At 44.8% G+C, this 114708-nt stretch overlaps 2 protein-coding genes across 2 annotated transcripts in view; both read right to left on the reverse strand.

Moving 5' to 3' along the window:
- Window positions 1-6166: 6166 nt before the first annotated feature.
- LOC139054377 (rifampicin phosphotransferase-like) lies at window positions 6167-79985 on the reverse strand. The gene is made up of 25 exons (XM_070531288.1): window positions 79966-79985; window positions 78678-78793; window positions 78522-78592; window positions 78377-78441; window positions 76781-76853; window positions 75445-75516; window positions 75275-75381; window positions 73291-73363; window positions 62757-62861; window positions 53751-53909; window positions 46979-47113; window positions 46190-46274; window positions 43782-43867; window positions 40593-40655; window positions 37585-37677; window positions 36734-36793; window positions 36076-36167; window positions 31165-31228; window positions 29637-29800; window positions 26146-26224; window positions 14346-14391; window positions 13358-13434; window positions 12917-13019; window positions 11938-12012; window positions 6167-6320 (listed from the first exon to the last, which is right to left on the reverse strand). Exons 1-25 carry the CDS (start codon window positions 79983-79985, stop codon window positions 6235-6237), a joined length of 2169 nt encoding a protein of 722 aa, XP_070387389.1. The 3' UTR covers window positions 6167-6234.
- A 16522-nt stretch (window positions 79986-96507) lies between these two features.
- LOC139054378 (uncharacterized) overlaps window positions 96508-114708 on the reverse strand; it is a 26498-nt gene continuing 8297 nt past the window's right edge. The window contains exons 3-6 of the mRNA XM_070531291.1: window positions 110174-110239; window positions 104185-104295; window positions 100902-101014; window positions 96508-96575 (exon numbers count right to left, since the gene is read on the reverse strand). Of these exons, the coding sequence (XP_070387392.1) occupies window positions 96508-96575; window positions 100902-101014; window positions 104185-104295; window positions 110174-110239 (358 nt within the window). The remainder of the gene's footprint in view (window positions 96576-100901; window positions 101015-104184; window positions 104296-110173; window positions 110240-114708) is intronic.

Genomic DNA, 114708 nt, shown 5'->3' on the forward strand with positions numbered 1-114708 from the left:
CACGTAGCACCAGAACTGCGTGTAGCAGGAACGTACCGCTACCACCACGGCGCAGGCTTGAGATGAGGAAGCGCCATTCAATAGCGGCGTGACCGAGCAGGAGTAGGAAAGAGAAAGTATAGGTAAATTATACACAGGGACACCTCGACAGTGTTTAACAATTCAGGTATTATTTCACTGGAGGTATTCAGGTATTCGCTGGAGTATTGACCATCGCGATTCATACTCCATGGATTCATCTCCCGCATTCCGGTTCGGATAGAATATTTATTGCATTATACTGCGCCGTGCGGGAAGACAGACGTTCTGAACAAAGAAAGAAAAGAAAAGCATCCATTTTTCTACATTTCGTGCGTGCCGTTCGCAATAACTCTTATCGTGGGAAGCAACTCGACTAGACCCCAACTGGTTGGCAGTTTCTTCTGTCTGTTTAACATATGTGGGTACGTATATATATATATATATATATATATATATATATATATATATATATATATATATTCAGTCTGACACTTCGGAAGTAGCATCTCGGAGCGGGTGGTGTCCAGAGAATAGGTTCCAAGGGGATACGCCGCGCCAACTCAGCGGATATAAATCGTCAATTGAAGTACGTGGCGTAAATCATTATTTACAAAGTTAGTGAGCGTAATCGCGCTAATTATTCAGTTGCACATTCTTTTTTTTTCGTAGACGTAATGTCCACCGCATCGCGTAATTTACATTAAGGGTTACAATTCTGCTATCTGCAATATATAATCCACAAAAAAAAATGGTGCAACTAAAGAACACTCTGTATATCAGCCGATAATTGGAACAATGATCAAAGTTATTTTATCATTGACAGCGCTCGTAAGCAAGTCTACATCATGGCATCACGACCCAATGGTCACACTTATTCTATGGCCAACGTCTTGCTCGTAAAATCACACATCGACGCGAGCAAAAGGACGAGAAAGACAAGTCGGGATAGTTCCACGCGGATTACATAATCATGAAAATATAGTTCGCTTGCACTAATTTAGAGCACCGATAAGAATGAGAATTAGAAATCTACAAGAAGCATCTTACAAATATCTCCTACACCCTAGTTGTAAGAAAACATTCAAACTCATCCTGCATTCCATTTTTCCAGCCTTCTTCCTGCGTTTATATGTGCTGTAACACTGCTACGAAGAACGATACCAGTAGTCGAACAAGGGGCGTCACTTTAAGTCTAATGCCTCTTTTTGCTTAAAGGGACACCAAAGGAAAATAGTACATCTCGCTAAAGTGAACGATTAGTTCTCGAGAATCTTTAAGCTGGCTATATGAAAGCGCACAAAGCCAAGTTTGTTTCACCTGAATATTACGAACCTTCCAGGGTCAAATCGCACGAGAAAATAAGCATAAAGCCAGCTAAGCTCACTACGGTTGCAAGCATGAAGGATCACATCCCGCAGAAATTTTTAAAAATATTTAAGTGATTTTTGAATAATGTTGACTAAACTGTAAAATCTACCACACCGCTTCCTAGAAGTGTAGCATTTATGCTAATATTGCTGGTGCTACGAAGGCATTCACAGAGGGTAAATAAATGGCAGAGATATATCACACCATATACGGCGGCTACACGTACGCCTCAATGCAAAATTGACTCCTATCGCAGCATATAGCAAAGCAGCACTCTTCCACGAAGCGCAAAATCTCGCCAAATGCGTCCTTGGGCGTTGGCGACGAGCGTCACTCATCCGTATTGCTTTCTTTAGCAACTGCCCGTTCCGCACCGTCAGCGTCCTCGACCGACAAACGCTGCACGGCGCACGCACACATCTGAGTGAATGCAGCTTCCACCCTCCAGACAGCGGCGACGGGGCGCCTCGCTACGTCAACTTCCGTCAGACTGCATAGCACGCAACCGAATATACCTAACGCGCTCTGAAGCGGTCAAATTACCTACATCACGGACAAGGTTAGGTTCAAGCTAAGTTGCTCTCAGTGGCCCGTCGCAATGAGAAATCTACTGCATCATAATACGTCCTATTTAGAAAAGATAAAGCTTATTGATGCGAAAGCATCAAACGGCCCGCTGAGTGAAAAAAAAAACTGGCTGTGGCTTAGCTAAGGTTAAGCCCAGGATGCGAAGCATACTAGCCTTTATTTTAACGCGACAGCGTTAAGGAGCTCGTGTCGCAGAAAAGCCGGTGTCGTCGGCGTCGGCTCAGGCGTGCGGCGCTTGCTCAGGCGCACATTTCGTTGTCGCGCCGAACGCTGCGTTGCTCGACGCTCACCGCGTGCGATGCGGGGCGCGTAGTCGCTGCACCGTAGCAAAGCCACCTAGAAACAGTCTCTGTAGCACGCCGCAACCTTCGCTTCTCAGTCCAACGAGCAGCTCTGTCTCCAGGAGGCATCTCACCTCGTGAGTGTCTAGCAGAGGCAAGCGCAGCTGCTTATATACCGCCGCGACGCCGCGAGCGACGGCGCGAGTTGGAGCCCCGTTTCTCCTCTGTCGTGACGTCACGGTGTCACGTGGTATTGAAGGCGACACCGCCGCGCCTGAGGAGCTGGGTTGAGCTCTAGTAATTTGCTTCGCATAAAAGCTGTCGGTGTCTGTGGAAGCAGCGAAACGGCACCTAGGTTCGCATTTGGCTGTGACGCACGCGCACACCTCGCGCGCTCGCATGGAAAAATGAAACAAATTCAGTGTTCCAGTACTGGCTGTAAACGGCCAAGTCGACAGCTAAGTGGACAGCAGCCATCTTAAGCCTGGTTTCAATTCTCACGACGACGTCAAAGTAAACAGCTGAGCGAAGATAGCATCGTAGTCAAGACCGATGCAGGCTACTTATCTGTGGCCACAAGATGGCGGCTGAGCAGGACGGTTGGAAACTCGAGAGGAAGGTAGTCTACGCACAAGAAAACTCAGTAAGGCCGTCCTGGGGTGAGAATGTGAGTAACATCTTGTTTTTCATAACCCCACGTGGTTTCTCAGTGGCAATGGTGTTAGGCTGCTGAGCACGAGGTCGCGGGATGGGATCCCATCCACGGCGGCTGCATATTGATGGGAGCGAAATGCGAAAACACCCGTGTACTTAGATTTAGGTGCATGTTAAAGAACCTCAGGTGGTCGGAATTTCCAGAGTCCCCCACTACGGCGTGCCTCATAATCAGAAAGTGGTTTCGGCACGTAAAACCCCATAATTAAGTAATCTTTCTTTTCATAGGTTCGCAGGTGCAAAGACTTCAATGCGAATAATATGTGCTTTCTCAACTTTTTCTTGTCGCCACGAGGTGGCGTCACGTCGAAGACGCATCTTCCATAGGTCTGACAAACGGCTCGATACGTCTTCCATTACCTGGCCTCTAAGCAGTCTCGGCTGTCTCATTAGCTGTCTACGTACACTGTCTCGGATGCTGTCCAGAATTGGAACACACCGAAAATATAAGCGTTCTTTCTTCGAATTTTCGCATTTTTCTGCCACTGCGAAGCTTTTCTATTTAGGAACCCGTATGAGTTTCGTTTGTAGCAATTGCTACGGATGGGTGGATGTATGATTTTCTCTTAATTAATTACTTCGCTCAACCTAGCGGGTTTACGCAGAACTATTATGTCAAACTCTTGCCTTTGCTTCGAGTATCATCTGGCGTCCACCAGGGCTCCGTATTGGGCCCCCTACTGTTTTTATATACAGAAATGATCTGCCACTGGAAGTTTCTTGCACAATTCGCATGTTTGCAGACGACTGTGTTATTTACCAATCAATAACTAACACTAGCGACCATGTCACACTGCAGACAGACAAAGAACTTCATTTACAAGGTCCTGAGAAGCTTTGCCCTAGGGTAGAGCTGCGGGCCACTCCCACGTGGACACTGGTAGGCCGAGCCTAACCACCGCATCGTGGGCTCTCTGGACAGCCCAGATTTTACATGAAAGTTCTGAGCTGTGGATGACAGAGCTCCATTCTTCTTTTGTGATGCGATTGGGTCCCTGTAACGAGGGGCATCGCCAGAGCATGTGTGCTAAATTGCTAACAGCCCCACAGTCCGAGCAAGTAGAGCTAAAAGTCTCTGGAGTGATCGTATGGGAAAGGGCCAGGTTTGGATAGGACTTATTCTAAAGCATGCGTAAAATGGACGGCAGACGTCTAGCCAGTTTGCTATGAGGATTAGTCTTCCTACCCAGGTGATAATGCGTAATGATTTCGCTGAAAGTAGTGAGATTGTCCCGAAACTCGAGAACCCCTGAGTCTGTGCTCGACCCTGCTCCCGCGCGGTGGATTAGTGTGCGGGCTTGGAAGTGGGCGATGTCATTGAGATTGGGAAAGGAGACACGCTGGGGTCGAGGTGTACCGGAAACCACGTGATGGTGTGCGGAGAGAAAAATATCTTCTTCTTGAGAATCTTGCGAGTCTCCTCAGCGATGGATCCTGAAATGAAAGCACTGACAGCCGATCTCGCATCAGTGAAGATTTGTGATCTGCTGTTATCTATGAGTGCTATAGCAACTGCGGCCTGCGCCGCTCTGGTTGGTGTTGAGCACTTCAGGGAAGCCGTATTCACTATCTGTCCGTTGTGATCAACGACGGCAATGGCGAAGTTAGACGACTGTCCATATTGGGCAGCGCCGACAAAACATGCCGAGTAGGCATCGTCATGTTTCGCAGCTCGTGTTCCGCTGCTTCGTCTTTTTTTCGTCACTCACATCTCCTCACAACGACTCTAGTTACTACTACAGGTCGCATTCGCTGTGAAGTAATTCCTGGCTACTGTGTAGAGGTTGGTGAGTATCAACATTTTCGAGTGCAAATCAGGTACGAATAATAAGAATTGAATACTGAATGGTGAACTGAGGATGCACATATTAGAGCAGGAGTATTCATTTCGGTATAATTAGCTACAATGTGTCTTGTGACTAGGGTAAGGAAGACCGCTATTTAACTACCAAGGAAAAAGGATCAGTTTTAAATACTAAATCAGTGACTCTAATTCAAAACACTGCAAAACTTTGAGACTTACTTTCAAACATGCTTTTCGTAAAAAAATGGCTGCTGTATGACTAGCTTTCCAAAAACGTTTTATAAATGGTTGCGAGAAATCAGATCTTTAAATAGAAATGAAAATGTGCTGAGGGACTTGTAGCACCATATGCGCATTAAAAAGGGACCCGTTGGGAGAAAAACATTACTGGTTGTAGTACAAAAGCTGAAGCTGATACATGATTAGCCTGCCAAAAACACTAAATGACCAAACCCAAGACAAAGCTCGCATTGTTCATTTCCTTTTAGCATTCGTTCCAAAACTGTTCTCCTTTTCTCGCTTCGCCTAATTTGAGGAACGTTGTTTATCACAAGGAAAACACTAATTGCTGTTTAATATTTCATTGTAGAGAAATGTTTGATTAGCTTCAAATATTGGAAAGTATCGGATAGTGTATATTCGACTACGAATACGCATGCCTAGAGAGTGGTATTCGTTTCGTAAAAAGTTTGAATATTCACAAGCGTTTACTATTTAGCAAAAAAAAAACTACCCTACGAGAGTGACAATTACTGAGACAAGCGCGGCACTCACGCCTAAGTGAGCGTTGTCTCCCTCTACTTTCATCCGGTCAGGTTCACTTTTCAAATGATCATGCTCCCGCAAGCCGAAGAGGTTATGGTGATGCGGTGCTTCGTTTTGCAGATAACCTCCGTTTTGTCGTTTGTACCTATTGTTCGCTAATCAAATCAAAGTCAACAATCATGCCATATTTGCTGCTGAGTCTTCTCAGTGAGTTCTATTCGAGGAATTTGGTGCAAATACTCCCTAATAAGCGCATGCACTCCCTTTGGATTTCCCTTGTGAACCTGCCAGACCTAGCCGCGATTTCTATATAATGAGCAGTGGTCGTTGGCCATGCGATTGCTACAATCTTAGAAACATATCCTCTCAGCGGAGTGTTGCGAACTATCGAGAAACCAAATGGCGTCCTTGGTGTTACTAGACAAGACACTGAATCACAGGCATTACACAAATTCATGGCTCAAAAACCTCCCCTCCTTTTGCATACCAACCAAGTATTACCAAAAATGATCACATTATGCCACTCATGAGGAAACACTTGCTTTGCTATGGCTCCGAGGCGTCTTCGGACCCTATATTAGGCGCAAACGTGCACCTGTGTGAATAAACGACACTGACTTGCAACTACAAAGCAAATATTTCTATTTTATTAGCTGTTATCTTTCTTATCAGGCGCCTAAAATATTCCTTGAGTCAGGAGTACTGTCCATCGTCTTGAGCCTCCGGAACGGGAATCTTTCTGACGAGGCCGGTGTTTCCATCCAGTTCAATGTAGTCGCCTGCGAAGAGAAAAAAAAAATGAAATTATACCGATAACCCCCCCCCCCCTAAGGGGGTTTATACGCTTTCGTAGAAGATGAACGTTGCGGTAATTTTACCCACAGTGTGCGCGCGGCACAGGAGGATATATGAATTCATGAACACCAATAGTAATTTAGTGAAGAACTAAAGCGTTCCTTCAATAATTTTGCGATTGTATCTTGTACCGCAGTGAATGCAACCACGTTCGGCCTCAACTATCGACTGAATTCGACTTCAATAACGACTGCATGCTTGAATCACATAGTGCGTGCTAATTTTTGGCAGTGCTTTGACAATAACACCCTTTAGCGAGCATTTATAATATTGAATGGTTGCTTGTTAGTCTCCCTCTATGTGAGGCTGCTGATACACAGCATCGTAACATATTTATGTTTAGAACTACTGATGGCCACATTGAGGAAGATGTGGCCGTAGATTATCACAGCTTGCTACCCATGAATCGCTCAAGCCATGTGGGAGCAAGCAACTCTATGTTTTTGGAGTGACGTGGAATGAGCTCATGCAGAGAAAACTGGGCTGTTTACTCTGCCACTTCAACCTGCTTGGAAATGGTCCTAATAGGCCTTCAAGGTTTCTCGCTCATTCACCTGAGCTGCTGCAAAAGCTCAACCACCTCAATGCCGTCTGACAAGTCGCAGGGCATGTTTACTTTGGTCTCAGATGATAAGTGGCCATAAACATTTCATCATCATCATCATCGTCGTCGTCATCGTTATCATCATCATCACCCTATTTTATGTCCACTGCAGGACGAAGGTCTCGCCCTGCGATCACCAATTACCCCTGTTTTGGGTCAACCGATTGCAACTAGCCCCTGCGAATATCCTAATTTCATCACCCCACCTAGTCTTCTGCCATCCTCGTCTGTGCTTCATTTCTCTTGGCACCCGTTCTGTAACCCCAATGGTCCAGCGGTTACCTAGCCTACGCATTGCATGACCTGCCAAAGCTCCATTTTTTCATGCTAATGTCAATTAGAATATCGGCTATCCCCGTTTGCTTTCTAATCCATACCTCTCTCTTGCTATCTCTTAAGGTTATGCCTATCATTCTTCGTTCCATCCCTCATTGCATGTTCCTTAACCTTATTTCGAGCTTATCTGTCACCTACCAAGTTCCTGCCCCATATGTTATCTCTAATAGAATGCGCTAATCGTACGCCTTTCTTTTTTAACGATAATGGTAAGCTTCCACTCAGGATCTGAGAACGTCCGCCATATGTGCTCACCTCAATTTTTATTCTTCTGCAAATTTTCCTCTCGAGATCAGGGTCCCCTGTATGTAATCGATCTAAGGAAACGTACTCCACAGATTCTAGAGGCTGACTGGTGATTCTGAACTCTTATTTCCTTGCCCAGCTATTTATCATTATCTTTGTCCTCTGCATACTAATCTTCAACCCCACTCCTACATTTTCTCTGTTAAGGCCCTCAATCATTTGTTGTAAGTCGTCCCCAGTGTTACTCTACAGCACAATGTCATCGGCAAACCGAAGGTGGTTTAGATATTCGCTGTTAATCCTCACTCCTAAGCCTTTCACCTTAATAGCTTGAATACTTCTTACAAGCACGGAGTGAATACCACTGCAGAAACTGTGTCTCCTTGTCTGACCCCCTTCTTTATAGGTATTCTAGTTTTTTTGTGTGGATAATTAAGATAGGCGTAGAATCTCTAGATATTTTCCAAGGTATTTACATAAGCCTCCTGTACTCCTCGATTACGTAAAGCCTCTATGACTGCTGGTATCTCTACTGAATCAAATGCATTTTCGTAATCTAGGAAAGCTGTATAGAGAGGCTGGTTGTACTCTGCGGATTCCTCGATTGCCTCATTGATTGCATGGATGTGATTCATTGTAGAGCAGCCTTTTCTTAAGCCAGCCTGTTCCCTTGTTTGACTGAAGTCTGGTGTTGCCCTTATTTTATTGATGATCATCTTACTGAATATGGTACTTGAAGTAAGCTACTGACCTAAAGTTTTCCATTCTTGAACGTCTCCCTTTTTGTGGATTAGTATAATATTGTCATTCTTCCAGTTCTCTGTGACCCTTGAAGTCGATAGACAGTGTGTGTAATCGGCTTCCAGTTTTTCAAGCCGTATGTCTACTTTATCTTTGATTAAATTGACGGTTATTCCATCTTCACCTGTCACTTTTCTCCGTTTCGTGTCTTGCAAGGCCCATCTAACTTCATCGCTAGTTATAGAAGGAGCTTCTCTAGCCTATTCATTACAACATCGAATGCAGGTATCGTGGCTGCTCTTGGTACTGTACAGGTCAGTATAAAATTCTTCCGCTGCTTTTACCATATCTTCCAAATTGCTGACAATATTACTCTGCTTATGTTTTAGTTCATACATCTTGATTCGTCCAATGCCAAGTTTCTTTCTGTTTGATTTCATGCTGCGTCCGTTATTTACTGCTTCCCTAGTATTTCTCACGTTATAATTTTGAATATCCCTTATTTTCTCCTTGTTGATTAATTTTGGCAGTTCCGCCAATTATATTTCTGTCTTCTTTCCTGTCTTCTTGTATGTTTCCTGTGTGGGTATTCTTTCTTTTTTTTTGGCTGGCTTTTTCTTAATGCAGTACACCAACTAGCCCAACAACGTTCTTTACTATATGATGTCTTGAGTTGGACACTTCAATTCAACGTCCTTTCTTTATTAGGTCCCTTGTTACATGGGAGAGCTTACTTACTGGTTTCCTTGGTGCAATATCTCCCACTTCACTTGCGGCTTCTGAAGCCAGGATAGTTAGGTTTCATTCATTACCTCTATGTCATCTTCACCTCTCTGTTCCAAGACTGTATGTTGGTTTGCAAGTACCAGCTTGAATTGATCTTTTTTACCCTCATTGCGTCTACATTGGCCTGTTTCTTCTTGGGAAATTTACTGTTTTTCTCTTCAATGTGGCGTGAATTCTGGATCTCACTAACCTGTGTTCACTGTATTTTACCCTACATATCACTCCTACATCCTGTACTAAGCTGGGATCGGCAGAAAGTATGAAATCAATTTCATTTCTTGTTTCACGATTAGGGCTTTTCCAGGTTCACTTTTTGTTCCTACGCTTCGTGAAGGTGTTTAATATTCGCAGCTTTTTCCTTTCCTCAAGTTCTACCAACATCTCTCCCCGAATGTTCCTAGAATAGACGCCGTAGTTGCCAGTTACTTGTTCTCCAACCTGCTTTTCCTCCACTATTGCATTGAAGTCGCCTATTACTACAGTATGCTGAGTTTGCAGTTTTCTCATCGCTAATTCAACATCTTCATAAAACTGATGTATTTCCTCATCATCATTATTGGAGGTTGGATCGTAGGCTTGTACTACCCTCACTTTAGATCTCTTTTTTAAGTTTTACAACTACTACTGCTGCCCTCTCTTTAATGCTGTAGAATTCGTCAATGCTGCCCGCGTTGCCCTTATGGAGTAGGAATCCCGCTCCATACTGGTTCTTATCTGGAAGTCCTCTATAGCAGAGGAAGTGGCCATTTGTCAGCAGTGTATAAGTTTCACCAGTTATTCTAGTCTCACTAAGACCAATGACTCGTAAACGTTTATCTCACCTGAAAAAAGAAAAAGGTTGGCGGCGTTCATGTAGGTCGCTTCAAGTCACTGTAGTATGCGTGTATGGTGACTGCGTACGGATATACTGCGACAGCGTCTCTGGCATACGACTGGAAGCGAAGACTCTGAGATGTATTCTAGATAAGTGATAGGTGATAGAAGAGCTGGCAAAGAGTTAAGATCAGTTAAGCGCCTAGACAGAGGAATGAGAATGTTTGTCTGTGGCGATTCGAAGCCATGTCCTCAAATACTTCGTGCCCCTGGTATAGTTTCATTATCTGGTTTGCTTTCAACAAGTATAGGGGCGGTATAATGTAAAGCTGTTCCAATCCATTTGTATTCTTATCTCCTGACGTCAAGTTTACGCGACCGCCGACCCAATCATCGGGTGGTGGCCCGCAGAACTGTTTGAACAGGCCAATAAAACCCTCTGCTTGATTAAACGAGGTCACTTTTGCTTGCTTTCAAAACAAATAGCACTGCCTATCTTGAATATTTCTGTTATAGAATTGGCTGCTCACAGGTGAGGCGTGCGCAGAAATGTAGAAAGTTTCAATGGGGCCGAGCCAGCACAGTGAAAGCAGATAAGCGGAAGCGGAGGACACCGCCGGCATCAGTAATTGACTTGCTTCCCCTTGCTTACGTTTCGGCGTCGGGTACAAAATCGTGGCGCTGTGCAACTGGAGTCCAAAAATGCCACAGAAAAGGTTCCATGGCGAAACTAAAGTTGGCACACTGATGTTGTGCACGTGCCAAAACGACTTGAAAACGTTATCTGCCACGCGAAAAGGTTTACTGCGCACATATAAACCAACTCTCCCCGGGAGCTTCGAACAGCCATCGCCAGAGCTATTGGCGGGCAGCCTTCATCTATTCATTTCGGAACGGGGCAATTTCCAGCCACCTTGAAAAAAAGGCTGTTTCTTTTTTCGGCATAGTAATAGCATTTTTAATGTATACACGTCCCTTTCACACGGTGAGTTTTCGGGGTTTTGTGACGTCACGTGACAGACGGGCACAGTGGGTGCAGCCCGAAAATTTCTCAAGCACTACTTCCTCTTTGGCAGCTAACAAGTCGGCGCCGCATTTATAAATAAGACATTTGCCAAGCAGTTATTTGTAATGTTTTTTTTTACACGTTGTTTTGTGAGCCTTAAAGTGCCGCATAAACACGCGTGATCTGTGGCTACAGTTAGCTGCGCGCATGCCGTCGAAAAATCCTTCAAAACTGGCCTAACAATTTTACAACGTGAGGTGTAAAGGGCACATACAAGCAGATTCCCGTACTTCCTTCAGGTTCGCCCCCATGGTCTTATATGGGGCGATCGTCAAAGTATTGTTACAGAGACACGCATTACAGTAAAAATTAGAAAACATGTAGACGTCGTGTATACGACGGTGGCAGTGTTAAACAATGTGACGTGCAGTTGTAGAGCGTGTAATAAATATCTATAGTTACAATAAGGAATGCTAGCAGGTTCTGACACTGGAGGAGCATTCTGAAAGTTTCATTAGTCTTCACATACAACTCAGCGAACATAACTGAACTATATGAAAACTTCTCGAGGCTGCTAAAGACTGCACATCTAAGTGCTTCCTTAGTCCGGAGCTGCAGGTATCTTTTATTGGATATTGTACTAACAGTCAGCTTTCGCTTGTTCGTCAATTGTGAAGAGTGACGAAGTAAATTGGCAGAGATTTCTAGTGCACTTTTTTAAGCAAGCTCTTATAAATTACTCAATCTACACCACATTTCTCCGAACGATTGTCGACAGGTATCGAACAACTGGTGCCAGTTTCGGGACGTTTTAAATGTACATGCGCCAAACGTGAACTGGCTTTCACTCCGAAGCTGTAATATTTGGTCTAAGTTTAATAACAAAAATGTAGTGGGTGAATTTACCCTGATTCTCGTTGCCGAATGTTATTTAAAGCATAGAGTTCATTCAAATACTCGGTACGCTACGAACGTAAATGGACTTTTCTAGCAAAGTGAGGGTACATACCAGAAGTAAGCATCGTCGTGATGCCTTCAATGCCCACCACGCATGGAAGACCGTATTCACGAGCAACGACGGCACCTGCGAAAAGTACGAGAAGCACCCTTCGGTACCTTGTGCCAAATAGCTAACAAAACTACTTAGTTTCACCCGACGGTCGAATCATTTGCAGAAATGAAAATGTAATAAACTAGTGCACGAAGTAATGTTGGCATTTTAATGGGCAGTATAAATTTCAGTCAACATTGGCTAAGTAAACATTCGTTATATCACGGGATTGAACACGTGTGTCAGACAACTTCAGTCGATGATCACGAGTCCTTGCTTTCGTAACGCTCACGTGAGAAGCGCTGGAAGCTTCTGGGAGCGTTCAGAAACAATGCGCTTGTCCCGCCGTGATCTTTCCACGCGGTAGCTGCCATTTACGACTGCACTAAGCCGTGCCTCCGAAATGCATGACCTCACGTGACAACCGAGTATGAGCGCACGAAAACACTTTGCGCCCGTCAAGGCATCAGCTTTTCTCGTCTGGCCCTCACAAAGACAGGTGGTGACGTCACCTCCAGCTCTCGCTACAGTTCCCACGCATACGGTGTCACACCCGTCACACAATGGCGACATCAAGACCGCGCTTCAAGTATCCTTTTATTTATTACCGCAATAAAATGGGGCCATGAACAGCAACACCATCTGTTTATTTCCGAGACTGCATTCTAGGCGGAGGAATTAAATACACTTAAGTGTAGATTGGCTTCACGCTTCCCTCATGAATACCTCATGAATACTTGTGAGCATTGTTGCCTGATAATACTATGCAACATAACCACCTAGTTGCGCTTTGGTTCAGTTGTCTTTCTTAGAAACACGAAGAAGTCATAAAAGCTGGAAAGATTCTCGTCACCATCTAAAGACAGTGGAGCGGCTGTGTGCTTCAGCGCCGATATGAATTTCCAGCATCCAGGGTTTTTGAAGATTCGGTACGCACCGTGAGACAGTGGGCCTCCAATCTCTGTCACGACTCCGGCCAATAGGGGGAAGTACGGCGTCCAGCCGGTGTCGGTGGCAGTGGTTACCAGTATCTCGCCTTTCTATGTGGAGGAATAGATAAGGTCACATAAGAATCACAATCCCTGTCCTTCCAATATGTTTTTGAAGCCTAGGAAGCGAACTAAGAAGCGATATTAGTTACTTTTTATATTTATATCACTGACTATTCACTTCAATTGTTTGGCAAATCAAGTGCATCTGATGGCGCAAAAGAGACGCGAACTCGCATGTCTAACGCTGGGCAGAAAGACGAGGTGCATATTTAAAGAGTGCTTCAAAGGGACCGGTACTCCGTTTCACATTGTCTTTACACCGAATATGCCACTTATCATTTTCGTCGCAGTAGTCTTAACCGTATAACTTGATATTGTCGTGTTACCTGTATGAGATGGGCTTCGCCGAACGTCGGCGCCGCGCGAACTTTGCCTTCAACAACGCCCTGAGACATTGGGCTCCCTGATGGAGAAAACGAATGTACGCAAGTGAAGTAGCAATGGCTTCTCTTCTCGTGCTGAAACATTTGCATAGTCACTATGAAATTCAAATAATTTTTCCCCGTAGTTTGAACGTATAACTAGAAAGACAGTCCATTATGCATTTTAAGATCCTGCATAGCGGAAGCTTAATGTCATGTCGTAACCACTGTGTATGACCGCTGGTTGGTGAAAAGCTTCCTTCAAAAATTTTTAATGGTGTAGTTTTCCCGATAACATGCTAAATGAAGGGAAAAAAATCGTTTTTATTTTCCGGAACAATTAGAAGAGTCTTTAATGTCATTCTAGAGCGAACGCTTAAAAATATTCCTGTTTAAGTATAACGAAGCGGCTTCTTCAGATGTGCACAATATAAAGGTCTTTAGTGAAAAATAACCTACGTGGGCTTTGCAATGACATCACGCTTAGAGAATAAGAACTTCAAATTCCGGGACCCCGAAGGCTTTGCAGCCACAATACTCATTAGTAGGGCATTCAGATGGACTGCTTGATTCTGTTTTCATTCTAAAGTCATTAGTATTGCCAAACCGATGTAATGAACATGACCTGCAGAGACGCGAAATTCATTCAGAATATTCATGCGCCTCATTTAGACCACGAACACTATTCATGCTGAATTCTCTCTGTATTACTGGCTAACCTAGGGTAATGTTCCAGTACAAAACATATAAGCTCAGACTTTTCAAATAAACGCACGCACTCGTATTAGTTATTCGTGTGAATATGTCATTGGTTCGTTTTATATCATCTGCCCAAACCCGACGGTAAACGAGCATGACTAACGAAACACACAAAACGCTGCACAGCTGGCTCAGTTATTAATTTTCCTAGTTTAGTTTCCGGTCGTGCTTGAATGATGTAAATTTTACTTACCTTTTATTTCAAAGTCCCCGTCAACATGTCTTTTAATGCGCTCAATCTGAAAAACGAGCGAAGCAAATTATAGAAAGAGAGAGCTTTTATCGAGCTAGAGCATTTTGATTATTAATTGCATTGCATACGCATTTACGACGTTTAAAAAAGCATGTGGCGCAAATTGTAATTCACTTTTATTTAAAATATAGCACATGAAGCATCGAACGCATGAAAAGCACCGGCCACCATTGGGGTTCTCGCAAGTAACCGATCAACAGTATCTTTGTCGCATCCATACAGGTGTCAATTCTATATTAACATGGTTGTGCCGCATGGCTATTAATTTGGAAGCTTGCTGCCATAGAGGGAGGCAATATTCAATTTTATTTAAGAATCATTTTGCTGAATGGAAACTAACGCGGGCGCATGTGATCTGGCTCGGGCAATGCGACATGACACGTGCGCCTGTCGTTTCACATAGCTCTAAGGACACGTTAATGGTGCTTCCTGTGGTCGTGGCCTTTAAGATTACGTTTGAAAACGAGCTATACCAATTACACCCCATGGTATGCGGTTCCTATCCTTTGAAAACGAAGTAGATGTGTGAACCATGTGAAATGATTAATACTTCTAAGTCTGCGCAGTCTATTGAAAGCTAGAATGAGTGAACGAAATGTGAGTATACGTGCAAGGTCGACTTGGCAAAATTTCACCGATAATGGCCATTACGCGAGAGAAGTACTTAGAGACAAGCTGGAGCACCCAATTTGGTACAGCTCTTGGGGACGATTTGGTGAACTTTAAGATATTCATGTAAGCGCTCAGTTTGCCTGTGTGCTGGCTTGTTTTGTCAAAGTATTATTATTATTATTTGTTTTGCACACATATACACATATACACAGGTAACAGGAAAGGGATAGCGAGGAGCAGGCTGGCAACTGCCACCGGAAGGGGCACAACGCCTGCCTACTCTTCTGAAGGGAGGCGACAGCAAACACAGAAATGGAAGATAATAATAATAATATGTGGGGTTTTACGTGCCAAAACCACTTTCTGATTATGAGGCACGCCGTAGTGGGGGACTCCGGAAATTTCGACCACCTGGGGTTCTTTAACGTGCACCTAAATCTAAGTACACGGGTGTTTTCGCATTTCGCCCCCATCGAAATGCGGCCGCCGTGGCCGGGATTCGATCCCGCGACCTCGTGCTCAGCAGCCCAACACCATAGAAATGGAAGATAGGAAGGAGGGGAGGAAAGAGGAAAAATGAAAGGAGAGCAACAGGACAAATCTAAAGACCAAAGTAGAACACTGCAACAGGACAAATCTAAAGACTAAAGTAGAACTCTGCAGCCGGAATTAAAGTGACGCCGCGTCGAACAGCTTCCACAATTATCAACCGCGTCCATGGCTAGTTCGCTATGCGGCTGATTGTGTTCTCCACGATGAGACGCCAAGTGAAGCTGCACGTAATCACCGTTTCACGTAATCACCTGCACGTAATCACCGGTTCACAATATACACTACAAGGTGTTTGAACCCGCCGCCTCCCATCTTCGAAGGAAGAAGCGTTAGGGTACAGTACTGATCACACACAGTAGGGCCGGTAACTAAAGGTCACGCTACAACTGAATGTCGAATGTTCATGCTACAAACGTGAACCTAAGTTAGTTAGGTCTATAAAGGTTAGTAGGGCGCGATGGGCCTGATCACGTTTAGATGCACAGCCACTGGGGTATAAACATTCCTCGAGTGTCGCACACCGCAGGCCAAGGAGATGATAGTTTCTCACTAGTGACATGCGCTGCGCACTGAAAGCGGGACACTCAAGTATAAGGTGCTGAAGTGTCTCGTAACAGCCACAAGACGTACACAATGGACTTTCCGCACGCCCTTGTCTGTATAAACGTTCGTGCACGTTCACGCAACCAACCCTCAGCTTGAGCAGTTGTGCTCTAGCGCGACGAGGCAAGCCTCGACCATGAACACGGGGCGGGAACGTTCCATTTGCGACACGCTGATCTGGATGCTGCTTGAGTAGGTGGCGACGAATCAACAGACGAGCGTCATCAAGCTTGCACGTAATTTCTGGGCAGTCACAGTTGTTATGAACGCAACTTGAAGCGAGCCGATCAGCCTCTTCATTGCCGGCGATTCCTACGTGTGAAGGTATCCATTGAGCAACGATACATACCCCACGTGATGTAATTTTGCTCGAAGAGTCATTAATGCTGTATACGCTGCTTAACAGGCAACAGACACGCAAAAAAAAAGCGATCGCGGTCGCATGGTTAGAACATCGCGCTGGGGTGCTGAGAGGCGGTCAATGTTCTGACCAACCATCGTATGGTAACAGTGTTTTTTTTTTTATAGGGGAGCCATTAATGCGAATAGAAGCGCTCATAAGCGTTATATGCGTGTATTCACGCTTTCCTAAAAAACTATGTTTTCCAACTAGTTTATATTTGAAGAAAATATGACATCACATTACAGGTTGCGAGGGGGAAATTTTGAAATGCGCGGATTAAGCAGCAGCTGAATGGAACTTCCTATACGCTCCGATTCTTTCAGTCTAGAAATGATGTATAAAGCACTTTAAATATTTCCCTGCTGACCTGGAAGAACAAAAGTTCAAAGCAGTTCTGTATTCGCAGAGCCTATGGACCATGTTATGGGTGACGGTTAACAAAAAGGTTAAATCGTGCACAACAATCGCGGGCTCGCTGGCAAATTGCTCGTAAAAGCGTTCCAGAGATTTATAGGCGCGAGTTATGAAGCGGTCAGTAAGCTCGCGCTATGTCCTAACAAAATCGATCTGCCAGAAAATTAAAAATTCAGGGCAATGCGTGGTATTATATCGGTATCAAGAGGACAAGGGTGCAACGCGGCGAGATAACGAACAACTTTTTTTAACTTGGTCATGCACAACAAAGCGTTAAACGGCCGTTATGTAGGCAATGATTTCCAGTGTCTAGAAAGAAGTGTGTGCCGAACCAAGTCATTTTCATTGAAGAGAGGGCTAATTAAGGGCTAACGTGTGAAGAAAGCTGAACTTTTTGTTTATTTATTTATTTATTAATTTATTTATTTTTATTTATTTATTTATTTATTTATTTATTTATTTATTTATTTATTTATTTATTTATTTATTTATTTATTTATTTATTCCTCACAAGCCCCAAAGAGCATTGGGTGTGGGTCATATCAATAGAGATACAGTGGGAAACAATAAGCCAGAGTAACGGTACAAGAGACATGGTAAAAGGCTAATAAACAGAAGAAACACAAAGTTGATTCAAAAAGCGCGTAAAAACACCATAGTGTTGCAGGAAGAAAGCAGGCCCACGAGTGTAAAATAACGTATATTTACAACTGGCGAATACAACTGGCGAACTGGCGAAGTCAGTACGAACTGGCCGTTGGTACTGACGAAGGATTCAGGGGTCAAAGAAGAAATCTCACATTCTTCCAAAGGAGTGATATGCGCCATGGCGAAACCGTGTGGCAGCACACGCGACGAAAATGCAAAATTGAGGATTGGCACGCGAGCGCAGTTTTCGCGGATCCGGGTTAAGGTGCTCGGTAGGGCAATATTGCACGACAAAACCATGTCAGTAAGCGGCGACACGACGTACTCGCCATCAGGTACGGGAGGACAGGACGTCAGGAGGACATTTGTAGCCGCTTGTGGAGACAGCCTTGCAAACTCAGCACAACATAAGCGGTGTGAAACACAAGTTGTTGCGTTGGCAGGAAGCGGCAGATCCAACTGTACAACACCTGCGGAGCAGTCAATTTGGGCAGAGTGTTTCGAAAGGAAGTCGAGGCCGAGAATTAGGTCTTGTGGACAGTGTTCAAGGACGATAAATAGAACAACGGCATCATGGCCCCCAATGGTCACATGTGCTGTGCACATTCCAGGACAGGTGAAGTACTCCCATCGGCGACTCGCACAGTGCACGGTACGGCGGGTGTCAGAACCTTTTTGAGCCTTCGACGGAGAGCAGCGCTCATAACTGAAAGCTGCGCTCCTGTGTCAACGAGAGATCTAACAGGGACGCCATCAACTTCAATGTCCAGTAGGTTTCCACATGTAGGCAGGGTCAACAGAGGATTTGTGGGCCGGGTCGGAGTTGCAGCTTCACCTCCGGAAGCTGCACCGCCTAGTTTCCCGAAGCGAAGCGACCCGTTGCAGAAGGGGACGAAGAGCGGTAAACGAGAGGCGAACGGGACCTACGACCTTGCGGAGACGGGGAGCGGCTGGATCTTGGTGGAGCACTGTCGGTGTTGATGTTCCTAGTCGGCGTATAGGGCGAGAAAGTACGATTGTCTGGTACTTGGCGGTAGTGACTCGGAGAGGACCAGCGAGGAGGCGACGACCAATGGTTGCGGCAATGACGGGCGATGTGTCCGATACCGGAACAATTAAAACAGATAGGTTTATCATCCGCTGTGCGCCAGTCAGCTGGGTTGCGACGAGGGGGAGGAAAGCTTTGTGTCTGGGAGCGAGCAGCCGGAGAAATATGGTAGGTGTTTGTATGGCGGACCGAGCAGAGAGATGGAATGCCCAAACTTGCTATTTTCTCCCGAACGACCGCTTGTATAAGAGAGATAGCGGGCACGCTTTCCCGACAGTCAGAACGGACTGGAGCCGGAGCCATGGCCTCAAGCTCACGGCGAACGATGCGCGTGATTTCTTCTGGTCCTGTGGGCTGAACGAAGCGTGGCGGGTCTTCGCAAGAAGATGTCGCGGCGGTATTGGGCAATCGGTCGAAAGTCTGAGCGACGCGGCGGCCCTTCGCTTGTTCGAAGCGCCGGCGCTCCTTTATAATTGCATCCACAGTCTTGTCTGCCTCGGTCATGTTGTTATCAGCCTTGCTACAGAGGGCCAGTACATCCTGTATGTAGACGACATAGGATTCTGTGGACGTTTGAGCGCGACACGCAAGTTCTTTTTTTGCCGCCAGCTGACGACCGACAGGCCTGCCAAACAGGTCTCGCATATTTTCTTTGCCGACATCCCAGCTCGTTAGGTCAGCTTCGTGTGTGTCGTACCATTGCCTCGCAGTTCCTCTTAGGTAAAATATGACGTTTGCTAGCATCATTGTTGGATCCCACCTGTTGTTGTCGCACACTCGTTCGTACATCGTAAGCCAGTCCTCGACGTCGGCGTTCTCCGTGCCACAAAATGTCCCTGGGTCCCGCGGATGAGTGAGTATGACCGTTGGCACGGGTTGCTGAGGCGTTGTCGCTTGTGTCGGTTGATTTGCCATTGTGGCGGCAGGTAGATGACGTCCGCTGCGAAGTTCCGTGATTGTACCCCGCACCTTCCACCAAAATGTTGCAGGAAGAAAGCAGGCCCACGAGTGTAAAATAACGTATATTTACAACTGGCGAATATGGCGTTCAGGCAACTGCCAGACTTCGTCTAGGCCAATCCAACTTCTTCGTTCCCTTCAACGTAACAATATTAACACGGAGATTAAAAAACAACAAAGCCAATGCGAAAATTACATGGACGGATAAACGAGTACAATTGAAACAGTAGCACAAAAATAAAACATTTAAAACAACTTGAAGCGGTATGAGGCTTGGAATAGAAGATGAAGCAGCGCAGGAGTCTGGGTTCAGGAGAAGAGAAGAGGCAAGTGAGAATAAAAGGGCAGACAAGATGGACGCCAGTTTCATAGCAATACTTTCCGTCTACTGTGTCCTTTAACTAGGAATGCTACATTATTTTGGCGCAGCCGACAGGATTCGAACCTGTGCGGGGAAACCCCAATGGATTTCGACTTAAGAGTAATAGGTGAAGCGGTATGAGCCTTCGAATAGAAGATGAAGAAGCGCAAGAACCTGGGTTCAGGGGAAGAGAAGGGGGAAGTTAGAATAAAATGGTAGACAAGATGTATTCACAGTTTCTCTTTCATCGTGGATTATATATTTATTTTACTTTTTGTGTTAATTATTTATTAACCAAATTCGTTTATTCATTCAATCATATTACCACCCGATTCGTGGCCTATCCCCCAAAGTGGGTTTGTGCCATTTATTGAGGATTAATCATCATCATCAAGATGGACGCCAGTTCCATAGCAATATTTTCCGTCTATTGTGTCCTTTAAATACATTACATTATGGGGTTTTACGTGCCAAAACCACTTTCTGATTTTGAGGCACGCCGTAGTGGAGAACTCCAGAAATTTCTACCACCTGGGGTTCTTTCGCGTGCGTCTAAATCTAAGCACACCGGTGTTTTCGCATTTCGCCCCCATCGAAATGCGGCCGCCATGGCCGGGTCGAACGCATCGGTAGAAATCGATGCGTTCGACGGCATGTCTTCAAGTCCAGAAGGTTGGCTTGAATTCTATGAATATGCCGCTGGGAAGAACAACTGGCACTCTAATGAGGACAAGATTACTAACATGCGTAGTTACTTAGGCGGTGTTGCATGGAAGTAGTATGATTTGCACATTATTGAAGAGGCTCGCAACTCTTGGAATCAGTGGAAAGAAAAAAATTTTTGACGACATTCCGAAGCAACCCAGTGCAAAGATGAGACGCCGCGCTTAATTTCAAATTCAAGCAAGGCTCCCTCGTCGAGTATTTCTTTGACAAACGCCTCCTTTTAAAGCTGGCCGAGCCTATGCTTCCACCTTCTGCCGTACAAGCTCTAATAATGCACGGACTGCACTCGCAAGTCCTGAATCAAGTGCAAATACGGTCTCCTAAAACTATGGATGGGCTCCTGGAGTGCCTTCACGACATAACATTTACTTCAGAAGAAAATATAAGCGCTCGCTCAAGCAGTCACTTCACACGGTCCGGCGCGGATTGGTCAAGCCGTAATCAGCGAGAACCGCGCCGCCTTGCAGGCGGCGCAGAGAACTTGGGTTGGCGCTCTCCCAGAGGTCGGGTAAATAACGTCAACAGCGACTCTGTCCCCCTAATTTCGGACGATGAAGAGGCTCCGACGACAAAAAACTGATAAACAAGGGGGATCAGTCCGACCCGATGACCACAACTGAGACCACAACAAAGGGGGAAACAGACGTATGACGGCTTTGGTTGACAGCGGTGCTTCTGTGTCTATAATAAATGCCAAGCTGGTAGATGCAAGTCACCTGCATAATGGAAGAGTACTACGGGTGCAAGGCTACGATGGAAAAGTGACAATGCATAATCAATGGGCCTCAGTAAACATCGAGTTCCAGGTCATGAAATAGAGAGTGAAGTACTGGTGATTGTGGGGGTGACGTATGACTTTCTGCTATCCAGACCAGATATAAAGAAACTAAAAATCAACGTATACTAGGACGATGCGGTTTTACTGGAAGGACTATCAAGGCAAGAGACACAGCCGGATAGAAAAGCTAACCTGCGAGTGGTCAAGTGCGCGGAGGATATTGCAACGACCTATCCTGAACTGGTATGCATAGGAAGCTATCCACCATTGATGACGTCACACAAGGGGCCTTTCCGACTAACCGACAAGACCGCCATCCGGAAATCACCTTATAACATGTCAAGAGAGCGCAAGATATGGTTGAAAAGGAATTGCAGGAGATGCTAGACGCCAATATATTCCGGCCTTCGGTGTCACCCTTCGCCTCTCCCGTAACTATTGCGCCGAAAGAAGACGGAACTTTCAGACTGTGCACAGATTACAGGGTTCTCAACCGACATACAGAGCTTATACCATTTCCCATGCCGAAGATAGACACGATTATAGATGAGACAGGTGGTTGCCGATGTTTTTCATGTATTGACTTGTGCAAAGGTTTCTGGCAGATCCCGCTAACCGAAGAAACAAAAATGTACACTGCTTTTATCGCGCCCTTCCACCTGTACAAGTATAACCGGCTTTTTTTCGGCTGGAAAAACTCACCAGCGTGGTTCTAGAAGATTATGAACGAAGTCCTGAAGCCTTTCCTAGGTGTCTTTTGTAACGTGTACATATACGATATTATCGTCTTCTCCAAAACAGAGGCGGAGCATCAGTAACACCTGTCCCAGGTATTAAATGCCTCGGGCTTGGCACACCTCAAGGTCAATTTTAAGAAAAGTGCGTTCTTTCAAAGAAGAGTTGTGTTTCTTGGCAGAGTCTTTGATGGGACTACCAAAAGCACGAAACAAGAGTCCGTCGAGAGGATATCCCAACTGGTAAAACCATATGAAGTCCATTGATTGCGTGTGCTTTGGGGATTAGCACGACATCTCAGACCTTTCATAAAAGACTGCCATCAAAACAAGATTCCTCACGCGCCTAACGCAGAAAGAAGTTCCATCTGAATGGGATGAGGAATGTGAGAGAGTCTACCGTGATCTGGTGCACAGAATCTCTGCTGACTCTATTCTACGCATACCAGATTTCACTTTACCCTTTGAACTGAATGCCGACGCCTCACACTATGGGACAGCAGCAGTCTTGTACCATAAATGTCCAGAAGCATCCGGCCGAGAAAAGCGACACGTAGTAGGTTACTACAGCTGCACCCTCAAGCCACCTGAAGTCAACTACACCACTACTCAAAAGGAATCTCTTTCAGTCCTTAAATCAATTCAGTACATCCGTACTTACCTAGTAGGTGCGAAGTTTACTTTGTTCACCGATCACCAGGCCCTCACTCGTCTCTTGAATATGACCCAGCCTAAGGGACGTATCGCCAGATCGGTGAACTATTTGCAGCCATTCGATTTCACCATCTCCCACAGACCTGGACCCCTTTTGACTGATGCAGATGCATTGTCTAGACTGATGACACAGCCCAACAACGAACAATCGGAAGAAATTAATGAAATTAAATTGTGGAAAGGCACTGAACAATTGATTTTTATGGAAGGTCGCTATCAAGTCCCGCCAACGCTGGTTCCAGGGTGCTTTATTTGTACCATGATAGCGCAGAATCTGGAGGACACGACGGATTTTGGCGCACCTACAACAAGCTAGTCAAGAGATTTGCGTTGCCTCACATGAAAGAAGACGTCAATGGATACGTTCGTTCATGCCACATTTGTCAAATCAACAAAGTGAAATATAAGCAGCCTACGTATGCCATTATACTGCCTTGCCACTCGAACGTGCCTTTTGAAGTTATGCACCTGCATTTTGCCGAGCTAAATAAGAAACGAGAAGGAGTCCGAAAAACGCAAGCTTTCCTTCTGGCCATAGATGAATGCACCAGGATGGTCGCGGCACGGGCAGGAAAAGAAGATGCGAAAAGTGTCATCGCCCTTCTCGAACAGGATATGTTTAGGACAACCAGGACGATTGTATGTGACAACGGTGCAGCGTTCAACAGTGAAAAGCTAGCAAGATGGGCTCGAGACTACAATATATCAATCCAATTCTGTGCGCCATACCATCCCGCAGCGAATGGGCTTGCAGAGCGTGCTATATGAGATGTGAAACAATTCATCAGGATGTACGATAGTTTGCCTGGTGGTTGGAAATGCTCTTTAGAAGCAGCTGTAAGACATCACAATCGCTCCTACACCAGTGGCTTGGGATGCAGCCCACAGTTTGCTTCTTCAGGGGAAACTCCTATTGTTCAGGCGGACCGTGAACTGGGGCTGTTAGAAAATGTCAAGATCTTCGAGGAGAAGAAACAGAAATAGCAGGAGGAGAGGTACTGTAAACGAGTGAAAAAAAATTTTGGACAAGAGACATTGCTCAGATATCCCAGATATTCAAGTCACCGACCTCATTCTAGTTAGGAAAGGAGTAAGAGAATCCAGTGCCAAATTTTATGGTCCTTACTCTGTGACAAAGACAGCCACTCAGAAAAGAATATTAAAGACTGTGTGGTACATTGGCGAACGTGGCTAATTTGAATGTGCTTCGATTGGAAACGTTTTCATGTATTACCCCAGGAGGGGTTAGCAAAAAAAAAAACCTGGAAGGTGAAGTGGTATGAGCCTTGGAATAGAAGATGAAGAAGCGCAGGGGTCTGGGCTCAGAAGAAAAGAAGAGGGAAATGAGAATAAAAGGGTAGAGAAGATGGACGCCAGTTACACAGCAATACTTTCCGTCTATTGTGTCCTTTAACTAGGAACGCTACACAACTGAAGAAGTAGCACAGCAGAAAACCGTAATTAGGGCAATACTAAAGCAATAAATGCTGGTAGAGGTGTTTTTTACCTCTCCAGGGTGAGAGAGAGAGAGAGTAAACTTTAATGAGCACCAGCAGTTCAGTCGGCTGGGCCTAGGCCTCCCACGATGGGACGTCGAGGTCTTGCCTCTTCGCCGCTTCGTAGGCCTGCTGGGTCGCCCAGAGTTGGTCGTCGAGATGGGTGAGAAAAAAAAAGATTAAGTTGTCAGGAAGATCATTTCAGAGCCTAAATGCTTTAGGTAATGCAGATGAATTGAATGATTGAGTTTTTCCATATATGCGGTTAAAGGAGAGATGATTATGTAAGCGCCGTGAAGATGGAGGAGACGATTCCAAAGGCAAAACCTTTTATCGCCTAATTTTGTATTTTGTAAATGATTACGTAACCCTCCTCTTCGTCTTGTTTTCATGTGCTATATGAACGTGGGTGAAATGTGGCTTTTCTTAAATTTGCTAACTTAAGCAAGTGCTCAACAGCATCTTATGAGGCAACGTTTTAAAGTATGTGGTTGACTTACAGGTACCTGAAATTCCTTGTAAAACTGCTCTACAGAAAGAACTTAGCGGGAAATTGGGTTGTCATTCTCCAATGTCGCACAAGTCTGCTCTCCTCTCTTTTTTTTATTTTCGTAGCGAAGATGCCTAAATCAATGGGAGACAGGACAGTGCCACGCAATGTGCCTGGAGTCAGCCAATAAATCTGCTTTAAGGCTTCCGGTGAAATGTAAATAACTTAAATCAGTCATTTGCTTTTTGTCCTTTCTGCGAAAAGTCTGCGGTCAGAGACCATACGCAGTCGGCTTGATCATTTTTCTGTCTCGTTTCTGCTGTTATTAGCATGCAGACAAGCGCGTCGCAAATGGAACGTTCCCGCCCCGTGTCCGCGGTCGAGGCTTGCCTCGTCGCGCTAGAGCACAACAGCTCAAGTTGAGGGTTGGTTGTGTGAGCGTGCATGAACGTTTACACAGACAAGGGCATGTGGCAAGTCCATTCTGTACGTCTTGTGGCTGCTGCGAGACACTTCAGCACCTTATATTTGAGTGTCCCGCTTTCAGTGCTCAGCGCATGTCGCTGGTGAGGAACTATCATCTCCTTGGCCTGCGGTGTGCGACACTCGAGGAATGTTTATACCCCACTGGTTGCGCGTCTAAACGTGAACAGGCCCATCGTGTCCTACTTACCTTTCAAGAGTTAAATAACTTAGGTTCACGTTTGTAGCGTGAAAATTCAACATTCTGTAGTAGCGTGATCTTCAGTGACCGGCCCTACTGGGTTTGATCTGTACTGTGTTCTACTTTACTATTTAGATTTGTCCTGTTGCTCTTCCTTTCCTCTTTCCTCCCCTCCTTCCTATCTTCCATTTCTGTGTTGCTGTCGCCTCTCTTCAGAAGAGTAGGAAGGCGTTGTGCCCCTTCCGGTGGCAGTTGCCAGCATGCTCCTCGCTTTACCTTTCCTGTTTACTGTGTATATGTGTTCAAAACAAATATTAATATACATATTTTCACGCTTTTATATTATTGACAATACAGGAAATAGCCGGTATTTCATTGTATCACTGCACAGCATTCATCAATTGTTCGAAATTGAATCTCAGGTGCCCATCGCCTTTATCCAAAACTTTGTGCACGTCATACGTTAACAACACAGAGTGCATTAAAAACACACTTTACTCTCAGTCTTTCGCGACAATATCTTAATATATATCTTACCGGCTTCGGGATACCGACAAAGATGGACGGATACAGGTCCTTGTCGGCTACGGCGTAAATTTTCTGGCGTCGCTGAGCCCTAGAAAAGTGGAACCTAATGTCAAATGAGAAAATCACAAAGCACACTCACGCCCAAACTGATAGTTGCTGCCCACCCTATTTCACTTGTCACTTTCACCCTGTCACTGTGCGTACAGTAGGTCAAGACACTCTTCCATTTGAGCGACCTCTATAAGCTCGACGATTACATTATACAGTGTGTTCAAAATTAGTTTTTATGGTTTTCTTAAAATTGGAGCCTGGGAGGCACGCGAAGAGCACCTGTGCAGATACATTTTCTTGCCAGAGAGACCCAAAGTGAAATGATAATTATCGCTGTCAGGAGCTCAAATAAATACAATTGAATAATTGACTTTTTGTTGAATGCAGTAAGTTGGAATGTTTGCACTAAAATATTAGTAGCAGTCATGTTTCTACACAGTATCAGTTTGAAGAATTCTTCTAGCATGTCTGTGCTCCGAGAATCGTATTCTAGGAATTTACGCTCACTCTAAAATTTTTACATGCTTCAGCGTGCTCGTCGGCTCCATGGCTAACACCTAAATCCTTAAGGCTTTATATAATTTGGTTCTGCAGTACATTAATCTCGAACTACAACTGGAATGAGAGAAGGCGTAGTTGAGTAATGTATACGTTCTGAACTTTGCTGAGCCCCAAAATATCTGACATAAATGTTTGATGGCGATTTGTGTTAGTCTATGAAATGCAGATTTTGTGTCATTTGTTGCAACTATAATCATGTGTATTTGGCACAAAATGCCACCAAAAAAGAAATATTTATTTTTCCCATCCATGATTCGATCTTACCCCAGGAGAGTGATGGTGTTAGCCAAGAAAACCAAGTGTACCGAAGAGTAAACAAACGTATCGAGACTACGCGGCGCGGATGTCACAACCTTTGAGCCTTGGCACGAAACGACGTACTTGATGATGCCTTTTTTTTGCGTCTCCTTTGATACGGGGGGGGGGGGGGGGGGTCAAATAGTCGTCTAGCTTGCTTGAGTTAACCAGGTCCAGCTACACGGAAACGCAACCTGCAACTGCTACATGCAACTTGTACATGTTGGGACACCTGGTGGAGCACAACGCAGCTGCGCTATTATGTCTGCGCGTATCGACGCTACACGGCGTCCATGTCACATCGCATGATAAGTGCCAGGATTCGATGCTGTTGCTGATGATTTACTAGCATCGCCTTTGAAACGGGGCTGTGACAAACCGTTATCTAGCTTGCTTGATTTATTCATGTATTCTATACATGTATTTCAGTCTAGCATTCTTGCGTACAAATTCTTAAACTTCTTTTTCTTACTCAAGACATTCCATCGATTTCCTGGCCAACCCTCTATGGTGGCTAGGAGCCACATGCATGATAGGAAATACAAACTACCTTTTACCACTACATATGCAACTGCGACATGGCGTGACACCTGGTGTAATAATGTGCAACTGCAACGAAAACTGAGCAAGTATCGGCGCTGCGAGGCGCGCATGTCACATTGCATGACTAGTTCCGCAATGGGAGTATAATGGTGAGGATGATTTTTGTGATTTATTGGCATCCCCTTTGAAAAGGGGCGGTTACACACAGTCACCCAACCTGCTTGGTTTAGTCTAGTACGTTATACTTGTTTTTCATTCTAGCTTTTATATACGTCTCCATAATCTTTTTCTTCATTGAGACACTGCAACCATTTCTTGGCCAAACCACCATAGCAGGTAGCCTGGCGATAGTTGCGACTTACACCGGCGGCAGCGGCGGACAACATCGCCAACTGTAGCGGCTACTGGAGTGAGCCCGCAACAGCTTACGCTGGGAAATACAATGCTCCCGTACACAGAAAGGAAGCGCAGCGGCCGGCGTCGACGCGCCTATTTGATACGCAAGACGCGTTTCGCCATCTCTAGCAGCATGCCCTAACTAGGCAGGCGCACACACGCATCAGTGACAATATTCACCCCAACCTTTACGCTTACAAACGCCCACACTACAGCGAGTAGCCATCCATTTATCACTCCACCTAGGTGTGTCCCAATACGCCCACCATACCCCGAGCCCAAATGTTGCCCCAGAATAGCGGGAGGCCATGCTGTCCAGCTCGGGCCTGCGTGACCAGCAAGAGCTGGTGTCGCGATCCCAGCGAGCAGCCAAGTCTGTGGAGATGACGGACTGAGGGGGCCCTGCTGGCGTGGATTAAAAGCAAGATGATACTGGCGACTTGCATTCTCCCATTTTTCTTAATACGCGTTTCTAAGAGCTCCTCGGATACTTCCCTTCATTCGTTCTCTTTAATGCAGATCCCCTGCCATTGTCTCGCTCAAGCGCTCCAATGGCGAGAGAGTCTGCAACACACACGAGTGGCCCTCGTCTGTGCGGGGGCTTCCCTTAACATTTTCCGCCCTCGATCCCTCACATTATTCGTCTCAACTCGTTCTTATTTAGGCTGTTCATGTGAGTCGCCGTGTTTCCGGCGAGTTCACTGTTGCTGACCTAAAGGGATCCCTTTTCCACCTGCTTGTCCACGCTGCGCGAAAAACAACATATTAAGGACCCCACCCATTAGCCTGGTAAAGAGGCTCAGCATGTTTGACTGAACCATGTAGGATGTATAAGGTGCCCAATATCTTAATAAGTATTAGCTTATTGCCGGCGATCCAATCATTCACTCAATGAACCGTTGGTCCGAAAAACTGCGAGAACAAATTTGTCGTGAGTGTTTTAAAGGAAATAAATGGAAGGGGTGATGGGGTTAAGGAAACATGTTAGGAGGAATCGGGCGTGGCAATAGTCAACAGGGGGCAGGACTAGGAAGTGGACGAATGATTGCACGCCTGATGACACGTGCGTTAGCATATATTTAACGAAGCAGCTTATTATTCTCTCGCCGACTAATGTGTGTTGATCTCGGAGACAATGTAATAATACGTATAGTGGGCCAATACTGTGTAAAGGAACCATAGTGGATGTTGCTAGAATGTTTATTATTATTATTATTATTATTATTATTATTATTATTATTATTATTATTATTATTATTATTATTATTATTATTATTATTATTATTATTATTTCTACAGACAGTAGGCGTACGATACCGGGTTTAGGCGGCGGGATGAGACTCTCCTCAACGTTTATCACTGACATCATACGTCACCATTACAAACACCGTGGGGAGAACATTGGTTGCCTAGGTAACAGGAGTACCACTTTTTTTGTGCAACCTAGAGGAGTGGTGCTGACGGCTATATAATATGCAACAGACCTATAGGAAATATTGCATGAGAAATACCGGCGAAATGTCTACTTTTCAAACCAGTGTCTCATTGTCGAAACAAAACTACCCGGATAAAGAGAAATTTGATCTGCCAACCGGACACTGATCTCATTCGCAATCAATAAAGTCGATGCCCTTGTAAGGTTTCTTTCTTACTTGAGCACCAGCTCCGGGGTCCTTGTGCGCAGAAGAATGCCGATTTCTTCATAGGTGAGGAAGAAGAGCAGCTCCGGTGAAGGTAGTCTTCCTTCGTGCACCATGCGCAGCGACAGTTGGTGGCAGAGCAGCCGTAGTTGGTGGACCACTCGCACCGCCGCAGACTGCGTGGAATACAAGAACGAAACATTGCCCGAAAGACAGAGCCCAAAACATGGCGTCCCAGTATGCGTTCATAGCGCAATGACCTGTGTGTCATCACGTAATTCCATATACCTTATGTCAACATGCCATTGTCTTTCATTCACTTCTTTCTGTTGCTTTTTTATTTTGTGTAACGTGCTCTTTTTCAAATTTGTAAGTGTTCTTTCTATGCCCCTCCCATGTACAATGCTGTAAAGCCTGGAGGGTACAATAAATAAATAAACAAACAATAAATAGGTAAAAAAACATGAAATAACGAAACCAACCACCGCCGCTTCTGCCGAGATGGCGTTGAGTCGGCATTCCGTGCATGGAGGCGGCGTGAAACCTCGTCAAAATAAAGCTATGGGTGTGACCATGGTACCTTGATGTTTTACCACAACAGCTTCAGACACCGCCTCTCTCGGCGGGCAACTTTACACCGAATGGACTCAAGAACGTTCACCGAGTCAACGATGCTCGGACCATGGCCACACTCATCACAGGCACGAAAAGCGATTCGTGCACTAGTGCAATTTTTGAAGTGCACCGGCTTAAGAGACCGTTTATAGTTTTCCTGTGTATAGTGTCCCTCCCACACGCACTCAGTGCTTACTCTCCCCCTTTTCCCTCTTTCTATCCCCCTTTCACCCACTCCCAGTGTAGGGTAGCAAACCAGGAGCTCGTCTCGTTGACCTCCCTGCCTTTCCTGTCCTTGCTATCTGTCTATCCTTAGAGCGCACGCTCGAAGAACCCAGCTGTACCAAAATTTGAATGTTGTCTTATGATGTGTTAAGAATACCTTATGCTGTCTGCGTGTGCGCGCTGACAGCATGCTTGGTAATTTAGTCAGTAAGAAAATGTTTTCAAGTTTATACAGCCAATAAGATTACTATCCTTACTTCGTATAGCTGTGTATTAATTTGCTATCGCAATCTATACTTCGCCTTTCGGACAAAACTGCGACGTTTTCAATGGAAAGCAGGTTCTGTTTTCCTCAGCTCATAAAAACACGTTTCACATCACATGACAGGTGCTTCGTCTTTACCTTAGTCTAGATTTTTTTTTGCACCAAATTTTTTTAGCTTATCACTACTAGTTTACCTTAAAAATGGTGAAAGCTGTTGTTGACAGCGTGGGACACAGGCTCCGAAGATGATAACGCTGAAGTGATTCAGCTGTTGGATAAATGTGAAGCCATTCTTGCATACAACCAACCCACAATAATCACCTTATGGCATTTATGAGCCGTTGCCCGTTGCAGTAGCCTATTATTTGGTGAATTAGATCAGTTTATAGGCATCAAATAAAAATATTTCTGCTTCTACCACGTTATCAAACTCACCTTTGCCACCTCTCGCGCCTCCACGGCAGCTCGCGCCTTGGGCGCCACGAACTTCAATAAGACCCTGCAATAGTGAGGAGTATGTAGTTGGATATTTTACTTACTTTTGCAGAATAAACAGCGTAATGAAGTGGGCGTAAAGAATGGAAGACAACAGCCTGTCCATAGTGATGTGTTTTTTTTTTTAAAGTAAAAACGCGATCAGCGCTTACAATCAGTTTACGAACAACAGAGATGAAGTCGCATGGAAACCCTAGAGATGGACTGTGCAGAAGGAACTCTAATTCCTGCCACAATGACTACGGGTAAACAACACATCACGGTTATAAAGTACTCGCAATCCGCCCCCAGAAATTATAAAGTAGGCCGAATATCAACACAGGCCTTCCACAGGTTAGCCAGAATCAAAGCTCCCCCTGAAATATATGTATTCTATACCCCGGGAATAGAATCCTTAGCCGGTAATCTAGCGGCGTACGTCGCTTTCGAAGAACACAGCTACAGGGGTACGCCCAGTGGCGTAGCAACAGGGGGGCCGGGGTGCCGTGGGCCCCGGGTGCAGGGGCCAGTGGGGGGGAGGGGGGTGTCATATACGTCAGAAGACACCCCTCTTTCCGCCGGCTACATCCGGGGGGGGGGGGGGTGACAGAATACCTAGGGGCCCCGGGGGCCAGAATAACTAGGGGCCCCGGGTGCCACACGACCTAGCTACGCCACTGGGTACGTCGCCAGAAGACTGCGCTTTAGAAGATGCAGACGTGGGCATTACAAAGCATACATGCGTATTTTGGCGCATTACATAGAGGGAAAATCCATCATGCCCAAAGCGCTCACCTATCCAGGGAATACGCAGTCACAACTAGGCAACTGCAGGCAAACACTTTTCCGCACGCCACATTAGTTCACGCTATATATCCAATGGACTACGACTATAAGTGTCAAAACTGTCCAGTGCCCAAAACACTTTACCATATGGTATGGGAATGCAAACGCAACACATATTCACACTCCATTTCCTAACCAGCCTCGTGCCAGTGGGAGGTCCAGTTCACCCGCTGTAGCCCTTGAGAGCTGTACCGAATGGCGGACAGAGCCAGACTGGCGGCGAGGGACTATGTCATCTTGAACTGAAGAAGCGACCCACCTGAGGACAAGCAATCTAATCTGCAGCCTGCTCAATTGCAATAAAAATTATTCGCCAAGTTAAGAACAAATCAGATCAAGTGCAAATCACAGTGCAGTTCTGCAGAATTTTCTTAGAATAAGCACACCTGTACCAAAGCTTTAATAGCGATGTGTTTACCTGAGCAACTTTCAAATAATTTCACTTTGCTAAATAGGCTCGTTGGGGATTGGTACAGTCAGTAAGCGTAGCGATTTGAAGGCAAGGACAAGTAAACCAGAAACTGACAGTGTCAAGCGCGTCAGTACTGTTTTTGCTTGTGTCAATTTCATTTTGTTTCGCTTTAATTTTGTGATGGCGCATATCCACCTGGGAGGATTTTCCAGGATTTGGATGGTATTTGGAAATTGCAGTTACTGCGAAAATTGGTAAAATTTTCAGAAAAAAATGAGTAAAATATACAGTGCGATGAATTTAAGAACATTTTCCGGAAACAACTATAAATTCCTCTACGACTGAGCAAGCATCCCTGTGGAAGTCACTAACGTGATTAGTTTTCTTCTGTGAAACATCAGGTGAATTCCTTTCTCTGCATAGAGCCCTAGGCCACGCCTTCTCAGAAAAGGACGAAGGTAGAGAATACTGTGCGCCCATTATCATCCTCGTCGACGGAACACCTGTCGCGGTTCTCTCTGTAAAATCGGGTCTGCTGTCCATTATCTCATTCAGTGTACCTCCACTTCTTGCTTATAGAAAAATCACGTAATTGAAAGTTGTGCATTCACCCCACAAGATGGAAAGAAAATAACACTAATTATCTTTGTTGGCGAGCCTACAGCACCAAACGAGGAGTACAGCCGACCAGCCTTGTCAAAACCATGCGATTGCGAAATTGCGAAGAGCACCAGCACCAGCAGAAGAGCAAGGGGGCTCACATGTGACGCTAATACGCGAAAGCCAATCACGTTTCTCATCAGCAAATGCTGCGAAAACATATTCCTTACTGTTGCCTTCACAGCTAGAATTTTCACAAATTTCTACGAGGGCATCTGCCACGTAGCAGCGGTGCATACGCTAAGCCTTTTCAATGCTGCAATACTCTGCACACCATTGAGAAAGAGTAGCCCGAGATTGGAGCTGAAGAAGACGACGCTTCAGTGAATAGCCTGCTGTGGAATTCTCTGTGAATTATGTGCATATTGTAAATAGATAGCTCATCTTGTTTCTTCCGTCCGCAACCTTTTTGGAGCAGCTGCGGAGTATCGGTCGCCGTACCTCAAGCTGATATCTGCACGCATTCGGGCTCGCTTCGAACTGTCTGCTCCCACGAAAGTCCGCGCTGATGCCAGGGGTCACAATTGGTGCCACTTTATGCCAAAGCCAGCGAGGCTACGACCAGGTGATTGCATACGCCGGCAGTCTCCCTTCTTTCAGCTGAGCGGAATTATTTCATCACCCATCTGTAGTGTCTTGCAATTGTCTGGGCAGTGGCGCAATTTCGCCCTCATTTGTACGGTCAGCCATTTACAGCCACCACAGACCACCATGTGCTGTTCTGGCTTTTGTCCAAGTACCCCACCGGTCGCCTAGGTCGCTGGCGTTATGCCTACAGGAATGCCCGTACACAGTTGCCTGCAAGTCCGGCCGTCTACACCAAGATGCTGACTGCTCGCTCCGTCACCCCATCGACCGTCCTGATGTTCGTGCGACCAATGCGTCTGCTTATGTATTATTAACCCAACAGACTATTGCTGGTGTCACTACCGAGCAGTGCCGAGATCCAGACAAGCATGATATCACGGACAAGTTGGCATGTGCGTGAAGCAATCCCTCGCTTCGCAAGTTCCTACTTCAGGAAAATACTTTACATGGGAGGAGGATGCACCCTGGCGGAACTGATATCTTGGCTGCCATTCCTCGGAATTTTTGTACCACCGTTTTGTCCCAGCTGCGGGATGTATCAATGTCTAGTCCCCTCGAGGAATGTCGTTCGTACAACTGTGTTCGGCTACGATTCTTTCGGCCTGCTCTATACTGATCCGTTCGCTTCTGTGCCGTTTCTTGCAAGTTCTGTCAGAGCCGGAAGAATCGTCTCTGTTCAGTGCTGATTGACTTCAACCTCGTCACATTCTGGCAGAACCCTTCTATCGTGTTGATGCAGACTTCCTCGGATCTTTCCTCCCGTCTGACTCTAGCAAGAAATGGGTTGCCGTCGTAAGCGATGATACAACTCGGTTTGCGATCACCAAAGCCCTTCCAACTTTCTGCGCAACATACCTTGCCGGCTGCCTTCTGCAAGACATTTTTCTTCACCACGGCACTTCTCTTCAACTCCTTACCCTCCGCCATATCTACTTCCTTTCTAAGGTTGTGACGGAATTTCACCGCTCATGTTTTACCAAACACAAGCTTTGGGCTGCATACCATGCGCAGACGAACGGTTTTATTGACTAGCTTAATCAAACAGTAATGAACATGCTCTCCATGTATGTTTCTAATGATCATCGTGACTGGGACACTGCTCTCTCTTTTGTTACATCGGCGTAGAATTCACCTCCCCACGACACTGCAGGTACATCGTCATTTTATTTGTTGTGCGGTCGCGATGCCATATCGCGTATCGCCTTTCGATACAGTGCTGCCTAAGCTAATAATTTCATGCCTGAGTGTGCCTGCGACGTCAACGCGCGAGCCAAAAAAAGCCCGCCAAGTTGCTCACCGTCGTATTTGTGCTTCTCAGAACAAACAGACGAGCATTTATGACAGTCGTCACCGTGACGCCGACAACTTTCCCAGGGACCCTGTCCTCCTATGGTCTCCAACCCCCAGCATTGGTCTCGTAAAAGCTTATGTCTCGCTACTCCGCTCCTTACCAGGTCATCCGCCAGGTGACTGACGTCTCCTACGAGATCTCTCCGGTCGCATCTACTACTCGCTCCATCCAGACTTTCCTTGAGGTTGTTCATTTTGGCCGCCTAAACGCTAGCGATCGTGCTCGGCCTAAATAAACACAGGGACCACACTTTCACGCCCGAGGGGGGGGGGGGGGTTGTGAATTAATTACATTGCTTTACGCAACGTTGAGGAAGAGGAGCTCGCGCTTGAGGCGGAAGAATACGACGCTTCAGTGACTGGACCTGCTGTGTACTTGTCTCGGTGAATAGTGTACATACTGTATATAGATTGTCCGCCTTGTTTCTTGCCCCCAGAGGAATATGCATTTGCCTAGCCATCACAAGAACGAAAATAGCCTGAAACTGGCCGGTCATGCCTAAGATTATGGCGGAAAATTTTAAAGAATCGTTGGCTTTAACGTCACAAAACCTCACACCTGGTTATGAGTGAAGCCGCTATTTAGAGCTCTGGATCAATACTCACCACCCGTGGTCCTGCACTATGCACTTACAGCACGATAAGCGATCGTTTCCGCATTTACCTCTCACCTGAATTTGACCGGCATTGTCGCGTATCGAACTCGCCACATCATTCTCAGCAGCACGACACCATAGCCACTGAGTCACCGCTTCTGGTAAACTTTGTACGCTGAATACGGCGGTAGACATTCTCAATCTTTTGCAGTGAGGATGCAGACGCAATAAAGTTGCGTCCTTACTGGCATTTGCTCAATTTCTTTTCCTATTTTTGTTTTGTAGATGCATATTCTGAAAATAACTGCATTATTCACACCATATTATAAACATCATTCAAATGACTTCTCTTTGTGTTGTTTGCTGATTCGCATTCACTACACGGCATTAGCAGCATACAAGCGCGAATTTTACTCTTACCTCTGAAAGGTGGACAGCTTATGTGGGACCTTTGAGACGTCCCACGAAGTAGATGAAGCCTTCTGCTCAACCTGAGGAGATGCTGCCGCCACCTAGACAGTGTAGTAGAGATAGCCGTCGTTAAAATTTTCTGAATGAATAGTGGTTGACAACCAGGAAAGTCATCAGATAAACTTGCAAGCACTATTTAAAGGTGACATGGCAAAGAAAAAAAACAAATCCTGCTCGCTCGAGAAACACGGGAGCTGCGAAAGAGATCAAATGCAGAAAGTCTTGTACAAGTCACCAGTAACACATCATTTTGGTGGTTACAACAGTGAAGCTCTAGTTACTTCGGCTCAACAAACATTACATGCCGTTCAGGGCCTATAAAGGTAGAGGTATAAAGGTCCTCAAATACAGGACCTCGCAATGCCACTTAGCAGTCATGAAATGATTCATTGCATTACTGTGGCTGCTCTTTCATTAAACCTTGAAACATGAGTTCTGGGCAAATATGTGTGCATCACTCCATGTCTAATGCTAATCGCTAGTGTAGCCTAACGTTTGCTTTCATTTTTTGCGAAGCTATATTCACCTCGGAAGGTTCTTTTTCTGAATGATGAATTCCATCACTATTGTTTTTTTATCAGTCGCAGGCACGTTATGCATTTCTTACCTTTAAAGATTTGACAAGCGACGAAGGATCCAGTGACCATGGCTTGGTGTAGACATCAAGCTGAGAAAAGAAATAAAAGCACGTAAACGGTAGCCCCAGTACGCAATCCTTTTATCTTAGCCTAATTTAGCATTTCGCTTTGCCTTGCAGTTCTCCAATGAAATGCAGACCCAATGGCGTCTACGCCGATGAAACTGTCGTCGTCATTATCGTTATAATGAAGTCACGCCACCTCCTCATCAGCTTGACTCTTGCATATATGGCCATGAAAACAAAAACTGACCTGTTACATCACAGAGAGTTGAACGCCACGCAGCAACGTTAAATTTGCTCTAAAAATGCAATCTATAAAATCCTGATACAAAACAGCTAAGCCTAATCAATCTATACATGCAATTTATAAGGACGCAAATAAGGTCAATCTTTATAAGTTATCGCAAGTAAAAGATGGTTGTCTTCTTGTCTCCGACAACATATTCTGATTTACTTATTTACTTATTTATTTACCTATTTAAATATTTATTTATTTATGTATTTATTTGTTTCGCATTTCCGGGTCAACTTTAGGGTGAAAAGGTTGCGCACGTTTATATAGCTAGAGCTGTCTGCATCAAAACAACCACAGTCACTTATCAATGATTCTCTGATGTCTTTTTTCCAAAGAACAACTTTATTTTCCAATTTCACTGTAACACTTCCATGAAAATGCCATATGCGATTAGGGAGGGGGCCCTAATACGCGTGCAATCAAAGCAGTATGGAAATACGGCAGGAAAGCTCGGCTTATATTACGTATCCGATCAAAAGGGGTCGTATAAAATAATGAGTTCAACAGACCAAAGCTGACGTACCTCTTTAACCGCCCTGTGGCCATGCTTCTTCATGAATTCCCGGTACTTCTTCCCGCATTCGTTTTCTACCATTGAGAGCCATTGACATGCCTCCTGTTAAGTGTAGAAAAAATTAATTTCATTATTACTAAATTTTTAAATTCAGCTTCTACCATATTACATTTGGGAGCACAGGCATATTTTATACTCTATGAGGATTTAGAAGTTATAAGTTATTTTAATGCGTAAGCACCCTCTTGCGAATATCCCAGTAAAGTGCGTCCGTAACAGGGAAAATGTCACACCTTTTATCTGCAAAATAAATACATAACTAGCGAAGTTAAGACTTTCAATCGTTATAATAGTGTAAATCTAGATGATTGATAGCGTTATAATTGGTAAAGAAGGAATGCAAACTCTAAGAAAAAAGAAGGAAAGAAATAATCGTTCTCGTCATGCACCCTTGAAAGCTATCTTTCTCACATTACTGGTCTGCTTCAAAGAAGCCTGATTTGGGACCACATGGAATAGAAAAGATAGAATAGCTAATTAGTAGATAGGTTAATAGTGTAATCGTCTATGATTGGTAGCGCTAGAAAAGAAAGCAAAATTGACGACGTTCCCGTCGCTGTGTCAAGATCTTAAAAAAGGAAAATGAAAAAAAAAAGAATCTGTGCTGTGGCAAAGAAAAAAAAAAGAAGCGGTTGCGACGTCGTATGGCTCAGTTGATATGAAATATAGGAAAAACAAATAATAATAATAATAATAATAATAATAATAATACATAATAGGGCAAGTTAGCACGTGTAAACTTTATTATACTGCAGTAATAGATTATTGGTAACGACGCGTAGACATGCATATATTGCTACATAAGTAAGCAAAAGCGAAGTAGCAGCCCAGCGAAAGGATGTTTACGCCTTCGTAGACAATTCTGATGACTTCTGTAGTATCTTTTTTGTTTTCAAGAACGAATGTCGGTGCTAGAATGAAAGTGTGTGTCACTCCCACCAATTTGTGTATTTGTACGCTGTTCCACTTTCCAGAGCCAATTTGCAGTGACAAGAGGGTGACGACTTAATTACAAATAGAGACTGGGCCGTCATTATTAACTAATGGAACCAATTTTTAAATCCTAATTTGAAATGTCATCAAATTTGTAACCACAGAACAAGCTTTTTTATAAAGCGATAATATAAGCTTAAAGCACCGAGCAAGCATAACCGTTTCTATTTTCCTTGGCAACACCTTGCCTTCTTTAGTCGGTGATGCATAGGAAGGCTTTTTTTTCAGCTCTCACGGAATTTCTAAATCCTCCTGCACTCGTGACTTACCCCTTATGTACAACATAGACTTGGAAGTGTGCCTGCGTATGAAGATAATGCGCAACTGGTGCACAAATATAATACTAGAGCATGACCTATGAAATGAGCATGCGCGAACCAACAACGGCTAGTACGATTTTTCCTGATCGAGGTTCCTGCGTATGATGAGCGTAATCTTAGCCATACACAAACGATTAAGTCTGGAACATATAACATTACCGTTGGCCTCAGGACCAAACAGACTGTGGTGTGATCCCACTTACCAGACAGCATCTGTTTTGTTTTTGTCTTTTTTTACAAATAACATGTGTGACAGCCTTTAGTGGCGGGCGGGAATTGGGAGAGACAGACACCGAAATCACATGAATTGGATGCGCGTCGTGCATACAGTTAAAACGTGCGCTTTTTCTGATTCCTCTGATGTCATTGTAAATTCCAAGCAGCACACAACTTATGCAGTTATTTTACGTAATTACGTTATCTAAAGCACCTCCACACACACATATTGAGCCACGGTATGTTAACAGCTACGTTTTGAACGCATATGCCGTCGATGAATCCTCCACTTGAAACGTTGCCCTTCTTAAAGTGACATTCAGGAGACACCATAGTGGACAAACCCGTTCAAATAGGGCCGTCCATTATTTTTCAGACATAGAAGCCAGATGACACTTGCTTGTGAACCTTCGGCCCGAATCATAACCCAACCTAATTCACCCCGCCGCACCTCCCCTACCCCTTCTACTCCACATCGAGTGGCAGTCCATTTGGCATACTGAAATGGTCAGGAATATTACATCGCAGATCTTGTTCAAAAACTTCGGCCAAGCGCTATTATATGCTACTTCCAAGGATTGTATGCTTCTTTCCAAGAAAACAGGAGTACACTCCAGTCTGTGTTCTACTTCCATGTCGCGAATGCATCTCACTGCAAAAACACACACATCAAAAAGAGCATTCGAAAAAATACGCGCAATTATTGCCTATATTATACGTAGTTATTGTAAGAGAGCATGGATTTTGAAATTTTCTGTTCAGCGTACTAATTAAACAACCACTCGACGCAGTGGATCAGTGGCTAAGGAGTTTCAGTGGTGTATACGAGGTCGTGGTATTGTTTGCCGGCGCTGGCAGTTGCATTTTGCCGGGGTGAGAATGTGGTCATTCTCGTGTACTTCTAGATATAGCTGTGCCTTAAATAACCCAAATAGTCGAAATTATTCTGGACTCCATCTTCACAGCATGTGTCATAGCCAGTATGTCGCTTAGTCAAGTTATTAGACTGCATAATTCAATTGGCTCCTGATCTTAGGTGAAAAATTTCGCGGCTCTACGTGCCGACACCACGATATGATTATGAGGCACGCCATAGCAGGGGTGCTTCAGGTTAATTTTGGCCACCTGAGAGGTTTTTGAACGTGCATCCAATGCATGATATAAGGGCCTTCTTTAATTTCGCTCCCATCGAAATGCAGCCGCCACCGCCGCCTAAATTTGACCCCGCAATCTAATGCTTAGCAGCGCAGCACCCTAGTGACTAAGCAAGCTCGTTGGGCCATTTCAAATTAAAGAAGCTTTGCTTTCTGAGGTAGCTTAGAAGGACTAGTGCTATTCCGCAGCCCCTTTAAAACACGCTGCATCAAAGAGCTCGTTTCTTTTTCCACCTTCACAAAAACACAATGCATTTTCTTGAAATGCACCCACCTCTGATGTCATCTTGAGGAATTTCTCTTTTTCTGGAGACTCCCTGATAACTTGACCCAGTTCCTGCGGTAAACGCGAACGTAAGGTCAATAAAAACTGTTTGAAAATAATATCTCTAACTTTTCATTTGCTGCACAATGTGAAGAAATGCGCTAAACTGAGTGGGCTGTCCAGGTTTTGCCAGAACTTCTGCGAGATGCCATATTTCTGATTGACACGTGAAGTAAAAAGATGCAGGAATTTCAAGAACAAAAGGGAATAAGTAGAATCTGGCAACGAATACGTCGAAATTATGCGGCCGACATTATTAAAAAAAATATCCGCTCACGCACTCGGTAGGTATGGCTAACCAGCGAAGCTGTAGCATTCGGCCCCAGTGTTTATCACCGAGTTAATCATAACGGATCATAAAGGAACTGCTTGGTAGGCAGTTGGAAACTTGGTACGCAGTTGCTGCTTCCGTTCGCCTGCACGAGCCTGTTCTTACGCCCGGGCTGCAGCATCGGCACGGCTTAGACGAGTTCGTTCTCGGTTCTGCTCGCGTCGTTGCCGATCGAAATCTGCCTGCTCCTGAGGTGTAGGTATGACGCGCGTGGCCTACTCATTTCAGAGCCAGCACGAAAATGCTGCGCACGCTCTGCTGCGACGTACTGCAATGACGTCACTACCGGCGCAGCTAATCCAACATCACCTAGAGCACAAGGCCTTTCCACTCCGATCTATGACGTCATGCTACCCCACCCGACTGCCAAGAATCTAACGGGATGTTCCCAAGAAGGCAACAGCAATTCTTATGTCAGCGCTTTCATCACGCCATCCCTGTCAATGGAAATTTCTGACCAGGTAGCGTGACGTCAAGGATAGGAGTAAACAGGCCTTGTGCTATCTACACTCTTAAACAGCTGTACACCTTTTATAGTGTATATTTGCCGCACAACAATAATCGTCACCTGTCTTGCATGCGTTTCTTTTCTTGAAAACACTGCGTTCGCTAAGTTCCTGTGGAGAATGCGTTGTCATGCTGATAACGCGCATGTCGTTTGTGACTTGAAATTACCGGGCTCGCAGCGTTAAAGAAACGAAATGCGGACAAGACAGATGACTATTATTGTTGTGCGGCAAATATACACTCCAAAGGGTGCAATTGGTTGAAGAGTGTAGGTGGCGTTGGCTAATCGCGCACCTCTCTTTCCTTCTTCTTTTTTTTCCCGCATGCGCATGGGGTTGCGCCGGAGCAGTTTTGGCGTACAGGCGACCGACTGACGTACGGATGGGTGGACGGATGGACGCACGTTTCAGCTAGTGATGCAAAGCTTCCCTGTAAAAAAATTATACGTTAGAACAGTTCACCATTACGCATATCCGCCAATCAAGATTTTGAATGTGTTCTGAAGGTATAGTAATTGCGACGAAGCTAACGGTGAACACATTTAGGTGAACTTGTACCCCTGAAGGAAAGCAACACTGAACCTACCACAACAACAGCAGCAAATGAAGTTGTCGACTATAAAACCATGCACTATTCGAGTTCGTCCCTCTACTATGGTATGTGTGTCACCGTACGACATTCGAGATTATTTCTTGATGCGCGCATACTTCCGAAACTCTATACAACACTTATCGCAACGCACGTGCAATTTCGTACAATCACGATCAAAAATGTTTAGGAACTCGAGCCGCATTTCGCACCGAGCGACTTGCTGATATTTCATAAAGATACAGGCAAAACCAACATTGGCCAAAACAGAAGAGAGTGATGTAAAAAAAAAAAACAGTGAAGTGGTAGGCCTATTGCGAGAGCGCCTACCAACTTGTAGCTTTGAGAATTCGGTTCTAAATTATTAAGTATTGCCGATCCGTTCAAATTGTTAACCACACAGAACTCAACCTATCATTTATCCAACGTACGGTTAGTTTTACAGCGAAAGATTTACATTTTTGTTTTGGTTGTGTAAGGTTGAACTTCCAGCCCCGTCCACTGGCGAGAGGGAAATATCACAATACCTCCCTGGTATGTTTCGTGAATGTTATTGGTGCAAGGCCTACTACTGATTCTCATTTGGACAGGACTTAAATTACACGTCAATAGCCTCGGGTAATACAGTCGATGCCTGTTAAATCGACGTCTGTTAACTTAAATTCGGGCTTAATTTCGACGCACAGGGAAATCAAAGTGAGGAACCATACATTGGTATGGAAGGGAAACTCGTTTAGCTTGTACCCGAAGCCGTGCCATTTTAGCCAATTCTAGTCCGACCGGCAGCTCTTATGGCCGTACAAAGCCGTTACTAAAATCTTTAAAACAAAAAGCTAAACAGACGGTGTTACCGCTTGCATAACCTTGATCTGTTTTATTTAAAGTTACTTTTATATTTTACTGAACGACGTTCTTTCTGCCCGTGAAACCATTTGTTGCCGCTTGTTCTGTGCAGGGTCTCGCTAACGCTGCGTTTATTCTTGCTACCTGAGTTCTGCTACAAGAGCAGAAAAAAAAAGGAAATCACTCTATATCAATAAATAAAAAATACTTGGATCCGTTCATCTTCTCACCGTTTGTCATTTCGACTTTCCAGATAATTCCTAGAATGCCCTAATGGTCCAAGAAGCTGGAGTTGATTGTATTAACTGATAATTGCTGAACTGAAAGCAAAATATTTTCACCAAGCCAGTGTATAGGAGGAAACTACAAAGAAAGTGCCCTCATAGAGGTTTCTTATAAAGAAAACATTGCATTTGAAGATAACGTTACTTTGGTCCGCGGGGATTCAACATGGGGCGCACGCGTTTTTATGTGCTCGCTCCACTATCTATGCTAATCAGGGAGTTCGGAGTTCGCAAAGCGAAGCAGAATCATAAGATAGCTCGAAGCACAGGAACACTGACGAGTGTAAATATCCTCTGCTGAAGCTACGCGGCGGAGAAAGGTGATTTGTGAAGGGGAAATTATTGCAGCATAGTGCTATCGTCGGTGGCTGACAACATTTCCTTTTGTGAATTCTACCCTGTATTGCGGGATTGCGCCAGCCGCTTTGACATTGCTCATCTGCAAGGCTACAATTTTCCATTGCAAAGGGAAAACTGCTCGAAAGATTTTACCTTAGTTTTACGTTTCCGTTTAGTTAATTGAGGAAAAGAACCGCTGAAGAACATCGGCAGTGTGGACGGGTTCTGCCACACGATTGGGCTCACCTTTATCATTCGCGGCACGTCAGCACTCTCCGCTTCTGCGCCTCTCAAGATCTTAGCCAACTCACTGAAAACTTCGGCGTCGAGAGCTGCAAAAAGAAAAGAAGAAATCCGCGTGTGATAGTCATTTTGTATCACAAAAGAAAGAGAATATGAGACCGAATCCTACCGTTGCGTTGTTAGCAGCCACAAGAAAAAATTCCAGTATGTTTGTTTCTTGTTAATTAAATTAGCCAACATCTGTGTCATATTCTTAGAAGTTATCTTTGCGGCAGCAATATGAATGCTTTGTTATCGGATCCTAATACACATATGTGCTACTCGCCGCAGTGTCTTAGCGGCTATGGCTAAGTACCGAGTCGTGGGAACAAATCCCAGCCGTGGTGGCCGCATTTCTATTGGGGCGCAATGCAACGATGCCGGCACGCAGTGCGTTAGTCCCCCGTTAAAGAACTCCCGGCGGTGCAAATTAATGCGGAGTTCTCCCCTGCGACATGCCTCCAAAGCGGATCGCGTTTGTCGCGTGTAAAATCTCCAATTTCTTTTATTTCAAAATATGAACTATAGACAGTGGCTTGCGTTACGCAGCCTTCTGCGTAACAATTCGTTTAGCGATACAAGCGCAATCGCGAAATTCAACGAAACAGGCAGAAATATTTTTTTGACCTCACGCTAGTTCGCCACATCAGTGTTTCTCTTAAACACGTTGCGAGCAGTAAGCGTAAGTCACCCTAATTGAACGAGATGTCACTTTCGCCACGTCTCTAGAGTGCTCTGAATTTGGAAATGTCTGTTGAAATTCTCGGTAACGCATTAATTCCCTTTGCTGAGTTTAGCAACAGCTTGTATTCCATCATACTTTCGTGTGCCCGAGTAATGATGCGGTTCATTGTCGTATGACTCCATTTAGCCTTCCTATCCATATTGAGTTTTATTTAAGCCATGCCAGCAGGCAAACAGTGACGGGATTCAATAAGAAGCCTCCCACTCTTCGTCTCTCTCTCTCTCTTTCCGCTGTTTTCCGGTACTAGATGTATGACTGCTTTTCTATATTTCTTCCTTACTATAAAGTATTTATTCATCCATTCATTTATTTGTGTGTTCCATGCGGCTTTGATTTCATGGTATGCGATTCTGGCCCCTGGTCAATGTTTTATTGCTTTCTTGCGAAATTGCGGGCATTCGTCAGATCGTACATGCTGCGCCCCTCTTTCTACACTTCGTTCCTTACCCTCTTACACTAGGACTTCGTTCCTTGCACTCTTACACTAGGCACAAAGAAAAGCGAGACTGTATGAGCGAAAACAATTCTTGCATTTGCCCTTCTCATAAGTCCGTGCCTGTACCTGGTACGGTAGTTGAAGTCGAATGGTGGCGCAATTCACTGTCACCCTTATTCATCTAGTATTGACAACATCTATGTCGGCACACGTTACGTTACGTTATTTATTTACTGAGATTTATTTATTATTTATTTATTTATTTATTTATTTTACTGAGAACATGCTGCAGTCCGTAGACCAAACTTCGGTTGCATAGTGTAAAGAAAACTAACAAATATATTCAAACAGTATACAAAAATAGAAGTAGCCCAAAAATGGTTCAGTAGTAAAGCAAACTACTATAGTAACTAAATACAGCTAAATGTCATGCAACACAGCAAAGCACTACAGTTGCGTACAATTTCACAAGACAGGAGAGGCCCCGCCTATGTGACCCAAGCACGGCAGCCGATTGCCTCCGCGACTAAGAACTAGTCCCGCTGACGCGACTCCACCCAGTTCGAAGCGTGGGTTGCCACGTTCTCCGTTGGCGGGTTCACCGGCCGTCCGGCTCATGACGTCAGTCTAGAGTGCGCGCCCATTGGTGGAAGCTCGTGTGCATCCGCCTTTGAGGGGCAAATGCCCCTGCCTTCTGAAATTGTACCCGACTATAGTCCCATGCATTCATATGAAATTTCATATTGACAGCCATCATAGTTTGAATCCTGTGGTCACGAAGAAAAAGATGAATAATTTTCAAATTCAGGCTGGAGTCTGGGCAATATCTCTGTAAATGATGAGTCATTGACCGAGACAGTTTTTTTTTTCTGAAGTCTTCACAGTCACAGCAGTGCTAAAGAACATCCAGGCTGAATTAAGCAGTCATATACAAAGTCAGCAGCCTTCGTAGAAAAATATCAATTGTTTAACAGGTGAGCTATATTTTTTCCTTAATATACAGCATTTATTCATCCATTCATTTATTTGTGTGTTCCATGCGGCTTTGATTTCGCGGTATGCGATTCTGACCCCTGCTCAAGGTTTTATTGCTTTCTTGCGAAATTGCTAACCTCAATAATAATTTCATAAAATAAAAAAAAATATTTAGCAGGTAACAGCATTCAGTAAGAAATTACAAAGTGCACGTACCTCCTCTGGCAGCACTGAGAATATGAATAATGATGGCGTTGTAGAAGGAAGAAGACATGGACACCTTCAGCAGAAGAGTAGCAGGCTGCAAGAACGTCTGCTAGTTAACATCAATAAGGACATGTGGGCGACATTTGAGCACTGTAAGAAAAAAACGAGCTGATGACATTTACCGTAACCTTGTAGTGCTGCAAACTGTGAAGTTTGTGAAACAGAAATTACTTTGTTCGGCAACAGGTCTCACTGCGCGTCGGTCTCTCTCAAAAACGGTTTTCGCGCTGTTCCAGCCCTTACCACTTGTTGAGGAAACTGACCCAAGTCACGTGTCAAATGGCGCCTAACTATCGCTACCACCGATACTCAATCTTAAACTGATGTGGTTAACGTCCCCTTCCTCGAGCAATATCACTGCGCACACTAGGGAGCACCATGATGGCGTTTTCTGTTTGATGGCGTTGTCACAGGGCGATGCCGAACATACAACTAAGGAGAGCGCCATGGACGACAAAGCAGGCTGATTCGCATAGACTTCGCCCTCTTTTTTGTCGCTAAACTATCGTAAATAACCAATAAACGTCTTTTACATCTTTCGTCTCCCCCTAACGATATTCCGGCCCGAGAACGCTAACTGGTTAATCAGATGCCTCGTCAGACGCTGACTCCTAGATTGCATATTCGCTTTTGTTTCGATAAAGGTGGCTAAGAGCACTCACGTGCCCACATTAAAGATTAAACATCAGCCGAATATACCCGTGCCACTCGAGATCACACATGACATGTGCGTCTTACCTCACGCAAGTGGTGCAAGCTGCGGCCCATGTAGTCATGTATCTGCGCTGCGGTTGATTTTTGATCCACGAACAGGCGGAGCTCGGAAGTTTTTCTTGAAGTGCTTTCTACACCATAGCTGACAGTAAGCATCGACTGTCAGAAAAACAGAAACGACAGGTACAGCAGAAAATAATGTAGGAGCGCTAAGTCAGTATAATCATTACGAGTCTTTAAATATCTTCCTTACTTATACCTTGGCGTACAAGGCTACGAGGGCTGATGGCTTCTCACAGGGGTCACATTTGCGACCAGAAAAAAATTTCAAAGACGCTTAATCTCTGCCTTTAAGAGTGGAACGCAATATCATTCAAAGATCTCTGACTGCTTCTCACGATTCCTGGCATTTGAAGCGTTTATAACAGTAATGTTTACAGGGACACGCTGGCCGCGAACGCTATGCACGGGGGCGGGCTTTCTGGTAGAAACACGGCCACTTGCGTGGGTCACGATGCGAGCGTCAACTGGAGGTGTTGCAAGGAAACGGACGCGCCACTTGGTGACCCACAAGACACCCTCGCTCCGGCACGCGCAAATGGCGGACGCTGCGGCCGGTCTGTGAATGGTAGAAACGCTGGAAAAGGGGTTTCTTTGAGGTTTCGCGTGACAGAATTACCTTTATTCCTGTAGTCAAATTACAATCCGAGAGCTATTTTGTCTGTAGTTATTGAAATGCATCATGTGATCACGCAAGCGACAACGGACGAGGAAAAAATCACACAGGACAGGCGCGGACTCGAATTTACACATGGAAAGGAAGGAAGAACAGGGCCCATTGAACTATAAAGTAACATATTTAACAGGGGGAGGCGCCTGTCCGCGCCTGTCCTGTGTGTTTCTTTCCTCGTCCGTTGTCGTTTGCGCGGTTACATGATGCATTCTAATATCGACCACCAACTAGCCCGCCTCTCCCTGTTAAACATGCCTGTATGTTGTGTGCAAGTCGTAGATTTTCCCTCATATTTTAGCTTCAGAAATTCGATTACTTCAATAAATTCCTTGCGTCACGTGGAGGGCCTGGTTATGGGTGGCGCGAACATATTTTCGCCAGATTTTCTGCGACACGGGCTCCTTAACGCTATCGCATTAAAATAATGCGACACATATGAAACAATGACCAAGGCGCACGTCATGCAATTTGATGTAACGTTGTGTCACAAAATACGACATACGGAAGGCGCCCCATATCAAAGGACCTGTAGTACTTAATAGGAACACATACACTTCTGGAACCAGTGGCCTCAGTTCATCACTTCTGGTCGCGAGCAAGACGAAGGCTAACACATTACATGCTTTAAGCGTAAATGTGCACAAAGAAATGCGTGACATAACATTACGTCCGAAAGTGCGAGTCCTAATACACGAATTCATCTTGCTATAAGAAGCGTCGCCAATCACAAGAACTGTCCACTAGGCGCGCCAAGTGAGACCTCTGTGACCATACTTCTAGCTACCGCAGCGTTTCCTGCTAAGTACGAATTGGGTTATGCTGATCGTATCCTAGAAACTTATTTAACGTAGGAGCACTTTCCCACCAGCTTTGGAGTACCTCCCTTTATTCTAAGAGGTTGCTGTCATAACCATATGGTCGCAATACCAAGGCCAATTCCTCACCGCACTTACAAAATTTAAATTCTGCTAACATGTGCCAAGAACAAAATCATCTGCCGCCAGTTATTTATTTATTGAAGTGTAAGATTTTACCAAATGCAAACCAAATGTCATGCTAAATATAAAGGAAGCCGACCAAAAATTTTTCTTTAAGGAGTCTGAGACGTTCCGGCTTCCATGAGTAAGCCTTCTTTACAAACTCTAACGGATTCAACCTCATCATCATCGTCATCGTCATCACCGCTGCCCGCCTATTTTATGTCCGCTGCTAGACGACGGCCTATACCTGCGATCTCCAATTACTGCTGCCCTGCTCCAATCGATTCCAACTAGCACCTGCGAATTTTTTAATTTCATCACGCCACCGTCTTCTGCCATCCTCGACTGCGCTTCCCATCTCATGGCATCCATTCTGTAGCACTAATGATCCACTGTTTATCAAACCTACGCATTACATGACTTGCCCAGCTCCATTTCTTTCTCTTATGTCACTTAGAATATCGGCTCTCCCTGTCTGCTCTCTGATCTATACCGCTCTCTTCCTGTCTCTTAACACTGCGCCTAAGATTCTTTCTTCCGTTGCTCATTTCACGATTCTTAAGTTCTTCTCGAGCTCCTTTGTCAATCTCCAAATTGTTGCCCCACATGTTAGCACCATTAGAATACACTCATCGTACACCTTTCTTTTTAATGGGAATGGTAATCTTCCCGTCAGAGTCTGGCCAATGTCTGCGTATGCGCTCTAACGAATTTTTACTCATGTTTTAAATTTCGTTTTGATGATCAGAATATCCCCTGTGAGTAAACCTAAGTAAGCCTAAGTAAACCTAAATAAATGTACTCCATCACAGATTCTAGAGGCTGATTGCCGATCCTGAACTCTTGTTACCTTGTCTGGCTATTGATAATTGTCTTTGTTTGCATATTGATCTCCAACCTCGCTTTTACACTCTCTTTGTTAAGGTCCTCAATCACTTGTTTTAACTTGTCCCCAGTGTTGGTGCACATGACAATGTCAACAACAAACAAGGTTGCTGAGATATTCGCCGTTGATCCTTACTCCTAAGCTTCCCAGTTTAATATCTTGAATACTTCTTCCAAGCATGCAGTTAATAGCGTTTGATAGATTATGTTTTTTTGTCGGACCCCTTTCTACATTTCTTGCATAGAATGAAGGTAGCTGAGGAATCTCTGTAGATATTTTCAAGGATATTTACGTAAGCCTATTGTACTCCTACATTAAGTAATGCCCCTATGACTGCTGGTATCTCTACTGAATCAAATGCCTTTTCTTAATCTATGAGTATCATATAGAGCGGTTGATTGTAACCTGCAGACTTCGCGATTACCTGATTGATGACATGGATGTAATTTATTGTAGAATATCCCCTTCCTAAAGCCAGCCTGTTCTCTTGGTTAAATAAAGTCAAGTGTTGCCTTTATTCTATTGGAAATTGTCTTGTTGAATACTTTATTCAATACTGGATGTAACTTAATAGGCCTATAATTTTTCAATTCTTTCGCGTCTCCCTTTTTGCGGATTAGTATAATGTTGGCATTCTCCCAGTTCTCTGGGACCCTTGAAGTAGTGAGACTTTCGTATAAAGGGCCGCAAGCTTTTCAAGCATGATATCTCCTCCATCTTCGAATAAATAGACTGTTATTCCCTCTCCTCTTGCCGCTTTTCCTCGCTTCATGTTTTTTAAGTCCCTTCTAACTTCACTGATAGTTGGTGAAGGAGCCTCTCTAACTTGTTCAATACTACTTCGAATGGAAGCATCGTGGCTGCTCTGGGTATTGTGCGGTTCAGTATAAAATTCTAGCACTGCTTTTCCTGTATCTTCAAAATTGCTGATGAGATTACTTTACTTAGCTTTCAGTGCATACATTTTGTCTTGTCCTATGCCAAGTTTTTTCCTCACTAATTTCATGCTGCATTCATTTTTTACTGCTTCCTCAGTCTTTCTCACGTTAATATCCATTGTTTTATATTTGCTGATTAGTTTTGACAGTTCCGCGAATTATATCTCACCTCTTGATTTGGACACTTTCATTCTTTGTCGTTTCTTTATTAGGTCCTTTGGTACTTGGGAGTGCTTACCTGCTGGTTGCCCTTGATGTCTTACCTCCTACTTTAATTGCTGCTTCTGAAGCCAAGCTAGTTGCGCTTTCATTCATTGCCTCTATATCATCTTCATCTCTCTTTTCTAAGGCTGCCTATTTGTCTACAAGTACCAGCCTGAAATGGTCTGCTTTACGCTTACTGCGTCTAGTGTGGCCTGTTTTGCATGACGCATTTTACTCTTTTTCTCTTCAAATTGAGGTGAATCCTAGCCCTCACTAACCCACGATCACTGCACCTTTCCCTACCTAACACTTATACATCTTGCACAATGCTTGGACTGGCAAAAAGTATGAAATCAATTCCATTTTATGTTTTACCATTAGGGCTTTTCCGAGTCCGCTTTTTCGTGGCGGCGCTTCCTGAAGAAAGTGTTCAACTAAATTGCGATGTCCCAAACAAACGCACATATGAAGGTTGTTTCATCGCAAAAGGTCACGTTGAAGGAGCTTTTCATCATAAGGGCGGTGACAGGAAAAGAAACCGATGATGATGACAATGAAACAGTGCTTCTAACAGTATCTTTTGCCATGACGGCACACCTAAATGCTCGTTTGCTTAAGTCATTTTTCAGCGGCCTCTACTGCAGCTATACAGTTGCACCAGCCGTCCATGCAATTACTCAAGTTCTGCCTTAGCAACCTGCAGCATGTAAACACTGCGCTTCAGTGCTGGCATCAGTTTTCTTTTAGAGCGCAGCTCTTTGGCGTCCGTTCCTGGGTTTCGCGTCGTCGTCGGCGTTGTCGTCGGCCTCGTAACCAGCTCCGCCCCCCTTTCATCCCCCCAGCGCTAGCAGCGACCGACTGATACCACTGGATGCCGTTGACGCCGCTAGAGAGTCAAGATAACGTGACTGCATAGAACACCGTCGCCGCCATGCAGAAAGAGGAGGAAAGGGTCCCCCCCCCCCTGTTCTTGTGTGGCGGATAGGGTGCTCTTCAGTTGCCGACGCGCCGGTTATTTCACGTAGGCCCCGGCACGTCGACGAATACGTGACCACCTTCCCACGGCTAGACCTGGTTCTTAGCGCTGCGAAAGCGAGGGTATCATATTGTTTGTGTCGGCATCGGCGGCGTTGTCCCTGAAACCAACTCCGCAGCTGGGGTTGACTCACTATCGGCGTCAGCGGCATCAATCAGTCGCTGCTATCTCTTCCCTCCTCCCTTTATCGTGTTTTCCGCTTGCTGCGCGCGCTTCTGCCCCCATCGTTTGCCGCTGGGTGTACACGCCGCCCCCCTCCCCCCTCTTCCTGCGAGTCTCCGGTTGTCAAAGCGCCGGCTCGAACTTAATTCCTTTCTTCGCTCCTCCTCCTATGCAACCCCTGTGCGGTGGCAATCAGAGAGCCAGATCGGTGGCGGCGGATCTGTATATGTGCACCGCCCGAGCCGAAATTGCCGCTGCCGTTCGCCCTGTGCGGTGGCAATCAGAGAGCCAGATCGGTGGCGGCGGATCTGTATATGTGCACCACCCGAGCCGAAATTGCCGCTGCCGTTCGCCCTGTGCGGTGGCAATCAGAGAGCCAAATCGGTGGCGGCGGATCTGTATATGTGCACCGCCCGAGCCGAAATTGCCGCTGCCGTTCGCCCTGTGCGGTGGCAATCAGAGAGCCAGATCGGTGGCGGCGGATCTGTATATGTGCACCACCCGAGCCGAAATTGCCGCTGCCGTTCGCCCTGTGCGGTAGCAATCAGAGAGCCAGATCGGTGGCGGCGGATCTGTATATGTGCACCGCCCGAGCCGAAATTGCCGCTGCCGTTCGCCCTGTGCGGTGGCAATCAGAGAGCCAGATCGGTGGCGGCGGATCTGTATATGTGCACCACCCGAGCCGAAATTGCCGCTGCCGTTCGCCACTGGGAAATTATCTGCCAGTTCTTTCTGAGCCATGAGCGAGACGACCGATGGAAGTCCTCCGTCTGCTGCTGCTGCTGCTGCTGCTAAACGAGCTGCCAGAGCAGAGGCCCAGCGCCGTCGCCGTCAGAATCCAGAGGTGCGTGCCGCCGAAGCAGAAGCTTACCGTCGCCGCCGTCGAGATGATCCAGGAGTACGCGTCGCCGAAGCAGAGGCTAAGCGCCGCCGCCGAGAAGACCCAGCCGTTCGCGCCGCCGAAGCGGAGGCTCATCGCCGCCGTCGAGAGCAACCAGCAGTAAGCGAGGCTGAAGCAGAAGCTCATCGCCGCCGCCGAGAAGACCCTGCAGTTCGCGCCGCCGAAGCGGAGGCTCATCGCTGCCGTCGAGAGCAACCAGCAGTAAGCGAGGCTGAAGCAGAAGCTCATCGCCGCCGCCGAGAAGACCCTGCCGTTCGCACCGCCGAAGCGGAGGCTCATCGCCGCCGTCGAGAGCAACCAGCAGTAAGCGAGGCTGAAGCAGAAGCTCATCGCCGTCGCAGAGAAGACTCTACCGTTCGCGCGGCCGAGGCCGAGGCCAAACGCAAACAAAGGCTCGCAAACAGTCAGGGTGCAACAAATGCTTTCCGGCGACAGTTTACAGACAATCCGTTTGGAAGTTTGTGTTCAGTGTGTGATCGGCTCTGGTTACAAAATGACGTGAAACCGCTTCCGGATACGTGCCGTGAGAATCTCCGGTGTGCGTTTCCCAACTGGGACCACAAAGCTTCCTTCATGACTGTCAAGAACTGTTAGTGGAGTCTTTGTTAAAGGAATACGTGTGAAAAATTAAAAAAAAAATTCTGTGATAGCGCATACATGTGTTGCTCGATTTCTTTGCCTCAATCTATCGAAAAGGTGAAACAGCTTATTTGCTGCGCTCAAATTTCGCATTAGGAAGTAACGTAATCGTCGGTAATTTTTTTTAAGCTGTTCGAAATAACTGCATATCTTGTGCCACAGCGACAACCAAAATACTTTCTCGCTGCTTTTCCTTTTCTCACTCATTTCCTTTCCTGCTCTTTTGTGCCTAAGTTCTAGTGCTTCAAATTGTTGGTCACATTGACCAGTACTGACACGTTTGTTTAATGCTTAGAAGCCGCGCAGCGAGTTCTTACCTTTACAATGTGGTAAAACTGTACTGGAAGCTTCCAGCAGTTAATCGTCCTCGTCCGTTTCACACCAGTTGCTACTTCTTCGCTTGCGTCACGCCCCAATATACTATACATAAATGACTTCTCCATGATATTTGCATCCGGTCCCGTCTTTCGTAGACCCTGAAAGAAAGGTTGATGCAATTTTTACGGATTCTACATTGACACACATTATCTGACTTGGCGGTGTCCGGCGATGATTATTTTGAGAACTACTCCAGTTCTTTTTATGGAGTTACTAAATCCTGCGTTCCTGCTGGAATATTCTCATTCTGAGAGCTCTAGAAAACCGGTAGGGCTGAAGTGGGCTTCAGTAACATTACAACAGACACTTGCAAGTATCTCACTTCTTTGATTTAGGTTTGTTTGAATGCCATACTAGAGAATAACAATCTCTTGCTTCTACAATTAAGAAGACCCAAGAGACCACCGATAGTGCCCATCAGTCGTTCTATTATGCGTATTTGTGAACCTGTTCCTTCATAGTTCCTCCCTCACTTTATGTGACAGCAACACCGCGGTTCTTGTTTTATAAAATAAACACGCTTACTATGAACGTTTAGAAGAACTATCATTTATTATGACCCTACCGGTTCCTACCGGTTGCTGCACAACTATCCCTTACAATTGGTCCTATCACAACACTGCTATAACTCCGCCCTCTGACTTGTTCATCGCATGCAAGATTAGTCTACAAATGGGAAGTTTTCTTGCTGTTGCCTCCCCATCAACTATTCCCGCTATCACTGGTGCTTACAACGCACTTCAACGTGCATAGTCGACGGCACCCAGAACGTGCCACAGTGCTCTCCGCAATCACCGCTTACGCGTGGCCTACAACAGGTATACTGATAGCGTGTTACTTTAACTCTAAAATATTATTTCTTTGGACTTGGGGCTCAGATCACCCTCGTCTGGATCCCAGCACACGCCGGCGTTGTCAACCCGCCCCTCACAACCTCGACGAGCTTACACACTCCGTAGCACGAGGACTAGTCAACCGTGCCGGAGACGGTGCAGGTGCGCCCGCAGGACGCGACCGCCTTACACGATACAACGACCTTGTGAAGTCATTTCACCTAGAAAGAACCTTCCCCACCTCTCACCGCAAGTTAGACAGTCCAATACATACATATCTCCCTCACACGCTATCACATCATATACCCCGACATCTACCGAAGCCACACGTGCAAGATCTGTAAAACTCAATCAGCAACAGTCCCCCACATGCTATGGGAGTGCAAACATCAATACTCAGACCTTAATCCCGTGACCCTCTCCTCGAGATGGCCCGTCGCCCTGCGTAGCTCCCATCCTGAAGACCAACTCTGGGCTGCCCAGCTGGCCTACGACGTGGCGAAGAGGCAAGACCTCGATGTCCCATACTCGATGTCCCATCGTGGGAGGCCTAGGCTCAGCCGACTAAACTGCTGGTTCACATTAAAGTTCTCTCTCTCTCTCTCATTCTCTGTCTCTCTCTCTTGGACTTGTACCGATGTACATTTTTGTGCATTGAATGCACTATTACCACAATCATTGCTTCTTCTCTGCTCTTGTCATACCACCGTGTTTATCTTATCTATAATATGCTTATTCTGAAATATTTTAAAATTCAGAAAAAGGCCCTGCGCCAATAGCAGCTGCAAGAGCAGCTTAGCGCGGCCTAGAACCCTAGTAAAGTCAGCATCATAATAAAGAAAATATAAAAAAATATTGCGTAGCGCAGTCTCGATGGCAGCTAACAGTAGAAATGACTAAAATTCACTTATAACTTAGTATGCGCATCAGTAGAAGCAGTGCAGGTTGCAAACAGGGATAATATTCGTTTAGAATATCAAGCCAATGAATGTGCGTTGTTCATCCACCGCGTAAGTATATGCATGTACAAGAACAGGAGGAGAACGCAACATTACCGAACACTCACCGAAAGGCACTCATGTCACGATTATGAAACATATGATTTACCACTTTGATATGAGGATAGAGCTGTCAGGAGACAACAGAATTGGAAAGTCTGGTTTTATTCTGTGGGAGGAATACTCCTAGGAGCAGTTCTGCATAAGCACGATATGTTTCGTGCTTGCCACAATTAGACGCGTTGACAGCGTGCCTCGCTCCCAAAAAGAAAAATCATCAGCGATATTTATTACCAATCACCGGCCCTGTTGTCGGGATCAGACCAGCGGATCTCCGGTTGCGAGTCGAAAATATCAAGCAAATGTTACGCTTTGCACGGGTGGTGAACAGGCGGAGAAATTAAAGTTGAAGCAGGGAGGTAGCAATCTAATTCTTTAGTAGGTGAACGTGTGCCCAGAACGAACACCAATATTCACACGATAAACAGCATCAGATGCCTAGAAAACGTTTTCTATGTTCGCAGTAAGCTTTCTTAATAATAAAATCATAGATACCGAGAATCTGTTTTGCTCTGATCAGTATTTTTTGAAAAGCCAGGAGGCTGCAAAAGAGACATAGTGCGGCCGGACGTGCACAATAGCAGAGCGGCAACCGGGAAAGCATAAATGAAACACATCCGCACTCGGTATGGGAATACTACCGTGGAGAAATTGTACTGACACTCATGAGCAGCTGCCTCGTCTGTCGGTTACCATAACCTTATGGAATTGCACGTAAGAAAGTGGACCTACGTGGTGGAGTGACTGCCAGCGTTTTTTTGTCGTTGTGTTTTTCTTTTTTGCCGCCTCAGGCTAAAAAAAATGACGGTCAATAATCGCTGCGTGTGCTACACCCTCTTTTATCGTGTTGCTTTCACACTTCGAACTAAACGTATTCGTGCGTCACTGCGCTTCCAACTATACCGTCTAAAATATATTCAGTGCGGTTGGGATGGCATCATACTTAGAAAAAAGCAATATTTGGGCTAAAGGAATTTCATTATAAAGAGAAGCGTCATCCTTGTATTATCCTTGTCTTAAATGACTACTGAACCACTTTTTATCAAAGTGGGGAAATGCATTTCATTTTAAAAAAGGCTGTTTCAGAGACACTTTGCTGCAACAAGCACGTCAGTGCGTTCGGCAGAAGCGGAGTTTCTGGCACTCAAATACGGCCTCCGCTGTGCTCCCGTTCCTACTTCAATGCCTTGCACTACAAAGGCTACAGCGGAATGGGGCGTTCTCACCACGGTCCGCCTATTGAACGTCACCGCGGCGTGCAGAGCTCAAACTCGATTTTGGATGTTAACGTAGACGCCACGACTTCCGCCTTTGGTGCCTACGACGATGCGCCAAGCGTGAGCCAAACGAGGTATTTTCCTCAGCGAGCCGCATTGCGCTTAGCGAATTGACTCGATCGTGGCGACACCCCGCGGCGGCCGCGCTATCTACGATACATAACACCACAGTTACAGGCAGCTGTAATGCGCGCTCGCCCTCATATGTTCAACTGGCCACGCTACGTCGTGCGGATACGACTTGGTCCTTCCCCAGCTTCACCGACGGATAGTAGCCACATTCAACTTGCACATTTCGAAGCGCTGTCAATTAGTGTGCCAAAGCGGCTAACCAGGAGTGGCCAGGAGTCAGTGCACGCTGGTAATCCGGAATCCTTAGCTAGGGCCCAATTCCGACAACGCCTACTGGAATGCATGTAAAGCGCAGAAACACTGTCCTGAGATATCCCCTGCGCCAATTTTAAGGTGATCTATTGCATTTTAGTAAGAGGGGGTTCATCTACTGATTGTTGACAGCAGAATATTGATTTAGGGCCTCAATTTTTTTATAGAATTTTGAATAATTATGAAGTATGCCAAAAAAATAAAAGCACGAAGTTTGCAAATTCGTAGCTCTGCACCAAAATAGATATCGCATCAATTATATAATCGAAAGCGGACAATTTTTTTCGTGTAAATTTATATCTTGCGTGACTTTGTTACAATTTTACAACGGTTTCGCGAAAGTTTTATTCACATATACTTCGCTTTTTAGAGCCATGGGTAATATGTCAATTTTGTGTGCTTTAGATATACTACAATATACCACTTAAAGAACTGGGATATCATCTCTTAGTACTGAGTTTGAAAGTTGTATACATGACTGAGAATATTCAATATTCTCACTATATATAAATAAAGTAAGGACATAAATAGAAGATTCGCAACCAACAGTCGCTAGATATTAAAATTTTCTTTTGAATGCTGCAAATCTCATCAAATATGCGGATGTGGTTGCCGAGAAACACTATTTATCCTTGCCATATATTTATATAGGAGCACCCGAGCGAAAGCTTCCTCTTTAAGTTTAGTGTGCTTCGAATCTAGATTAGCGTTCAAACCTTGTCGAAATGAGCAAGACTCCACGGCTACGACTCCGATAAGCAGGGTAGAAAAGTTTATTTCCTACTTGTGTGGCCGCGGCCGAGCGTTAGCAGGCGATAGTCGGCTATTTTTCGAAGTGCGTAATTATTACCGAAATTCGAAAGCAGATTTTCGCTTACGTCTGCCTGTTGATAAAACTTCGTCAATGAATATATAGTCTAAGAATACACTCTAAGAAAAGTTTACATCCTTTGAGTTGTACCTTGCCACACAACAATAAACGTCCGCATTTCCTTTCATTAACGCTACAAGCCCGGTACTTCCCAGTGACGAACGGCATGCGTCTTGTCAGCATCACATAGCATTCCCGACAGGAAAGTAGCGGGCATGGCGTTTTCAAGAAAGGAAACGCAAGCAAGGCAGACGACGATTATTGTTGTGTGGCAGATATACACCCCAAAGGGTGTACGTTTGTCTGAGAGTGTAGGAAGAAGCACACTGATACAAACACCCTCCTTGATTGACGTCAGCTATTGGCCAATAGCAGCCGCGTATGGCTGCACCAAGAAAGAGCCGATCGAGGTTCAGGTTTGAAGCGGAACAGGGTGTCCCATGACGACGTACGCTGAATGCCTCGTAGTTGCAATATCGTCGCGATGCCACCGCTCACAAGCTCGAAAATAAAAAAAAAACACACAGATGTCGAAAAGCTTTTCTTGTGTATTATTATGCGTGCCATCATGGTGGAAAGACAGCAATCTATGATTTAATCTTTTCTAGAAAGAAGCAGGCAACGCACATATGGGAGCGACTTGGGTAAGACACTTTTGCATTTAGAAAAGATGACTGATACCATATCGGTTTCTTCGAAACACTTCACTCGGGTCGGCTTATTCCCGGCGAGTAGACAATTGCGTTTTGTTTGTTTATATTAAATCTCTTGCTGGCGCTGCAAATGGCGGAGTGCACCTTTCTCAAACAGAATCTTTGATAAATTCTAGCGACGTATGCTCAAGCTTCGTTTGGTTTTTGTTCCTTTATAGTTTTCCGTCCCAGCGTTAGTGGCACTAATGCTTTAAGCCGCAGGAATATTCTCGCTAATGTGCTTTTCTCTGCACACACGGTGGCGGGAATGACATCTGTTTCGGAAGCTCAGGAGTTGGCCATGACACATGCTATGCCGCGAAGCTGCATATTGTTTTCATAGCATGCTTTAGTTTAGCGCTAGAGGCAGAAAATGCTGTTTTAACGCGATAGCGTTAAGGAGCTCGTGTCGCAGAAAAGCCGGTGTCGTCGGCGTCGGGTGTCGGCGTCGGCGGCGTTGACCGTGAGCGATAAATCATGGCAGGCGCTTCATAAATAAAAAGCAATTTCCAAGATTGGCCCGGTGGGAATCGAACCAGGGTCTCCGGAGTGTGAGACGGAGACGCTACCACTCAGCCACGAGTTCGATGCTTCCAAGCGGTGCAAACGCGCCTCTAGTGAATGCGGTGTTGCCTTCGAAACGAGCCGTGGAAAGTTATACTGCGGTGTATATCGGTAATTATGAACATGTAACGTACAGAAGTCACAATTACACGAGTTGCGAAGTGCGTTTCCGCTGCATTTCTTCTGCGCTTTCCGCACACGCAGAGCCATCTTGCGGCAAACACAGAAGACCCCCTCCTCTCAATGTACGGCGCTGCCCCGACAGGAGGCGCGCCGCGCGCGCATTGGGACCGCTGCCAGGCGCGTCGCGGGACTCCCTCTCCCCTGACGACGCTTCGCCGTGCTCCCGGTTTAGATTACTATCTATCTCTCTGCCCGTGCCGATCACGACGTTTGGCTGGCGTAGATCGTTTCCCCTCCGAGACACCGAGTTCTTTGGTCCGTTCCGTTCGCTCAGGCGCACGTTTCGTTGCCGCGCCGAACGCTGCGTTGCTCGACGCTCACCGCGTGATAGGTGGGCGCTAAGTCCGATGCGGGGCGCATCGTAAGTGATCGCTGTGCCGTAGCGCATTGTCTTATACCCCTTGGCGGGTCGACGGGAACGCTGTCGCGTCCCACTCTTGAAGGCGAAGCTTAAGCGTCCTCCAATTTTTATTATTCAAATAGGTGAGTGGTCAGTTTATTTCCGCGCAAGAAATTTAGAAGCAACTGCAAACAGCACTCGTTCCAGCTTTAGGGCGTTTTACCTGCTCGCAGAGCAGCTGGTTTGGTTTCCGACACTGTGCACTAAGCCAAATTCCATTACGACTGGTTCAATACGTTTCGAAGTCATGTATTTACACTAATAAAAGTAACTCCGTCAAAAGAAAACCCTCGCTAAATCTTGGAAGCCTGTTGGAAGAAACTAAATTCGGCCTGATTGGCTGTTATTCCCCTTCCGGGTTTCACAGGTTTTGATCATTTCTGCGCGCGATGGGTGTCTGCTGTTGCCCCAAGCCCGGAACATACCTCGAACTCTCCGTACTGGGAGCAAGAGCAAGCGCCAGTCATCGAACGCAGAAGACCTTATCACACGTGACAACTTACTGTGGAACTCTCGTTTTTTTCTGCACCTAGACATTCACAAGGTAAATTTCCAGTTTTTAGCCTCCTCCTATCAGTTCAGAATATCCGTATATAACTTCTGAAAGCACCGCTGACGTTACTGCCTACATATTGTGAAATTGTGTACCTGATATGATGCTACACGAGTCGCAGTGTGAAGTTGCACTGCAACATAGTCGCAGTGCCTATGAGGGTCGAAAACGTCGACTGCCGTACTTGCAGCAATGGAGAAAACCTTGCAAACAAGTGCTTGCACCTTTCGGAGACCCACTGTACACAAGCACTTCCTTTTCTTTCACCTCCGGCTCGCTTGAAAGGTTCTTCGTCCTTTAAAAAATTTGATGTGGCTCGTTGGGTATACCAGACGTTTGCACGCACAGCGCGACTATTTCCGCAATTTTGTGGCTAAAATCCTCGAGCGCGATCAAAATAAGGTTATCGGCAGCAAGCACACCTTCTGCTTTCACGAAACGATTGTATTCGTGGCCACAAAAGAGCAACGTGACCACAGCACCAAGCGAAAGAGCCACCGCGAACCTGGATGTCGCAGCAATCTTCGTATATTTGGGCAGTTTTGCCAGATCAAGTAGCGGATTCTGGAGTTGCCAATATTACGAAGTAAAGCGACCACAAAAGAGTGAGCACCAGGCTTTTTGTTGAAAATAAAGTGTCTGAGAGAAAGATGACTTCGCGCTGCGCTTGTGAGCTTCAAATGCTACGCACGGCTGCAGAACTCGGCTGAGATTTTCACAGGAATGTATGCTATCCGCGGACTACGTTGTTTTTCACCAAGCCCGAGAGGCGGTTCAGGAGGCCTTTAGGTACTGTTTCTTTTCTTGCAAATGTTGAAGTATAGATATGACTGAATCTTTCGCCTTAGATTCTGCCATCCGAGTATCTGAGAGCGCAGCTCTTAGGCGCCTGTTCCTGCGTTGAGCGTCGGCGTCGGCGTCCCTCGGCGTAACCGAACGAATGAGCACAGCGACGGATGAAATAGCGATGGCGGGGCGCAGCGGGGATGAAAGACTGTGATAGCGACGAGAGCGCGAGGAGGAAATCCGAGGAGGAGGCTACAGTGAAAGCATGAGATGGAAAGCGGAGGATGAGAGTATGACGAAAGGCTTAGGATGAAAGCAGTGTACCGCCGAGACCAAGAGATGACGCCATAGTGGCGTCCGCTGTAGTGAACTAATGACGTCATTGCAAAGGCATGCGGAGAGCGCTGGGCGAGCGCGTCCACTGACACCATATACGGAAGCAAATCAGTGGCGTTTGCATGGGACCCACATCGCATGAGCTACTTCGCCCATGCCACCGCCACATGAGAATGCACTCCATGCCATACATGCTCCCGTGTTCGGGCTTTCGTCCTGAACTATGAGCGACGCAACCGGTGAAATTCAAAATTACTGAAGAGCTGTGCTCAAATGTTGCATTAGGGAGCATCGGAATGGTTAGGGATTTTTTTATGAAAGATTCTTAAATATAGCGTAAAATAGCTTTTCACGTTTGCATATGGACCTTGCCATGCCTCAAAAGGTGCTGCAACAAACTGATGCTTGAACTTCCTGAAACGTCATTCCTAATCTTTGATTTTTGTCTAAAACCATGTAGACAACTACTTCACCTAATAGAAAATCGTGGCCCACCACTTTTCAGAAGTTGCCTAAGTGGAGAGCGGGCACAGAGCTAGGAGAACAAGCGTAGGTGGTCGTCTCGGATTAGTCCGTGAGGCGGCAGTGGAACTTACTCTATCAGCATTAAACACATGCAATTTATTTTCCAAAATGGAAAGAGAAAACGTATAAGATCACAGTCAATTCATTAAGTACATATACCAAAATAGTGTGACGATGTTAGACATCAGAACCATTCATGCTGGAGTACTGAAAATGCTTGCATTGCTATATTTGTAATAACACACAAAAACCTGCTCACAGTAAGACGCTCGAACACTCGCGCGATTTTTTTTAAAAAGTTTCTTCAGAGAAAATCAGTTTCTAATAATTTTTTATTGTTCTTTGGCACTTCAGGCCCTCCTCATGATCAAATATGTTTTGCAACTACTTAACGTTCTCCGGTGATGGCGCCCTTTTCGAGTATCAGGAGCATGGCCATCAGGTCAGATTGTATTTCATCCTGTCTTCGGGATCCGTACTTACATCAGACAACCAAAGGAAGTAGCTGTAGCGATGCATTGGTCCCCACATTGGTATGTATTGGGATCGATCAAGGCTACTGGCGTACATAAACCGCCCGGCAGTGCCCTGGAAGTAAAAAAAACAATTAATTAGTTGAAAAGTTCAACATGCCAATGGCTTGCAAGCCACTGGAGAAAAGTCGCTTACCACGCAGAGTACGCGATGTCAACGTTTTTGCTCCATTAGAAACGTAAACTTGAGACATGCGCAATGAGTAATATACAAAACTGAGATATAGCGCAACCTCGTTACAGCAATGTGTACCGGCCTAGGGACAGTCTTCACTATATCAGTATCTTCGCTATATCCATAACTCACCAGTCTGCCTTTCTTTAGATTTCAATTCAAAGGATATGCAATTTGCTTGTCATTGAAACGCCGAAAACACATGATTTGCCATTTATCTTTATTTATTTATTTATTTATTTATTTATTTTCCTATTCATTTATTTATTCATTTACCTTTCAGGCTCCCTAAAGGCCGTTGATTAAGGGGGCATATTGTAAAAATTTAGAAACATCAGAAATAGCAATTTGTCTTACATTATAAGACAAAGCACACAAATATTCAGGAACGGAATTGTTTCCGTGCTACATTTGAAAGTGGAAAAGGAAACAAGTCAGCAGAACACATGAACATAGAAAGCACCTTGCGAACATCATCGCACATTGTTAACATACATAGCTTTACAGTTCTGCACAAAGCACATCACGATTAGACAAAGAGACAATGTTATCAGGAAGACTGTTCTTGATTTTATGGCACGAGGCAGTACTGATGAGCTAAAGGCATGCGTGTTACCGAACATACGCAAGAAAGTAAGGCTATTGCTTAGGTGACTTGACAGACGCAGTGTAGCTTGGAAGTGGGGTCGATTGTCGTGGACGTATTTATGCAGGAGGCAACGAAGATTTATTCTGCGTCGAACTTTTAAACAGCAGTAGGGACAATAAACATTCTATCAGGGCTACCCTAAATATGCAACAATAATTGCGAGCTACAAAATATGCTGCTCTATTTAGGATTGATTCGAGCATCGAAATCAAGCGCTTTTGATGAGGAGACAAAATAGTAGAACCACATTCAAATTGTGGGTTAAGAAATGCTTAATATGCTAATTGCGCACAGTAGCCGGGGCCATTTCGCAAGTTTCTTCGCAAATAACCTAAAGATTTGAATGCTTTCGCGCACATAGCCGTTATATGAGTATGCCAGGGAAGACAATGTGTAAGATTCAATCCGTAGTATATATAGAATAAGGGCGGAGATAAAACAGTATTATTTACAGTGTCTTAGAAGTTAAACGTAGAACGTTTCCGCAAGAAGGGAGTGACCTTACACTCCTCGGATTTACTGGTCGTGTGCCATAGGCTGCACCATTGACCACTTATGACGTCGAGGTCGTTCTGCAAGGGTAAATAACCTTGAGCATTGCTAATTGCGCGATATGCAGGTTGTCCGAGATAACCTGAGCCAAAGCTTTCAAAATGAAAGGCAGTGAAGTACGTGGCGAAGAGGAAAGAAGGCCCGTGGAAAGCGAAGTGCAGGCGCGGCAAAACCGATCATTTGTCTTCAAGCTCTGAGGAGTTTAAGAACCTTTCGCAAAATCATAGTTTACATGACCTGCTGCTGTTTCTGTCGCGAATGTTAACGTGAGTGGCCTTCATCGCATCGTTCACTTGGCCGCTGACGCCTCGTTGCGACATCGCTTTTCAATGCGACAACAGTATAAAACTCGAAAGCAGGAATGCTGTCTTCGACGTTTGTTCATTCCCTCACTCTTTTCTCATTACGCCTCCATCTTCGTGCGTGTTGCAGTCACCTCCTTGTTCTTACGCTCACCAAAAGGCAGAAAAAGATAACGATGTGGCAGCAGAACACTCATATCTTCTTTTTTCCTCTAAAGACATGAAAGGACAAAAACAGAGGATATTATGCCACATTGTACGAATTTGTACGGTGCCACACCTACACTCTACCACATCACCTGGGAGTGCGAACGCAACAAAGCATTCCACAAACACGAACACCCGAGTGCGGAGCAATGGGAGAGTCGGCTCACCAGCAGCGAGCTCACGGCCCAAAGGGCCCTAGTGCAGCACGCGAGTGGTGCAGCACGACTCAGTGGAGCCTTGAAATCGGGACCCACCCTTGCTGAAGAGAAGTCTCAAGTCGCCAGTGCCAAGAAGATGAAGATGACAGAGACCTCGTAACCGCGAAACTCTTGAAAGACTCAATAAAACTTTTCACTCACTCACTCACTCCCGGCCAACACAACCTTGTCCGAATGCCGGAGGAGTTGGAACGGCATAGTTTGGGTGTGTTGGCTTATCTTAGAGCCCTATTGAAGCAGCGTGGCGTAATGCAGGCAAAACATACGACCAGAGTGGCACTGACGCCCAACTGGACATCTACGTAACTAATTACCTTGAAGTTTTTACCTGCCATTGTTTTCCACTTTTGTAGTTTTGTAAATCTCCCAGAAGCTTTTACCCAATAACGCATACGGCAACTAAATTACATTTTAAGTAAACAGTTGTCTCATTTCGCTGTTCGATGTACCAACGTCACAACGCTGTACTTCACTCCAGCGCACATCGAGTAAGTTTGCAATGTTGCTAGTCATATCTTCGCCGAGGAAACGAGAAAATGTGGCCGACTGAAATTTTGAAAAGATTTGTTGTGTAAGATAAACCAGGTGTGAACGGCTGCAGAGGGCAAAGCTAAATAGCCAGGCCAGCTCACTTCATTTAGTGTACTTGGTCAATGTTATAAAGCTTGGTAGAAAAATGACGCAAAAGTGATTATTTTTAGTAATTGCTTCGTTATTGATGTGGGGCAGAAATAGGTCACATTAATAAATTTCAATTTTAAAACAAGCAATTGTGGCTGTAGTATTCATGCTTTTTTGTGGCATGTAACGGTTTGGTTGGGTAACGGTTTAGTAACGAAACGCTATTGCAAAAGGAGAGAAAATTAAATAAATTGTAAAGCAGATGATAATTAGATGTTGTCGAGGCATCACTTAGCCTCTCTGAACAGTAGATGTTATTTCTGCATTGATACTTGTGTTTGTAGTGCCACCTGCACATACATGAAAAACCGGGTACTTTTCTTGTTGTTTTCGACGTCAGTATAGATGGCCTTGTGTTCCTTCCAATAAAGATTCGCTTGCTCTCAGTGCGTGTCCTGCTGTGTATGTCTTTGTTCTCATCTCACCTTTTTGCTTCAGTAGACTCGCAAAGGAGCTATTTCGACGACAGCGTTAATATATCAGCAGAAAAAAATAAAGGAAGGTGATGGGTTCCGCTATGAGACTCTGCTGCTGTCGCAGTAAACATGTCGAGGAACTGAAGGACAACTTTAGTCTGCTATGCCTGTCTTGTTCTTTACTAACTTCGGAAAGACATTTCATCTTATGCATAGGAATTCTCCATCTACGGGGCGTTCGGTGCTGCAAAGAGCAGTCGCAGAAAACTGGAGCCGTATTAAGTAAGCCTATTACACTCTGATTTTGCTCCAATCTCCTGCCGCCAAAATTACGTCAAACACCAGGAAGTGACCCGCATCGTTGCTTATCTGCCCAATCAAACGTTTTTGTCGTCCACAAGATGTCACTTCTCTTTGCTTTCAAATGGAATAGGATTTCTCCCCATGAACAGGTTTTTTATCTATTTTACTGGGAAGAGGTGAGGAGAGCGCAGAAGTGAAGACACTTCTGGGGGCCCGAGGCAGCGCAGTGAATACACAATAGGCGAAGAGAATGATGACTGCGTCTCCAATTGGTCGGCTTCTCCTTGCTTAGCTTGCGGCCGCTGGTCGAAAATTGTAGCGGCGTCCAACCGGGAGTAAAAAAAAATGTCGCTAAAATATACGTTGCCTTTCATCTTATTCACACGGCCATGAACAACATTTCTCAGTGACGAAAAGTTGGCAGCACAATGTCGCATACGTGCCCGAAGATCTCGACAATATTAGACTGTCACAAAAACATTTCTGTTATAAGCAACGAAATCCCTTATTTCCGGAGGGCCTAACTAGCCAGTGCCCGAGCAATCAGCGATCAGCCATCTTCTATTCTTTTTGTAACGGGGCAATCTCCGACTAGTGCGAAAAATAATCAATTTTCTTCGGCACATGAGTGGATCTGTAGTGCGTGCACGTGACGTTAGTGTGGTGAGTTTCTGATGTTTTCTGACTTCGTGTGACAGACAGGAAAGTGGGCGGAGCTTCGACATTGATGACTAATTGCGGAGGGCTAGTGGCAGAAATGGAATGGAAACAGATGGCAATAGCATTACATTAAGTGCCCCAGACGCCCTAGTTTTGCTGAAGCGAACTACATCCTATGCTCGCAAGTTTTACAATCCCACAACATAATGTAGTACTTTGCGATTCTCAGCTGCGTTTCCATATTTCCCTTGCCACTAATTATGTTGCGCTCGTTGAGACCGGTTAGCTGCGCGGCGAATTCTAGGACGCATTACACACTGGGACTATATCGACGTCTTCTTCTTGATCACAACTGCAATATCAGCGACTCCCATTTGGTATCTAATTCTTTATCTAATTCACGGTCCTTCTGTCTCCTAAGGCTGCGCGTAGTAACTTTCCTTCAATCTCCCGTAGCGCGCTCACTAGCTTCTTCTGAACCTTCTGACAGGTAACATAGGTGTCAGAAAAATAAATAATGGAGCATTTATTTTAAATGAGAAATACCTTACACGACATATAATTATAGAGTCACCAATAATTACTAAATTCTCCAGTGAAGATAACGCACGCTCTTTCCATTTTTCTGTTGTGGTGAATATCTTTTGATTGTTCACACGATTTACAGGTGCACAGTGTGGGAGTAACAATTTTCACAGCCTTCAGAATTGGCACAGTGCGCTGCCCGAGATGATGGGAAGATATTACATCACCGTCGAATGCTTCCGGCTAAACTTTTAGCAATGTTTTCAGGCTTTAAGTGCTTTGTAGTACCTAAATATGTTTAGGAGATAGTGACAGGGAGGCGGAGCGACAACCGTATCTTTGTATTAAGTGAGCGATGATATGGCCCATGAATCCAACGTTCAAGGTTGGGTGGGCGGCCAGGCCGAAGACGTGCGGTCCGCAGGCCGTGGAGACGGCTTAGGTCAAGTTCTGGGTACATCTACAGAAGGTGTGTCATTGTCACATTTTAGATTGTACTTACACCAAATTGGCACGATGTATGTCGTAAGGAGCATGGTATGGTTGTGGCTAGAGAACAGCCACAGATGGAGTGAGCGTGACCCCAACGCGTTGCCTCCGTAACGCGATCTTCTCTTGGGGGTTTAAGTCACCAGAGAACTTTGACCCACACAGAGATATAAAAGCTCGTGTGGTACGTGGGAGATTACCTTTTTTCCGGATCAGTTGTCAGCAGGCATCTCCAGAAAAATACAGAAGTGGGTACGTTATAAACTCTGGGTGGTTTGCCAAACCGGCTTCAAGGGGCAGAGGCAGGGCTGCTCGAGGGACCCCCTGAAGGCATGTCACGACTAAGAGGCTTATTGTCGCTCAATTCTACCCGGTTCCACGGAGTTACATAAAGTGTCATAGAAGCTGGATAGTCTATTTCACGTCTCATGTACCAGGCAAATGCAACAGCCGGGCAAAACTTTGATGGCTTAAAGGCACGCGTGCATCGACGTTTGTGCACGAGTTTGTGGATAGTGTTGAGTTGGGACTCGGCCTGTAGGCTTGGCAGCAGAGTGAGGCATGGTAGTCTTCTTGTGGGTCGCATCGCTTCGTGATTAATGACATCAAGGGTAGCCTATTCTGTCTTCGTGAGATGATGAACTGGGCCCCTGGTTGCAACACAGAACAGCCAACAAGGCAAGCCAGGCCGATGCTTGCTCCACCAGATTTCTTCGCAACCCGGCGTATGTTGTTTTGCATTTTTTACCCATGGTCCCGCCCATACAGATGCATTCATTTCAAGGCCGGGTCCACGGATCGTGCAAGCCTTGGGTAGTGGCTGCTGATTCAGAATTAACTGAAGACGCCGGAATGCCAGTAGACGGTGCTCATACTTGTTCACTAACTACTGGAATGTACATCGCCGTGCCCTTGAACATTTCTAGCCCTGTCTTGAGGCCCTCTTGAGGCGCTTGGTCTTGGCGGAAGATTTCAGGATGAAGTAACCAAAGAGTGACGTCATCTGCATACATGATGTATTGTGCATTATCTGCCGTCGCTAGCTTCCGAGCTAGTGGAAGAAAGGCGGTGTTAAAAAGGGCTGGTGCGAGAATACATTCTTGCAAGAAACGACAATGTGCGATGAATTGACGTGCTGCTTTTCCAGCGATGCGAATGGGGAGCGTGCGAGCGTGCAGGTAGGCTTCGACGAATATAAAGACAAGGATGGGGAACTGAAGCTAATGGATAATTCCATCAATTGCTTTCTGGCTCACTTGGTCACAGGCTTTTCGAATGTACATTGACAGTATGGTTCGAATATTTTGGGAACTTCCTTGGATGAGAACCATAGAAAGGTACGCAAGGACATCTTCAGTGCCCGGATGAGTACGGAACCAGCCTTGACCAGGATGATGATACCAGGCGCATCACTCGATCCTCCATGTAACAAGTGTCACAAGCATACGATCCATCAGCTTGCCTAACGTTGACGTTAGAACTATTGGTCGTATATGGGCGATATTGTCTAGAGGCTTTCCGTGTTTGAGAACGGGGAACATTTCTGCATCCACCAAGGATCAGGAATGGCTCCTGTAGCCCAAGCTTCATTCAAGGCCTCCAACAGCACATCGAGAAACTTCCCAGTCGTGTTTTTCTTTAGTTCATACAGTATGACATCGGTTCCTGCTGCCCTGCATGGCACCGACAGGTCTATACTGCCATAGTGAAGGCATCTTGCACATCCTTGATTTCGGCGAGCGTAGCCGGGGGGCCAGCGCCCGCGCAAGGGCCGTTTTGAACAATGAAAGAAGGCGTTGGCGTGTTCAACGTAGGAAAAAGGGTGACGGCAACACTTTCAGGGAATACTGGTGGTGTCTGGCCAGATGCTAAAAGGACGCAGGCTGTGGGTTCTGGAGGGCACCTACACATTCCATCACTCGGAAGGTTTGGTAAATAGGGGCACTGGAAGACGAAGGACCGAGAGAAGAGCACCAGTCCATCCTGCGGCCATTTTCTAAGCGGTGTTAACGGCACTGACCTGCTGCAGTAAGACGTTGGGCCTCCAAACAAAGAGCATTTGATGTAGGGTCACGTTCTGATTTAAGTTCTGAATAGCAGCGCGATGCCCAGAGAGGTATGAGTTGCAAACCTGGAGCGATTTGCGATTCATCGACTCACAACACACATGTTGCTTCAACTAGTGCCACAATAAAATAACGGGATCGGTCCTTCATGCAGTCGGATACAGTGCTTTCTGATACTGCACTGTATCGAGCCCAGTCCACCATTTCACAAAGTCGGCGAAGGCGGCCTGTTCCGACCGAAGATAAGCCAAGGTGAATCGTGTGGTGGTTGCTACCCCAGCAGTCGGGTTCACATGATGAGAGAGAGTTCACATGAGACGGTCGTCCTTCCTAGTCACCAAGATAAGTCTGGCGAGTGTGGCGTCGCACGAGGGTGGTCACGTCGTCGGGCAGGCACTGACACATCATTAACTAGCGTGAATTGGGCGTCGATAAATATGTCCAGCACACAGGTACCACGCGCTCTGCAAATGGTGTAACCCCATGTGGTGTGCGGCGCGTTAAAATTTTCCGGTACCATAATGGGACAAGCAAGATGTTTTGGTCGTAGGTGCGCCAACAAGTCAAGATACAACCGAGCGCGAAGAATGTTATAGGGGCGGGCATAGTACGAAATGATGATAACGACCATGCATTGGAGACAAACAAATACGGTCACGACTTCTGGCCATAATGTGCACCATCGTGAAAGATCAACGAGGGTCTGTTGCAGAGTTAATCTTACATAAGCTTCAGCCTTTCCTAGGGGGACATCGGCTCCTTTCCTAGAGAGACATCAGGCGTAGCACTCCGATGATCCAACATTGAAGGCGATGAGTATGCCACAAATCCTGAAAACGACGGCAGGTCATTGGATACTTGAAGCAGTAGAGCCCAAACACACAGCTTCCCTATTCTTAGACACTGACGCAGGTCTCCGACCTTCCCAGCGACGCCGCGGCAGTTCCACTGTAAAATACCTTCTGGCGCGCTTCAAGGCGCATCAGCCATCACAGGTTGAGGTTTTCCACAAGAACCGAGGTGAGATACTGGAGCTGGTGCGCCACCATGCACAAAAGTTCTTATGGTGAAAGAGATTTCGACATAGACGCCGGGTTAGCCATATGAGCAGGAATGGATGTCGATGACGAATGCGATGATCGCGTTCTGTCATGATGATGCTGGAGCACTGTATGGCGTTCCTTGAGACGCTGGATTTCCTTTTCAAGAGGGGTCAGGCGAGCGTTGATCTTGAGCTCTTCACCCGCCGAGGGAAGTGGCGTGTCTTCTATCGACTGTGATTCCCATTGTAGTCAGGAAGTAGACGACCTAACAGCTTCTCCATATGTAGGTGTGGCAGCATCACTTGTCGCTCTACTTGCTGCTGTGACCTGACCAGCGTCCTCTTCTTAGACGCTGACGCTGGTCTCCGACCTTCCCAGCGATGCCGTGGCAGTTCCACTGTAAAATGCCTTCTGGCGCGCTTCAAGGCGCATCAGCCATCACAGGTTGAGGTTTTTCACAAGAACCGAGGTGAGATACTGGAGATGGTGCGCCACCATGCACAAAAGTTCTTATGGTGAAAGAGATTTCGACATAGACGCCGGGTTAGCCATATGAGCAGGAATGGATGTCGACGACGAATGCGATGATCGCGTTCCGTCATGATGATGCTGGAGCACTGTATGGCGTTTCTTGAGACACTGGATTTCCTTTTCAAGAGGGGCCAGGCGAGCGTTGATCTTGAGCTCTTCGCCCGCCAAGGGAAGTGGCGTGTCTTCTATCGACTGTGATGCCCATTGTAGTCACGAAGTAGACGACCTAACAGCTTCTCTATATGTAGGTGTGGCAGCATCACTTGTCGCTCTACATGCTGCTGTGACCTGGCCAGCGTCCTCTTCCAGCGAGGCTCGAACGGTGTAACGGTTGCACACGGTAACTTGTTACATCGATAGATCTTGAGGGCCAGGTCTTCGCTTGCGGCCCTTAAATGGCATCGTCGAGCATTCTTAGTGACCTTAAACTTGCTGGGGCCCGCCGTAGAAGTTATTTCATGATCGTTTGTATGGCATAGCCCGCATGAAAGCTATGCTGATTGTTCAGGCTCCATGGTGTCTTTCCTTGAGTGTGTAGGGACAGGATGACTTCATTTGTCCCTGTTTAAAATAAGGGTAGCAGTGCACAAAGGAATGCTTTAATGGAAGCGGGTACAGTATGCAGCCGTAATACTAGGCGCATTTAGGCGGAGAATCAGGACTTTGAAGCCTGATTAGGCCTATACGACCTTTGCCTAGGTGGCGAAAAGTCATGACCTTGTGCGTGAGACACAATAGTTCCTGCAGGAGCCTTTCAGGGTCTTCTTCACACTCAATGCGATTAACCACAGCGCCCTAAATCAGTGGCACCTGCGAGGTACGCGTGAATGGGAAGGACACATTCTTTTGGTACTTGTATCTGTTGCAGTTCTATGAGATTATGAACTAGTACCACAGCAAACACTCATCCTGAGACCATATTGGTAGGTTTGTGTAGAGCGAAACACTGAAATCAGGAAGCCCCTAAGCAGACATCCAAGGCCGCTTGAATGTTACGGTGGGGCAGAGTGGACATGTGGTATGTAGCACGAGGCTTGATGACCACTTTGTACCACGATGTCATTGGCGATTCCTGAGATGTATGTGTTGGTCATGGAGGCAGGCCTTGTGATGAACGAGGTCTTTATGGCACTGCTGGAACTGCATTTTCCTTCGGTGGAAGGCTAGTAGGTTCCGTCGTTTCTTGCCCGAGGTATTCTGTGCTCTATGCTGGTGAGGTCTATCTTCAGGGTACCGTCTTCGCGCGTTGCACTCGTCCCAGGGAAACAGACGCACCTGCAATGGATGGCGGTTGCATCATTAACCTTCCGCTCCTTCGACACAGAGAACGGCAGCTTGGATGCTCCGTGCCCACGTGGCGAGTACCGTGGGGGCACTCGCACTCGGGAATCCGCAGAAGAGCTCGGGTTGGACGCAACCGCGAGAGGGTATAACTGCCGACGAACCTTGTAATAGGCGCCAGCAGTAATTATGATCCGTCCAAGCAGTCCATAAATAACAGGGTTCGAGTAGCGGGGCAAAAACAAGAAACGTTCTGAAAATCCAGAGCAACGGAAAAACACATTCGAGTAGAACGAGCACTGGCAATGTCCCAGTTGCGTATATACATTACTAGCCTTGCTTTACTTCAGAGAACACAATGGCGAATGACATCCATCAAAACATACCTTGCCGTGTGCCTCGAAGCCACACCGAAGCAAAGACATAGCCAGTGGGGACGCTGCTCCTGGTAGCACTTCTCTGAAACGAAAATATATTCTTTAAAGAATAATTCTAGGTGGGAAAAATATGGCACATTCATGCGTGCATTTGTGCAAATATATTTGCCTCGCAATACTATGGCAACTGATACGCGCGAGGAAGACGACTTTCGCAGTGAGTGGCGAAAGATAGTATAACGTCCATGCTTAGGAGGGACGCGAAATCAATGACTTTGCTAATTGAGCGTGAATGGTACATTGGAGAAGTTAACATTTCAACTCTATGCCGTAGAACGAAGTAGGTGCGGGCATATTTTGCTAGTGTAGTGTTAGCAGTGCGCTGTACTTTGAATGTCGCTTTTCCCGTGATAGTACGCTTCCTCGGGAGTGTGGACACGTCGTCGCACTATATATAACATGCTTATGTAGCGTCAAGCATCCTGTATGCCCTGCGCTTAGCGGAATTGCCAACCTACGCGAACACAGGACGCCGTCTTTACTATAATGCTAGGCTGGATAAGCTTTACCAGCAAGAGCCAGACTGTTTGCGGACGCCTATACTTTCCCTCTGTAGACAGTTTAACGTAGGTGTTCGATCCGTTACTCTATTCGAATGTGTATGAGAATGGAAGGAAACCAAAAACGGAAAACGAGAAATGATACGATAATTTTTAGTGAAAGAAAAACGTAAGTGAGACGTTATTTATGATTTTCTTTCGTAGTGAAACCGGAACCCTTTTCTCGGTTTTCGGTTCAACAGGAAAGTCAGCAATCCGAAACAACCGAAGTAAGGCGGGAAAGTAGGCAAACCGAAACAACCGAAGTCAGGCAACGTCAGCGCGTATTTCGGGACTCCACATTAGCGCATATCTCAGGCAGGGATAGTACGAGCGACAGCCGATCGAGCGCTCCGCTAATCTACGCCTGCCGCTCGGTACACTAGCAGATCGGCATCCTAGCAAAACCATTGGCTTGCGCGCTGAATAGCTTATTGTCTCGTTCACTACGGGTACATCGCTTTATTACCAAAGTTTTGTCGTTCGTTTAAGTTCGTTTTATCAGAACAGCGGTACCGCATTTCGGCGAGTACACTCGATAGAATGCTGCTTCTGGCATAACGTTCAGTGCCTTGACTGTGAATTCTCAATTCTAAGATCAAGCTCAGTGCCTTGAGTCAAGGCACTGAGCATTATCTGATAATTCATAATCTGACTATTAAGAGCAGTAAATACCATGTTTTTACCGGTAATCTGCTTGGAAAACTTTTGCGTGCCTATAAAACCGTTTTGAATCGTGACGGCTCATTTCTTGTTTCGTGTTTAGCCGAATCGGAACAGAGCATTTTACAGTGCAATGAAACTAAAACCAGAACGGAAAAGAATTCGTTTTGGCGCCCTATTATACGCCATATAATTAAATTTCTTAGTGCTTTCCTTTCTCTGCATAGCTTAATGAGGTAACAGCATTTCTCTGTCTTCATACTAGACATTTTTTCTCAGTTCTTCTTTACAAGCTCCCAAACTGGCATGCAGATACACCTCTGATTGACAGCTGTGCTTAAACTTCATAAGGCAACACACTGCCATGAGAAACAACGTAGTTAAGAAGTTCGGAATATTGACTGTTAGAGTTCGTTATTGGGAACGAGCATTTTTGACTTCCGCTCGCATTAGCATACCTTCATTGTCATTAGTTATCGAACCCACGACTTCGAGCTGAGAAGTGGAATGGCACAGCCACTGGTCCTACGCGCCTGCTTAAAGCAGTTAATGCGATGAGTTCTTTTCACGACACACGTAATAACCACGCCCCTTGTAACAACTAACACTGCGATGTAAGCAAGCAACTGCTATATAAACCTGCCTAAAGAGTGTGGTTAAACTCATTCTTGGTACGAATATTCCCTTGCGCTACTAGAGCAGGCGAATTTTTAAGAACTGCGCACACTTACGAAACATTTCCCTTTGTCAAAACTTCTTTGGCCGACTTTATACCTTCGTCGAATTCGTGGAGCATCTCACAGTCACTCTCTCTGAAGAATGTTGTGACGGGGCGGCACTGAAAGGAATACCGCGCGTTAGTGTGGCCTAAAATTACCCCTTCTAGAGAGTATTTTTTTACCTGCAGCATGAAGAACTTTCCATCCCTGAGTGCCCACTCAATGTCTTGGGGTGTTGTGTACGTCTTTTCAACCTATGCGCTCAAAACAGGCAAAATCAATAAATGAGCATTACATCTATGATGGCATTTGGAATGCTCTGCGCATCTGCAGCTACAAAGCATTCGCGACATGCTATGGTGCCTACTGTTCGACATGTTTATAAAAGATGACTTGCAAGACGTGCCGATTCCACTCGCAAGACACAAATTTAATGCCTACAGATGTTTATCGATCAAATTACTTTTTTTTCATGCTCCAGGGTCATATTCACCAGACATAGGTAGTGCCTCTGGTGTTACAAGCGTCTCCTAGGCAGTATGATACCTAATGGATATGTATACACGTGCTCTTCTGCTCAAACGAACAACGTTTCATTGCGTCCATAGCTGTTCAGGAACGCTCTCCCTTATCGCAGTGGTTGACATATCAGCATGCGCTACGCCAGTGCAAAATGTTTACACCCTGGTTTTCTTTCTTATATTTCTTTCTTGGGGCAGATATTTCCACGCAGGCATTTCTTTGCCTGTGCGCCAATAGCGGCCAAAGTCTGAACGTCGTCGTCTGAGACGCAGGCACACGTGGCTTTTTCCGTACTCAGTGATACGGTGGCCACACCGCCACTCTCTGCAAGCAAATGACAGTCGCAAGGCGCACAATCTAAATAAATACAGTAAAAACACTTCTTAAGGTCTGGTAACACGATAGACACGCTTGGTTTAGAGGCAAGTTACTACTGCCAGCGTATAATGCAGCCCTTAGGCTTAGATGCTCGCGTGGTTTTCACGAGATCTCACAAGGCGCAGGATTATTCGGGATACGCGGAGGGTTTCTCTCATTTCGTAATTGGTAAGCTTTTTAGACACTCATCAACTCCGAGGATATTTTTGCACTTAAGCCTTCGAACCCCTTCAAAACCTTGGAAGTCAAATTGCGCCTGACAAAGCTGTATACCAGACCTCGTACAATACGTTGTCTCTCTCGCCCTCATGTAGTGCTGCGGTGTGCAGTACGAGATTTCCCCCCCCCCACTTCTGAATCGCAGAAATAGTAAAATTTTGTAGGTAACCTGATACACGATTAAGCACCAAGATCGATGATGCTGTATTGAGTGCGCGAACTTTTCTCAATGGGCGAACTTGTTCTCTTCTAGTTCGTGGCACCCCGCTTGTATTCATAACTACAGTTTTTTTTTGGACACTGAACTTCATTGTAATGTGCGCTCCTTGCCAACAATATGTCTCATTTCTCTACGTTCACAAATTTCGCATTTAAATGGGGGCAGGGCTGCATACTCACCTGACGCGGTAGTGCACACGGACTTTTGCCCAATTTGGCGTGACTCGATGATGGGCTGCTGGGGCCCCCTCTTCTTCAGCGTGAAGGTATCAGCGTGAAGGTATCTGGCTCCACAGAGGCAGAGACGACTGACTGCGCATTTGGTTGTTCAAGAATAGGATATAGTAACAAAAGCAGAGCGTAAAATGAAACCTATCAGCAGCAAATCTTGCACCTTTTCTTTTCTCACTTTGACGTCACAGCGATAGTTGGTCCATGGGCTAAGTTCCGCAGTTTAATCAATCACTATCTTTATATGCTCTTGGCCAAGTGCAGAATACGTTTTACATGCAAGTATTCTTAACAAATTCTGCCGGTCAGTAATACTGTTGCAGTATACTTTAATGTGACATACAAAAGAGAAATGAAGATTCTTTGAATAATCGATGACTAACTTATACAGTTTCACTCAGAAAGCTTGTGGCATAAGGAAAAGGCAACGCTGAATGTTCATGTGCGCATTGTCTTTAGTTACGAAATAAAAAAAAGACAGCGTTACTTCTAAATACGCTCGTGCACAAATGGACACAAACAAACACAGCTGAGGGCAGCAAATGCATCAGGATGGTCATAACTTGAGCACCACTGTAAAATTCTGTACAATGCGTCTTGCTTGAAATTTGAGTCGGATGTGCGAGGTATTTAGAACGGTAACTTTCTAGAAGGGCAACCTTCATGATGTACTTCATAGCTCTATATTTACCTTCCAATTAGGCGAAATCACGCGCTTCTCTTACCTCTCCAATGCCGTAGTTGGCGGTCACTGTGATGTACCCTGGGTTTCCCGTGAGTGGATAACAGGTGAACATTACACCTGCAGTGTCGGCATTGACAAGCTCTTGCACTACTACTGCCATCGGGACGTCCAAAGGCTGCCCATATTGTCTGCGCAGTCCCAAGTAACAGTTTTACTTTTAGTGATAACGTCCCGAAGTTTTATTTCATTCGACGTGCAATCCTATTCAACCGACAGCCTCTAATAAAGCGTAGGAAGAAAAACTATGCACCTGTGTTGTCCCAGCATCCACTAACGCGCCAAATATCTGTGCTGGGTAAGATAGTATATTGGTTCACTCTGAATTTTCACAACAATAAATCGGTTGTGGAAAGCATCTGTGGAGATGCAGGCGTCATCTCTTCCTATTTTTGAAGATGTTGCCACAGAGTACGTCAAGGGAGGAATCCCTCAGGTCACTTCGTATCTTTAATATGGTATTCTCACCTAAAATTTGTTTGTAAAACTGTTAAACTACTTTCCTCACCAAAACCAAGAAAGTTGCAACAAAGTCCTTTAAATGCCAATGTTATTAGGTGCCAGTACATTCCCGTCATTGCTACACTTTTCTTTATTCGGCGGATCTTTTGAAACATATGCTTTTTAATGCTGTCCATTCAGTTACGCTGGCATATTGCTGAGAAGTGCGATGCATGACCGACGAGTCAATGTCCAGAACTGAAGGAAGTGATCTTCTGGAGCATAATATGGAATTTATATACGATCACTAATTAAAACGCCAATCGTATGGTAATTTATTTGATCGTGCAAGTCAAACCTACCTCTTATAGTTCACACTAGTGAAGCTGAACTGTGAAGCCCAGCATTTCACCACAGCGCTGACGACCTTGAAAAGAAAATGTTTGACGGAGAGTGAGCTGCTAGTAGCAAAGTTGAAAGCTCTGTAAAATTGGTGATTTTAATTACATTTTCATGGCCCCGAACTCCGAGAACCGTTGTCATTTGACCTGCGGCCGACATATCCTCGGAGTCTTCACCTGCACATAGGCACACATATCCTTGGTTTAAAATGGTGAAACTTCAGGGAAACATCTTCTTCTTGTAGCGTATTCGAATGCTTACCTAACGCTGAAGATCTGACAGCAAACATGGTGTCCTTGTCAAACTTGGATATGTGGTCACAGATTGCTCCTTGGACATCTGCAGGCATTTTGAGATCTTCCAGAGCATTTACCAACCTGCACACACAGCAGGTAATACAATAATGAAGTAATCGGCCGAATACAGCTTACCAAATATTGCATATTTTTAAGGCCTTTGACATTTCTTCAACGTAGCCTTCGTGGATACTCAGCGGCGGGTCTCACCTAGCTAAAGGGCTTGCTTGCATCGTAGCAGTTACACTTCCGCTTGTGACAATTATGGTTCCATTGAAGCTCCTTAATTGATTCCTGGGACGATCCAAGCAGGGCAGCAGAATAGTTGCCTTTTGATCAGAAAATTCTATATATTATGTAGATGCTAGCCAACAATCAACCAATGTAGAAGTAGAGAGTTAAAGGGTTTTACAGTAGACTAAAGCTGTTTTCAAGAAATAGGAAATCTCGATGCGTATGAGGGCTCAATGACCACCTGATGTTTATGTAATTAGTCCACTTTCGTGCGCTCAAATAGCTGTGGTTCATTTTGACCATTGGAAACAAGATTCTGGCAGAAGTATCTGAAATACTCCTTATTACAGTTTGCGCTTGTCAATACACTGGACGTACCCGAAGCAGGTTTCTTTCAGTGCTGTCTGCCAATTATCCCTGCAAGACATGCGAAAAGTGGAATGACAAATAAATGTTTGCGCATCCTCATGTAGACATATAAAATATTTTTCTCATGTTAACTGCCTTACAAATTCATTCCATCAAACCAATGGCATAATAATAAATAACGAATTTATCGACATTCCACTGCCAAAACATCCGAAAGGGATAAATTGCTCAATGAAATATCTGGCTTAAACTTGTGCTGGAAGCAGAAGGTCATAGAGTGCGTATTATATCAGAAGTTCGTGTGGGGTCACTGTTTCCAACTCCCGTGCGCTTCAACAGATGAAGTTAACGCGATAAGGTTACTAAATCAATACTTGTCCTATTGCGCTAAATCTGCAAGCTTGCGTGTCGAGGACTAAGAAGCAGGATATGCTTTCATAGAAAAAATATACCGCAGAAGTTAAAGCAAGTATAATAAGTGAGTTATGTTTTGAAGAAATGAAACTTCATTTTGAAATAGCTCATCGAACGTCTCCAATTATCGCGACTTCGGCAAATCAACAACTCGTTCCGCTGATGTAGTGTACGTGTTATTTTTTCCCCAGTTACTTAGACACTGAGTAATTTATAGGACGTATAAAGAGGCTCACCTGGACATTGCAGTCTCCATGTCTTGCATCAATTTTCGAAATTCTGTACTTGAGGAAAAGTGCTTGTAAGAGTTGGTTGTGACAATGAATCCCCGGGGAACTGAAAACTGAAATAATAGGAAAGCATTCTGATCACATCCTATGAGGCAAACATGTAACATTTCAAAAATATTTCCCAATGGTGCACATAGACAGGTCTAAAAGTATATAAATCTCGAGTTTAGGCACTGCGCATGGATATTGTTATGTGACCTTTTGCTCTGGACGCTTTTTCTAGGCTGTCTGTGAAAACTGAAATTTGGCCAGTGAGAGGGTCAGCTATTCTGAAGTTACAACCACGCAAAACAATAATATGAAAACAAAAACAGCTTACACAGCAACTGAGCTATATTCAAATATGTTTAATGTTTGCGGAGACGTTTGGTATCCGCGTGTATTTCGACTGAGCGGTGTCCTCTTGTGATTCAAAACCTTATATTACGCTGCCCAATGTTTGGTAATTTAAACACAACTGATTCAAAGTACTGCGTGCCTATGATGAAATATACAGAGAGTGAATTTCGTCTTAGGCCAACTGGTCGTCAATGTAACTGAGCTTAGTGACCATGCTGTTCTTGGTATTGTCACAAGTACATTGATTAACGTCTTTCCAGCAACTCTTTTAGCTGAGTATCACTGTTATACGGTTGCCGTTCGGCGCAAAAGGCGCCTATATTGAGTCAATCTTCCTTGAAAATTGCTAGTAGTGTACCGAGAGATCCTTGACTGGTCATATTGTCCCCGTGACACGAACGGCCTTATATACATTCTCGCTAAAGGCGAAAAAAGGGGCAACCGCAAAGACGCTGTCATGTTGCGACCTCTCATTTTGTAACGCCAAATATAATCAACCTATGACGCAAAAACCACCATTTACATGTAGCACCTAAGCGTGAACAATGTGTAAAGTTCGGTTCGCACATTTTCGAGACAGACAAGATCACCATTCATAAACGTTTGACGCAAGACTTCCGGCGCGTAAGAGGATGCGCTTGCATGTGCCTTAACTAGATGGCGCCACTATGCAGAGCTAGGCTCGTTATCACTGGTTGCGCGTCTCGTCTGAATCGTCACTCTTCGTCTGCACCTGCGAACCTGTACAGAATCAATATCGCGGTGCCATTCCGGTTGCAGATATGTATGCATGGGTGCTATGGGGAGCTGTTCCTGTAAATTTGTTCTCCAACGCACGCGTCCATAAGCAATTTATCTGGCACGTGCGGCAAAATATGAATAAATAACGAACGAACTCAACCAGTAGAATTAGATTTGATGACTGACGAGTGTGCACGTTTTTGTATGGTTTGAGATTGGCTTCTGTTTTTTTTTTGGGGGGGGGGGGGGGGAGCACAATTTTGCGTAAGAATATTTGAGGTTCTGAACTCATGCTTTTACCTATGTTGCTGGGCTCTTCACCAACACTGTACGTGAAATCTGGTTAAGGCGCTGGGTATTGCTTCCTGTACCTCTAATAATACTTCTAACGTAAGTTAAGAATATAGTTCCTTACTGCTCGAATATATACCCCCCAATAACAAGCGAAAAACATAATCACAAAGACACCAATGAGCTCAGCCTTTGGCTCCGAATCTAACCCTACAGTTCGGATTCGTAACCTATCAACACGTGTCTGACCATGCATTCCAGAACAATTGCTGTCATGCATTTGAGAATGAACTACTCGCCATGTCCGTTCAACCAGGTGAAGCACCTTTGGTATACCAAATATTTTTACCTGCTCATTTTTTAAAATTTCATGTGGTAGATAACACACTTCTCATCATTGAGCTACATTACTAGATGAGGGGGCCGTTACTTTTTAAATTTTCTTTTCCCATCTGACAATACAGATGGAGGGGTTGCAGAAAAAAAGCTACTCCAGGGCAGCTAGAAGAGTCTACAAATCTCATGTTCAGCAGGGAGGCAGTACTGTAACTTGTACAAAAAGAAAAGCAGATCAATTTTTTTTCATAACTAACCTAATTACCCATTTACCGTTTTTGCATCATTACCTTAGGGCACAAATTTAACTCAGCGGGTTGTAGCCGGTAAGCTGGCAAGGCGTATCCACTTGGAACGAATTCTGAGAACCACCAGTTTCGAGATAATCATTTTCAATGGGTCAAGCAGGCCCGCGGAATGGCCAAAAAGATTGGCCTGACGGTGCCGACGTGGGAATCGCCTGCGGCATGCTAACGCGCGCCTCGTTGGCCCTCGATAAAGTTTTTCAACCAACGGACCGCAAAATGCATCGGGGTTCCATTTACGTTTGTGCTTCAATGCATAAAACAGCACTAGAGCTGAAATGCGGGCTGGTTGGTTATTCATGATCGTCAACTATCTGCATGTAAAAAACACCGTGCGAACGCGAGCGTTGCCTTTGTTGAGCGGCCTTAAGAGGAAGCTTTAGCTCGGGTGCTCCTATCTAAATACATGTAAAAGGAGAATTCGTTTTTCTAGGCAACCACTGCACCAAATTTGACGGGGTTCGCTGCATTTAAAAGAAAAACTTAAAATCTAGTGACTGTTGGTTTCGAATTTTCGATTTAGGCTGTCAATTTTTTATTAAAATTTGGCAAAAATCGCGAATTTTCAGAAAACGAGACTATCAAGTTTACAACTCCGTAACTCAGCAAGAAAAAATCATATCGCAATTCTGTGAATTGTACCTGATAGCACATCTAAAGCGGACAAAATTGATATGTTACACATGAACCTCAAAAAATGGGGAAATGTGTAATTACAACTTTTGCAGAACCCTCGTAAACAACGTAACAAATTCACGTAAGATGTAAACTGACATAACAAATTTGTCCGCTTTGAATGCTCTAATGGATGCCGTTTACAGAATCGCGATATCTGTTCTTGATGCAGAGCTATTAGTTTGTAAACTTCGTGCTTCTATTTTTTTTCAAACGTCTGAATTTTTGAAAATCATTTTAACAAAATTCAAGCCCTAAATCAAAATTCCACTTGCAACAGTCACTAGAATTTAACTTTTTCTCTCAAATGCAACACATTTCATTAAAATCGGTCCAGGGGTTATCTCAGAAAAACGTTTTTGCGTTTTTACATGTATTTGAATAGGCCGCGTCGGAGTTGGGCCCGAGCTAAAGCTTCCTCTTAATGTTCGTCCTTTGATTTTTCCCCACTGGTTCTTTGCTAATGAAAGCAAGTGGAACAGGGAAATCCTACCGCAAGTTTGACGGTGCATATCTCGAAGCCGGGCCATCCTAAGAATTTGTTAGAAGCTGATATGCCTCGCAAGCTCACTAGCTGCAAGTCACGGATTGAAACATGTGCCGTAAGGTAATTAATTAAAACATTAAGTAATGTAAATATCCAGTAAATCATTTTCACTTCTCGTAGAAGTAATGACCGCCTCATCATGTTATTTAACTCGAGGGTTAGAATTGTGCAGTCTGCTACATGCAATTAGGAAGAATTTGGTACAACTTAAAAAGAACCCCCTATAGAACTGGCGATAGCTATCAGGAAATTTGGGATACAGGTAAGCGTGTGTTGTGCCGAGCAATAACTTGAAACAGTGATATTCCAATGAAAAAGAGTGATTGCCATGAAAACTGAAGTGATGTAGGTGTGGCAATATTATCAACACGTTGTTTAAAAATTCGCCAGAATGTGCACCGAAGAAAACTATGCAAAGAGCAAAGTGTCATTGCTTAGAGGTTGCAATAAATGAATAATAATTTTATTGCGAATAGCATTCTTAGCATACTTCACGCGTCTTCCACTGTCTCTGTCTGTCTATCTGCTCGTATCTCTTACTGCTTCTCCGCCAAACTGGGTCAATGGGTATAATGGATCATTGTATAATAGGTAGAGCATAAAGCTGCTGTGCTGAGGTAACCGGCTTCTAAACCAACCACCTGAGCAACTTGAGCCACCGTATATGCAGAATATCTTGTCTTATCTTAATATATACTAGCAAACGCGCCGGGTGCGGACTTCTAGGCGGCACCTCCAGATGACGCAGCGCCTCCAATGGGAAACGCGAAAGAAAGAAAGAGCCCGACGGCATACGAATATAACATATATGACGCATTTCTCCGCTGGCGGTGCGGTGTGTCTCTACACTGCTTGAATACTAATGGCATTAACGTCGACATTCATTGCGAGACAGGCTTTGTCAGAATATTTTGTTACCTTTACCCATCGCTTGAATGTTTTGCGTTCATCTCTTTTAATCCACAACATCAGTAACCACTCTTTCCTCTTGTCCTTGGTTTTTCAGTTGTTTTATAGAATATCTACTTCTCATATTACTTCTCATAGGTTAGAAAATCAGAAGGTGCAATAAGACAGTGCTGGTCGAATTAAAAGTATTCAGAACTACGATCTACGAATGGTAGATCTCAAGTAAATTTCTCAAGAATTTCTCAAGTAAATTTTCACAGTAAATCTCCATAGTGAATTTCCTTGCCAATACATGAGCCTACGTCATGCGTAGGGTATATCTTCAGAAATGCCTGTTATAGCTATGATATCACGCTTCACGAAAGCTTCCTTTAATAGTGAGTTAGGAGATGTTCATACTCGTGCTTTACCCACCGTGTGCACTTCCCTGGAAATGGAGTCAAGCACCGCTAGAGACGATCCCTTGCCTCCTGTTAACTCTGGAACTTTGCTGCACGGTTCGCTGATATCTGAGACAAGGCGATGCTCATCAGGCATCTTCGGCTCTGCACAACACAGGAAAAGCGAGAGAAAGCCAAACGTGCTTATACGTTTTCTGAATTCTCCATGTGGTAAGTAATATCGGAGGTCGTATATTCGAACACCATTTCGTTGGTTCAACTTTGCATGCCACAGAAATTGCTGCAAAATTTATTTTGATCTGGGAAGTTGCATTAGATTTTAGGCGAAGACCTTGAAACCGCAAGGTTGATGTTAAACACGATGGCTTCGGCAGAAACACCTCACGCTTTTTGTTCAGGGAGCTTACCTTCGATAATCTTGTGCTTCAGATATGGTGGGATGCTGCAACTTCCTTGCTGTGCCCTGCAGTAAAAGCAGTAAACTAACTTTATTTTGTAGCGCTTGCGATGGGATGTCGTGGCATCAAGCTTGATGCCACGTTAATACCACGTCAGTTATAAAACTACATTTCCCAAACTAATGCGGATAAGGGCAGCAAAAGCGCTAAAAGTAATTAGAATCAAAAGTGATTACAAGACATTATTTCATGTAAGCTTAAAAAAGAGAGAACTAACTTCCCCGATTCCTTCGCCGCCGAACTTAGTTACTTCGGCAGCAGTATTCTCCCGTAGTAAAGCTTACCACACTGTGTTATTATTATTATTATTATTATTATTATTATTATTATTATTATTATTATTATTATTATTATTATTATTATTATTATTATTATTATTATTATAATGATCGAACTTTACAAAGCGCACTCAGTAAGAGAGATAGGCGAAGAATGGAACCACAGGAGATATGGTAAAGCTTGTTTCAATGCGAATGCTATTCTTTGTTTACTTCCACTGTTTTAAATCTATCTATCTATCTATCTATCTATCTATCTATCTATCTATCTATCTATCTATCTATCTATCTATCTATCTATCTATCTATCTATCTATCTATCTATCTATCTATCTATCTATCTATCTATCTATCTATCTATCTATCTATCTATCTATCTATCTATCTATCTATCTATCTAATTTATTTCTTCTTCAACGCCCGAAGGCATTACATAAGTGCGAACATAAACACATGTGAACTTCAATTATTTGATCAAAAATGCAAAACGTGCACCAGAGACCCGCCGTGGTTGCTCAGTGGCTATGGTGTTGGGCTGCTGAGCACGAGGTCGCGGGATCGAATCCCGGCCACGGCGGCCGCATTTCGATGGGGGCTAGAACACACGTGTACTTAGATTTAGGTGCACGCTCAAGAACCCCAGGTGGTCGAAATTTCCGGAGTCCCCCACTACGGCGTGCCTCATAATCAGAAAGTGGTTTTGGCACGTAAAACCCCATAATTTATTTTTTTTGCACGCAAGAACGCTTGCCATCTTGTACAAAAATTCTGAGCTATGCACATTACTTAATCCTCGTCTATTACAGTATTGCTTATTCTGACTTCCGAAATACATACACACCTGCCACTGCTCTAAAGCTAGTGTGAAGCGCAAAGATTTCACAGATTTTCCTGAACTGCTGTGGAACACCATTCATTATGGAGGAGCCGCATGATAGACAGATGCGCCAAACCACGCCACTAGAAATGTTCCGTCTTTCGAGAAAAGGCTACACAAGTGTGTAGTATGGCCGAAACCTTTGGTCGCACTTCTGACTGGCTTCCGCTGCTGGTCACTTGTGCACTCTCAATTTTTAAGTTTATTTCGACTACGAAGCGTAGTGCGCCTTTCATTTTTGTTCTCTGTCGAGAATGTAATGTGCTATATGCAGTACTCAAGTTCTGCTTACCAAATACAGAAAAAAATGAGTGATGGCCCATTAACAGCTCATCCCCTTGGAGGCGAACTGTGGCGAATTTATATATATATATATATATATATATATATATATATATATATATATATATATATATATATATATATATATATATATATATATATATATATATATATATATTGTCTGAGGCTCTGTAAATGGGGAATGGCCTACTGCAGAAAAAAATAATTGTGCGTTGCCGATGCCGACAATGGTTGTCGTTTGCGTAACAGGATAGCACATTGGACGGGCAGACTGGATGAACGCAGGAAACAGACTGACGGGACAAGCCGACCTGGCAAGCCCAGTTCCAGGCACTTAATTGCTGTCCCAGTAATATGAATGCAATGAATAAACGAACGCCACAATAAACAGGGTCACTTAATTACACAGTTTGACGTAATTGTTCTGCGGCAACGCGCAAGGTGGAGAGAATTATAATTACAGGAAAATGAGACATTCACGTAATCGTAGCAATTGCTGCAAAGGAAACCCATACGGGTTCCTAGAAAGAAAAAGCCTTGCAGTTGAAGAAAATTTGTCCTGGTCAAGGGCTTTAACCCGGGACCTCCGCGCCTTTCCGGGACAGCCGCTCTACTATCTGAGATAACCAGGCGGTTAGCAAATAGCAGGGCGAAGTGGAATTTGTCAACAACTCGAAGTAAAGGCAAGAGTTTGACGTAATAATTCTGCGAAAACCCGCAAGGTGGAGAGAAGTATTTACAGTTAAGGGAAAATGAGACATCCACCCAATCGTAGCAATTACTACAAACGAAGCCCCCACGGGTTCCTCGAAAGAAAAAGCCTCGCCGTTGAACAAAAAAAATGGCTGTGGCTTAGCTAAGGTTAAGCCCAGGATGCGAAGCATACTAGCCTTTATTTTAGTTCTTGAACCACTGTTTAGTCTGTTGAACTGCTGTTGCTTGGCTATATTTGGTTCGGCTAGACGAAGAAACAACTCATGCGTTACTCTGCTTCGCCTTCAAGAGTGAAACGCGACAGCGTTCCCGTCGACCCGCCAAGGGGTGTAAGACAATGGGCCACGGCGCAGCGACTACGCGCCCCGCATTGGACGCGGTGAGCGTCGAGCAACGCAGCGTTCGGCGCGGCAACGAAATGTGCGCCTGAGCAAGCGACGCACGCCTGAGCCTTAGAAACAGCTCGTTTCTAAGGCGACACCGCATTCACTAGAGGCGCTTTTGTACCGCTTTGAAGCATCGTACTCGTGGCTCAGTGGTAGCGTCTCCGTCTCACACTCCGGAGACGCTGGTTCGATTCCCACCCAGCCCATCTTGCAAGAGTTGAGCCTAACGCACCTAAAAACAAGCGCAGCTGCTTATATACCGCCGCGACGCCGCGAGCGACGGCGCGAGTTGGAGCCCCGTTTCTCCTCTGTCGTGACGTAACGGTGTCACATGGTATGGCATGGGGTCAAAGGTCATTGAAGGCGACACCGCCACGCCTGAGGAGCTGGGTTGAGCTCTCGTAATATGCTTCGCATAAAATTCGTCCTGGTCCAACACTCGAACCCGGGACCACCGCCTTTCCGGGGTAGCCACTCTACCATCTGTGCTAACCAGGTGGTTAGCAGATGGCAGCCGCCTGGTTGGCTTTGAGGTTGTTCTTCAATTTTAAGCTTTTCCTCAACTGTGAGGCTTTTCTTTCGAAGAACCAGTATGGGTTTCCTTTGTAGCAATGGCTACGATTGCGTGTATGTCTCATTTTTCCTTCATTATAATCAATTAGACAATATACCTAATGCCAATAATATGCACAAGTTGCCATACGTAAAGCATCTCAGCACTCAAATTCCACCACGTTGTCAAAAAGCGCCTAATAAGCCGCAACGCTTTGGCGCTTTAGAGATACGCGGATAAATCAAAATAAAGGAACCTCGCACTCTTCGTGTAGCTATACAAAGCAGGTTATTCCCTCTATCCATTGAGTCATGTCGTACTAGAAAGAAGAAATTTACCAAAATTGTGTGAATTTTCTTACCTCTTGACAGAAACAATAAAGCCAGATCCGCCATTTTGTCCAGATTTGAGGTCCACGGCAGTGACATGGACTTCAGAACAACTATGTTCGGTTTGGAAGACTAATGGTGGAGTCACAAATTTTACGTCCGCCAATAGAGGAAGCGTACCTGCAAGAAATATACCTTTACAATAAAAAGAGCGTGAATCATTCAAAATGCAAAACGGAGTGGTGAGATGGTACATAAGAAATTCCGGTTTCTTAGATGCAATTTAAGACAACAGGCTTCTAAACAAGGAAGTTTCATTAACATTCAAGAGCTCCTAATTATGGCCAAGTATATGCAATACGGAATGAGAACCTTCATATTGGACAAAGCGCTGCACAGAGTATTATTAGTGTTCCGAAGAGTGCCAGTCAAATGGCACGAGTGTTTCCCCGAACTGCTCCATGACAATAGAATAAGGACGACACAGCATTATGTCTTAGCAACAGTACAATCCTTTTGTACAAATACTTTTTTTCGGTCGGGAAGAGAAAAGCCTTTCGTGGTGCAAGTATTCCGATCATGCCATTCCGTCACCACAGGTAAAAAGAGAGGTAAGGCGGTGCCAAACTTTAAGCCCACAGCCGCATTTGGTTCTTTCCAAAAATTTTTTTCACTAATGGCATTTACCCTTAACCATGTTTATACGTGCTTTATCATTATACATGCTTGGCTACAACCGGACTGTTTCTTGTCATTAAGAAACATTAGCATAAGGTTATCAACCAATTCAACGCATTATTTCCGGCGTGTATCATAGCTTTTACTGGATAGCATTTGCCTCACTGTAGACTTCGCTTTTTCGTAATATATAGATTTCATATTGAACAACAATGATTGCTAATCCTACGCGAGTGCTGCTTCTTTTTTGCATGCGTTACTAGAGTAATAAGGGATTCATTTTTTTTGGTTTATCGCATTCTTGAAGGGCCGTGCCAAATGGTTTTATAGGGTCAGTGTTACTGGAACGCAGTCGCCACAGCGCCCACTGTCACGGCGTAGGGAATAGAACGTTGAAAACAATTTTGGTGACTCACCACTTCGCAGGCGTAGGCGGCCACGCTGAACATACACATCAGTGTTTATAGCAGCGCAATCAATGGGTAGCATCGCACTAGCCGGGGCGTATATTGATCCATAGCAAACACTGAAAGAAAAATGCCCGAATCTGTTGTATCTTTCCTTAGTGAGGCCTGTTACAGAAGCATTTCTGCTACTTTCTGCGTCGTCACTGTATAAGCTGAACAAACTTTCTTGAAATGATTGTCATGGCTTGATCAAAGTGAACAAATGGAGCGGAAGTGCGCGCCCGACATCAAGCACCAGGTAAGAGCGAAGCAAAATCGAGGGGTCCCAAGAGTAACGTGGAGCTTAGAAGTGTTCACGATGCATATACCTGTACTTTAAATAAAGCATCGGTGAAGCCATTGCGCATCCTACAACTAGGCTGAAATGCGCATGCGGTGAATGGTTTGAAAAGCTTTTCGGTTTAAGCACTCATACTAATTTTCTAATTTACGTTTCTGGCTTTGCGTGGCTTCCGTTGCCAGCGTTGCAACTTTGTGATGGGCAGGCGATCCCCTTCGATTCGAATTAGGACGTGTTACGTGCCTTTCGTCTCGACAGCAACACTTAAATAATAAAAGCTGCATTTTCTTGATGTCATATGTCTTTCTGAGGAAAATGTAACAGCGAAGTTATGTCGTCCGCATCTGAAGCAGCCGTGCAGCCGCGTACTTGAGGACGGGGGTGGCAGTGCCCCCAAAATCAATCTCTTCGCCCATTTTTATTTTTTTTTTTGAAGAGTAGTACAAATGCCAGCAGTAAAGTCCACCGCTTTCTCTGGGCCATTCACGAAGGTCGTGCACTATCTCGTCACTGAAGGTGGCGCGATGGCCTATATATATATATATCTACCTATCGAAACGCGCAGGATTGCGACTAGAAATGCTTCGTATTGAAATACGATGACGATGAGCTCAAAAACCAGGAATTCGAAAATTCGGTCTTCTAACTACTGAAAACCGACTTTTCCCCCACGCATTTGTGTTGAGTGCGAGCAGAAGGCAGTCTGCAATGTGCTGTGGCAACCTGTGTGTGCGTAGCGTATTATCGCGTCGGCTGAGGGCAAGTTGTTTTGGAAACGAGCAGTCGTCCGTGCATTCTTGCTCATATAGTGCAAAAATTAATGCCCGGGAGTGGAGGAATGCTTGGAAATGAGATGGTTTCTTCAACTTTATGGTATTGATTGGGATGAGTCGGGTATTTTCTACGTCATGTATGTAAAAGCGAATTCGTTTTGTTTGTAATGCTGCCCATTTACCACTTTTGCAATTTTCGGCTTTACACACAGTATTCCTATAAGGTGTAAATACCAAAATGACACATGCTTGTAATTTACTTTCTTCAGCGGATTCCGCGAAGGTTGACCTTCGTACGGGAACTACTGCTGCTCACGTGGTGCCGCAACGTTGGATGAATGCACAAAACGCCCGGAACGAGCATTTCTATAGATCTCAATAAACCTTCCCTCCTTTGCAATGCGCCTTGCGTCTGCTTTATGAAATAACATGTGGCACAGATTTGTTCGAGGCTTGTTAGGGTAGTTCGCAATCATTTGGCTGAACAATAAAACGATTGCGCACTAAGACCGGGCGTGGTCGTGCAGTAGATGCGAAAGAAATGCCGCGCCGATCAGCGCATACCGGCGTAACGCTTCTCAGCTAGCGTTCAAAACACGTGCGCCCGAAAGCGAAACCAGGAATGTGGATCAGGTGTTAATTCCATCCACTTCGTGCACCACAGCCCGTTCGGCCACTGATCGCTATGACAGTGTCTGCTCTTGTGAAATTTCTTTCTCTGTAAAACTGAAGTAAGCGAGCGTGGCAGCAGCTGCGAGCGACTGACCTTACTGCTGCCTCGCGCTTCAACGCGAACTACGCGGTGAAAACTTAGCGCGCAAGAAGCTATCAGCACTCGGCGTGCACCCTGTCCCTATCGCAAATCACTTTCAATGCAGGACCCCTGCAGCGGCGCACGGCCCCGCCATACGCAGCAGCCACCGGAGTAGAACACCTCCACCCCCTTCCTGCTGTCCCCCTCCCCGGCGCCTTGAGCCTGGGGGATGGTGCCTTGAGCCGCCATATTCGGCTCGCCGTCCCACACTTTCGTTCGCATCAAAGCATACGGCACTTGGCAACAATGCTTTCACCGTTGAGCTTTATGTGCGAAATCACGGCGACACCCATGGCAACGATGGCAGAAATGTGTTTATATAATTTCTATCTTAATAGAAAGCGAGTTTAACAACAGTATATTTTTACGGCGAGTTTGAAGACGCATGATTTCAAACTGGTGTCATTGTGCAAATTCATTCCAAGGGCACCTGCCTTGCAAGTGTTCTCTAGCACAACGTGTTCTTGGGCTAATCGGTGCCTAACCTTAGCAAACATGTTATTTCTGGCGCAAAGCAGGGAACACGAAAAAAAGGGTGACACGTAAGCCCGAGAGGAGATGGCGCTTACCTGCCTGTTCCCTGTTTCCTTTTCTCATGCTTCGCATTTTGAGCCCGAAAAAACATATTTAGCAAACACCTTGCAAGATCACCGGCTACAATTTATGAATTGGCATATGTGCCGTAATGTGAATACATAAGAAACGTGTTTTTTTTTATTTGAAGATGTGTTCTCATTTCTCGGGAAAGTAACGTCCACCTCTATGAACGATCTAGTTCAAGGACTAGAATTATGTTATCTGCAGCAGACGATTTTCAAAAATTTGTAAGGCTTAAAAATAATCACCCCGTATATTCATTTCGATAATCGCCATGATACATTCCTTCTGGTCAATTTAAAGTTAGGTGCCAAAGCCAACCTTGGCCACTGGCTTCTAGATTGCTGTTTTCGTCGTAATGAGCATCATCCTCAATATTACTGTGATGTCACTGCGCACCTTCACGCACGCTTCTCGTAGATATTAATTCAAAAGTGTGGCGGAACAAGAATTGCTCGGCCAAAAAAAAATGTTGCAACTAAGTCATTGCAACGTTGTCGTTGAGACTAAATGGCCGAGCCTTTATGCCTCTGCAGTTGTGCGCAAGAGGCTGTAAAACAATGCTGAGGGCCTCGCGCGGGGCTGTGTGGAAAAATGTTGTTTAGTTATTTATTCATTCACTTATTTACAAACGTACTGCTATCTATTGAAAGGCCAAGCAGATGACTGCATAAATGTTTTATCGCAGTAATTTGTTGGTGAAGAGCCCGAAGGTAGCTTACACAAATCGAAGTATAGCACGATTTAAAATGATAACACTGCAAGGAATGTTGGTAGCACGAGCGAATACCGAAAGTGAATGAAGCCTTTTAAGACTTAATGGATGCAACCAAATGTTGCCTACCACTGTAATATGCATGCATATATATATATATATATATATATATATATATATATATATATATATATATATATATATATATATATATATATATATATATATATATATATATATATATATATATATATTGATATATACACACATTGTTCGGACGGGACCGTGCGCGCAAGAGGGAGACGACGAGGAAGTGCTTCAACTTCCTTCAGGAACTGTTACCTTTCTACCAGCCTGAGCGATTACCACTGACTTTTCCTCATGTAAACATACAACTGTGTGTATGTACATCTCCTTACGCTAACCCAGTGGCCCAAGTTTTATATGTGCTCGGGCCACTATGTATGGGCTCCTGGTCGGGATGCCACCGTGGTTGTTTCGTTGTCGTCCTTCCAACATCGTGATCTTAGTCTCGTGATGCCATCGTCGTCACACCTTCCACCCAGACCTAGTCGCCCAGGTTGCCTAATGGCATGGGTCAGTAGGTATGGTAGTCACCGCATCGCCGTCATTAAACCTTCGTCATTAGACGCTCGTCATGCCGACGATCGTCACGCCTTCTACTCCGATCGAGTAGTCGAACTAATCTAATAGCATGCGTGACCAGGCATGTGCTGTGGGTTGTGATGCCTTCGTGGTCGCTGCCTCATCGTCATTCCAGCTTTGTCATCTGACTGTCGCCATGCCGTCGTCATGGCGCCATTCTCGTCACACATTCATTGTCTTGTCTCCCTCATCCCGTAATCGTTTTATCAATGTTATCACTTAAGTAACGTCTTTCCATTTTCGACCTACCATCTTCGTCATACCGCCTCCGCTGTTCCTTTGTGGTCAATATTTCTTTGTCTTTGTATTTAATCATATTGTCGTCATTCGGCTGTGATTATGCCGCCCTTGTGGTGCCATCATCGTCAGTCACTATCATACCTCTAGTGTCAGACTGTCGTTGTTACGCCATCGTGGTCATGCCATCATGGTCACTGCAGCGAAGCCATCCAATTATCGTCATTCCGTCTTCGTTAAACCATCGTTATACCATCGTTATACCATCATAGGATCCATGATACAGCCATTTCACACCAATGCCCTTATACACTCGTCGTCATTCCATTATCTTCGTTCCGTTTTCTTGCCATCGCCGTCGTTCCAATTGTTTGTTAATTTATCGTAATCATGATGTGTCATTAAATTGTGATTGTGTCACCTTTTTCCTGCTGTCGTCGTCATTGCATCGTCATCGCGCAGGCGTTATCATGCATTCGTTGTCATACCATCATCGTCAGGTTGTCTTGGTCGTGCCATCGCAGTCATTCCTGCTTCTTGACCCAGTGGCCGTCATACCTTCATCATGTCATTGTCGTCTTAGCGTCGTCAATTCATCGTCCTCGTGTCGTTGCTTTTCCGTTGTCGTCGTTATACGATCGCCGTAATTTAAAATTGAATATCTCATTGTCGTCATGTCGTTATCGCTATAGGTCTTTGTCGTTTCATCGATACTTCCCTTCCTGTCATTCCATCGTCACTGCTTCGGCGTCATACAGCAGTCGCCATGCCTGCATGCTCGTGGGCGACGTTGGTGAGTTTCATATCAAAGTGGGATGATTCAGAGAATGTGGCGTGTAGCCGAAAAAGCTAAAGTTTAAGAATTACCACTATGCAGCGTTAAATAAACGTCTCTCCAGTAATGCTGTTTGTACACTACCCAGCTCGATTGCTATTCGCACAACTGCTAACAGACGTCGTCAGATAAGTTCTGTTGTAATTTTTTCTTTTTTTTTTGCGAGCTCCGCTGTAAGCATCTATCTTAGGCGCTAGGGAGGTACCTGTGTTTTTGCAGCTAAAAGGAATTATTCTCTATGAAATTTAACAGCTCCTAAGTATCCGAAGCTGTACGGATTATTGTACTCATTATTTCTTACTTGTTAGAACACCACTGTATTTCTACTCGGATAAAATAAAACAGGTATATGCAACAGCTGTCACCTCTGCTAGCTTCCTATCCAGTTGTCTTACGTACATTTGCTGCGTCTTTTCTACAAAATGACTCTCATTGGTGTCATTGAAAACTTTAACTCACCCAGTTTTTCCTCTGTAGTTGCTTGTGCGAACCAAGTGGTACATGTCTCCATTCTGAAACAAAGATATAATCACGTAACAGACGGTACGTGACCGCGACTAATGTGTTCATGTACACCGCAGCTCAGAATGATTAGAAAAATGGTCCTTTCTCACACGAGAGTCCGTGAATAGCTTTCAGAGCACAGAAATCTCCCTTGAAAGTGAAAGATGATCTTTTTACTTTCTAGAACCTATTCCTCTCGCTTAATCTCCAGGCTTGTACAAGCAGTCGAAGGACCTCGCTTAGCAGGACAAGAGCACCTCCAGGCCTTGCACACAGGGTCCACACGATTTATAAAGCTGTCCTTCCAAAATTCTCCGAAATAGCTGGGGTTTGTGAAGGTTCTATGCAGTTTTGTAAGCAGTCGTGCGCGTTTATAATTTCTACAGCGGGAACATGGATGCGATGCCTCTGCTTAAGCTTAGAGATAGCCGCGTATTCTTTTTTCTTTTCGTAGGAGACCACGAACTCTCTTCGCCATGATTTATAAAGCTGTCTTTTCTAAGCTGTTATTCATCCAAAATATATGGGGCTTGTGAAGGTTCTATGCAGTTTTGTTAGCAGTCACGCACGTTTATAATTTCTACAGCGGGACCATGGATGCGATGGCTCTGCTTAAACCTAGAGATAGCAGCGTATTCTTTTTTTTTTCTTTTCGCAGGAGACCGCGAACTCTCTTCGCCTTCCTAGCGCCCAATGATGCAGTGCATATTTGAGGAGCAAGTTCCTTAATTTTTCAGCTCCTAGAATAGCGAATGTATTCATTTCGTGAGCCTTGACGGGGACAGGAATGTGTGTTGGCTCGTTGATTGCCCGTTCGCATAAGTCGCTTGCGTAAATAATTTGCTTTTGGGTGTTCTGTGACACCTATAACATCCCGAGGAGATATTTATCGCCTCATTGGTGTCTTATGAGGTGTACTGTTGTAGAGGCAACACATTTATAGGAACATGTAATAACACTTATGTGTGTCTTGGTTGGTTGTGCCTGTACATCCATCACCAGGCTGCACTGATTCTAGAAGATATATGATGCGTCGTTGGACTCCATCCTCCTTGTTATTTAAATTCTACATATCCTGTTGCCACAAAGCATAAATGGTCTACGGGAGATTATGGTTTGGTCCTCCCAGTCATTTCTTGCGAAAAATATTACTCATGCGCTTCATTGCCGAATCTCCATTTAGGTACAGCTTTACAGACGTGGAAGAAAACAAATACGCAAATAGTTCTCCTTGCAGATGTTTAGACGCATTTCTATCGTCTATTAAAAGTGACACAGAATGCAGCATTTCTCAAGGACGACCTCCATCCAAAAATATTTGTTTAACATCTTTGGTTTCATGCTATTTAACACCATACCTGACAGCTATTTCAAAGTTGAAATATTTACAAGCGTTCTGTCTGAACCACAGTGCCAGATAAGTATACCATACCAGCCTATGAGAAGGCTTGCGCTCATGAATGCATCAAATTGTAAGACACTAAATGGTCATCACCTCAAGGAAACCGATGTGGTGGTCCTCCTCACAATCGCCAGCATGTACGCTACCTGCAACGAAACATTGTTTTCAGGTCAGTTTCGATATCGCCATGCCTAACAATCGACTTGTTCTCAGGTCTGACAGAATAGATGCTATGAATTGGTGCGCAACAATAGTCGCAATCTGAGAAAAGTATTCTTTCTGAAGTATTCGTACTATTCACGGGCGTTGCTCATATCTCAGTAATAAAAAAACATCACTTAAGTATTATCGAGTGGGCATCGTGAGTTACATCCGCGGTGTACACGACAGCCGCATAATTTTTTCTCTCTTGACGCCTAACTGTTTGTAATAATTTTTGTGGGTTAAGTATGTTCGTACTTGCCCAGTCCGAGCATGTTTGTAGGCGTTCTCGATATCTAATACTAGTTAGTGCTGTACTCGCACTAACGAGTGTACTTCACGCCGTTCATTTTATTGACAAAAGTAAACACTAACGAAGGCCTAAAAATTTTAATGTTCACCAAGCTACATGTTCAAATAGTCTTACTATCAAAGTAAAGCTTGCTCCGGCTCCCGGCTCAACGCCGAAGAATTTAAAAAAATGCATGATGATGTGTAGTTACCTTATTCTTCTGTAAATAATCTATAACCCACAAGCCATATTGTTAGTTATTATATGAAATGAAATTGTTTATTTTGCCATCCTGTACATTTACAGATGGAGGGAGTGTAGATAAAAAGTTGTCCTTGAACAGCTTGACGTGTCCACAATCCCTGTTTCTGCAGGCAGGCAGCATAATATATGCGCACATACATGTACATACATATATGTAGCTGTATACATAGCTGCAATGACATGTTACTCACTCACACTTTGCTTCATGTCACAAAAGAATGCAATAACACAGATACATAAAGCTACCAGATATTACATCGAAACCAGTTTCAAAAAAATCAGTTTCAGTTCCTTGGATGATGACGTGAAAAGATAAAATCGGACCGAATTATAGTAATTTAACAGTGTTGGTATTATGTATTTAAGGCATTGTTTCCCATAGTTTGAACGTGGTGTTGGTACTAACCAATCCTCAAAATCTCTTTTAACGTAATTTGTAGATTTTCTCTGAAGTTGGGCTAGAGTACGCAGGTTGTTGATATTTCGATGGATTTCCAGTTTATATACATGACTCAGACGATATCTGTAGAGATTGTGAGCTGGGATCACACCAGAATTATTAAAGAACGTTATTGTCGATGCCGTGTAGGAAGCGTTATATGCGTTGCGGATATACTTCTTTTCTAACAGGTGAATATGTTCTAGATTGGTGGATGTTGTATTACCCCATACTAATTGGCAATAGTTTATATGTGATTCGGAAAGTGAATTGTACAGCAAGAGTTTAATACGCGTGGAAAGAATGTATCTCATACGGCCTACTTCATCAGGTATTCTACTTATTTTGCTTAGAACTTGTTTGACGTGATTGTCCCCAGACATGTTCGCTGAAAAGAAGACACCCAGACATTTGAAGGTCTCGACTATTTAAATAGTCTTTGAGTTTAATACAATGTCTTGACGGGGAGGTATTTGCTTGTTTTTCGGTCTGAATATAACTGCTTATGTTTTTTAATGTAATACCTGATGTCTTGCTGGAATGAATACTGTCGAACGTAAGTAGTAATATATTGTGAATAATAGTTAACAATTCTTTTTCACACATTTGCAACTGGGATTCCTGTGCGCTGTGAGAATCTTTAGGGACATTACAAAAATATTTTAGAGCCCCGGCTAGTACCTGAGTGAATATGTACTGTTTACCGGCGTCTTAAAAAGATTATACTTTACCAGCAAACAAAAATTCCAATATTCTTGAACCTATTTTAATGAGTTTTCCGTCTGCTCACGCATTGCAAAACATTTATTTCTCATCGTACCATCTATTCCTTATACAGCTTTTGTTGCACATTCAGGCTCCTTTACTCAAAGGCGCATCCAGTCATATGGACGTTCTGAGACTGGCCTGATTTTGCAGAATGAACTCATGAAGCTTATTGCACACATTATTGGCAGAAATATCTGACTGTGTGCTACCTTTTTTTCACGGTAAGAAAAGTTGCAAGCATCACGAGGAAACCGCAAAAGCGCTTGTCTTGTCTGTTTCTCTTCCCCCTGTGTGCGTTTATGTCGCACTGCTTGGAACTCCGATAACTACGAATGCATACTAACTCGCCGAACTTTTGATACTACAGAACCTAATTGTCCTTTAGAACAATTTATGCTTTTTGCATATTGGTGACTCCCTTGCGCCCTTGCTTAAATATGTGCATATTGTTCTGTTGCAGCAAACCTTCCTAAACATTCACCACCACTGAACTGCTTAGACGACGCAGGTATGATGTACGAAGAAAGCGAAGAAACTAGCTTCTTGTAAAAAATAATGCAAACAGGGCTTCCTGTGCATATATATTGATACCGAAAATTAATTTTTATGTTAAGGCTCACATATAGCCTGATTTCTTGAAAGTTGCCTATGTTGAAAGCTACCTACCCTTTTCAATCGCTATGACTTTTATAGAAGACCATTTCTTTGAAGGGGATGCCTTAGCATCGTAGTTTTGTGTAACGGAACATGCTTTCCTGGGTAATCCAGCCAACGGTTCTGAGTATAAGGAAAACTACAGTTTCGATTGAAGCACTCGTTTTGTTTACCGCTGCCAATGTCCCTAGATTTCTCGGAGCCTCTCACAAGGTGCTTGCCTCTAGCAAACTTAAGGTCCTGTTGTCAGGACCTATAGCTGGGCAACACTTTAGCTCATTCGCTGTTATCAAGGGTCGCCATAAAGAAAATTTTGCATGGAAATGCTACAATCAGTATTTCAACTGTGGGGTCCCTTTATTAAGCCTAGCAGCGCATTTCACATTGCGCTTAGAATTCATAGCAGCTTTAGATTTGCCTTCGGCATTAGAAAAACGCTACAAAACAAGTCTTCCGTGCACACTGTTGCATTATCTGTAAATACGTGGCATATCCCAGCCGTACTATTACTGCAACGACTCTGCGTAAAAGAAGCTGGACAGCGATTCAACCCCCAAGGTGAAGTAGACGACCAATACAATGATATTCATTTTTCGCATCAGTACCGTTGATGATACGAAAAAACGTTCGGAAAAAGCTATCATTACGACAGCTGGACAAAACCGCAGACTCCCACACGTGCATTCACAGCGCTGATATAAACACAATGAGCCTATAACTTTTCAGAAATTATAGAAAGTTACGCATATAACAAAAGAAAGTTCTGTAAAAAAATACAAGCTGATACAATATTTCAGAAATACATAAAATGCACTCCCATATTGCTACGCAGACAAATGCAATCTTGTACACAGAACGCAAAAGAAAAAAGCACGTAAAGTACATTATTATAGAAATATATTTCTGCTTGATGCAGAGCAAGAATGATAACAAAGCATACGGTTGCTGCTCTTGTCCAAAAGACAGCACAATACCCAAAATAAAGTTTTGATCTTAGAAGGACGATGAACCGCAATGTTTTCTTGAGCAAGTTTATTTATTATTGGTTATTTATTCCGCGTGATATGTTACGTAATGTTAAATAACCCCCTGTATAAGGTCCTTTAGGGTACTAAAGGGTCATTGGGGTCAATAAGGACCCTAATGTATAGGGACCTTTAGGGTCATAAAAAGAAAAGTTGTGGTTTTAACTGAGGCGAAGTCATTGAACACCGCACTCTACAGCGCCAACTCACGCTTGAGGATGGTAGGGGAAGCACCGGAGTGCTTCATTGTTTTCTTTTTTACCAAGCTATCTTCAGGTTCGGTCAGAATTTTAAATTGCACATACCTACCTACGGGAACTACCCACATTCTTACACTTCACATACCAGCGTAACGGTTCACATTTTTATGCGGCAGTATTTGTGGGATCGACTCACGGAAGAAGCCAAAAAATCCACATGTCATTTACGGAAAAGTTTGGATAAGTTGCTACAAAAAGTATTATCCTGACGATCACTTGAAAAGGGAGAGCATTAGCTGACGATGTTCGGCAGGCTAAGGAAATGACTGAGCTGCAAAGAAGCAACCTCCAACTGTGCGTGGAGACCAGTGACGTTCTCCATTGGAGCCCTAACGCAGCGGGTTTGGTAGAACAGGTGGTTAAAGGCGACATGACATTTAAACCAAACTGCTCAAATGTAGACCTTAGTTTCCGCTTTCAATAGAGAAAACAAAATGGACCGAAGGAGATACTTCAATAATAATACGAAGCAATGAATAAATAACAAGGGATTTGTAACTACTAATTTCTCTACGTATGCCGAATCTCACGTTACCGTGAGCTCGTAATTATCAGCAACACATACCTACCTTCGTTCCTGATTTTGTATCCCCACAGACACAACTCTCTGCGCTCGCCGTTCAATATGATCTCACCAGACATCATGCCACCTTGATCGTACGAGTCCATTTCACTCGTTAGCCTATGGCAAGATGAAAAGAAAGCAAGACGTCATTATTATCATCATCAGCAGCAGCAAAAGTAGCCTATTGTTATGTCCACTGCAGGAGGAAGGCAACTCCTAGCGATCTCCAATTCTCCAATTACCACTGAATTGCGCTAGCTGATTAGCCCCTGCACCAGAAAATTTCGTAATTGCGTCACACCACCTCACTAGAATCACCCCGTCCCACCACCACAAGCAAGACATATGCAGCAGTAAAGCATGGGGATTTCCTCGAAGGGACTGAAAGCCTAATGTTCTAGCAGGATGGTTCAATGGGAACCTCAATGGCACTAAAAAGACAGGACAGAATAGAATGACAGCACTGGGCTAACTTCAAACTGTTTATTTTGAGAAGGTAACATGTCTTTTTACAAAACGTAACTTCATGTGAAGAATGTCAGGCGTACAGTGGTCAGCAAGTGGAACGCTATACCTGGAATGCGTGGCTGCCGGCCCTTTTGGCACCACCCGTGGGCGTTGGGAGCCTGGATCTGAGGTATCGGGGTATACAATGAAACTGCAAGCTTTTGAGTGTCATTATAGGATTGCATTTAGTCCCCCACTGAAAACACAGCGGTAGGCGGTGCCGTAACATGCGCAGGCTGGAATGGAGTCAGATTATGACGTTTAAATGGCTGAGCACTACAGATGACCGTCAGAAAAATCCACTTTGTAACGAGATATTGACAGTGACGCGGTGATCACGTACATGTCTGCTGGCCCTGCCTGCATTTTGTTGGAGCTGCGTACGTGCCGACGTGCCTGTGCGCTGGCAAGGGGCCCTTAGCGTTTACTATGAGCTTCCAGAGAGCAAGCATTGCAAGCGCTCGCACGAAACACTGACAGAAATAAAATGTTCAGAATCATCAATGATAATTGTCAATGTAAAGGAACAGCCGAATGGTTCCAGAAAGTTGTTCGCTTCATTAAAAAAAGATACTGTGCTTAAAGGTCTACGCTTGTTCCATTGAGGATATTTAGGTGGCATTTATCGTTTCATTGCGTGATACCGTAGAGAGCACAGCAGCTAACCACCGCATGTATAGCCGTAGTGTACGTCACCGTACAAAGAAGCCGATTCTAGATGTATGTCTTGTTTCCAGTGGCGCGAGCAGAAGCGTAGAAGGAAACGTGCAACCTCTAGAGAGGCCCCAAAGGTCTCCCGCGACAGCTGCGCAGCTCGATTGTCCGAGATCACGAACTCTTTGCATCGGACTCTTGGTTTAAGGACTGAAATTGTGTTCATCACCGAGCCCAAATTCCCTACCACGAAAAGGGGTGAAAGAGCTGCAGCGGCCTAAAAAAAGAATGCCGCGCGCACGTGTGCACGCGATAGAACACGCCAGAGGGCGCCCATCCATAGCCGTCCCATCCACCTGCCGCTACCCGGGACCATCTACACCATTGCTGGCTAGCTGCAATAAATTGTGGCCATGGCGGTTTCTACTCCTCAGCCACACCCACAGAACCAAGAAAGCTTTCCCTTTAAGGATACTTCAGCGTGGTGCGTTGCTAAGTATAGGCGAGACTGATTTTAGTGTATAAGCATTCTTTGACGAGTGCCCCAGCAAAATCTGTCACCCGAGAAGTGCAATGTGTTTTATTTGCACAAAAAGGCGTAATTAGCTACATTAATACATATAATTCTTATAATATTGTTAATGTAGATGATTGGTAGCTTCATAAACGATAAGTAACAGCTGAAACGAAAGAAGTTGCTAAAAGCGAAAACCGTTATCATAGGGTCGCCTTAAAAGCTTGCTTTCTCGCATTATAGGGTCGTGTGCAGAGAAGCCTGTTGTGGGGTTACTGAGTATAAAAATAATAACTGCGATAATAGTACAATATTAATAAAAAAATGATCGGTGGCTTAAAAAATCTGGTTACCTAGCCGTGGCCGCGTCAAGGTCATCACAAAAAGCTAAAAATAGAAAATAGACCTAAAAACCAGTGCCATACCACTCTCTGAAGGTGGATGGAGGAGGTGAAGGCGGGCCCCTTAATGGCGAATTGTCCATCACCGTGCGTCAAACGCCTTGTGCAGATAAATGGATGGCGAGTCGCGACTAGTCGCTCCTCCATGATGTTGAGCCTCCGAAGGCGGGGAGGCACCGGGGCGGATACATACGTGTATAATGTTGAAAAACGCGGCACAACCCCTTTTACCAGCGTATCCAAGCATGTAGAACAGACACGCTCATGATCGCACTCCGAGGGCACACACTACTTCACTCTAGCCAAGGCCACGTGCGTTGGTCGACGTCCCGCAGTGCAGTAATGGTTGTGAGGTCACTCGAAAACCACAAGCGGTGAAGCACAATACAGGCCACACAAAATTGATTCCCCCAAAACTTCCCCTGAAACCTGGCTATTGCTCCGGTGCAGCATTTCAAGTTTGCGTTATCGGGGCCACATGGACGATCCTCATTTCTCTCCGCCTCACGGTCCTGGCGGGAAGCACACTTACGCGACCGACCACCATGGGAGTGCAGAAGGAAATCAAATTACATATGCAAGCGCTTGGAACACAGACAAAACAAAGGGCGATGCGATGGTGGCATGACCGATGCGGGTGAAAGCGTAGTGCCTAAGATATTAAAGTTATTTTTTGCAAGTTGGCGAAGCGCTTAAAGCCTGATTCAGTGCCGCCGCGGTTCGGCCCGGTATTGTGACTGTCTTCGCGATTGGTCGACGTATGGGGTGAAATTCTCGATCACTTGGATTACATACATCTTCGCCGTAAATACATCTTCGCCGTAAAAGGAAAAAAATAGCTGTGGTGAAAGCGGTTTGGATGGCGCCCCGGCTAAGTTGACGCACACGGATTTAATTTCTTTGGCACCGTAAAAGCGATGGGTAGACGTGCGTAAGCTAGGAAAAGCAAGTAATCAAAAGCGAAATAACAGCCGAGTCAGAGAATTATTACGCACTAGTACACAATACTCACAATTTCTGTATTATTGCTTTTTTGCACAAATACGGAGAACAAGCTCGTGAAAACGGACTTTTCCTCTTCCTTCAGTGGGAAATTGATTGTTCGTTCCCAGAATTTCTTTTTAAACTAACCAGTATTATAATTCATTGCTACAGCAAACAATAACCCAGCTCAAGGAGACAAACGTACAAGGTGCGTAAGCCATGCCTACCTCTTAATATCGCGCAGCATCTGAAGCGTCGGGTTTTCAGCACAACTCTCTGCCAACATAGGTGCTGCGATCTCCGCTGGTTGCTCCGATGTGTGTGACAGGGCAGACCAGCTGAAAAAAACGAATAAAAGGAGCTTTGGCAGATCAAATATGCAGTGGTGGCCAAGTTTATTTGAAGGGTGCTCACGACATACTAATACAAATTTGTGGTTATTTAGCAAGAACACCTTGGCGAAGGTTCGGTGCACTGTCACTTCGAGACGTTTGGTATACCGAAAGCCTGGTTACCCTGTGAGGATAGCAGCCGCCGAAAGTGTAGCCGTGCTCACGGCCTAGGAGCCCATAGAAAAATTAATATGAAATTTTTTGCAGACATTACACTTGTAAATGAGCCCTGCTAAACGTCAAGAAGATCGTAATCTCATAGCCAACTGTCACATAGCAAAAGCTTACGCGGATGATTGATCGGAGCTTTATTGAAGCGAGCAACATACTTGGAATATAATTTTCATGCTACCGTGGTACAGTGTAGTAGAGTGTTGTAAGATTACTGAACTAAATTTGATCATGGTCTGTCGGATTCATTGCGGGATGACTTCATGTGTGAAAAAACATTCGCAGCTGGGCGAGCTGCGCGGTCCTCCAGAGGAGACTTGACACAACAAGAAAAGAAGTCCCTGCTTTTGTATTTTCCCGTGAGGATCGCACATTAAATTATGTGGCTTAGTTTTTCTGCATTCAATGAACTATTACGTATGAAATATTATATCATTACGAATACGTTATGTGCTTATGAGTCACCTCTTGTAGCATCTCTGTGACATGACTTATTATATATGTATGGGACGTTACCATGTAGCTTTCGTGGTTGTTACTTTGTTTAGTGCCTCTTTCTACTATGCATAATGTTTTGTCTGAATTTTCGGCGTAACAAAGTGCGCAACATTTTCTAAATATCCTGCATTCAAAAAAAGACAATCGTATACCATGCACTTTCATTCCATACATGACCTATACAAGACAACAAACATAACTTTAATGTGGTGGCCAATTGAGTACTTCTCTATTGCTATAGTAACTATATGGACACTCCACGCGCATTTTTGCAGTCGTCGTCACCGTCGCCGCGATGCTCCAATAAAGTCCAAGCACGATAACATTGTCGCCACGCTGTATGCCCTATGTGCGAGTGAAACTTGGTGTGGTCACCTGTAGACCGCGGCTCAATCTCCCTCGCTAGGAAGGAAAGCGGGAAGAAAGCGGAAAGACAGAGACGGGGGAGGGGCGGCTCGTTCGACTGCGGTGGCTGCGGCGTACTGCGGAGCCATGCGAGCGCCCTGTCTTAAAAGCGATCTGCGATGTGAATAAAGTGCGCCCAGTGCTGGTAGCTTCATATCTGGGTCGCTATAAGGTAAAGCTATTTCGAAATTCCCTATTCGAATTCCGCAATCAGTTCTCCGCGATTGGTCAAAAACTTCCTGACCCGCCCCCATTGCACCTCTCTGTCATTCGACGTCACGAAAACCGTGATACTCTCCCTTTTTGATATGACGTGTACACACTGATTATGCATAATTGGACCGAACAAAGAAACAATAGTTATTTCTGATTCGACTCCTTTTCGCCATTAGACTTCGGCTCTTGGTCAAAAGCTTTGGTGCTGCACCCACTTCATCTTCCTGTCACGCGACGACAACAAACCTCGAAAACTCCAAGGGGAGTATGGTAGCGCGATTCAAAGACGGGACAAGAGAAGACACAAAGGGACACACACAGCGCCAACTTCCAACACTGTTTATTGTCGAAAACCAGGTCGTACTTATACGCTCAAAGAACACGAGTCACATCCACGTGAACAGATTAACAATCATAGCGATACATTTTGTGATAAGTTAGGCCATGCTCAGAAATTTCAGTTCTTTTTCAGAGAGAGCCAATGATGGTTTGCTGATACATGTGTCCCATAGGGCATCAATCTGCTCGGCTTCTATTATAAGTCTAGTGAGTTCGCACTTGTTTCTACCGGTAATGGTTGTTGATTCGAAGAGAGGGGAGCACTTATGTTCCTTTCAATGAAGGGAGAGAAAGCCATCTGATACAAGTTTGTCGACTTTATTTTCGTGTTCGCGCAGTCTATCATTTATGCATCTGCCCGACTGTCCGACGTAATACTTCCCACACGATAAGGGTATACGATATACAATTGAAGTCTTACATTCTCTGAACTTCTTCCTGTGTTTAACTTGGCAGCTAGGGGCACTCTCTTTCTTTTCTGGTCTTGTTTTCCTGCACAGGCTGATTAGTTTGTTGGGTGCAGAAAAAACCACATCAGTGTTTCCTCGGCGAGCAATTTTCTTTAGGTTGTGTGACAACCGGTGGATATACGGTATCACTGTTGGTCATTTTTTTCTCTCGGTTCCTATCTCTTTCTGCTCGTTCAGCAGTCCCTGATTGCCGCACTTGCCGAAGTATTCCCTCAGCAACTGATGTCAGTACATGATTGGGATAACCTGCTTCATGCAGCCGCATGGCTTGTTGTGTGAAGGCTTCGTCAGTGCAATGATGGCATGATTTAGTAAGTGCGTTAGTGAAACACATTTTCGCTATTTCTCGTTTTACCAGTTTAGAATGGGCTGAATGATATGACAACAACGGTTTATTTGTCCGGGGACTGTAACACCAGCAAGTTAGTTCATCACCGAAGGTAAATTTAATATCCAGAAATTTGATCTTTTGTTTTATAGGCACTTCGAACGTTACTTCTAGAGGACAAAGGCACTCGCGTATAATGTTACTAATAGCCGAACACTCTGTGTCAAAGTTGTCTTGCTGAACATTCACAAACACCAAAAAATCATCAACAAATCGAAATATTTTAACAACTTTTGTATCATTGATGCGTGAGCACAGGTCTCTGTCTAGCTTGGCTAAGTACAGGTTGCTTAAAACAGGCGCTAAGCAGGATCCTATACAGATCCCTTGTTTTTGAAGGTACGCAATGTCATTTCTTTGCACAAATTTTGACTTCATGTACAAGTCTAAAAGTTCTAAAAAATATTCAACGGTTGTGCCCTCCTTCGTGCTAAATCTTACTGTCCCAAATTCATCTATACATGATTGAACACAACTTGACAATTCATTCTGCGGCAAAGAATAATACAGGTCCTTAACATCTGCTGAGAAGGCCTTTAGTCCCGTGTTACAGTTGGCCTCTACAAAGGCTAACACTTCCTCAGAATTTCTCGTGATGAACGGATCCTTAATCACGAGCAGGTTAAGCTTGTCTAATAAATAGACTGCAATAGATTTCTGCCATCTGCCTTTCTCCGATACTATTACTCTGAACGGGACACCATTTTTGTGAGTTTTCGCGCTAAAAAACACATCTAGGCTGTCATTCTTGCTTTTCCTTATTGATTTCAATACTTTATCTAGGTGCATGTCCCGGCACATCGCTACAGCTCTGCTCTTGACTTTCGCCAGTGAAATTTCCTTGTGTTCATTGAACACGGCTGCTAGTGCTTCATTAGCTTTTTCGTTGTAGCTACCATGTGACCATGTGTGGCTACCATTAGACTTGTACATGAAGTCAAAATTTGTGCAAAGAAATGACATTGCGTACCTTCAAAAACAAGGGATCTGTATAGGATCCTGCTTAGCGCCTGTTTTAAGCAACCTGTACTTAGCCAAGCTAGACAGAGACCTGTGCTCACGCATCAATGATACAAAAGTTGTTAAAATATTTCGATTTGTTGATGATTTTTTGGTGTTTGTGAATGTTCAGCAAGACAACTTTGACACAGAGTGTTCGGCTATTAGTAACATTATACGCGAGTGCCTTTGTCCTCTAGAAGTAACGTTCGAAGTGCCTATAGAACAAAAGATCAAATTTCTGGATATTAAATTTACCTTCGGTGATGAACTAACTTGCTGGTGTTACAGTCCCCGGACAAATAAACCGTTGTTGTCATATCATTCAGCCCATTCTAAACTGGTAAAACGAGAAATAGCGAAAATGTGTTTCACTAACGCACTTACTAAATCATGCCATCATTGCACTGACGAAGCCTTCACACAACAAGCCATGCGGCTGCATGAAGCAGGTTATCCCAATCATGTACTGACATCAGTTGCTGAGGGAATACTTCGGCAAGTGCGGCAATCAGGGACTGCTGAACGAGCAGAAAGAGATAGGAACCGAGAGAAAAAATGACCAACAGTGATACCGTATATCCACCGGTTGTCACACAACCTAAAGAAAATTGCTCGCCGAGGAAACACTGATGTGGTTTTTTCTGCACCCAACAAACTAATCAGCCTGTGCAGGAAAACAAGACCAGAAAAGAAAGAGAGTGCCCCTAGCTGCCAAGTTAAACACAGGAAGAAGTTCAGAGAATGTAAGACTTCAATTGTATATCGTATACCCTTATCGTGTGGGAAGTATTACGTCGGACAGTCGGGCAGATGCATAAATGATAGACTGCGCGAACACGAAAATAAAGTCGACAAACTTGTATCAGATGGCTTTCTCTCCCTTCATTGAAAGGAACATAAGTGCTCCCCTCTCTTCGAATCAACAACCATTACCGGTAGAAACAAGTGCGAACTCACTAGACTTATAATAGAAGCCGAGCAGATTGATGCCCTATGGGACACATGTATCAGTAAACCATCATTGGCTCTCTCTGAAAAAGAACTGAAATTTCTGCGCATGGCCTAACTTATCACAAAATGTATCGCTATGATTGTTAATCTGTTCACGTGGATGTGACTCGTGTTCTTTGAGCGTATAAGTGCGACCTGGTTTTCGACAATAAACAGTGTTGGAAGTTAGCGCTGTGTGTGTCCCTTTGTGTCTTCTCTTGTCCCGTATTTGAATCGCGCTGCCATACTCCCCTTGGAGATGCATTACCAACAAGCCCACATTGCAACCCTCGAAAACTCACTGCGTCAAAGTGACGTGTATGCGTCAAAGATCCATTAGTATGCCTGAACAAAACTGAATTTTTGTCTGAATAGCTGCGGGCTGCCCGTTCCGGAAAAAAAAATAAAAGATGGATGCCGCCTATCGCTCAGGCACTGGCTACTCGCACCTGCGGGAAAGCATGGGTGTATTTTCGTACAATAAAATTTTTTGCGAAGCCGTGTAATGTTTTCGAGCACTTTCGGCAGTCTGCGACCTCACTCTGCTAACTCCTTTTTGCTGAGGATCACTTTTAGCAGCATTCTTAATCTTCAGGTGCATGCCGCCGCGATTTTCGACCAGCCACCGTAAGCTATAGGTAAGGGAAAGCGGACCAATAGCAGACCCCGGCACCACCCTCTTCATCCGGTTATAGATTTTCAGTAAACTGGCTCGGCCCCATCGAATCCCTCTCCACTTGAACTTGCTCATCGCCCCTCGTCAGCCAATTAGATAAGACAAGCCACTCAGTGTAGGCAATGTTATACGTTTTTAAAGCAAACAAAAATGACCTCCTATAAATGAGGACAGTGTTTGATTGGTCTCTTCAGACGACCTTAAAGGTGACCGCGCGATTCTTGCGTCGGCGTTTACGCAAATTTTACGTCCGGAGATTGCAATGTAAACATTTTGGAATAGTTTTACGTTATGGGGCGCCTGCTTAGTTAGCCCCTGCTTAGTGAACACACTTAGTTCACGTTGAAGCTAGAGGCAGCACAAAGGTCAACTCTCTCGCTGCTGCTACCGCGCTTCCTCACTCCAGAATTTTAAAAGCGAGTTTTCGCAGTCATCGAGTGAGATATGTTCATGTTTGCTTGTGCCCGCGTGACACCACGCTTGCTAATTTAGTTTGCAGCAAAAATGTACAAGTTTATACAGCCGGCAAAGCTACTATGCGTACTTCCTACAGTTCTCTATACATTCGCTATCGCAATTGACGCTTCACCTTTCGGGCGAAACTGGGAATTTTATAATTTTCATAATAAAGCACCCGTTTCTCGCGTAATGCGTTGGTTCAGTACTTACATGAGTCCAAGCTTCACGTGAACTTCTGTATCCTCTGGTGTCGCACTTGTGGAATGAGGTTTCATCCTGAACAGGAAAGAAAAAGACTGCAACGATAACCGGCTAAGGCATTCAGCGTACGTATATCGTGTTATAAAAAAGGAGTTAAAAACATTAGTGATGACAATGTTTAAAACTTTCCAATTTTCAAACGTTCTCAGCAGTTACTCGAAAAACAAAATGTTTTTCAGTTTTCTCAGGTTTGCGCCCCAGTCGTTCATGTTGCATACTGTTTTGTTCTTGCTTTAGTTTTTTCCTTGAATGTGTGTTTTTGGTGTAGCTGCCTCCCACCCAAACACCAGACGCAGTAATTCCCCTTCAAGGTTTGTTCATTTATTTCCCATTATTTTTTGTTTAATACATTGAAGGCCAAATTACATGCACCGGGGTGTTGTTACGCAAACGGGTTAATGATAATCAATAACTCTGTAGAATAACCTCCTAAAATCAATTATAGTCATTGCGTATACGGGTGAATAAAGAAATAGAACAAACTTAAGGGAACACAAAGTAACCATAGTACATTCTCATATTATAACCATTCACCGCTGTAAGGAACTTGAATTCGTACAAGACACAAGAAAAGAGGTTTCATAATAAGTGCCACACCATTCTTTTTAATAAAGTTTATGTTCTTCTTCTTCATTATAATCGAACCTTGAATAATACGTTCATGAATTCCTCTTGATATGCAATAGGGACTAGTCGGAGGTCAAGTGACTGTCCAAGTTTTGAGCACGCCACAGCGAGAAAGTTGACTTCCATCTGGAGACTTTAGCCGAGCAACAGGCTTGGCATGCTATTTAATGTGAGGATATGAGTCATGAGATAATAGTTGCATGAATGGCAGTGTGGCGGGATTTAGAGCGCTAAGTTTATTTATTTATTTATTTATTTACTGAAGATACTCTTAACGCGGAAGGCAGCGGACACACCTCCTATAAGACCGAACAACAATTTCATATCAAAGCAGTTATGCCGAACCTAACCCTAGCGTTGCTAATGACATGTTGAATGTTAGTCCTGCGAGACAGATTGGGTACAAAAATTGATTCTGTGACTGTTTACGAGCGCACAGCTTACAGCCGCACACTGTTGATAGGACGGTGAGTTCGTGTCGCTGGTCACTGACACTGACTTGGAGCACTGCGCATGTGTCACTCCGCCTGTGCTGGTCTTCAATCAACGCTTTTGATGCTAACTTTGGCTTTTTGCCAGGAGATGTGTCGCACTGTTCGATGAACGTCTTTGACTACAATTTGGGTAACTAAGCATCGGCCATCGCGAATGCGATGGTCGATGCTCTAAAATGACGAAAAAAATTGCAGCGAAACCCGTCTTACGATGACTGTCGACGGCAGCGCGGTAAAATTGAATCAATATAATCAAACGACGCATTTGTCCCAAGTTGAGCGAAACTGAAACAACGTCACGAAGGTTCCTCAAGCACAGCAACACGACGCTTCTCCCGTCTGCGCCACAAGTGCACGTGCCCTTTTTCAGTGAACGTCTTTCACGCCAATGCTTTAGCGAGCTACACTATGAATGCACTGGGTGTGTTCCCTCTTGAATGAAGCTCTTGCCAACTTGAGTCTCTGCCTATGTCCCACGGAGTGCGCTGTCAGCGAGTGAACAATTCTGAGCGTTCGCAGGCACCCCTGCGCCACGCTTCGCATTTCGACGGTCATGCGCGGACATCTCAGAAGTGCCACTAGATGGAGCAGCATTTCCAGAAAGAAGCCTGAGAGATGATTGCGCTTGCTGTATTAGACATTTCTCAGCATTTGCAGGCACCGGCGTTCCATGGATTTCGGAGGCCACGAACCAGATTCATGGTGACGGCAACGCTAAATGACGCCGAGTGTTTTAAGGAAGCGCGAGAGAGGAATCCCGCTGCAGTACACGCTCATACATGAGTCGTTTCGATGGCGACAATACGTTGCGTGGCTATATTGATTCAACGCTATCGCTTTACCGTCGACAGGCATCATGAGAAGGGTTCTCCCTGAATTTGTTCCAATCTGCATGGCACACATCGAGGCGAATAGCTGGTTCTGATGTTAGCATTGGTGCATTAGTCCGGCCATTGAAAAAAACTGAGAACAATTTAAAGGCAGTGAATCGCTAGAAATTCGAACGCTTCTATATTGGCCCGATTCTGCCACGTCCCAAAGAAAGCATCTCATGATTTAACAAGGAAACCACCATAACTTTTTGCAAACAATTAGTTTGGGGTGCTAACGTCATGAATGCAATTCTTTGACGTCGTGCGGGTATGTGGCAGGCCGCCGCGCTAATGCAATATGAAATCTCACTTGAGGGGCAATTTGAAATTGGTGGTGATTCGTTACGTACAGTATCGGATGGGACACAGTAGACGTTAATTACACAGTACAATTTAACAGGACACAGTAGCGCATGTGACCCTGCTACTTCTGTGACTACAGAAGCAAGACAACGACGACTATCGTATAACGGGGATGGCAATGGCGTGATTACCGATTTATTTCGTAATTTGATCAGCATTGTTTCCCTACTTAAGGCACTTTACGCTTATCTATCTATCTATCTATCTATCTATCTATCTATCTATCTATCTATCTATCTATCTATCTATCTATCTATCTATCTATCTATCTATCTATCTATCTATCTATCTATCTATCTATCCAGCCAGCCAGCCAGCTAGCCAGCCAAGCAGCCACATACGCCGATCCAGTAGGCCAAGTTGTCGACCAGCTTGGGCAATAGGTATGCGCTCATGGTCGTTTTGCCATCGAGGATCGTGAATTCCCTGGAACACCAGTGAATTCACGAACGCACGTCCCCATAGATTGGATCCGCGTTTGAAACTCCGTCTATCACCAGGGTTACCACGAACGGGAGCAACACTTCTGTGCCGCCTTTGGCTCGTGGAATTCACGAACTCCTATTCGTTCCGCATTGGAATGGCCGACAGCCCTACTTGCGACACCTGCGGCTGCGAGGAGACGATTGAGCCCCTCCTTTGTGATTGTGCGCGTTACAAAGTGCCAAGAAAACCGCTCGTGGCCGCGCTCGAAAAACTGGGCAATCGTCCCTTTACAGAGGAAAAAGTTCTAGGACTCTGGTCCAGACGGGCTTCGCGACTCAAGGCCTTAAGGTCTTTGCTGAAGTTTTTAAGGACATGCGAATTGTGCGACCGTCTCTGAGTGTTGTAGCGCGTAGTATAGCGTTACTGTGTGAATTTTCCGATTTCCTTCTTTTCCCTCTTCTTCTTTCGCCCTTTATTAACTTTGCCCTTTCCCCAGCGCAGGGTAGCCAGACGGTACTTACACTGGCTAATTACCTGTCTTTCCTCCCCTTTGTCTCCTCCTCTCCTTGCCATTGAGGTGGTTCCATTGTTGTCAATCAAACTTCATGATCCGACTCTGATCATGCCGTCATCATCGCCCCTGGTACGCCTACTTAGTGCCCCAAGTTGTTGTAAATGTAAATGTAAACGTAAATGGCTGGGAGAAACGTCGGTTACACTTGCGTACTTTCGAGATCTGGGCGTCACCAACGTGAACTTTTATCGCCAATCGATTGGTGGCTTAGTTTCCGTATTTTCGCCTGCGTCACGGCCACAAATTCTGTAATAGAGGTCCTCCATTATGCAGGACCACCTGCAGGTCAGCTCGCTCAGCAGTGAACGAGCGTAAGTTTGTTTTTACTGTCGCTCTCGTTAGCCATTGTTCCCTGGGCACTATTTGGATGCTCCCACTACACCAAACGACCACGAGACGGGAGTCGGCAAACACAAGCCTCTTCCGCCGTCCAACGGTCGTAAACAACCAGTGCAAGCGCATAATTTGTTTATCGCGAAGCGGCTCAGTGTGAGGCTGGCATGGCTGGCTTGCGCATCAATCTCAACCATGACAGTGCATGACAGTGTGGTGGGGTGTCGGTCATGTAGTAACTTGCAAGCTATGTATAGCCTGACTTCATGTGTTGCACAACAGACTGGAAGGCACGCACACCAGCATTTGTGCAGTTGAGAGAAACGCGGCGGAGGTCGGAGTCAGCTCTTGAGACGCGGATTTACTCTGATGCATAGAGACACAAACCAATAATTCAAAAGAGGACCCTCAGCAAAAACTACGTTCAGAAAATACGTCATGATCATGTGGACGTCATGTGAGTCCTCCTTCAGAACGCCAGGTGACGGAACAATTAAAAATGTTGGTCTGCGATTCAACCTCCAGTTCAAGTCTATGAAAGTCAAACTCAGTTGCAGTTGACATACGGAGCGTAGTCACCACGCACCGATCTTTATCGCGTCATTCTTCGCGTGACGGGAGTATAGAACAGCGTTGCACTCTCTCTCTCTCTCTCTTCGGTATCGGCCCTCATTTTTATGTATGGTGAAGTATTCGCTATTTTAAATAATTTCTGAGGCTTAACGTGTCACAACTACGACTCGATTAAGAGGCACGCCGTTATGGGGATGGATGGATGGATGGATGGATGGATGG

Source organism: Dermacentor albipictus, chromosome 1 (genome assembly GCF_038994185.2).
Source record: "Dermacentor albipictus isolate Rhodes 1998 colony chromosome 1, USDA_Dalb.pri_finalv2, whole genome shotgun sequence".
Taxonomy (NCBI): domain Eukaryota; kingdom Metazoa; phylum Arthropoda; class Arachnida; order Ixodida; family Ixodidae; genus Dermacentor; species Dermacentor albipictus.

Coding starts and splice junctions, on each gene's coding strand:
- LOC139054377 (XM_070531288.1), bottom strand. CDS start 79,985: ATGGAGACTGCAATGTCCAG. Junction 73,364..75,274: donor TTGACAAAGGGAAATGTTTC/GTAAGTGTGCGC, acceptor TTTTCGTTTCAG/AGAAGTGCTACCAGGAGCAG. Junction 53,910..62,756: donor ACTTCCTTTGGTTGTCTGAT/GTAAGTACGGAT, acceptor CCTTTCTTTCAG/GGTCTACGAAAGACGGGACC.